This window comes from Chlamydotis macqueenii, chromosome 17, assembly GCF_036417535.1.
Source record: "Chlamydotis macqueenii isolate bChlMac1 chromosome 17, bChlMac1.mat, whole genome shotgun sequence".
Classification (NCBI taxonomy): Eukaryota; Metazoa; Chordata; class Aves; order Otidiformes; family Otididae; genus Chlamydotis; species Chlamydotis macqueenii.
The window spans coordinates 6,636,016-6,739,665 of NC_141572.1; the positions used below are offsets into that span (position 1 = coordinate 6,636,016).

At 49.5% G+C, this 103,650-nt stretch overlaps 1 protein-coding gene across 2 annotated transcripts; it reads left to right on the forward strand.

Annotated features, from left to right (window-relative positions):
• Positions 1 to 38,781: 38,781 nt before the first annotated feature.
• Positions 38,782 to 102,517, forward strand: MMP17 (matrix metallopeptidase 17). Of its 2 annotated transcripts, none has more exons than XM_086761417.1 (10): positions 38,782 to 39,253; positions 79,124 to 79,256; positions 81,065 to 81,191; positions 87,368 to 87,651; positions 90,596 to 90,772; positions 90,906 to 91,005; positions 93,263 to 93,345; positions 97,456 to 97,608; positions 100,006 to 100,263; positions 101,521 to 102,517. In XM_086761417.1, exons 1-10 carry the CDS (start codon positions 39,125 to 39,127, stop codon positions 101,847 to 101,849), a joined length of 1,773 nt encoding a protein of 590 aa, XP_086617543.1. In that variant the 5' UTR covers positions 38,782 to 39,124; the 3' UTR covers positions 101,850 to 102,517. The 2 variants fall into 2 exon arrangements, with proteins under 2 accessions (XP_086617543.1, XP_086617545.1); XM_086761419.1 differs by having other exon boundaries at positions 90,909 to 91,005.
• The last annotated feature ends 1,133 nt before the right edge of the window (positions 102,518 to 103,650 follow it).

Sequence of the window (103,650 nt, forward strand, 5' to 3'; positions counted from 1 at the left end):
ATCTAAAAAGTAGTAGTTTTTTTTTTAATTGTGTTAATTTTTTCTTTTTCCAACGAGAATGGACATTTTCAACATATTAAAGGGACTTGAACTGCTTTACCTGATTAACTCCTTTGTATGTATTCACACTTAGAAATCTATGCTGCTTTTTTGGTCTGTCTTCTTCACAGGCACTAGACAGCTGTGTTGTGACTGTTCATAAATACAGCATGGAGCTTGTGATATAATCGGTAAAATTTCTGGTGCCTGGTATATCAGGAGAATGTGTAACCAGTATTGGGAAAGTGTCTTGAGAACTTCGGACTGGAAAATTTTCACATTTCTCTTTTTCCAGGTACAGATTATTTCTGTTTTCCAGGTACAGATTTTCAGTGCAACCCCTGAAAGACACCTCTCTGGACCCCGTTACAGGACCCTGCCTAGGCATCTGGAACCACAAGCAGCAGGTCTGGGATTTGCAGAAAAGGGGAACTGGACTGCGTCTCACACTCCACCTCCCATCCTCAAAAACTGTACGTACTCAATTCCTTGTGATACGGCCACGCACCAAGGGATGTAAAGAGGTCCTGTATTACCTGGCTGTATTGCCAGAACCTTGTTGGGATTATGGGAGGTCCTGAGGAAGGCACTGTGGTAGCTCTGAGTTGTCAGCAAGTAGTTTTAATTTTTCAAATTTCTCAGTTTTGTGTAAGCACTATAATGTGAGATTACTTTGCTTTAAATTCAGTCAAATACAGTCATTTAAGTAGCTCTTTAGCTGTAGGTACTTTGAATTATTTGCTTTGCATGTGTGTAACAAACCAGAAGGACTTGGAATATTGACACTAGCTTTCCAAAGTGCTTTGGAAGGGCCTTTTGTCCATAATGTGCTAGCCAATCTTTTGGCATTGTCTTAGGAGTTCCAGATCATAGTTTTGAAGATTAATTTTTTTTTAATTATCAGTTTATTCAACAAAACTTTATTCTCTCCGTATTGATGCAGAGTATCCTTCTCTCTCCAAAAAAAAAAAGATTTCTCCTGAGAGAAAGGCAGTAGGAGCTGCTCAAGAGGTACCAGTTTTTCCTCTGTGGAGATTCAGGTTCAACTGAGGTATCGAGAAAGTACTTACAATAAATTTTGAACCTCTAATCATTTGCAGACTTGAATATTTGCAGATGTTACAGACATACTTTCTCAGTGATGGATCACTTCATGACAAAGGCATTGCTACAGCAAAGGTAACATGTAGCCTTAAGTTCTCCGCCTTTGTCAAATGGAAGGTGGCTGTGGAAATCTGTCCTCTAATCCTTGTTGCCAGTTCCCTTCAGAGCGTGTTTCTCAGTACAGGCTTCTACTTCATCAGCTTTTGACACCAATTATTTTGAAATGTACGCTTTCTCAGTTGTCAACTTCATGCATTAGAGGCAATCAAAACTATACTCTGTTTTTCAGTGGGGCAAGAAACAGTAACATTTAGAATTTGTGTTTTCTTGGATTTCAGGCAATGTCTCTTAGAAATTTTATTGGGAAATCTTATTTAATTAAATTTGTGCTTAATTAAATTGTATTTATCATATATTATTCTTCTCCCATCCCTACTCAGCAACTAATTTTATGAAGCAAAGAAGTAAAAGACCCGTGGATTGAGGTTAGTAAAATGCTAAAGCATCTTCTTTACTAATTTTTCTTTTGCCTCATGATCTGAAAGCATGAAATACAGCATTGCATTGATCTAACATCCTTATTTTCATCTGATAAATTAACTTGGCTATAAATTTATGAAAAATTGTTTGAAATTCTCCTGAATGCAACTCTTAGAAGTTTAAAGCGCAGTATTTGAAATTTTTTTCTGTTGTGATTTAAATATGAACATGTTGTGAATATTGTGTTTTGCTTTTAGACAGATCCTTTCAGCACCAGAAGTGTACTTTGGTTAAGTATTATGTGTAAAAGGAAAGGCTTTATTGGAGCAGTTGGTTGGAAACTAATACCTGCCTGCACACTAATTAGGTTTCAGTCTTTCTAGTGGCCAGCTGGTGTAGTATTGCTGTTGTTATTCTGTTTGAACCCTCGAAGGATTCTTGATAATTCCTGATGCAAAGCATGTCTTTGATTTTTTTGCCTTAATTTTCCCCACTCTAGATTACACAGGAGGTGAATATAGGTATGGAAATACCCTGCTGGATTTTGTGTAATCTTAAAGCAAGTCCTGACTGTTTATAACAAATCCACTTTCACCTTCCAGTGAACTTGAAACTTCCATGGTATTAATTTAATATCTTTAATTTGAATGAAGATGATAACCTCTTGGCAACAATTAATCCTGAACACGTAGCATGGCAAACATTATAAAAAGCTCTGCCAGACCATTTTAAAAGCGATAGTAATGATCTGTCATTTCTGGATCACTTGCCATACCCTCCTCGGGAGATGTGCGATGACTTGTTTTTTCTGATGAGGATAGAATGCCTACACATCTAGATGCACGCTGACAAACTCATTTTTCTCTTTAGACTGAGTATGAAACTGTTGATCTCTAAATAGAAAGTTTGACTTCTTGATGATATTTGACAGTGTTATAAATACAGCTGCCTGGTAGGGTAAGAGAAGTCCAGTACGCAAGACTGGAGAAGGGCAGATGCTGACTTCCCCCAGACAACACAGAGTGGCAGATATGGTGCGTTACCTCAGTGGAACTGGCAGAATTTGGGAATCCAAGCTTTTTCTTGTCCTGTTTTTTGTAAAGTAAATTCTAATTATGTATTCTTCCAGGAAGAAATGCTGCATATGCTCATATTTCCTTTATTAAAAAGTAGGAGTACTTGGGGTTTCTTGTTAAAATGCAATTCAGATATGTTTATCTGCAACTTTATTTATTAGGTCATGGTAGCCTTGGTGATTGTACGACTGTCTATTAAATTATTGCTCTCGCTTGTTGTAACAGCTTTTTTCCCTCAGAAATGCCAAAGCTTGAAAAAGAAACTAATCTTAACTCTGATCAAGAAACAGGTCAGAGGGTTTGGCATCACAAGGAAGGAAATAGAAGTAATCCGTAATCTCTGCTCCTCCTTTCTGAAGCTCTAATAATCTAATTCATTTTCTAAGGAAAAATGGAAAGGAAAAATTCATTTTGTGAGGACTGATGAAAATATGAGTGTTTTTCCACCTTGAGTCGAGTAAGTATGAGAAGGTATTTCAGCCTTAAGCTAGGTATTTCAGCCTTAAGCTATTGAGACAATCAAAAGTACGCTGTCCACAGGTCTTTGAGTGCCCTAGCTTGTGCACAGTGAAGATTATAAATCACCAAGTACAACCGTTAAAACATCTTGCCAAAATCATAAGATGTTGCCTTAAAAAATGGTGCAGTGGTGGAAAGTCTGTGTTACAATGGCATTTTTACAGTCCGTGCTGCAAGAGGAGTTGGAAAGCTGTGTGACCTTGACCTCACCTAGAAACCTTCTCCCAGTGGATACTCAGTGAAGTGGCAACTACTCCAGAGGTGTATCTCTAGCGGGAAACCTCTTATTCCCTTGGATTCTTCTGGTGAAATATGTGGGATTTAGGTGTGATGGTATAATAATGAAAGGTAGAAGAATAAAGGTTCTTTAGATGCCCCAATCTATTGTTTTATATTCCCAGGACAAAACATTTCATATATTTGCATAATAAGAAGCCACCAGTTTACTCAGTTGAATCATGAATTGTGAAAGCCTTTGAGTTTGTAAGTTAATAGTTTTCTCAGAATTGCCATTGCAAAGAGAGAATAGATGATCATTATTCTTTTGTGCGGGTCCCTTATCTGTTTGAGTTCACACTGTCCCTCTGAGTTGTGCTGCAATTTATCAGTGCAAAGATATTTCCAGCTCATTTGTGTTCTGTCAGTGCCCTGAATGCAGTAATAGACCTTAATGGCCCTGACCAGCCTTGCATGGAACCTTCACCCACAGCCTCTGACTGGAGGCTCCCTCTCAGCTCGGCGCCTTCGCTCCCGGCCCAGCTGGCTGTCGGTATGTCTGTCTCCAGGTCCGGCGCAGCCAAGCCTGCGCTTGACTGTGGACCCTGTGGACCTGGACCCTGACCACGGAGTGACTTCCCCGCTGGACCTCAGAGCGGCCTTGCCACCGCACGCCTGTCTGGCAGTCTGCACGCAGCTCATCTTGCTTTGAGCTGAGGGCCTGGATGCGACGATCTCCAGAGGTCTCTGCCGACCTTGGCTATTCTGTGGTTTGTGTTTGCTAACGCTTCAAGACTGCCCATCTTAACCAGGGTGGAAACGACTGGGTTTGCCTCCACCCTGCATATTCTGGGTGAAGCTGTTCCCTGTGTCTCTACAATAGCTTTACAGAGGTATATTAAGTCCAAAGGTGAATGCCTCTGCCTTACCACAACAGGCAGTAGAAATTGTCTCGAAGACTGAAAAAAGCCAGTATACTAAAGAAGCTTTTACTGAACTCCTTCCCCTTCATAACAGATACATTTAAAAATATGATAATACGCTGTGTAATATGGGAAACCTCGTAGCTGAACATCCGCAGCTTCATGATCCAATTAAAACGCTCCCTGAACCCACACAGCCCATTGCCAAAACCTTCCTATGCTTTAAACCTTTGTACATCACGTAACGATTTGCCTTCAGCTGCATCTTCTGTGCCTCTTGAATGGACGCAAGCTTGCCTGATGTTTTTTAATCAGGAAATGGTAGAAGTCGACAACCTCAAGCTGTCATTGCGCACAAAAACGTTATGAGGCATCTATCTATTAATCCTGCAGAAGGAGCATGTTACGTTCCCGCTGTTCGTAATCTCCCATTGGAACCAATATTGGCTAGTGACTTTAATGGCATCGCATTTGGCAAAAATTAAACACATCTTTCATCCTTTCCTAAAGCTTTTTCTGTTTCAAGGCATTGTAGATAAGGAGACAAAGTGGACAAGGTGATATTATATAGTGATATTATATGCTGAATTTAAGACAATACTAGAAAAATGAGTGAGCTGTGCTGGCAGATCTGATGGCATTTGTCCAGTGTTTCTTAACTGGCAAAGAGACATTCACTCAGTTCTGACAACTTAATGATTTTGATGACACTGTGATAGTTTTTTGAGCATGGGTACAGTAAGTGGTGTTGAGAAGCTGTTGTTGTCATACTGTGACAGTGAAAATTTTCTGGATTTTAAGGCCAGTGCGACTTTGCCAACAAATGCAGTCTTATATCTTTAGAGGCAGAAGCAATCCTGTTCTTCCTTCCCAGGATAATGACTACTTTACCTGGAGCTGAGGATAACAGGCAGTGTGCAATCAGACTGCTTGCTTTACAGAAATGATTGAGCTGCTGGCCTTCAAAATCATTGAACTTGCTTCCTCTTTTTGACAATCCTCCAAGCCCAAGGCAGAAGTTATGATTTAGGGAAGCTAGGAATACGCTTTCTGAAGCATCTAAATTAGGTGGGTCCTTTTTTGTAAAGGGCAAATGGGTTGAATGCTGTTTTGTCATCAGGGGTTTGGTTTAATTGTCTGTGTCTGTTTGAAGCAATAAGCACTTTGCTCTTCCCGTGGATAAGTGGGTGACACCTCACAGAGGGACAGAAATAGAAACAGCTATTGAGGATGTGCATGGGTGAGAGACCTCTGCTCTGTGGACTGGCTGCCCACGATGAGGCAGGGGAGTACTTGGATTCCCCAGCTGCTCAGTTTGGAGAGTCATGATCTTGCTGCATAACAGTGTGTGGAGGTTTGCACCGTCAGAGGCACTCTGAAATATCTCTGGAGGTTAGTTTTTTTATCTTGCTAACTTCTCAGTATTTTCTTGTGGCAGTGCAAAAGAGCGTGAATGTGATGGTCTTACTCAAGCCACAAGCGAACACAAGATATCAGCTGTTCTATAGCGAAATAATATTCTTTGCCTTTATGCTTTAAGAATAGGCAGATACAGTAAATACTACTATTTATCCTTAAATAGCAGTTATGTTGTGGGAAATTCCCTTCCATCAGTGGCCTGCCTGCATGGGAAGAGAGAATAGAATATATTCTACAACATCAAATAAAATAGCATAGAGAGTTAAAAATGGCAATAATAGATTCAAGTGGGTGTTACATACTGCATGTAGAGACTTGTTCATGTTCAGGCAACTACAGCTTGGACACCACAGCTGGCATCATTTGGGAAGTCAGACCGCAGGTAAAACTGAACCAAGTAGGATGATGTCCAGTTTAAACCACAGTTCAAGATTATTCCAATACCGGGTGCTTCTTTTTGCCTTTTTTTTTTTTTTTTTAATATTGTAAAAGCAAGGTCAGTATCTAACAATAGAAGACAGTTTATTGTTTGGCTCAGGCTTGCTGATATTCATTCTTATTTGGGGGTGAGGAAGGGGAGCAGTACTGTGAGTTAATGTGTTCACAGATTCAGGAACTGAGTTGTGAAAAACGGAGTCATAAGGAATTAACAGCTTGGCTGAGCCATCATCTAAACAAAGACAGGTGATTCACAGTGGACTGAAATGTCAAACCAAGTCTTTATTTGTGTACACTGTACATCTAAAACCAGTGGTGGGTGCTGGGGTGAGAGCCCCCCTGGGGAGCTGTGCTTCCACTGCCAGCGGTCTGTAGCTGTGGCTGAAGGTAATGTACTTGGCTGCTGTTTTTCATGCTTCAGCGTTTACCTTTCCCATCTCACCTTGCTGGAGACCTGGAAAACATCTTGTGAAGTCTGAAAATAACAACAAGCCATTGATTGATTTGATCCTCTCAGGGAAATACTTTCTTGGCTCCTTAAAAGGCTGGTGGCCAAGTATCTCCATGCAGTCTCTCAAATTTATTGTTCTGTTTGCGAGTGGATCTCTGCTGGATTAAAGCAGCGAGTCCCCAGATGCTTATAAGCACTTTTTTCCCTGTAGTACGTACTTTCTGCTTGGCTAGTGACTCACTTATGACTGGTCCAGCTTCGTCCTGGGCCTCATGAAAGTCCCTCTCTCATGCCAAAAGTCGTGGCATTTTCTTAGGGAAGAAGGAAGCAGCTGTGACCCTGATGTAGTGGTACCCTGTGCTGAGATTTTGCGTTTCTAATAACGAGTAGCTCAAAGCTCAGTTCTCACTCTGAACTTGACAGCCCATTCAAAACCCATTTTTTCAAGGTCTCTCATCATCTCAACACTGGAGCTTTCAAGACCAAAGTTTTACAGCTGTGAGCCCTTTGCTAGTAATGAGTTTTACACCTTAATGAAAGCTCCGGCAAAGAAGGATCTGGCTGCAATTTCTTTCAACTCACCGAAAAGTCACTCATTTCACTCAGGCATTGTCAGCAGTACAAAAGCAACTTCTCAACAGTCTTCTATAAATGAGCAGTTACCTTAAGAAGCAGCTTCCCATTACTTTTTCTGTCCATATCACATAGTTTGAGTTCAGCTGAAATCTTGTTCACTCGGTTATACAAAGCTTTCCATACTGTTTCTGTTGCCTGGACAGAAATTTGCAGTGGAGAGGTTTTGCAGAACCTCCTCGAAAATGCATGATCTTTGCAGAATGGACTGCTTGTAAAAAGCCTTCCAAATCCTCCTGTTGTTCATATCATTCACAGGCCTGGCCTCTGTGGTCTGCCAATAAATAAAAATGGCGTGTCAATCCCGCTCCCTTTTCTCCACCTTCTTAGAGAGGTATTTCGGCATTTAGCGCGTAGCTGAACTCTCTGAAAAGCATTCCAGATGATCACTCATTGTGTCAAATTATGCTGCATTATGTAGATAGGTAGCTATTTGCTGGTATGCAGCTATAATTCGAGTTACATATGTGGGTTTATTAGGCATGGCTACAGACAAGGGCAGGAAAAGAGGGACATATTCCGTATTTAACAGCCAAAGCAGTATGAAAATAATGGGTAAGAAGTGCCAGCTGGGGACGGGGCCGCTCGCCGCACTGCCGCAGGGCTGGGGAGGAGAGGACACGGTGTGGTGCGGTCCTGCTGGCAAGATGCGTTGCAGGAGATCTCACCTTCTGCTAGCGAAGCTACTCGAGGACGTCTGCTGGTTCACGATGGCCCTAAGCACTTACGTGACTGATGGGACAAATAACTTCACCGCTGTTTGAGAAAGCAGTCCTGACAACCAAAAGATTCAGGAGACTTTAAGTCCTTTAAGAGGGGAGGGAGAGGTAAGAGTTAAATGTTAAAATACTTAAGCCTGGTTCAAATGTGTGACTGTAACCACAGCTATCTGGAAACCTGGTTTTATGAAGAAAATGAAACACTGTCATTGCGATGTAAAAATGTTCCTTTCAAAAAAGTCAGCCGCCTGTAAACGGAGAAGAAGTCAGCCCCGTGAACAACAAATAAAATTGAATTGTTTTTATTCTGCCAACTGTTGATGTCATGAAATAACAAGGAAAAATGCTATAAACAGAGTTCTTTTGAAACACTGAGTCACCAAACCTAGCTTTTCTTTTAATTGGCCTATCTGGAGGATGAGCCTTTGCAGCATCAAAAATTACCCACGAAAACTCAAAAGGGAGAAAAGGAATGTATTGAAGCAGCTAATTTGTAGCACGGTGCCAGTCTGCACTTTCCATTCTCCCTATCAACAGTAATCATAACAGGCTAATTCCTTCCTGTAAAATGTTCTTTGTTATTTGTACATCTGAGGCTAATGGCCTGCTGCACTGAATGGGAAATGGGGAGAGGGGCTGGTGCCATCAGGGAAAATAATCACTGAAAGTCGTCCTGCAAAAATTCTCGCCCTCACCAAAGGGAGAGGAAAAGCTCTCTGCTGCCACGTAAAAAGCAGAAGAATTTGCCTTTTCTATTTAATATTTTAAATTATATTGCGTAGAGTTTTAGTAACAAGATCTGGTGACAAAGAGGAGCTCAAAATTTCAGAATCTCCTGTTACCTTTATCGACCCGTGTTTGTAGCAAACAAGCAGGAGTGTTAGTAGGGGGGAACCCTCGGGCAGCGGAGTTGGTGCGAGCGCTTGCCCCTGCTCCCGGTCGGGCTGGAGGCTGCGTTGTGGACTGCGGTGAGAAGGGTTCTGCTCTCTGTGTCCTTCCACCCACGTCCTGCAGCCCTGCGGCTGGAGGAGGACCAGTAAAGGCGCGTGAAGCCAGCGTGTCCTTGCAGGAGCGCCGAAGGTGTTTGCATCGTGAGGCCGAGGGCAACAACAGAGATGCAATAACTACAGGTAAGGGCACAAAGAAGGGAGGTTTGGAGGTGTTCTGTCACTCCTGTGTTGACTGCTACAAAACTGAGAAGTAATTCGGTTTTGAGTTAAAGCAGGAAAAAAAAAAAAAGGAACGAAGCAATCCTTCCACAACCAAAATATAACCCGGCCCCCAGCAGCACAGCTCTGCTGTCCCCAGTTACTGCTGGTCGGAGAGATCTGCAGGAAGCGCCTTTAAGAGTCCACATTACAGCTTCAGTTTTAATTCATATTCATTACAGTCTTAATCTGTGCACAATTTAGCTTAGCATTGTGAATGTTATTAGCTGCTGGCTTTAATTGTTAGGATTTGTACAAGAAAAGTTGCTGTTTGACTAATTAAAGTCTGGTCAAGAGCACAACAGCAGGCCGTGGGCTCTCCTGCTAATTGCGCTGAGCTTTCTACCTGTTAATTTATTGGGATAAATATTATCAAAAGGCTGTGATAATTAACAACTATTCATGAATTGTGCCTATCACCTGTCGCCATCCCCTCAGATTGCGTGTTTCCAGACCAGGAGGCTGAAGCATCGTCCCTGATAACAGCCTATTAACATGCCAAGCAGGGCGTCTGGAAGAGGAGAAAATGAAGCTGAAAATTTTGGCTCTCTGGAAGTAAGGCAGTACTGTGATGTGGTCAGAGCACCAGGCTGGCGCTTGGTGGGAGCGTGTTCAGATCTCGGCTCTCCAACCATCTACTTACACGATCTTTTATAGACCACTTCATTTCTACATGAGAAAAATTGAGGTAATTTCATTTCTTTGCTCTATTCAGTGGTGCGTAACCCAGGGCTTAAGGGCAGAGTGGTGTTTCTGAGACCTTTGAACATAGCTCAGAGGTGACAAGAAGGAAAAGCTTAAACAGAGCCCAGGAGGGAGAACAAAGTGTGATGTTGCACTTGTGATGTACAGATGAAGACTGCTGCTCTCGACTATGCGCCCCAGATATTTGCCGTGCTGTGCAATGAGGCTAAAATCTTCTGGAGACTGCACTGTAATTCGGGTAGTGATCCCATACCGGGACGTTGGTACCCCTGTTCTGTAAGCGCGATGTGCTGCGTACGCAGCTGTTTGACAAGAAACGCACTTCCAGTCGTCTGGGGATGAGCTGAGATTTCCTAGTACCAGAGATGTGTAAGACCTCTAACTTTTTAAACTGCTTTTTCCCCCTTTTCTAGATCTTAGAGCTTATTTGATTTTCAGCTGTGTCATGGCGTTAAAAATGGCTTTGGAGTTAATTTTAAATAGATTAGATCCCTGAATATTAGAATCTTAACAGTAAATGCACAGAATCTAGCACAGCGATTTTCTTTGGTTTTGCATCTTAAATACCTTCACACAGAGAAGGCAATGCTTTGTACTTTTGTTTAAGAAAACAAGCTAGGTGGTGATGTATGAAGAAACTTTTCTTGCCTGGTTCCTTCTGATGTGTGTGCTTTTTCTTCTTTCCAGCAGCAAGAGCACTGAAGCCTTCCTTGAGTGATGGGTTCCTTCAGGACATCTCAGAGGTAGGCAGGGAAGATAACTGTTGACTTAACAGATGATGGTGGTTGATGTGAACCAAAAAGATGAATGCATAGCTAAAAATGACTCAGATCATCTCAGATCTTGAACCATGGAGTTTTCTGGGCTGTAAATAGTCTCTATTTAATTAAAAAAAAAAAAAAGTAAAGCTGAACCTTAGTAATAATTCTTTCTTCAGCAGCAATCAGTCTGTGCTGGGATATTTTTATAATCCGAGCTATTGATCTCCTGAAGAGCTGTTGTGTTTGAAATAATTATTTCAAAGAAAGATTGAAGAAAAAAGCAAGATCATCTTTGCACAAGAGCTTATTTCATGACTTAAATATATTCATTGTAGGAATATCTCCCTCAAAAGAGGTCAAGATCATTCCCAGCATCCAGGGCTGGTTTTTTTTTCTGCTCCACCTGCCAGAAGTTTTGCAGCTGGCACAATTCATTAATTCTGTTCAATCTGTGTTCTCTTAAACCAGCAATGAATTTGATAATCAGCATGCTGGGCGTTGAACATACGGTTTTCTTCTTACTCTGAGCTACTCATTTAGTATTACCATGCAACACAGCAGCTTTTTCCAGTGCTTTCTCCAGAGAGGCAGAGTGGAAGCAGCAGCATATGGATGGTGTGATGGGATCTCCATCTCCTTGGTAGGAAAGTGGTTAGTGCTAGTGGAGCTCATTGGAATCTGGCACGGTGTTTTTCTGTTATTCCTGACATCGCCACAGAATGCGAGCCCACCAGGTAGGTCAGCATGAACAACAATGGTCTCTTTTTGCAGACTCTTGAGTCATGAGAAGCCCGTTAGAATCCAGAAAGCCGATTCTGGGAGGTACTGGCCCTAAGTGGCCGTAGAAGGAAATAGTGCTATGCTTGGGACACTTGTTGAGCAATGAAATTGAGTGACCCAGCTCTGTTCCTGGCTGATGGGTTTGGCTTTTGTTGATCAAATAGCGCTAGCAAGAGACCAGTCCTGTCACCTTCCTGAAAGGAAAATCCTACATTTGCCAAGGTGGCCCAGGGCATCAGAGCAAACTGGGAAGGAGATTGAGAGAAGGGAGGAATATGTAACAGGACAGCTGGGGAGCCCAGGGAACACAGACGAGGGTGCAGGGATGAGGAAGGGATAGAGGAGCCATGGTAATGGGCAGGAATAGGGAAAACTGAGAATTCCAAGGAGAGAAAAGTGCATGCCAGGGAGAAGCCTGTATAAACTTGCGTAGATGCAAGTGTGGAGAGATATATCAGGGAAATACAGGCATTTATGGCCATGTCCATAACGCACTGTACCATTGTTAGAACCTTCAAAAACATGCTGCCTGCCTCTCCTTATTCTTCTGAAAATTATTGTTTCATGGCAAAGCCCCAGTCCTACAAAAGCTCCTGATACATAATTCATGTACACACAGGATTCTGGGCTTTTCTGTTTTCTCTTGCAGATCTTCCTGGTGTACTCCAGGGACATCCATTTATCAGGTCCAAAGCAAAGCTTTGTTTTTCCCTCTCCTCCTCGACAAAAAGCTCTCTAGGTGCCAGTGTTCAGAGCAGCATCACAGTCTGAAGGTGCAGAAGTCCCCATTGTGCTGCCATATTCCTGTCAGCTTTCTGGGAGTGATGAACTGCTGCCACCTTCATCTCTACACGTGTGCAATACTAACAGCTGATTTGTTGACCCCCACATTTTCTTTTAATGTGTGTAGGTAGAATTGAAGCAATGCACACCATTTTTTTTTTTTTTTTTTTTTTTTTTAGCAGAAATAACAGACAGGTGACTTAATGGAGAAATCCACCTGCTCCTTTGGCTTCCCTGTACAAGTATTTCTGTAGCTGCTGGTGAATGCATGTACACTAATGAACTGAGAGCGGCTTGCCAGGACGAGAGCCCGATCCCAAAGTCTTTGGCGAACCAGGGCTTCCTGCGAGGCGGCGCGCCTGGGTGTGCGATGGGGACCGCAGAGACAGAGCTGTCGGTGCACGGCCGTGCTTGCCGGCTCCATGTTGTCCTTCCACCCTTCTCTGCCCCGTCCTCGCTGACCCACAACACTGTGCGCATCCAGGGGAAGCAGTTCTGCGTGTGGTCAAAGTGAAGTGAGACCCTTGCCTCAGAGCATTACAGACATCCCGGTGATCCTCGCCTTGCGTGGGAAGCCAACGGGATGTCTTATCCACACTGCCCCATGCAACTCTGGTCCATTCTCCATGCTGTGTCCTCCACCACTGCAGAAGGAGCCTTACATGCACAGGAATTTTTATTGCATTTCTTTTCCCTGTGTCCTTTTCACATACCCATATTATTTTGTACACAGCACAGAAGAACAAAGAGGTTCCTTTAAATAATTATATTATTTCTTCTGCTAAACGTAGATTAGATTTTTCTGATGGTTATTATTAAAAATTGTATGAATTTACAGTGCTAATGACAAGTTTACTGGCATTCATGCAGCTCTTCCTGTCAGTGTCGTTAGAAAATGACTGTACATGTGTTATTTCAGAGCCAGCCCTGCCGAATTCAATTTGCAGCTGGTGGGTGCCATTCTGTTGCCTTCATCAGTATTTCAGCTCCTCTTCCGCAGACGGTTAAACCGACGTGCTCTTGGTGGTGATCTTCTTGCTACAGATCCATGGGAGGATTCAGGAAATCTGAATTCAATTCTGAGGTTTCACCTCGATAAATTTCCTAAGTAACTTGGGGCAAATCAATCTCTTTGCCTGGTCCCTGTTTCCAACAGAAACGGGCAAGCAGGGACTCCCGTCCCATGGCCTCAGCTCAAAGGATTGTGGTGGGCTGACCCTGGCCAGCAGCTAAGCCCTCACCAGCCCCTTTTTATATTTTTTTCCTGAGTTTTGGGGTGTTTTTTTTTGTTTGGGGTTTTTTTTTTTTTTGCATGCACAAAGGTACACTGATCAATTCTTCATTATTTAAATCCTTTTGATCAAGAGGCATTTCCAACGGGGCAGGGCGCAGAGTGCATCCTTTTTGTTGCTGGCTGTTGAACAGTGTGTCATGTTTCCGCTTTAAAATCCCAGATAATTAGCTGGATGTACCCAAGGAAACCCTAATTTACACAAGGTTGCTGAATAATTGTTACATTCACTTAAAATGACCTGGATTGGAGCATTTTCTGTTCTGCCTTTGCTGGTACCCTCTGGAAATGGTGGGGATCTGGCTGCTTGCTGAGGACAAGGACCCCTGGGACAGGTAAAACACGACATTTATGCTGCTGGGGCATGTCCTCTTGCCTCAGCACACCGGCAGTGTCTGCGCAGGAGGGAAGGGAGCTGGGGATGGAATATGGAAAGTTTTTGATCATATAATTGTCATCTTTCTCCTCCCCTCCCCCTGTGTGCTGAAACACCTGTACAAATGTCTTACCTTTTGCTGAAAATAAATATGAGAAGCTGTCTAACACCCAATTATCTCAGAGTGGTAGAAACAGTTGTGATGAAGGTTTTAAGGTGGCCTTCAAACAGGCGTCTGAAAGTATGTCCAATGCAAGCGTCAGCAGGTGTAGGGTGGAAGGGATGCGGATGGCAGGCATTCACTTGAGAGGGGCATGGGATACTGAAAGAGGTGGTAGCAGGTGGAAGATAAAACGTGGAGGTGTGGGAAGAGCAAAGCCTATGAAGTAACTGTTGATGGAAGAGGGAAAGTGGAAACCTGTACTTGAGTGGAGATGTTTGGAGGTGTGGTCTAAGGCCACCAGCTTTTGAGCAGGAAAACTGACGTGGCTGGCTGTGAGAGTGGCTTTGCTCAAAAGCTGTTTTATGGAGAAAATTCAGAGTTTTCCAAATATATTTTGGTTTTCAAAACCAAAACCTTTCTTGCAGCCTCTGTGCTTTACTGTCGTAGAGGCAGCCCCACACCACACCGGGCTGGGCTCTGTCCTGGGACAGAGCGCTATGCCCTGCCTGCCAGAGCCAGGTCCCGTGGGGCTTGACCTGCTCCGTGTAATTAAATACAGCATCTCAGTGGTAAAGGTGTTCATCTGATGAGCAGTAAACCTAGGCCGAGCAGGGGACCACCGTGGTCCCCGCCAGACTCGGAGGTGTTGCTCCCCACTACCGTCCATCGTGACACACGCGTCGGAGCCCAGAGACAGAAACTGAGCGAGGGCAGGGAGGGAGCAAAGATCCCAGCTCGTTTTCTGCCGGTATTTTGCAGTCATAGAATCACAGAATCTTTAAGGTTGGAAAAGACCTCCAACATTATGAAGTCCAACCATCAACCTGACACCACCATGCCTACTAGACCATGTCTCCAGTCAGCAGAGCCGGCGTTTCTTTTTATATTGCCAGATTTTGGATGTGTAGGAGAGACCGTGGTGATGCTTGCGGAGGACTCCGCTGTGTGTGCCAGCAGTCAGAGCTGGGTTAAGGGGCTCGACGCAGAGAGGGGACGAGGACGCTGAGGCGATGTGCCGTCTAACCCAGTGCGTGGAAGGCAGAGGGGGGCTTTGGTGGTGCCTAATGGACTGTCCTTTGGAAATGCCGTGTTTGCCTCTGGGAACGATGCACTCACCCGCCGAGCAGGGAGTGCTTGAAGTGAATTAGGCTGTATAATTTCAGGTTCTCTTTGAGTCAAAGTTTCTGGAGATTCATTCTTTATTTATTGACGTGTTTTCTTTTGCTTCAGAGAAAGAAAAGGAAATTTCCTACAAGATGAAAAAAAGTAAACCACTTTCCATCCTGCCTGTAAAAAGTGCCTCAGGATTTTTATGAATTCCTTGTTATAAATTGCCGGCAAAGTTAATTGGAAGACCGGACAAAAACCCAGATTATTTTTTTTTTTTTTGCTTTACATGAATTCGTGCCATTGCTTTGCCTAAGTGTACTCAGTGCCTGTGATAGTGAATGTGTCCATGTACAGAATAAAAATGGATTGCTTCTGGAAAGTTTTAAAAAATAAAAAGCAACAAAAAACAACCCTGAATTGCTCAAAATGACTGTTGCATTGTGTCTCGTTGGCTTAAGGCTGGCAGTACCCCAGAGGTACAAGGAAGACGAAGCAGCCATCCTTTCTCTAATAAAGCAAATGGGACCAAAGACCAGCTTTTGTTGTGCCCTTAGCCCTGGCTGCTGGCTGGGACTGAAAGACCCTGACGTTTCGTGCTTCCCTCTTGCTAATTACGGTGGCCACTTCCAGAAGCCAGGGATCTGTCCCGAGCCAGCACCTTTCAGAGCCTCCTGTGCTTGTTTATATGTACATCTTCTCACAGATGTGCGGTAAATTTATTAAACACCTCTGCTGGGAAACCACTGGTTTGGGTTTTGGTTTTGTTTTTTTTTTGGTCTGGCTCTCGCAGCAGTGGAAGAAGCAATGATCCATGCTGAGAACAAACAGGAGGTAGCAGGTTTCAACATGCTTTACTGGATGGGAATTACAACGGCACGGCAGCTATTATCGTTCATTTAGGGCCATGGTGGCTGACTCGGTGGAAGTCAGCCACTTAAGGTGAAATCTGCTCCATTATTTTCAATAAGAGATGTACAGAGCATAAACAGGACGGTATCTTCCACACAATCAGCAAAACAGCGCTGGATTAACTCCTGTGCGATGCCCTGCTTTATTTAGAGCAGCTCAGGATGTGCAGCCCTGTGAGAAACGTCCCCACGTCTGACAAGTGTCCCCACCTGCAGCGGGTTGGTGGCCCCCAGGGATGCAGCATCGGCGTTATTCCCAGGGCTCCTTCCTTGGCTCAGCCCTGGGTTTGTGCAACTCGTGTCATCCTTTGGCAAACGGCTTCCACACCGATAAACCAGGGTGAAAAATAACTCCTCCCTCCCTCCTGCTGCCTGATTGAGGTTTTTAGGGTCGGGATCCTCTGGTAGTAGCTGTGTCCTGTACCTGCTACTGTAGGTCCGGTCTCAGTCAAGCCCTTTCAGGGGGCTGTACCGGTAAGCACAGCGGTGTGCAGGTTGGCTTGGGACTGGATGTGGTACCAGTATATCCCAGTCGCAGTGCTGAATGGCAGCCAAGGTCCCTGCCTGGTAAAGAAAATATATAGCGGCGAGTTTTATGACTTCCTGAGAGTACAGCAAAGGATGCAAGGTGGAAAGGCTGTCTTAGTGCACGTTCATTTTCATGTGAGTGCACTGCATTTTAAAATAAAAGGGTTATTCATTTTCCCTATGTGCTGGAAAGCGCATGGGGCGTGTTTTCTAGCATGAGGGACTCTCCTTCTCATCTGCTGCTGTGAACATCGCTGACAGGGCTGACAACTCGCTCAGATCTGCAGCTCAGCAACCAGACCCTGCTGATATGCCCGGCTCGCCCTGAGGTTCTGCTTGCTTGACCCCACAGCAGGGATGCTGGGGGCAGGTCCCGGGTGGGAACCTGGCACCCCCATGGAAAATGCTCTTGGAGTGAGAGGGGAAGGAGCAGGAGGAAGCATGGAGGTGGGGGGCTGGGTACCACAGTTGCAGCATTAACGCTCAGCTGCTTTTTGTCTTGAGTGAAATACCCAAGAGATGAGGAACCAAGCGGTGGCCATACCAGTGAGCGTGTAGCACTGGCATAGCGAACTTGGTTGTGTCACTGGTTTTTGACTGAGCACGACCGGAGCCGTCAGCCAGGTGCTAGGAGTGGAGAGATGGTGGTCTGGTTCTGCCCCTGGAGATGCTGCCCTGAGCCCTGTGCTAATGTACGTGGGGAGAGCGAGCCAGGCATCGGCACCGCTGCGGGACCCGGTGGGACCAAGCACAGCGCGCTGGCACGGGTGGCTTCGGGGAGCGTGACTGCCCAGTGTCGAAAGCACTCGGCTTCTCAGCTCACACGCAGCATTGCCTGTCCTCTGTTATGGATCTGCTCCTTTACCCGTGGGCTCATGTCTCTGAGACAGCTTGGCCGGAGCCGGCCATACCGCGTTAGCTGAAGTTCCTTCTTTGACGTTAGCACAATCGGGATTTGGTAAAACTTCTGCCAGGCCTTCATCATCTGCCTGCGGCTGCTCACCTCCCTTACACCCAGGCGAGGTGCAGGAGCCCTGTAACCCCTTTCTCTCAGCACATTAATGTAAAGCCTCATGAATCTCTATTAAATTTGAGAGAAAACATGATGATAGTTTGCAGCTGCCTTGTTGATTTTATATTTCCTCTTGTCGTAGTGCCTTGCCGTGAAGCTGAGAATTAAATGGCTAATAAGGCATCTGCTCCTAGCAGGAGTCTCAAGATTGTGACAAGAACAGCTTACATCAGGGTTTGGTTTATTGTTTTTTCTTGCCATCGTATAATTGCAGTGCTAAAATCTTTAGAGATACCCGATCGCGGTCCTCTGGCACACCGCACGCTGGGTGGGGGCAGCCAACAAGGACCCAGAGCTCTGCACATGCCTGCGCCTGCCTGCTCGTGAGGAGGAGGATGGGGCTCAGCAAGCTGAGCGCAGCTGGAGGCAGAGAGACTGGTTGGCAAAAAGGAGATGCTGAGCTGGTTCCGAGCCCCGAGTGCCCCGGCTGCGCGTGGGGGCAGCAGCAGCAGCGGAAGGGTCTGTCTCAGCGGGAATGCTCCACGGGCATCTTGGAGAACAGAAGATGGACCATCTTATTTTGACTTGTTTCTAGATAATTGATACTATTTTTTCCAACAATTTTTTTTTAAATTAAAAATGTAGTGCCAGACCTGTCATTTTCATGTTAACTTGAACTCCAAGTTCATAGTAATTCAATTAATTGAAGCTATAGCTTGATGGAATGGGTCTTATCCATTGTGACTCTGGCCCTCATTGCTGTGATTAGCAGTGCCTTGAAGTTAAATTATTTTTTCAGATGTGCTGGGCATTGCTTCCATTGTTTCCAGTTACAAAGCGTTGCTCATTGAAGGAGTCACAAAGTCACTGTGGCTGCTACTGTGATGTGCCTAGGAAAAAGCAAATATTTTTCTTATTAATGAAATTGCATCCATTTTCATTAAAATAGTGCTCTCCCACTTTGTTAAGACATTTTCCTTTTTTTTTTTTTTTTTCCTTAATGGGATTTTGCTGTAGACTGGTAATTCACTTTTTTAAAGAGGAGGTGTAGGTGCTAACGCACTGAACTGCCATTATGGGCAAAATGAAGAAATGAAGCTCGGCTCATCGCTTCCACAATTGAGGCCCCTTCGGCTTTTTTAGTTGAAAAACCGTTGGCAGTGGAGTAATGATCATCCCACGCGTGAAACAGAGTCTGATTCTGTTCTGCATTGTTGATGGCTTTGTACAAAACCTTGTCTGCTGAGGACTCCTGAACTCCGATGTTCCTTGTGGTGTTGTTATTTCCTCCTGACATCCCAGGTGTGGTACCCGGAGCAGAGACGCCACTGCAGCTCTGCACTGATGCAGAGGGATGCAAACCAGCGTCCTTCATAGTCATTCCAGTGATTAAACCTTCATTGAAGTTCACTTTTACCATCCTCAGCCCCAAAGTTTTTCAGCACAGTTCTAATTAACTTTTAAATGAAGACTAATCTCTAATAAGCAACTGTGTTTGCTGGGTCTTTGGCTGCACCGAAATCAAACTGACGCATATGTGTATTTTTGTTCTTTTCCCTCCCGCCTCCTCAGGCTTAACAAGCAGACTCACCCCAAGCGTAATGTCACCAATTTCAGGGATTAATTAGACCCACATTTTGTAATTCAGTTAAATACTACCCGAAGAACTCTGCAAGAGATTTTCTGCTCTGCCCTAAACCTCTTGCACTGTGTAAATGAGAAAGACACACATTTGTACCAGCAAAGACAGTTTCGACAGTTCCTGACGGATTGGAGTGATTTGGCACTTCTCTTTTTTTTTTTTTTTTTTTTTTTTTTTTTACAGCAGATGAAATTCACTGTTAAAATTGGAATTTACTGTGTTGAAAATCATTCCAGTGCATAAGCATAGCTCCTGCTTTTGAGTTTCTCACACAAACACTGAGAGGAGGAGGGTGGTGGGAACCGATTTTGGGGAGGAAGCTCTCCTGCCTCCAGGGTCCTGCAGAAGGGATCAATCCTTTCTGCTCTGTAGCTTCCTCCCTCTCCCCTCCAGTAGCCACCACAGATGCCTTCAGACCGATTTAAGTGCTGTCAGGCTGTGGGTGGATTGTACAGGTACGTTTTACTCCTATAAAGCCCTCGGGATGCAATGATCGGTGCGCTTGTCCTCTCCCCGCCAAACATTCCCGTCTCTGCTGCGTGCTGAAACTCTTCCTCTAGGGTTGTCTGTCTTTTCCTTCCCCCCTCCTTGGAAAGAAAGACCTGCTAAAGCTTGTAGGGTCATTTCCAGCTCACTCTGGGGAGTGGGCTCCAGGTGAGTTTGTTTTTCCAAGCACTGTGGACATCGGCACCAGGCTGAGATCTGACTGCAGGGCTGGTCCTCCCTTCACCCTCACGTGAGACAGTCCTGCTGTGGACTGATCCCGAATGCTGTTTGTGCAAATTATTTCCATAGCTCATTGCTGATTATGGCTTATTAAAAATGCATTTTCAATGACCTTGAACTCATGCAAAGACCTGACTTAAAAGGATATTAAAAAAAAAAAAAAGTCTCTGAGTATCTGTTGTCTCGGCTCACAGTTTTCAAAACATTTTCCTAGTGACCCAGCAGCAGTGTGCTCTGCAAACACTGTGCCACCTGCTTTTGCTGCTTTCTTCCTCTGGATCTCCCACAGTTTTATACAAGTGAGCATGTATCCATGTTTCTCATGCTGCTGTTAACTCCACAAGACCATTGGTTTTTTCTCTCCTCTCGGTGAAAAGTCTTAGTGCCACGGCCACATCCTCTGAGACAGAGGTAGGTACCACAAGTCCAGGATGGATAGTCACTTCACTTCCATTTTAAACGTCTAATTCTGCCTTCGACAAGATTGGTCTTCACCCCTTCGCCTTTGCTCCCATCACGTTAGTGTTAACCACCTTCCACGTCTTGTCCTTTTTGGTTTTAACATGCTCAGATTAACAATGACTATGTTCAGTGAGTAGGAAAGAATATCTATATTCCACTTGACTTTGCTAGTGCTGTTCAGGTCAGTGGGAATAAATTTTTCCAGTGATAAAGGGAAAGGCCGTTTAAAAATAAAGCTGTGACAGCCCGTGCTGCTTGCTCATGAACTGAAAGGATGAGTTTATTTTGAGAGCGTATTCCCTCCTGGAATACTTTTCTGTCTGTTTCTAGTCACAAAAATAAGTGTTTTAAATGGATTGTAAATATAAAATAATAAATGGATGCGCAAACAGTCTCACTTGCACAGAGCGCAATGCGGACAGTCCCACCTGCCTCAGTGGGAGAGCCACAGGCCGGTTAGCAAGGCACAGACTGTGTGACTACAGCCTTGGCTTGGATGGGATCTTGGAGGAAGATTAGACTTTGCAGTGAGTCACGGAACTAAAAATTCAGCCTCGTTACAATATCAATGAGACCTATAGAGAAGAAACAGCTGTAGGGGTCCTCAGGAGATGCACAAAATCTGGGCAAGAGCTGGTGAGATCCTAGCAGGAAGGAGTGCTGGAGAATAGTAACATGGCTGCGTGAGAGGTCTCAGGGGAGAAAGGCAGTTCTGGAAAGAAATATGAATTTCTAGATGGGTGGGAGGGCAGAGTTAGAAGTCTTCCCCATCTTTCCTTGAAGCCGGTGATGCCAGTGTAGCTTATGGCCAGGCAGGGAGACCGTAGCATTTGGTGTCTGAAAGAGATGTCTCCAGCTTGGGCTGGTGGCTGTTGTTCCTTTTGACCCTGGATTAGACCATCTGGATCACATCACTCCTTTGGTCTTCCACCTTCACCTGGCTTCACATCCATTAACCCTGTCAGCTGAAGACTCCAGCACTGACTCTGAAGCCATTTGTGGAGCAGAAGCAGCTACCTTGTCTCACAGGAGAAGCCATCGGAGCTGCCCAGAAAGCTGAAGCCAGAGGTATGGCAGTGTAACTGAAGGAACCCAGCTCTGGAGTTAATCTGGGAGGCTGCTGACCTTCACTCAGCTCTTGCTGAGGAGATCCATCACCCGTCCCCTGTATCCCCTTCCCTCTCCTGCTTCGCGGGTGGGAAGCCAGAAGGGCAGACCCTCTCACCTCTGTGCTTTGGTGATGGCCTCTGTCTTTGTGGGGGGCTCCCTCAAGCCAAGCTTGTTTTAAAGCTCTGCCTACTCATCGCTCTTGTTCAGTTGTTTAACACCAAACAGGATTTTTTACAGCCTGTGAAGCAACTGATGGGGCAGGAGCGTGCCCAGGGTAAGGTCTATGTCCCCTGCGAGGTGGCTGACCTTCCTTCTTGCCCTTTGTGGTTTGCAGGTAATCCGTGTCAGGCATGGCCAAGAGCCCGCCATGGGGCCAGCTCGACGTGGGACGAATGCTCCGTGGCCGTCCGTGGTGTAACCCGGAGCCCTGCGCTCAGCACCCGCCAGCCCGGCTGCATCGCGGCGGTCAGATGCATTGGGAAAGGGGAAAAAAAGGCACGATTCAGCCCTCCTTCATATTACAGATTATAAAACGCAAACGTTAGTAGCCATCCCTGCGACGCCGGGCTCAGGAGAGCAGGGGAGTGCTGCAGTCTGCTGTCACGCTCGGGTACTGACCCACCCGCTTCCCTCCGCTGAGTCAGCGATTTGTTAGCTGGGGCTCTGCAAGGTGGCGATCTGGGGGCGGTGGCAGCTAGAGAAGGTCAAGGCAAAACCCCTCAGCTCAGGGTCTGGTGTGCTTGTCACCACCTGGCAAAGCGCGGGGGCCACTTTGTCCCTCTGGGGGTGACGTCCTGGCTGTGCTACAAAATGCAGCTCTTAAAAAAACACACACACACCCCAAATCCCTGCAAAGCCCATTAGAAGAATCTCCAACACAACTGGCCTGTGCGATTAAACTTCACCTTGGCCTCGCTACCGGTGCTCGAATAGGTCATAGTCATCTCCCCCGGCCCCACACCCCTTGCTCACACCGGGAGCAGAGACGCCACGGTACCCAGAGGATGCTCAGGGTAACTGAGGACTCGAGAAGATACGGCAGTCTGTGGCCAGCCGCGAGCCCTCGAGTGGTCACACAATTAAATGAGACTTGTCCCTTAAGCACCTGGAAATCTTCTCAAACAGAACTTTCTCACGCAGGATTTGCAATTTATGTTAAAGTCTCTGAATTTAGCCCTTCAACTTCAGGGTATTAGGCTGACGTGCCCGCTCTGAGGGTGGCTCAGTGACACATTATGCACCAGCCTGTCTCTTGCCGCTTTACAATAGCGTTCGACGGGATTTAAATGAGCCTCGGTTCTCTAATCACATTGCTTTTATACCAGCAGCGAGATAACTCCCAGCCGTTGGTTATGTAGCCTCTGAGGGAAAGAGATTTCAGATGCGTTCAGCACAAACGCGCTGCGCGAGCCGTGGTTATAATTTCATTAACAGGATGCTGCTCGGCTCTTACTGGGAGCTGAGCGACGCCGCATCACTCTCCATAGATCAGCACCGTAGCAGAGATCAGGCGCCTTTCCTCATCCCCACACCAGCTCTCCAGCCTGCAGGAGGATGAGCTGTGGGAAGACGAGATTTTTTTTTTCAGACCTCCAGCCCGGTACTTGAGCCACACAGAAGGTTTCTCGGGAAAGGCTGAGTTCTGCACAGCCCCTGTGTGGGGGATGCAGTGCGGCCGTCAGCTGGGGATCAGGACGTCCCCTGGCGTCCTCAGGGAGCCCCCGTGGGAGCAGCAGGACCCGAGCAGGGGACGGGTACACACACAAGCGGCGGCAGACCCAGGGCACAAAGCTTTCTGTACCGGTTTTCCTATTGCTTTTTGAAGTACTCCAAGCTTAAACAAAATTTCTCTGAGATTTCTCCTGGAACTCCACTGTTTCTCCATCACCGCAGCACCATTTCCAGTCCTTTCATGAGCAGGAGGCCCCAAGGCAGTTGGTTTTACCCAGCAGATTTCTCACCTTATCATTTAATCCCATGATTCACGCAAAACCAGGGCTGTGCTGTCCCTGGGGGCACTTCCCATCCTCCAGCAGTGCTGGGCATGGCGTGGTGGATGGTCTTTGCCCTTGGGGTATGTGACTTCTTTTCACAACTGCCTCTGCCGCTGGCTGCTCTGTACCTGATGGATGGGACCGCATCAAGGCTGGACGCCCCAGCTGCTGGCCGCTCCAGCCTTCCCCTGCGTGGGTGTTTCTTTCCTCTCCCGGTATGAAAAATTTTGGAAAGCCAAACTGTTAAAGGAAAGCTATAAAGCTTGACTCAGCCCACTTCAGAAAAAAATAATGTATTGAAATATGAACGTGCCCAACATCTCAGAGCTTGCTTGCTCTTTTCCAACCTGTGCCGGCAGAGCTGCCGCTGCCCGGAGCGTGCTGCAGCTCCAGCGGGACCTTCCCCGCGAGCGTGCTGGGCTCTCCAGCCCTGGTCCCAGGGCACCCAACGTGAAGCTGCGACTGAATTTCTCCACTCATAAAACACAGCGGCCATCCCTGATCCCCCATCTACTGCAGAGTCCGTGCAGGAGGACACGTCCCAGAAAGGATCAGGTTTTAGCCCCACGTGTGCAAGATTAGCTACGAAACACAAGGCCAGCAGAAGCCTTGCTCATATTTTTAAACAATGAAACCTTACATTTTTGGTAAAAACTCCAAATAGTTTAAAACTTTTTTTTTTTTAAGAAGCAGCTCAAAGCACTTTAAGAAACAGAGGAATTGGTGCCCTTTTACATCTGCATAAAGTGTCCAGCCATTTTGTTGAAGTACAGCATCAGCCTCCCCATGCCCTGCAGGTGAGGTGCCCGCCTGTGCCTCGCACCAAGGCTTTTCTTAATCCCCCAGTTTGTGCAGCTGGGGGTGCAGATTCGGCAGGTCTGATTGCTTCATAAGGAGGCACTCAGGGAGAGTGATGGGGCTCAGCTGCTTGGGGGCAGAAGGGAAAGTCTGTCAGAGTCTGGGGTAAATGGGTCCCAGTGGGCTGGGAGCTGCTGCTTGGACCCCGTCACTGCCTTGAGCGGCTGGGTGCTGTGCAGGGGAGGAGCGAGCGTGGCTTGGAGATGTGGGATGGCGTGTCTGAGGGAAACGGCACAGGTAAAATGGAACATGTGTGTTGTGTGGTTTCTGTAGGGGTATTGAGTGTGAGGGCAGGGGTGAGAGTGAGATAGGACAGGGGTGAGAGTGAGATAGGAAAGGGGAAAAGTGCTCTGGGGTGCAGTCAGTAAGGGGCCAGAGAGTGGAGTGGTTCTGCTTTTTCAGAGTGGAAGTGGGTTCTTGAATAAGTGTGGGATCTTCTTTTAAAGAAAATTATGCTTGTTTTAAAATAAATATATATTGTTCTTGTAAAAGAAGTTCCTCAAGCATCTAACTCTTTCAGATAAGAAAAAAAAAATCTTTAATAACTGGTTTCTTAGAACTTCAGGTTTTGGGGGTTTTGGTTTTTTTTTGTGTGTTTTTTGTGGTTTTGGTTTTGGGGAGGCTTTGATTTTTTTTGTCTGTGTGTTTTTTTGTTTGTTTTTTCTTTTTGTAAACTCCAGACTGGGTTTCAGTGATATGTTTCTTGTTGCATCTGTTGCCACTTTGTTGGCAGGGCTGAGCCTCCTAGGGATGGAGGATGCTCCTGTGCTCTGGGCTGGGCAGCTCCAGCCATGGTGGAGGTGAGGAAGCTGATGGGGAACAGTGCCCTGATGCACCCCAAAGCGCCTTTCTGGGTGGGATAGTGGAAGGTGCTGTAAATCTGTGAGCAAGAAGCTGCTGTTTGGCTCCTGACTCTCACAAAGTGCAGGCAGCTGACTTGAAGCATCACTTACTGAGTTTAAACACTGTCAGGCTCACAATAGGCGCTGTGGCGAGCTGGTTGGGAGAGTCTCTCCTTCTTACAGCTTGCACAAGCGCTGAAGGTGTGCCTCCTGCTCTGCCCAGGCACTGCCTGGGACCAGACTCCAGTTTTCTCCTGGTTCCATCTCCCCAACATGAGCAGCCCCTGCCTCGGGCAGCCCCACAGCTGCAAGCAAAACCCTCCGTACGCCCAGCCTCCCCCGCCGCTGCGCCTGCTTCTCTAGCAGCACCTGCCTGTGCCGTCGCTTGTTCCTCTGGGACGCTGCTGCCTCCAAATCCTGCCTCCTTCCTTCACACCCACACAGATTTCTTGGAGTCTGAGTATCCAGTGATGGGGATAACCTGGATTTAAGAGGGTTTAGGGGAGAGACTGGAGTTCCAGAAATTACAGAGTATCCGGCAAAGCCTGCTGCAACCAAAATGTGCTTTTCACATGGGGTAAGCCTGGAGAGAACTTGTGTGGGGGCATCTGCCTGACTCCTAAATTATTTACTGATGCTGTAAATAAGCTCAGCTGGTCTTTTCATTTGGTTTTCTTTTTTGTGGCATAAATCTGTGACCTGAAGTCCCAGGGCTGCTCTCACGACCTTGTGCTTTGGTCACACGACGTGTCTTCCTGCTGGGAAGAGCAGCAGCCCCTCTCCACGGGCACCTCTGGGGTGGTGTTTTCTGCCAAAGCAGCCTGCCCAGCGGGGTCTGCCGGGTGCGCCCCTCTTCCCTTGGTGCAACGGTTTGAGAAGAGAGACAATTTATTGCGCTCACTGGGGATTTGGTGTCAGGAGTTACACCAAGTGACCAAGCTGCCTCTGAGCAGATCAGAGGTGTGCAGGGAGTCGTAGGGTGGTCTCAGGGGCATCAGCCAATGAACTTCAGCCCTGTGGCATTTGGGAAGGCACTACACACAGAATCACAGAATGGTTTGGGTCAGAAGGAACCTTCAAAGGTCATCTAGTCCAACCCCCCTGCAAGGAGCAGGTACATCTCCAATCAGATCAGGTTGCTCAGAGCCTCATCCAACCTGGCCTTGAATGTTTCCAAGGATGGGGCACGTCTGCTCAAAGTGCCTGTGAGTGCCTGGCTGTAACCCAGCCCCAATTCCACAGCTGAAACAGGCTGTCCCTTTCCCTTCCTCTGAACGCTGCCCACCCCGCCCTCCAGTCACCCCTTTGGTACGCGTTGGCTAACGGCACAATACTGGCGTTGGGCTGTGACGATGCCTCTGCTCCTGGTTATTCCGTGTGGGCTCTTCCCGAGTGTTTCGCCTGCTGCCCAGCTGGGAATGAGACTGAGCCAGGTCCCTGGGAGCTTGTCGGCACCAGGAAACCCACAAATGGGTGCATCCTGACACCTTGTGCTTGCTAGTGAGTGATCTAAGAGGGACACAGGGAAAATGACTGTCGGTGGCTAATAGAGGGGCAAACTGCGGGGTTTTCAGCCTTGGAGATTTCCATTCACCAACACAGCGCTACCTAAGGAGGCCAATGCTCAAGCTGGGGCTCGGCTCCTTGGATGGAGTTGACCCCTTTGACTGCAGCGTGTGAGAACTTCACAGCTCCCTGTATAAAGCAGCACTGCGCACGGGATGCTCCTCTAAAGCATCCTCAGGGCTCCAGCAAGCCTCCTGCTTGTTGTTTTGATACATGGTGGAAATATTCTCAGTTTTTAGTTGGCTGCACTCAGTCATTTCAGTTTACAGCCCATTGGGGAAGGTGGATGCCTTCTCCCGGCTCTCCTCAATCTCCCTGCTGATGGCACCTTCAGCAGCTCTCTTTCCAGTGCCCACGGGCAATTGCTGCTGAAAGTATATATCTTTTACTCTGACCTTTGGAAATAAATGGTTCTCTCTTAACTGCTAAACCTTTAGCACCAGAATGAAGGAAACGTGTTTTATTTTGGCAATGTTATTTGAAGGGAGGGAGACATGAAATTATCTTACTGCCCATGATAACCAGAGAAATTAGGTTGCTTTGGAGTTTTTTTTTTTTTGTTAGTTTCTACAAACCAGACACTTTCTCTGTCAAATTCCCAGTTGATACAACGCTGTGCCTTTCTCCTTCTCAGGGACCACTGCCTCTCTTGGCACCAAAGGGGTCTTTTCTACCTTCAAACTCTTTGCAGCAACCCTTGTGATGCTCTGTGCTTGAAGCAAATATCAGAGGAAAACAGACAGGCAGGACATGGTGAAGTTTTAAAATAGTTTTGTGTGTTCTGAAGTCTCTGTACTCAGGCACGTCTCTGGAGCAGGAGGCGCAATGGTGTGATGAATTTCAAATCGGACCTCCTCAGGTCTTATTTTCCAAATAAGGATTTCTTTTTTAAGGCTAAGGAAATACTTTTTTTTTTAATATAAGAAAAGCTTGTTGGAGGTATACAATACCTTTCCCACATCTAGCATCTGCGTGCAGAGCAAAGGATGTGAGGACAGATGTCAGGAGATCTGCTTATTTAGTTAAGAACTCTCATTCTCCCACAGCACCTAAGATGTTCCCGATCCTACAAGGAATATACAAAGATCAGTGAACCTCACTGGTGCCAGTAAATACTGGTTTGCATTAATCATATTCTGATTTCTTCTTGGGTGTTTTCTCTCCTCCCTTCCTGAAGTTAAGCACAGGATTGTCTGGACTTTGCTGGTGGTCTCGGTGAAGCATGTGTCCTTCTGGAGTCACCTGAGACCTACGGGCCAGCAAACCTTGGGGAAGGGGGCGTTTTCTTCCCCCTCCCCCCCACTCCTCTTCTACTTTTCTTCTGTTTCTGTTTCCTGGCCCCCCCCAACCCCCCCCATCTTTACCTGTCCCTGATGCATGAGAGACAGGAGGGCTCCAGGCTGGTGGCCTCTGCTGCCGTGCAGGGTGATGGCAGGGCTGGCTCATCCCGAATGCCCCGCCACGTTACCTGGAGCGGCTCCCCCCTGGGGGTGAGGTTGAGCATGTCCCTGCCCCAGTCCCACCAGCCCTGTGCCCGCTGCTCTCTGAGCATCGCTCAGGAGGGATGAGACAAAGCCCTGTCACAGCCATTGTCTGAGTGACTACCAAGTGCCGCTAATGGAAGGAACCACAAATGCATGCAAAGTCCTGCGCTGAACTGGCATTCTAACACAAATTAAATTACCATTAGGAATAAGCTTAATTGTACCAGACAGCAATTATATGGCTTTACAGTCTAGAGAGAGCTGGCTCCTGCTGGGCAGGGGAACGCTGCTTCTTTTCCTTGGGAGTGAATGTGTGCACACTGAGAGCCCCTGGGGATGGCTCTGGCCGGATGGGGGGTGCGTTTGGGGCAATGTGCATCGCTGGGGGGCAGGAGGTGGGTATTTAAGGTGCTCTGCAGCACACCCATCCCAGAACCCCCACACCTGTGTCCATGCTCCCACGTGCTGGGCGCAGCTGAGCAGAGCGTGGTCGGCCACTGGTGTGGATCAGGACCAGGGTATTTCTTGAAAGTCAGCGCATCTTAGACCCCAGACCCTTGTTACAGCAGCCTAATTTCTTTCCATAGGCACATGAACATCTCGTGCTCTGGCCTGTACTTTCCTCAGGAAGCCTCTGAGAAACCTGATGCTGCTGTTAGATCTGGGTGATCAGGGGCTGCTGGTTTTGCTCGATCCCACACGGCATCTCCAGGCCAAAGCATCCCCTGCTTGCCCACCTTCTCCAGCATGCTCCCAAGCAATGTAACTGCCCATTCTTGGGACAAATAACGAAGGGAGCTGGACAGTTTTGAGCCTCCTGTCCACTGCCAGCTGTCTTCTGACAGTGTGGATGCAACGAGCTTACGTCTGAATCACTGGGCTCCGAGGCTTTAGAAACCCCAAACTCAATTGACTGAGGATTTGCAAGAGCCAGACCCTCGTTCAACCCTCGTTCAGACCCTCGTCTCCTCGTTCAAGCTTTAATAACTTAGGGAATTAGTGGCAAAGTATTGGATGATTTTAAAATAATAAAACATTTCTCTAGTCAAGCTTAGGGAGAAAAAAAGGCATTTGATTGGACTTTGATTAAGCACAGAGACAGGCTGTACATAAAACATCCCTTTGGACATCTTGCTGCTATAACCACCATAATAAAAGTTTGCTTTATGTAACAGCTTGCAATCTATGTAATGCACTTTAGTCTACAGTGTGGACACAGAGCTGAGCTGCGCTGTGATTGCGAGGAGCTTTGGCAATCTGTTATTCTGAGGAGACGAGGGGTAAATAAGAGCTTTTCTGTAAAGCAGGGAGATTTTTCAGTAAGACCTTTAATAGAGCAGTGAGATTTTTTGCCATATATACCTGAGTGTCTTTGCAAACAGGAAGATTTACTGCTAGCTGCAAGCCAGAAGGTTCATGAGCAATTTATTTCCAAAGCACTGTGCTACTGCATATGTTTGTTCCTGGTAAAGGAAAACCATTTAGGGTGGGGATTTCGGGTTGTTTTTTTTTTTCTTCCTGCTGGTCTGATGCTGTTCTGTCTGCAGCTTCAGTTTCTAATGCAACATGATATAACTAGCTGCTTAGGATCCAGGGAGTAGAAAGGAGTCATTAAAGTTGAACCCTGAGAAATAAAGTTCCTAAAGTTGCTCCATAAATTACGCTACTGTTTATTTCACATAATCCTTCCAGTCTAAATGGGGCTTTTGCTCTTCACCCTTCATCACTCCAGAGGAGAGCAGGGTAAGAGAAGGATGTTCCTCCTGGGTCCGTGCCTTGTGTTTCCAGTAGTGAAGCCCTCCTCTTCCAACAGAAGCCATTCACTTTTGACCTTGATGGAAACTTGACCACAGGGAAGAACAGCCACAAAGGCAAAATATGAGTTTTGACACGAAGAACAAGTTTTACGGTAAACATTTACCTTATTTAAATGACACTCTCTCTCTGCAGGCTTCAAGCAGGGAGGATTGATCGAGTGGGTTAAACTTTCCTGTGGTGGTAGTTTTGCTGAGAAGGTCTTGAGGAGGCTACGAAGAAAGAAGTCTTGCAAGCATTGATTTTTTCTGGATTTGATGCACTGGAATAGCTTTGCTTGAGAGATGCAAGGTTTCCCATTGGGGCGCTAGCGGGGGAAGCTGAGCAGCCCTGGCAGCTCTCCTTAGGTTGTGCTTGGCTCTGCTGAGGGCCACATTAGCTTTGTGGGCAACGTGTTTCCAAGAGATGAACAGTTTATAGCAAGAAAAAGCCCTGCATTTGCAACACTGGCTCCAAAATATCCCTGGGCTTTGCTGACATTTCAAAACACGTTCCTCAGTTGCCAGCTGGGCTTTATAACCTACTAGGACAGGGCGAACTCCTGGAGGTGCAAGTTGGTGAGTGTTCGGCTCTGAATCCAAACACGTGGCTCAAATGCATCTTAAAGGTTCTTTGCCTAATGAAGAAAAAGTTGGATTTGAATATTCAGGCTCCTAAATCCCATTATATACCGTAAGCAGCTGGGACTGCATCTGTATGAATGCAACAATGGCCTTAGGCTAATGGCTCTTGGGCCTCACGAAGATCTTAAAGCCAAGAAGATTCAGGTCAGAGGAGGAGGTGAGCAGAAGAAACAAAACATAAAACAAGATAAGACAGACCCTCAGGAGACTGTTCTCCATCCTTCTGTACCAAGGCGGCCAGCCATGCCTGAACTGGTCCAGAGAGCCTCTTGATCTGGTGGGGATACAACAGCTTTCCCAGGCAATGGGATTAAATACTTCACTCTTCTTCCCAATTTTCATAATGCCTGTCTCACGTACTCACTCTTAATATCCTTTCTGCTTCTCCTATCCCTGTGAACAGTTTCTTTCCTGCCTTTTCTGGTAATATTTTCCTGTGAAAAGATGGATATGGTCAGTCTTAAATCCTCTCCCATACGACATCTGAATGGTTTTTGCTGCTCTCTGTTGAACAGCAGGTAATCCCCATCTCTCTAGAAGTGAGGTTCCCAGAACTAGAAGGTGAAGGGATTATCCAGAGTTCAAACTCGGGACTCTCAGCACCTTAAATAACTCTTGCTCTCCAAGAGGAGCAGCCAGGGCCAAGCAGAGAAAACTGAACTCAATGGGGAGCAAGGAATAGCACTGCAGTCAAACCCCACTTGTTAGGGACTGGCAGGATGTACGTAAGAAAAGTTGGGCAGAAGAAGAATTTTGGGGTAAACCAGGAAGAGGAACGGCACAGAGAGCAGAGCAAGGACCTGAGACCAGGGCAAGGAGCCCTGATGCTGCGAGAGCTGTTTGCAGGCGAGGGGCACTGCAGCACGGTGCACGGCTGAGTTCTGCCAGCTTGTCACCCGTGACTCTGATGGAAAAGATTGCATTAGAAGTTTCACTGACCTTGCCAGCAAATTCTCCCAGGTGCCTGAGCCACGTCTCTAGGAAGGTTGCCAATCAACATGTCATATGTTGAAAGAAGATATATGGCTAGATTTAATTGATGGGATGTTCTGCCATTAGTAAAGTGCCAATCTGCCTCTGTAGGGTACAGCGTACCTGTGCATATCACGGATTGGCACCTTTGATGTATGCCACAATTTGCTGTCTTCCTGACTGACAGGAAGCACAAACACTTATTAAAGCATTATTATAAAAGCAGGTCAAAGATGTCAAGATTTTACTAAGCCAAAGGACAGCCTGTTGTGCTTAAATAGTGTTAAAATTAGTACTTTTTTTCCACTGGAAAACTCCATCAAATCCTAGTTTGTAGATTTTCATGGGTTTTTTTTTTTTTTTTTGCTTTGTTGTTATTGGGTTTTTTTGAGTGAAATGACTATGTTCTACTTTTCATCAATTAACCTCTGGACTTCTCTTCATTGCTTAAGCAAGACAGCGCATGAAAGGATGTTGATGTTATCAAAAAGCAATGGGAGCAAGGATGGGAATGCTGGTGGTGAAGAGACAATTACACTTTAGTTTGCTTTAACATGGCAGTTTGGCCTGTCCTTCTGCCTCGCTCGTTATTACAAGATCTTGATTGAGGCTTTGCTGTATTGGGGAAGCTTGCAGCAAAGCTAAACCCAGAAAACATGTGGCTCCTTTGTACCGTTTTATAATTCATGAGTGTTAATGCCTTAAACGCTGTTCTGCGAGAAGTATATGATGCAGCGGGGAGGCAGAAGTGGCCGATGCTGTGCGATATGGTGCACGCTTGGTGGCAACGTGGCTGTGAGCTGAGCAATTAGATGTTGCAGCCATCACAGATGTTACCATAGTGCCAAGGGACTCCAGCAGCGGATGAAGATGACCTCGTGTTAGGTGCCTCACAAACGTGGGGGAAAGAGCTCTCTTGCCCTGGAGAAGACACAAAGCAAGCTGTGACTGCAAGCAAGGGAGATGAAGAAAACTACAAAATAATATTGTTCCACTTCTTGGAGCAAAGTTGCACTGGGGGGAAAAAAAAAAACAAAAAAAAACCAAAAAAAAACCAAACCAGGAGAGTTCCTGATCTTATAGAGTATATTCATAAACAAAGAGAGGATAGCACAGCTCACTTGGGTTTGCTTAGAAAAATTCCCACTCAGAAGGGGCAGCATGGAAGAAAGTGTTTGGGAGCCTAGCAAAGGGAGAGAGAGGCTGGTTTCATGGCTGGCCAGAGGAGGGAGTCGATTTCTTGGTGCTAAATGAGGAACAGAAGCCAAAGCAAGGTTTTCTGTGAAAGCCTTTGAAATAAAGACGAGCTGTTTATGTTTGATCTGATATAGAGAATTCAGCAGACAGCCGCTCAGAGAAGAGTGAGGAGAGATGGTCAAAGCGATAGGCTCGGAAAAAGACCTCTGCAACGGCATTGGATAGAGGTACCTGTAGGAGCGGGGCTGGCAGGGGGAGATAAAGGGCCTGACAGCAGAGAAGCGAGCTGGGGAGAGCTGCAGCTGCGTTGGAGGCTAGGGAAGGCTGCATTTTTTAGGTGTTATGTGGGAGAAATCTGCAAGATTTAGACCTTAGAGTGGGTTGGAGAGGTCTAAGCAGCGTCGTTGGTGGATGCAAGTGGGATGAGCTCTGCGGGGAGACAGTGCTGCCTTAGCATGTTGAGCTGGAGCTGGCAGTCAAACGTCCACGAGATGCTGGAGATCCTTTGTGCCAGTGTGTGACTGCGCAGAGAACGAGACTCCTGTGGCCAAGAGCACTGCAAGCATCTCTGCAGCATTCCTCCACTCCAGAGCTCTGGTTTGCAGGAAAATGTCTGTTTCCCCACTCCTCCTAACTTCAGCTTCCCTTGTTTTGTGTAAGCTGTCGAATACATGTCAGTAGGCTGTTTTTTCAATCATAGAACAAGGAAGAAAAAAAAAGCTGTATACTCTCAAGCTGTGTGTAAATGCCGGGTTCTGCCTCATTTTTACCTATGGAAAAGAAAAATTTCCAAATTTCCCATGAGTAGTACTTAACATACGTGCAACTATATCTACTACTGGTCCTTGGAAAACAATTTATTTTATTCTGTTATCATTGGTCACCCATCAGTCCTAAAAGCAGGCAAGCAAATAAGTAGCTTCTGGGTGATATTAACAACAAGCAAGCAAATTAGATTCCTGTAACCGATTTTTCCCATGCTTCCTACCAAAGCTTCTAGAACAGCAGGATAATGTCACAAATGTCCTCATTCTCACACTTCACAGCATTAACTGATCTATTACTTGGGCTCAGAAAGAAGCCTGCGCTACACGGCTGCCCCTTGGGAACGCCGCGTGTCCTGCCGGCGAGGGGGCACCCACCGCGCCCTGCCGCTATTTCTGTCTCCCTGGTTGACAGGGCAGAAAACTAACAATTCTCAACTTGCCAAAACATGAGCATCTGCAGTGATTTAACAGGGCAGAAGCAGTTGTGGAGTATCTACTGATAAGAATTGCTGCATATTTAATGCAAAGGATATTTTCAGTATAGCTGTCTAATTGGGAAATTAAATCGTCTGAATGTTGTCATACATGCTAATTATACTAAAGACACCGAGAGGAAAAATCTTCATCTTGCACGTAGCATGTATAGTTAGAGGATAATGACATTTTAAATTCATACCAACCATCTTGGCACACAAAAGTGAATATATTTTAAGTATGTGCACTTTGGTTGGAATGCCTGCAGAAAGAAAACAAATACAGTGTACTGGTTTAAGTTGTTTGGGTTTTTCCCCCCAAATGCTGACAATACTAGGCAGATCAGGGAAGTGTGAACTTGCAAATCAGCCTTACTAGCATTTCTTGTTTTGCATAAAAGTTGTGTGCTAAAAGAGGCTATAGGTAGCAGAATAAACAGCTGTCTCTGTGCCTGTCAGTGCTTGTTCTTGCTTACAGATGATTGTGGTTATCTGAATTTTTGTTGTTGTGCAAAGCAAATATTTTGGCTAAAATGTGTTGAATGCTGTTTTAACCGAGTCATTCATTTGTAACAAATGAAGCGTAAAGAATGCATTTTGGAAGCTACACTTAACAGAATTAAAATCATCACGCTGTTCCTTCCTTAAATAAACTCTATTCAGCAACTCACCTGTGTGACGAATGGCGTGAAAACTCCGTCTACCCCATATTGTTCTTACGACACGAGCATGGAGTTAAACGTGCGCCGTCGAGGTGTTTGGGTTTGGTTTTTTTAAATCGACTGAATGGGAAAGAGAGAATAAATATTCACGGTTCAGTTTGTTTTAACTAGGTTCTTCATATTGCCTAAATCTGCTCTCGGTAGCTGTAAGGAGCTGATGGCACCCATGCAATTTGCCTCGTGTTGTGCACAGCTCCCACCTCCCTGGGAAGAGATGTGCTTTTATTACGTTCATTTGGTTAGAGTGACGCCAGCATGATTACTCATACGCTTAAAGTTAAGTATATATCCTACAACAGTCTGAGCGCTTCAATGTCTGAGAATTTTGAGCCTTGACAATCAAGCAGTGTTTTGTTGGAGGAGGAAGCCTCATTAAATAAAATTAAACTATTAAAGAATCTCTCCCTGCTGTTTGTACATGACATGGTTGTAGACTTTTTTTGGTATCATAATTTGTGACATAATTTTTGATTAACTGGTAGAAGTCTGCCATCTTGTCTAAGCGCTTGCTAAAAATATTTATAAATATGTCGGGAATTACTTTGAATAGCTTTAGGGTACAGATAAAGCACCTGCTCACCCAGCATATATAATTAGTCACATAGCCGGTTCTCTGAGGTGCTGTCACAACCCTGATGCCAGCAACCAATAACTATTGCGTTATAGATGCTATAACACAGTAACTAATACCTGGGCAGGCAGTGAAGTGGAGCAGGTAGCAGCAGCCGTGGAAGTCAGAGGCTGGAAAATTCAGCGGGATTTGGTCACCTAAAAGCTCTGAGGTTTTTGTGGGTCCTTCACTGAGCAGGACCAAGGATGCTACCCATGCCCCCCAGCTGCCACTAGCTACAACTTTGCCCCCCGAAGCTGACTGCTCAGGGCCCTGCTTCACCCAGGGAAAGCAATGGGTGCTCCTTTTGCTGCATGTAGAGGGGGCTAAAGCACGGGCATTCAAAGTTGCAGACAAAACTGTCCTGACCAGCCAGGAGTTCAAAATTCCCCTGTGCGGGTGATCTGAGATCTCAGTTGGGGCAGTGTTCTTTGTGAGTCTGGCTCTCACTATAATACCTGCAGCTACCCTTATGTTACAGTCCTCCCCAGCAAGGGTTGTCACCAGGAATAGATACAAAACACTATTTTTTTTTCTTCTTTCTTTTTTTTTTTTTTTTTTTTTTTGACATTACTTGTGGCCATCTGACCATCTGTTCCACCAAAACAGATCCGCTGCAATCAGGGTGCAGCTCATTGCTGGTCTGCTGGAGGCAGGAGGCTGTGCAAAGGAGAGCTGGTGGGAAGCTGGGCTTCTGCACGGTGCTCCTCACTGGGAGGCTGGAGCTGGCAGCTTGGGGTGTGCTGCAGTGAAATGTTCTGCAAACACCCAAACCTCTGCGATTACAGCCCGTGCCTGTACGTAACACATGTAGGTGAGAAACGGCTGCGGGAAACATACTCTCTTGCAATAGGCACCTTTTAGTATATTCTACATTTGGTAAAAGCTGATGCACTCTTACATTTAATGCCACAGGAAAGAATCTAAAAGGATTAAAGTACATTTGACACAGAGCAGCATCTTCCATTTGCCCTGCTGTCAATCTGCTTAAAACACCCAGTCTGATGGAAACCGTGAAGATTTTGTCCCTGATGTGCTGCTGTGAGAGGATGACCTAGGAGGTGAAGACAAAATGGTAGCATGTGCCCTAAAATCTTGACCCCTTGAAGTTAAGAGCAAAACTCTTCCAGCTGGAGCGGGCTCAGCCTTTATCTTTGGTCCAACAGCTCACAAGCTGCCCACCATGACCCTTTCTCCTTCATTGCCCTCAGCTGCAAAATGGGATTAAAGGTCAGGGTGGAGCATGCAGCATCCTCCAGAAACACCAGGAAGGCAGCTGAGGGATCTGTGCTGCTACGGGATGATGTGGCCAGGGCAGAAGAGGTGGGACCACAGATACGGCACAGGATCAAGGCCCAGAGCTGCAGGCTGCCTGGCACGGGGACAAGGTCAGCATGCAGACCATGCCATGTAGAGGGACAGTGTTTGTGCTGAGCAGCTGTAAGAGAGCCCCAAACCCCTAGAAAATACTCCCACATGCTGGAGTACTTGTCAGTCATAACCCCAAACCCAGTTTGTGGCCATTATTGAGATCACTGAACTTGTGCTGGCAGTTTCTGCCCTGAGGAGTCCATCACCACAGAAGCCGCTCACCCCGAGGGCTGCGGGCATGTCCCAAACTCCGGGATTTTGAGTCACTGCTGCGCATTCCTCCTGGTCCCACGCGGCTGTGCTGCCTCTGCCTTCCTCCCGAGGATCGCTTTGATTTGCCCACAGCCATGTCAACTGCCAAGAGAAATGACCCCTAATGAGAGGAGATTCTGGAGCTGCTTAGCAGGAAATTACTATGTGTGATGTTGCTAAGCAATGTCAGGCTGGCCTGGCTGCCCGGGATAACGCTTCTCTGCTGGAAAAACCGGGAAAGGTCGAGGGGTGTTGGGTGGCTGCTGCTTTCTGCTCAGAGCAGCGGATTCTGGAATACAGCAAATAATAATGCTCGTCATCCTTGGGGACGATGCGACAGTTATTGGAAGTGAGAAAGAGATCTTCCCCCGAGAGCAGCAGCAGCTGCGGGACGGACAGGAGGAGATGATGCACAAAGGAGGAGCGAGCCCTGCAGAGGGGAGAGGGATGTACAGGGAGAGGGAACCACTCCGGTATGCATGGCAGGGTGGCCGTGGGCATCTTTCCAAAGCGAAATTACATGGTGAGTGGGAGCTGCCAGACCCATCGCTCAGCGCCCGGGCATGGGGAGCTCCAGCCATTCGGAAACCCCCCGCCTGCACCTGCAGAACCAGAGGATGGGCTTTGCAGGTCTTTCTAAGAAGCTGAACTTCAGTCTCTCGAGATAACAGCTCCTGAGCTACAAAAGGCAGCTCTAGTTGGTGAAGCTCTGAGCCGTGTAATCCAGGGTCTTTCCCTCCGATTTCTCTGGCGTTGCAGCGGTAATGTCAGCCCAGCTCCTGGGGACACACGGAGCATGGACTCACCTGCAGGAAGCGAGGTCTCCCTGTCAATTCTCTTTAACCAGTTTCTCCTGGACAAAGATTTCTCCTTTCCTCCTCCACTGCTTTGCTCTAGTCCTGTCTGATATTAAATATCTCCAGAAGCAGCTACGGTTCATTGCCGAATTAATCTATTTGTGCAGAAGGTGTCATATCAATGTCCATTACAATTTTGCCCCAGCAGCATCTAGAAGCAATTTTTCATCTCTGCCAATTCTTCATTATTTCCATTTCGTATCTTTTTTTTTTTAAAGAGTACATTTACAGTTTCTGCTTTAAAATAACTTTAAAGGTAATTTCCAAAGCTGCTGAGCGTATTAATGTGCTAATGGGAAGTGGGGAACGCAGATGCCGAGCGTGAAGCACATTTTCATCCTGAACTGGCAGGAGCCGGAGATGTCAGGGTGTCCCCTGCCATCTGGCCTGTCAGAGCGCGTGGCAGATTCACAGCTCCCACGGGAGGGCACGCTGCAGAGCCCACGGGCTCCCGGCACGCCGTTTATGGGGACAAGCCAGACATTCGTCTAGCTGCGACGGGAGAGCGGTCGGAGATGCGCCAGCCACCCGGTCTTTTCCACAGCGCCTTGAAAAACTCGGAGGACGGGGCTGGTACTTAAAGAAATGTTGATGCTGGGAAAGAAGGGGAAGACACGAAGCCGACAGAGGCCGGGGGCTGGGCCCCCCCCCACCCCCCAGCCGCGGGAGCTGTGCCGATGCTCGACGCTGCGCGGCCACGCCCCGCCGGGAACGACACCGCCCCCCTCATTACCATCCCTTCCTCCTCCTTCTCCTCCTCCTCCTTCTTCTCCTCCGCTGGCCGGGCGCTGAGGGGTGCATGGCAGGAGCGGCGGAGCAGCGGCGGCCCCCCCCAGCAGCAGCAGCCGCCACCGCAGCCGAACCGCGCTCTGCTCCGCGGCAGCGCCCGAAGCAACTTTCCGGCTCCGCGGGGTGCGGGAGCGGGACGATGTGACCGCGCACCCGCCGCGGCGGCGGAGCCTCCCCAGCGCGGAGCGGAGCAGCGCGGATTCCTGTGTGTGACCCCCCCCCACCCCCGCCCGCCTCTCTGCCTGGCGGCGGCCGCAGCCCGGGGCGGGAGCGCGGATGCGGCGCGGAGCCCGGTGGCCCGGCGGAGCCCAGCGCGGGGGCGGGCGGCGGGGGGCGCGGGGCGCGGGGGGATGCTGAGCCCCGCCGCCCGGCCCCGCGCCCGCCGCCGGGAGATGCTCCTCGTGGTCGCCCTGTGGCTGGCGTGGCAAGAGGCGCCCGCGGCGCCCACCCCCGCGGCGGACGACATCACCCGGGGAGTTGTGAGTTACCCGCGACACCCCCCCCACCCCCGCCCCGGCTCCTCTCAGAGCCCACCCCGCCCGGCACCCGCCTCTCTCTGCCCTCTCCCCCACCCTCCACGGTCACTGCTGGCTCCGCGGCGCTGGAAATGCACCCCCGGAGCCCCCCCTGCCCGCTGTCCCCTTGGCAGCCGGTGCCCTCCAGCCTGCATCCGCTGCTCGCTGCCTCTTTACACCCCGCACCGCTCAGCACCCCCTGCGTGGCGCCTCTCGCTGCGCCTGGTGCCCCCCCCCGACCCCCCCGCACCCACTGAAGGATCCCTTTACCCCCCTGCACCCAGTGGCCCCTGCCCCATACCCACTGCACGGGGCCCTTTTGAAGCCAGTGCCCCCCCCCACCTTGCATGGTACCCACCCCGCACCCCGATGCGGTGCCCCCACTTTCTCCCACAGCAGCATCTGTGGGGTGATGGCCCCACCAGCCTCCACAAGCAGGTGGTGATGTCTCGGGCACTGGGACGGGCTGGCCTCTCTCCAGGGCTCCCCGATGGCAGAGTAAAATGGCACGTTTGGAGTGGGAGCGATCCCTGGGGATGGGGATGGGTCAGGGACCCCGCTGCAGTGATCTGCACAGCCTGGGCATCCCTGTGGTCCTGCTTCTCCGCCCACGGGTGCCTGCTCGGTGTGCAGGGGGGTGACAGGTTTTAGCAGGCAGTGGGGGCTTAGGTCGTGTGCCAGCAGGTCCGTACAGCTCCACGCTGTCTCCTCTGAGAGAGGAGAGATGGAGGATTTTCTTCTGGAGGAGGAAAAGTTTCTTGTAGCTGATGCCAGCCGTAGCTCCACGATTGCATCAAACCTGGATATCGGAAAGCCGGCATGGGCGAGCAGTCCTGGGGCTGGACTCACTGGTTTGGAGAAATTCCCTGAAATTCAACGAATTTCAAAACGCCGCCCGTGTGCTGCTGTGAAGGAGGGAGGGAGGGAGGAAGGAAGGATTTGCAGCAGGGCAGGGTTATCTAATGGAGCTGTGCGCCAGGATGCTGCCGCCGAGGCTCGGCGGCGGGCTCCTGCTCAAACACCTGCCGGGAAGGACAGAGCGTGTCGTCCCCCGTCGGTTCCTAGCAGAATAGAAAACGCGCGGAAAGTAAGGCACATCTGCATCATTAGGGAGCATTTGCTTTCCTCTATAACCGCGTGTTAAAGCTGGAATTAATATTTGATGCAAACAGCATGCAAATTGGTGTATTCTGCCCCGATCAATTTGGCTCAAACTTCATCTTTGACCTGCTTTTACCCTTGCTACCGTACAGGCTGCGCTCAGCTTTTACAGGTTAAGTGTGAATACTCGAGGGGGCTTATTAGGTATCGCTGACAGCTTTTAGGCATCAAGGTGCTTTTTTTTTTTTTTTTTTTTGGCCTGGGTTGGATTTGAGTGGTAGCTCAACACCGTGCTGAAGAGCTGTGACAGTCTCGCCAAGCAAGAGGTGCCGAGGATGGCGAGAGCCGTGCAGAAGTGAACTGCGGGAGAAGGGGATCACAGAGCCCTGCGTGAAGGGGCTGTTTGGGCTGGGGAGGACAGAGTAGGTGATGTCAGGTGGGTGTCTGTGATTTCCTGCTGGGGCAAATACATCCCTCTGGCTGGAGACGGCACTGGTTGGGGTTAGGAAGGGGCTGACGGTAAAGCAGGTTGGTGTCTATGCCCTCTAATGAGCAGCAGGGAGCAGAAAATGCCAGGTATTTTCAGAGGTGTTTGTCAGGAAAATACCACTGTGTGGGAAGCGAGAGCCTTAAGAAGAATTATTTGACATCCACTTTATGAAGCAACTAAGAAATTAAAGATCTGTGATGCATTTCAACCAAATATTTGAAAACTAGGAAGCATGAAACCATGGCAATAGAAAGCCCCTCTAACCTTTGAAAATTATATCCAGCAATTCTCTGCAGTAAATAGAGCACAATGTCAACAGAGCTTTTACATCCCAAATACCCCCCTCCCTCGCAGCCGAGAGGCTTTCAGTGAGGAGCAGGACTGCGCCTCCGAGCTGCATCCTCCGCTCCACTCCTGCCATAGGTTTGTTTTAAATGAAACAGTGATGTTGGGCCAAATTAAAGTTCAGCAAAATGAAAGAGGGCTATAATTCAAAGGCAGGTCTTGTTAGAGTGCTGCCCAAAGCAATATAAAATTGAATGATTCTCCAGATTGCATTACTAGTGGAATATCCTGCCCAGTTTATAAATCTAGCTTGATTATTAATGTTTTTATTGTTCTCCATTAGCTGCTCTAACAAAGAGAGCATTAAATAGCAGATGGAATGGAGCTCGGCTTGAGTGTTTCCCTTGAATTTTAGTATGTTGCTTTTGAGATTTACTACTTTGTGTTTTGCACCGCTGCGTTTACAGTAAACCCCCCAGCCCTGCCTCACCGCCATGCCTGGTGTTTGCCCATCGCATCTGTTTGTGGCTGCTTGGGCTTGAGCGCCTCAGGGGTGCGAGCAGCAAAAACTTCATATATGTTAGTAGCACCCCAGTAATAAGAGCTCTCACTTCACTGGGCTTTGAACCAGGTCTGAAGGGAGGTCTGCCTTCAAGTTTTATTCTTCAGAAGAGCCAGCACGGTGGAGTTTGTGTGTGGAAGGTGTTGACCTGGAGACCTGCTGGTTTGTAAAGAAGCTGGGTGTTGGACATGCGACTCCTGCCCGCTGCGTCCTGGCCACTGTGCTGTGGGACACCGGGCAAAAGCTGTGGCTTGGGGATGGACCCATGCCCAAAGCTGAGCAAGCTTGGCCCCGAGGGAGATGCTGTGGGCTGCAGGATGGGAGGTGGTGGTGGTGGCGGCGTCACCGAGATCATCCCTTGTGCACATGGGCTCTGGCCTCAGCGGCCAAGGGACGCAGGAGTGCCTGGAAAGTTTTAGTTTGGCTGCAAGAGCGCGGGTGCAAAAACAGACCAGTGTGAGCTGCTTTTTCTTGACTGTGTGGTCAGGGGTGACGGGGAAGGTCTGTGCGTGCCCCCCGGGCGTTTCCCCAGCTGGGGCTTGCTGGGCATTCCTGGGGGCTTGCGTATGAGCGATGCCTTGCTCAGCTTCCCGCTCACAAAGCCCGTCTGTGTTGTTCCCAGAGAAGTTGCTCCCAGGGGATGGAGGCATTTGCATTCATCAGTGGAGACCACAGACCCGCGTCCCCCTCCGCCGCCATCCCAAGCGGCTCTTTGTTCAGGGCAGGGCCCTCGCCTTTGTGGCAGCTTCTCATCTGAATGACAAGGATGCGCTTGTGGGGAGAGCTGGGGTGGCACGGGGCCCTGTGCCGCTGTGCCCCCCTGGCTGGCTGCCGTGGGGTGACAGACAGAGGTTCCTCTGTGTCCCCACACCAGGGAGTGGAGGGGCAGGAGGAGCAGCAGTTTCCTACCAGTCTTTGCCCTGCGTCTCACAGGTGCTGAATTTCAAAGCAGAAGCTGGCCCGTGCGTGGGGAATGGGCTCCTTCTTGCTGTTTCTGGGGCACTTTTCCTGCCTGCGGGAAGGTAGGAGCATCCCGCTGCTGGATGCCCAGGTATGGCCACGCATGCTGGTCCAGTGGGATCAGCCAGGAACTCTCCTAAATTGCTGTCTTTAAGCACCTGGGGTTGGACATGGTGTCTCCATCCTTACTGCTTGGTTCAAGGCTTGGGATAATTATCCCTCTTAAAGTAAAATTCGTGTATGGAAGTAGGCTGTTTCTTTTATCAGGAGAAACCACTAGACTCGTAACCTTCTGTTTCTGCTAATGGGGAAATTAAAAATTGATAATCCCAGTTGGAGCTTCATTCAGCCTTCTAAAATGGCACGTCTTTCAGGACAAAGTGCTCAACAGATTCCCTAAACAATAATGCATTGTGGCATTGGAGAGAGGAGCTTTGCCTGGCCCCTCTGCCACGAAAGCACTTCATTCCCTTCTCGTACGGAGCAGTGGCCATCCCAGGTCCATGAATTTCCTCCAAGAAAGTTAAGCTACTATGTTAAAAAAAAAAAAAAAGAGCACTGCTGGTTGCATTTTAAGGTACCTCTTGAAGACGAAGTACAATGCAAACTAAATTGGCTTGACAAAAGGCTGGCTGGAAGCTTTCAAACAGACAGGCTCCTGTGAAAGCGTTTAATCTGGTGTTAAAGCCCTGGCTGGTGTGAACCGTTACTCCGCTTTCAGATTTGAGCGCCCCAGACCTCCAGATACTGTAACGCAATTTCCTCCTGCGCTTGGCTGCTGTCGTGGGACCAGCCGTGAGAATCACCCAGGGTAGTGAAGCTGAGTTACTGCCCTTGATGAGAGAGTGCCTTCGCGAGGGGTTCGATGCGGGTGGGTGAAACCCTGCTGTCGCTGGGGGCTTCCCCATGGTTGGTGCTGGGGATGGAGTGGGTGAGCTCCCACCTGGGCTTCATTCTTCATCCTTGGGTGCTGCAGTGAAGCGCTGGGGGGTAGAAGGAGCTCCTGGCTGACAGACCCGACTCAGCCCGTGCTATTTCATTATTATTCTCCCTCGTTAAATTAAACGTGCAAAGAGGCGCCGTGTAACATACCACATTCCCATCCGCTGGCGTCGGAGAGGGCTGTCCTGGTTTGGTATCTGGGCGTGACTCACTGACAGGACCATGCGCGGTGGCCCCGCCGAGGACACAGGGGTGACATGAGGGTGACATGGGTGATGTCGTCATGAAACCGGGGGGCTTGGATGTCTCCAACACCCTGCTCTGTCCCTGCAGGTTCATTAGTGCCGGTGGTGGCTCGCTCTGACTCATCGCCGAGGCCGCGCGTTAATTTCTCATTATTTACTCATTGGCACAAGTGCTGCAGGAATGGGCTGTGCGGCTCCGGGAAAGGTCACGCTGCGGCTGAGGGAACCTTTATTTCTGGATGCTGTGGGAGCAGGCTTGTACCCCGCGTGGGTCTTGGGTCCTCCATGGCCTTGCGGAGGTGACAGCGTGGGAGGGAGAAGCCCTCGCATCTCAGGTGCAAATCGCCAGCTGATGGTTAACCTGGGCCACCGCGTCGTCACTCTTTAAAGTGTCCTGTTCAGAGCAGAGCTGCACTTGAAAGCTGAGGATTTGCTTTCAAAATAACCCGAGATCTGACAGCAACAGTTCTCAAAATGCTTTCTTTAATCAAAATCACTTTAAATGGGTAGATTTGTGAGTTTCAGAAGCTCTTGCTGCTGTGCGCGTGCAGCTGTGTCTTCTTTGTCCCAGATTTTTATGAGGATTGTCTCTGATTTCTGGGTCAGAGAATTAAGAGATTTGATGTTATATTAAAAAAAAAAACAAAACACACCAAACCACATATGCAAAGTTAAATCCAGTGCAAAACAAAGCAGGCGTGCGGGGGCGAAGGGAAGAAGCTGCTGAAGGACCGGGGAGTTTTAGATGAGCGTAATGAGAAACTGTCTTTGACAACAGGTCTGTTCAGAGGAAAGTCCTGCCGTGACTGACGTGGAGTAAAGGCCACCGTTCACCGAGGAGTGTGGTCTTCAGATGGGACTCTGGCAGTTTGATTAGCCATGATGGTTTAATAGAAAAAAACTCGATTAAATCTGAGGAATCTCTTGCATCAGAATAAACCCTGTGCACAGAAAATTATTCTTCCAAGAAATCTGGAGATGATCTACAGCTCCTGGTGAGAGCGGTCTGAATACAGTGGTTTGGAAAGTGGCAGTATATTCAGGATTTTTCTTATATTGTTTTTTCAAGAGGGAGTTTCTGCCAGTTGACTGTCAGCGGTCAGGCAGAGTTCTTCACACCGGCTGACATATTATTTCATCCTGACAATATTGATCTTTTGGGTGGAAAAAAAGCAATTTTACCTGTGTCACAAGGTCCTTGCTTGAAGGTGATGGACATGTTTGGATTATATCATGTTGTCATTTAACAAACCCCACCTGGCATCTCCTGAGGTTCAGCTCCCGGCTGCTGAAGATCACCCGAGAGCCCAGGCGCTGCCGTTACGTCCTGGGTTTGCTCTGCAGTTGGAGTGTGTCCTGCATGGCCTGCTGCACGTGTCCTCCTTTAAGGATGCAGGATGAAAGGCTCTCATCCACAATACAAGTAGGACCTAAGAGGTCTGGACTGCTTCAACCACAGGTCTGTCTCAATTTGCGGAGGTTGCCCGTCCTGCGCCATGGCAGAGGTGTTTCACCCCCGTACAGCTTCCCCAGGGCCTCCACCCCAAACCACCTGCTGCTGGATTTTTCCACTTCCCACCAAATGCCCCTTGCTGCAGATGGCAGATGACCAAGAGATCACAAGGGAGCTTCACTGGCTGTTGCCAGACTTCGGGGATCTCACTGCCCGAGGCTTTTTTGAGGTTGAGGAAGCAGATTTGAGAGTGGTGTTGGGACCAAGTCAGCAGCTGAACTCTGGGGAGGGGTCCTGAATGGGATAAAAAGATACAAAAGACTGGTGTGCGAGGAAGGGTTTCCCATGGGATCCCTTTTGAGAGGAAAGCCTGCTCATCTAAGGAAGCGCGCAGTTGATTGGCAGCTGTAGACTTTCCAAAACACTGAGTTGTAGGCTATACTGCTTGTTCTCTGGCTTTGACTGTCTACATATCAGTCAACCCTTCAGGAAGATTTGCTTTTCTTGGTGAGATGTTGTCACATGCAGAAGTATTGCTGCTGATACTGTGGCTGAAGTATGTCTCAGGAGATGGATGTTCATGTTTCCCTTGAAGTTGAAGCCGTGACTTCTGGTGCCCCGAGCTGCTGGGTGGCTTTGCTGGGCTCCTCCACAGCACCTCTGGGCATGGTGCCTCTGCAAAGGCCTATAATTATCAAAAATGTGGAAATCTGCTTGGGTAAAGGGTGTAACACAAGCACATGCTCCTGTTGTCCTACTGTAGCTGCTGGGAAGTTTAGCTGTAGGGTCCCAAGGAAAGCATGGGCACCAAAAAGATACCATAACTGCTAGAGCCAGTCCCACCACAACTGCAGGTCTAATTACCTGTAAGCTCTGGAGCTGATGAATTCAACCTTTGGGAAAGGGTGTCAGGTCTCATTTATCACTAAGCAACAGAGAAACAAAGCAGTCTCCCCTGTTTTTCTTGAGCCGATCATGTGGGATTTTCTCCAGAGAAATTGCATCCGCTCACCATTAGTCCTAGCTGGTGCTTGGCTGAGGCTGTGCCTTTGGCAGGGCACATGGTGGGGAGCATGGGGAGGTCCCACCAGCCCATAGGCTTGTTCCCACCTTGTTACTTGTGTTTACTTTGTTGTTGCTGTTCCTTCTTCATGCTCATAGTCTCCCTCTGGCACGTCTGCCAACAGGGCAGTCAGCGATGCTGCTCGAGAAGCATCTTTGCTCCTTTGATAAATTCTTGGCATTAAATTGCCTTTTATTTTTCTTGTTTGTTCTCCATTTTGTTGCTCTTCAGCAAATTCCCTGTTGCTCTGTACCAAGCCATGCTGTCTCTGCCTTTGCATCCTTCATGTCAGAGATGCATTTTTGTTCAAAAGTGAGAGGAAATTGGGTTCACAAAAGGGGAAATCCCTCATAGATGTGCATGTGAAATGGTAACGTGCTTTATATAGAGGTGCAGCTGAAGAGAGGTAGGTGGTTTGTGACTTTTACCACACTTTGTTTATGCTACAGAAATGTATCCTCCAGCTCTGATCAATGGGACTCCGAAATGAGGAATAATCTTGCATGGCCTCAGCTGGCACTAAAGTGTACAGCAATCCAGTTCTTCCTCCTGGGCTGGATGTCATATTTCATGACAGAATGACAGCCCCATCAGACAATCTGTTGCTATTTTGGCATTTCTAATACACCTCATGCTTTGGTACGCACTCACTCAGTGTCCAGCAAGATCAAGATAATCTAGAGGAAATCAGCTGTCATGCTCCAGGGTCCAACAGGGGCAGTGAACGGGGCAACAGTGATTTGAGTCGTCTTTGAGAAGCTCACCTGGGTTAAAGAAACTTACTAAAATTCTCTTTCTCTGCCTGAAACCTGGAGCACCAAGTGCCTGATCTGCCACGCTCTGAGGCATAAGATGTTGACTGAGCAACTGCTCAGCGAGCATCACTTGCTGAAAAGCAACCTGAGTTCCCAGCACCAGGTCTCTAATGGCCGAAGGCTTCCCTTCATGAAGGGTGTCCAGTTTTGCATGTGGTTAGGCTGCACCTTGGCAGGGTCCTGGCAGCACTGAGTCCTGTCACAGCTCGTCACGCTGCTGGGAGCCAGAGATGTTGGGCATCTATGGCATCTGGCTGCAGCTGCGGGATGCAGCTCTCCTAGGTGATGCCCTGGAGTGGCTTCTGGACACTGACAGCTCTGCCAGCCAAACCCCCGGGTTGGGGTGGGCATGCACCCCGTGGGTCTGCTCTGCACCTGAGTGGGGCCAGCTCTTTTCACTCATGGTTCTGTTGCTGGGGGGTTTGCTTTTACTCCTCTGTCTCTTCCCAGGTAGGGCTTTCCCTGCATCGGGGTTTTCCAGGACGCTGGCACACTGGACGAAGCCATTTCCCCAGAGGAGCAGCTTCTGAGGGTTCACGCTCCCTGCCTGGGCTGCACGTGGGGATGCAGAGGCTGGAGGAGATGGGTGCTGATGGGTCCCCCTCTGCACCCACCGGGGAAAGTCTCTTCTCCCCCCTGCAGCCCCTTGGTGTGAGCACAGTTCTCAGGAAATCCCCTTTCTGAGCAGAGGGGATTTTCTTTCTGCAACAGCAAATGTCTTGGTGAGCCAGGGCTCCGGAGCAGAGGTCTCCCTGCTCCCGGCCTTTGCAGGGACCTCTCCTGGGAGATGAACATCCGCCGCTTTTCTTCTGCAGACCAAGCCCCAGAGCGGGACCCCGTCCCCGGGCTCCTGCGGGTGGGACGGGGCCGGGGGCGCAGCTCGGGCCCCCCGTGGTCCCCGTGGGTGTGCTGCCGGTGCCCTCTTGTGGAAACCAGGGAAATATCCGAGAAAACACCTTGGTGCGGGGCTGGGTGCGGGGCTTGGAAACCCACCCGTGGGAACGAGGTGGGTGGGCTCTCCCGCCGGCTCCGTGCCGTGCCCAACCTTCCAGGCTGCTGCCCGAGTGCCTTTTTATTGCTGTAATTAACGGAGGGGGAGGGAAATGGCATTAGCCAGGGGATCTGTCACAAGGGGCTCTCAGATCCTGCCCCTTGGCACAGACCTTCAGTCGCTGAATCCCTGCGCGGCAGCCGCATTCCCCGCGTTAAGCAGATAAAGTTTGCGAAGTGCCTTCCGCGCCGCCTCGTTCTTACTCCACGGTAATTGCCCTCTACCTCTCAGCAAATACCTTTATCGACAGCTGCACAAACTCTGACTTTCTTCTTGAAACAGCATCCGCGGCGCTGAGCCCGCTGGGCGTTTCCCGTAGCCCCAGCGCAGGCACAGCCTCTCCGTTGCCCATCTGCAGCAGCCCTGCCGCTCTTCTTGGGACGGCTTCGCGCCGCTCATCTCCCACCTCCACGACGGGAACAGCCAGTGTGGTGGATCCAGCCCTGCTGCTTGGGAAGCCCCAGGCCCACAGCTCCCCTGAGTTACGGTTCTCCTTATCTTCTCCATGCGTCCCTCCTATCTCATTTATTTTCTTCTTGAAAAAACAGCTTATATTTTAAATTTCTAACCAATTTTAACTATTAAAACTAATCTGTTGTCTCCTGTGTTTCCCAGGCACTTGGCAGCCTCTCTCCCTTCGGTACTTTCCTGGAAAGCAGTGTCCGTAAAAGCCCCGCTGTGTTGGTGGGGGCCATCGGTGCCAGCCCCAGGCCGGGGATGGGCACTGTCAGAGGTGAAAGGGAGCCAGAGTTATGGGAGCTTTGTGTCGAATTCATCCAGAGTCCTTGGGATGACTTGTCCCTCATGCATCGTGCCTGTCTGGGCAATCACAGATACTCATTTTTGCTTGTCTGTTTAGAGGAACCCATTCTCCAGGCAAGGACGTCTGCTTTTTCATAGCGCTGGGATCATCTCTCAGCCTCTAGGTTATCTAGACCCGTACTGTATCTGAACCCTGACAGTCTTGAATTCATTTCCTTTTTGGTGATGGACAATATTGCATTTTTTGATGCTGCATACAGGGAATTCAGTCTTGGGAGCCAGACTTGTTCGAGCCAGGTTTGAGTGGGGATGAAGAGCTGAGCCCTTCCTCACGTCTGCGGAGAGGCTCGGATCTTATTCCGAGCCAAGAGATACAACTGCAGAAATTTAATTAACGTTGCAAAACCCTTTAAAGCAGAGTTTCTGGCAAAATTGCCAGCTCTGCTGTGCAAGTGGGTAGGATGCCTGAGCGGCCTCCACGGGGATCTGTCACAAAATAACAAATGTTTCTTTGCCCAGACGGAGGAAATCGATATGGCACGCTCTCCTCCACTGAGGTAGCCTTGAACCCTAAAGAGAAAACTAATTGGCAGCCAGCTCCCAGCACATCACCTCGGGATGCTCCAAAGAGCTGGAATTGCTGGGTAGCAGCTGGGAGCAGGGCCATGTGCTGGCTCAGACCTGGGGAAAGGTGCAGGGTCTGGCCGTTGTCCATGGGTCATGAACCAGAGCTGGTGTGGAGCCCTGAGCAGGGCCTGGTGCAGAGGAGGTCACCTCCGTTTACAAAAAAAAAAAAATGTGGCCACCTGCGGCCGTGACTGAGTCTGTAGAAATAATAATAAAGACAGTGACAGGCTCAGTAAAATCCATACCCACCTGGTTCCTCCACAAGGATGAGAGGAGGAGACAGAATGATGGAATCACAGAATCAGAATAGTTTGGGTTGCAAGGGACCTTCAAAGGTCATCTAGTCCAACCCCCCCCCCCGCCCCCCCCCTCCCCGCCCAAGATGTCCCTGGAGCAGGGACATCTCCAACCCGAGCAGGTTGCTCAGAGCCCTGTCCAGCCTGGTCTGGAATGTTTCCAGGGGTGGGGCATCCACCACCTCTCTGGGCAACCTGTGCCAGTGCTCTACCACCCTCATTGTAAAAAAGTTCTTCCTTAGATCTAGTCTAAATCTACCTCCTTCTAATTTAAAAACACTACCCCTTGTCCTATCACAACAGGCTCTGCCTAAAGAGTTTGTCCTTATCTTTCTTTAAGTATTGAAAGGCCACAATAAGGTCTCCCCAGAGCCTTCTCTTCTCTAGGCTGACTTGCTCTGTTGAGATAATCCCAATCCCTCCATTGTTCAAGGTCTTAGAGGTCTCCATCCACATCGTCCTGGAGGAGGACTCATTCCTGGTGGGGCCCACATGCTGTGGGAGCAACATTGCTTTCTGCTGTGATTGTATCATCAAAGTCCAGATGGGACAGGCTCAAGCCATCCAAAACAGAGGTGACCAGAATCGGCTCTTTTTTGAGGACTGTGCAGAAATAGAGGTGTTCGACTTGAGGGATCACTGCCAGTTCCCGACTTGCCTGACCTTCAAGGGGCATAAGGGCCTATTAGCCAGAAAAAAAAGGGAGATTCTGCTCCTCATTAAGAAGCATAAAGGAGATTATTTGTTTCCACGGCATCAAAACAGCTGAAGGAATCTGGTGGACTCCAGTCTCCCCGGGTCTGAGTCGCTGGCACGCAGCGAGGTGGGAGGTAACCTCGGCAAGAGCAATGACCAGAGCAGCTGCAAACAAATCCTTTAAGGACTCTCCTGACATAAATAAACATGGAAAATAAATGCTGTCCCCGGCACTCTGCCCTCAACTGATGGGAAACAAGCTGCATTAACACAGTGGTTCAATAACCTGGAAGAGCTTCAGAAGAGACCTGCTCACCAGCCCCAGGAGAAGGGGAGCGCTGCCCGTGGGCGTGCAAAATGAGATTATGAAATGTGGGGGAGCATGAAACGATGGGGCAAGAAAGTACTCGAAAACTGAATTGTGAGCGATGATGGTTTTCCTCCGAGGAAGAGCAGAAAGGAGAGGAGGTGTCTGTAGCCGGGGGTGGATGTGCAAGGTGCGGGCAAGGCTGCCAGGTTTGTACCCTCAGCTTTGGAGCTGTGACCTGGGGAAGTCGCCTGGGTTTTCTGTCCATCACATGAGTAGCAATCGTGCTTTCTGCAGGGGAACATGCTGAGAGTTAAGATGAGGGCACATAAAGTCTCCCAGGGGATTTAGCGATGTAAATCCCGACCCCACAGTGCGGAAGTAGGGGCCCAGGCAGAGCGGGCTGCCGGGGTGGCTGTTCCCGCCGTCGTGGGCGGCTGCCCCGGCTCTTTGTGGCACAGAAAACCTTAAACTTCACCCCCAGCCCACCCTGCTCTTGATTTGGGCTCCTTCCCGCTTCCCACCGCTTCAGCCTGTCTCCCGCTTCATCCTTTAATTAGACAGGATGGGGCGTTACCCCGTATTCAGGGCTCTCTGAAAGCTCTTCTCTTACGGCAGCGTCTGGATGGATCGAAGCGGTTGCCGCTTCTTTTATTCAGACTGTTGCATTTCTCCAGCTTCTCTAGAAAATTCCCTTTGTTCATTAAACGACCTGTCTGTTAGGGCCCAGATGGCTGCTTTTCTCTCAGCTTTAGAAATTGTCTGCTTAATTTCCCTGGTGCCCTGCCAGCCCTGCGCCGGGGAGGGGGAAGGAGGGCGCGCAGCGGTCGGAGGCTCTTGCAGGGCTTCCCCAGCATCGTCCCTGCCCCAGGGGACAGCTCTGGGCAGGACAGGGAGGACAGAACGCTGCCAGGGTCTGGTGGGGCGATGGCTGGAGGGACCTTCCCGCTTGCTCAGGGCCTCCTGGTGATCCTGTTTCTCCCTCCTGCCCTATGGAAACAGCACCCAGGGGACTCAGTCCCAGCGCTCACATCTCCGACAACCTTTTTGTGTTTCCAGCACTGTGCTAGTGTTGTTTCCTTGTGTTTTGAACTCTTGATTTAACTCTTTAATGTTTGCTCTTGGTTTTGGAGTGCTGTGCTTGTGATGCCAGCAGCCCGTGCCTGTGGCAGGCACCGAGTGCCCGCAGCATCCCTGGGAACCACCAAAAAACCCATGCCATCAGAGTTCAGGACAAGAAAAATGGGCACGGCTGAAGGTGGTGCAAGCATTTTAGGCAGATGGGGGGAGTGCTGCGACCCTGGCTGTGTTTGGGGGGGACAGAGGAAGGTTTTGCAGGAACCTGCCTTGCGCTGCTGTGGATTCAAAAGCAAGAAAACCAGGCTGAGAGTTTCCTCTCAGCGCTCAAGGGAAGGCGTGTTATGATCAGGCAAGGTCTAAATATTTTTTATGTAGCGACTTTTAACTTGCAGCTCCATTCCAGAGAAAATGTTGTTTGAGAGGCGGCCGCTGTGCGAAAGCAGCACTCCATCAAGGCGGCTGGCAGCAGTGCCCTGCCGCGGAGGCAGTGCCGTGCGGCTCTGCTCACTTGTACGTTTTGCAGGGCTGAGGCTCCCAGGACTGTGCTTTCAGGTGCAGGTTGCTGTTCTATGTAGGAGGACGAGTTTGGACCCGAGATGGGCGAGGGATGAGCGTACTGCAAACGCATCCGAGGGTCTGATGTGCTGCCGAGGTGCTGGGCACCATCTCCCGCCGGAGGAGAAGGTTCAGCAAGGGCCTGATGCTGCTGAACCCCTCCAGTCCCCCTGTCACAGCTGCCCTTCTCAGGGGTACCACCTCCCCTGCGCATTTCAGATGTAATGCAGAAAATGCATCGTATCTTGAAGGCATCTTAATGCAGTGATGCTAAATTTAAAGCTCACCTTGGCAGGGTGGCCTCATGCATGAGTTCGCGCGTTCATTTTCTGTCTCAGCATCCCTTGATCCACCTGGGTTTGGATTAACCTCCGTCATCTCTCACTGTACCCTTTCTGGCTGGTCCAGATATCCATGCCATTTTTCCTCAGAGAGGAGAGGAGGCCTCACTGACTTCCCCAAAAGGACCCTTGACAGTAACAGTTCACTGCCAGGTGATGAGTGCACTTAATTTAATTCCTCTCCCCGTATTCCAAGGCAATTGCAGAGCAAAAGCCTCTCGTGAGAGCGCTTGGCCGCAGCGTGGGCCAGGCTCCAGATGCCACCAGGCCATCTCCCTGCTGCCAGAGCTGATAATTCAGGAGCTTGGGAGGGTCTTGGTCTCATGGCAGCACTGGAAAATAATTGCTGCTGTGGTTGAGTTACAGTGGGATGTTATTTGCAATCTATTAAATTACATTAAGTACTTGGGTATATGCTCTCATTTAAGTATTTGTACAAATCCATCTGTGTGCCCTGGTGTTAGCTCATGTATCCCCATCCCATCCCTCTGTGCTCACAAAGAGAGAAGCGTGGCTTTCACCTGATGGCTTCTCCGTTTTTGTTTTTGCTGAGCACACCTTCACCCTCAAAACCAAACGCTGAGGGCTGGCCCGGGGGCACCCAAAGCAGCGGGGCAGTTCCACGCTGCTGAACCTCAGCAGCCGGGCGGGTTTGCTGATAGGCAAAATTCAACCACTGCACAAAAAGAAATCTGCTTTCCTTCCTTCAGACATAAGGCTGGTGACCGGTGGCTCGCTCCTGCTCTGCTGCGTGTAGGAGGCAAGCAGCTTTCCCAGGAGGATGCTTGTGCTCGACACAGTTCAGCACAACGCTCCCTAAAGCCGTCCAAAAGGCTGGGTCGTAGCGTTTGATGGGGTTTGCGTTGCCCTTTCATGGATTTTAGGTCAGTCCTTTACCTGCTCAGGTCTTTGGCTTCCCACCCGTAGCGATCGGCTTGCAGTAGTCTTCCACCTTTAGTAAAAGGCTTTGAAATCTTCTGATTTTATAGAAAAATGAGCACTGGAGGTTACTTCAAAAGGGATGCCAGAAACCAGGCAGGTTTTCCTGGCATGGTTTGGTTTGCTGTGCCCATCAGCAAGGCAGGGGCAGAGCCGGGGGGGCCGGACCAGTGGCCAAGCCTGCGCTGGGCCAGCCTGGCTCTTGTCACCCGAAGCGGGGAGTCAACCTCCGCTCTGGCAGCAAAACCCCTGTCAGGTCTGCATTAACCAGCTGTCACCAGCGATGTGATGTTCCCCATAGGTGAGTGGCGAAACAGCTAATGACTTCTGCCATTTGACAAATGTTTCCTGACACTGCCGGGGAGGTCATCGTATTTCCCCCGGAGCCGTTTGTCTTCTGGTCCCCGGCACGTTTGCATTCAGACCGCATCCTGCCTTCCCTGGCTTTGCACAGCAGCCAGCGCCCAGGAGATGCTGCCTGTCCCGGGGTGGCAGGGGGCGAGGGAAGGTTGAATTCAGCTCTCTTCATGCCGTGTTTGGCGCTGTTGAAAATCCCCTGAGTGCAGGCGGCTGAGAGAAGGTGTCTGTGGGAACGATGCTGCTATACGCCCTCAAAAATGACCTGCTGTGTTGGAGAAGAGCCCAGGGGGATGGCGGGGCGTGAGAGGAAACCACCTTGCCGCATGCCCAGCTCCCCTTGCTGCCGTCCTGCCATCACTGGAAACCTCCACCCTATTTTCCGCTGCACAGTGGCACATAGAAGGAGAATTATCTTTCCAAGCGCTCCTGGTGACCATCACCGACATGGCACTGCCCATCTGTCCATGTCCATGTCCCACACACAGCCTGAGGGAGAGTGCAGCCAAAGAAATTTGCACTGAGGCAAAAATCCAGACCCAGCGAGGAGGAACTCCCTCACTAGCACCAGCACAACATGGCTTTGCTCTGCTGATGTCCCCTGGACCAAGCCAGCGCCTCGCGCTGAAGGAGCGTTTGGCGTGCGATGCCGTGTCCTCTGGTTCCTGCACAGGGCACCGTGCCTCACATCAGACAAGTCTTTAGCAAAAGATGGAAACCATGGCAAGCTCCAGACAGTTTTCCCTGGGAATCGATATTTTTGGCCTCATTCTCAGTTAAAACACTAACTTCAACCATTTAAAACAAAAGAAAAACAAGGCAATGAACAAAAGTCTCCAAGCAACTGAGTAGCAAGACCTTGCAAACGAGATCAAGTAAGACAGAGGAGTCTGGAATGTTAATGTTGGAGGAGGAAAATGCCTTTTCCTGGGTTTATTTCTCTGTGGAAGGGTGAAGCTGCTTCCAGACAGCGTGGGAGCTCCTTTCCTGGGGAGGGGACGCTGCGGTGCCGGTACCCGGGCAGAGGGAAAGGCAGGAGGCAGCCAGAGCATCGGGGAGGAAGGGCTGGACCCGGCCCTGCTGCAGGAGAGGCAGCGCTGGGTGGGGGCAGAGCCCCAAAAGGGTGCTACCCATTACCCTGGGCTTCGCTGCCGACGGACTGGAGCGTGGTGATGCTGAAAAGGCAAGCTGAGGTGGAAGTCTTGTGAGACAGAGACATTTTGCCTAGAGAGAGCATCACTGCTCAGGAAACCTGTGTGCATTGGAAGCCAAATTATTATTGGAAACCTTTATTATTATTTTTTTCTCTCCTCGCTGTGCCGTGAGATGGTTGGGCTTTTTCCAAATCACTCCCATGCGAGTGGGGACCTGGGAGGGTGGGGGGGAGAGGGGGGGCTGCATCTCACTATTCATAATCTGTGCGACTTGATTAATTCAGCTGTATGTTAAAACCTCATGAAATTGGCCAATTTTGCTGAGGTTTAAAATAGATTATATCCATCTCCTAACGTCAGTTTTGCAAATAACCACTTGGCGGCTTCTTAAAGTGTTCGAGATAGGAGATAGGCTGCACGCTGCCAAGGAGAAGGCGTATTTAAAAGAGATAATATATCTTCTGTGTGAGCTCAAATGAGGAAATAGATGTTTGTGAAGCTCTTTAAAGCATGGTTATGTCAACAGCGAGAAGATCACATTTGTTTTTCATTCGTATGCAAGGTGAGGAAAGGACAAGCAATTTTTTTTCTTCTCCTCTGAACTCTTACAATCTTCCATTGGAGAAATTGGTGATAATTGCTGCAAAATGACCCAGCTGGGTCAAGGTGTAATTTTGTACCTTGAGTATCTTTCACTTGGCAAGAAATTCAAATGATTTGACTTTGACACCTTGGCAACCCATCACTGGAACAAATAGTAATAGGGGGAGCAGATGCCAGCCGCAAAGCAGCATCGATCCAGGCTGTGCACCACCTTGGGAAAGGCCGGCCACTGCCTTTCCCGACACCCAGGAGCTTTTCCATCGATTCACCTCTGTTTGGGATAATTGGCTTTTGCACATCAGACTGGGAAGTGCTTTAGAAGATGCTTTTTTTTTTTTTTCTTCTTTCTGGAAGATTTTCTTGGTTCTGAACAAAGAAAGGAAAAGTTTAGAGGGTGAGGGTCCTCAGAAGGCACTTGTCTGTGGGAGCAGGATGCGGCTCAGCAGCCTGGTGACCCTGCCGCTGGATCCAGCTGCCGCCACGGGGTTGGTGCGATGTGCCACGGAGCGGGATGAGTTTTTGCCTGCTGCATGTGCAGTCCCTCATGTAGGACATAACCCCATGTCCCTGCTCACAAATAACGCTCTGCCGACCGCCTCCCTGGGCAGAGGAAACACCTGTTTAATTACCACGGCTTTGATTTTGACAGCACAAATTTCCCTTGCTGCCTTCTGAACCTTCAAGGTTTCCTGCAAGGAAAGATAAAGCCCCTTTGCAAAGGCTGTTTGCTCCCAGGAGGGTCCTGGTGCTCCCACGCTGGATGAAAGTGTGGGGAGGAGCGGAGGGTGGCACATGACATGGCGGTGGGACCTTCGTCTGGCAGTCTCTACGGGCTTCAAAAATGGGAGTTAACCCGGCAGCAGCGCCTCGTAGTCGTGCGTAATGGGGCTGGGGGGACAGGGGCTGTGGTCTGGGGTGTGCTTGGCGAGCAGCTGAGCCTTCGGTTTTTGGGGATGAGGGCTAGAAGGAGCAAGCAAGGAAGGAGGAAACTCATCCCTCAGGTGATCATTCAGATGAAGCACTGCCTGTGCTTCATTTGGCACCATCAGCTGCAAATGTTCTGCTGCTTTGTGCTTGCACCAATTTAGACTATTGTCACTACCCAGCATCACTATCAGTTTAACTCCGGCTGTGGTTTCTTTAGCACTACTGGCAAAATCCAATGTCTTACTGTCCCATCTCGCTGTAGAGCGGAAGCCTTGCGCGGTGCCCACGCCACCTTCCACGTCGCGCACACGGAATCGGAAAACCCGGAGTTATCCCACGCCAGGCAGATGCGCTCGCCTCCCCTTTGCAATGCAGGAGTTGTCTCCTTAGCAGCTGCTCTTACATCTCCCACTCACTGGAGCTGGAGACGTGACACAGGTGCCCCCGTGGGATGGGTTGGTGGATGTAGGGGCTCGGGGGAGCTCCCTGCGTCTTGCCCCTTCCACCGAGTAATGCAAAAATAATCCGTTTAAAGTCTTGCCTCTGTGGTGGGGAAGCAAAAGGGTACTCTGTGATGGCAATCAGGCTGATCCAATTTGGTAGCTTAAAAGCACTGATTCAGCAATCAGTAAAATATGCACATGTGTACTCACTTCAATAGCAATTAATTTATTCACATGCCTAAAACTTAAAACCTGCTCATTTCCTATTGACCTTGTTGGGTCTTGAACACAAACGCTCACTGTAGCAGGATGAAACGAGAGTGGCAGAAAACGTGCTTCTCTCTCCAGGTATGTCTTGTTTTGACCTATACATTTTTAATACAGCTTCACTGGGGGAATGAATGCAATGAAGAACTGTAAGGTAAAAGCCTGGCCGTGCAGAAGCCTGTGGTGAAAGTCTTCCTGGTTCCACGGGGATAGAGATTACATGGGTGGATTCATCTTTAATTTAATTTTATTGGAAGGAAAAAGGGAGGCGGGTACAGGAATGATTAAGGTGTTGTGCTGCATATTTTTGTGTAATTGGAAAAGCTGACAAACATCATTAGAAAAATCTATTTATTAAGCAGATGCTGGTTGTGGACTAGGAGAACTGACAGCGTTTCCTCCTGGTACAGCTGGGAGGGGAGGGTCTCGCTCCAGCTCTCCCAGAGTTATTTTGTAGGGATGCTGGTGCTCAGCAGCTGCTCTCGGGGCTCGAGACCTTCTTCTTTACTCTGTGTGGCTTTATGTGCTGTCGTAACTCTTCTCCATCCTAAACATGGTGTTGTGGTGCCAAAAGGCATTGGTAGGGGAATGTTCTTGCCCAGCCCAATCTGTGCAGCTGGCTATGGGTCTCCAGAGCAGAGAGGACCATGCAGCTGAAGGTTTCTGTTCTTTCTCCCTGTGCGGCTCTCACGCTGGTGTTGCAAACTGACTGGCAGGCTCTCCTGCCTCAGTAAATGCCAAAGACCTCTCTTGTATATTGATGATCACCAGGAGATGCTCTCCTCGCGCAAGTTCCTCAGCTACGGCTTCTAAATGAGCTTGTGGAGCTTGGAGCAGCTGTATATTGCTACCTTCTGGGTGCTCCAGCACAACGTTAAAGTGTCAGGTGCTGAGAGATTTTCCAGTACTCTCATTGCAGGATTGCTGCTTTTGGAGTAATTGGTGCCTCGTTGTGTATTAAATTATTTATAAGTAGTTTTGTTGGTGGCTGGATCTGAGAATTTAAATGTATATGTGAAATAAAGGTTTTCAATAATGAAATAAGGTAGCAAAAAGATAAAGCCATTATGTACATAATTAAAAAGATGCATAACTACATATTCTTCATGTAGCTGCTTCAGTGTCTCACCTAGCTTATTAGGCTGAGTAATCAGCCCCTGAAGCCTCTCCCAGGCCAGGTTTGCCTCCTGCTCTTGCCAAAGATGCCACAGAGCCACCTTGAGTGGGGCCCTGGCCGGTCCCTCAGGGACAGTAGCCCTGCCTCCCTGCTTTTCCCCTAATTTCTGTGCTTGGAGAGTGAGCCATTATACGACAAGGCAGAAAGGCAAAGTTTTAAAAATGCTCAATTATGTTTTTTTTTTATTGCATCCCTTCGTTAGCGTATTCCTGGTTCCAGGTTTCGAGGTGCTCACAGTTTCTGAGGGTGTGCTGGGGGAGTTCATACACCCCCTTATGAGAAGTGGTAGGTATTTCTTCCTTCTTTATTAACTAATCTATTTATTGGCATGCTGTGGAGAACAGACATGGAATTCTCCCCTCAGGATAAGAAGCTCTCCCTGCCGGCACATAGCGTAGGGTGCGCTGATGGGCAGGGATGGAGGTGGCTGTTGAGAGGAGCTGGACCAAAACCTCCTTAAACTCTATCCCAAAGCATCCTACGTCTATGATGGAAAAGGCAACGTGGGGCAGGTCTCCTGTGAGGGGTGCTGGATGAGGGGTCGTGGCCCCAGAGGTGCCTTGTTTGGGGAGAGAGCCCCAGGGAGTGTCTGGCCACGCTGGAGCTGCTTGGCTCCTCTAACCGAGGGGACAGGGAAGGGCAGTGTCTGAGGATGCTGCTTTGGTTTTCCCAGGGGTCTCCTGGAGACTCCCAGTCAAAGAAGCCACAAAATGAGCTTGAATAAGAGCATACTTAGCCAGCTCTTTAATTAAAAAAGTGGTTTTCACCACTTTTCTTGTTAGTCCCAGCTGGAGCCTGCACTGTGGTAAGTGCATGAATGAAGAAGAATATAATCTGCCAAGTTTTTGTTTTCCCTTGGAGCCCGAAGGCCCCGCAGCAGCCAGACCCCGCACGGGGCTGCGCTTCCAGTACCTTAAGCAACATGAAAGATGTAACTTCTGAGCCTCCAAGTTCAGAGAGAATAATTTAAGCTTCTTTAACCTTTCCTTACAAGATCCGTTTCAAAAAGAGCCTTGCTGTAAAGTCCACCCTTATGTAACATTAAAATGCACTTACGTGTCCGGGCTCTGGGGGAGGCTCCCGTCCCCGGCTGCTCCTCACTCACCCACCGCCTCCTATTCCTCCTGGCTCCGTCTGCCCAAGTGGCAGGGGATTTTGGCTTTGCCTCTGCTGTCCTCCTGTCCCCAGTGTTGGGCTGGCAAGGAGCTGCCAGGACTGCGTGCAGGGACCCCCCAGCAGCAAAGGGAGGTGGGAGCAGCACGCCGAGATGATGATTTTTCTTGTTGTTCAGGTCAAGTACATCTTGAATTTACTCTGCTTTTAGTTGTTTGGCTAAAGTTTTCTTGCCCAAAGAACTTGCTTGCTTTCTCCTAATAGTTTTGGTTTGCTGTGTGTTGGTGGATTTGTTGTTGGAAAGGCTTTTGTGCCAGGTCGCTCAAGATGGCGGGGTCCATCCCCAGCGCTTTGGGCGCAGGCAGGGGGCTGGCTCTGCTGGGTGCCAGAGCAGCGGGGCAGGGAGCCATGAGGTTACTACCTCACCCCCAAGGTGGGAATTGTGGTGGTTTTGTGGACGGTGTCACTCTGGACTGGTTGGCAAGGGAGGTGGGAATGCCGGTGCTGCACATGGGGCATTGCTTCGGGGGGTCTGCGGGTGGCAGGAGCTGGTGGGCCATGCGTACAAAGCCTTGGCAGTATCCGTGGGCGGCCAGGCTTCTTCCAGCACCAGTTCCCTCTCAAACCTGCCTTCGCTTTAGAAATCCCTGTAATGCACCTCTCTGCTGCAACTTTTCTGTTTAGCCAAATCTTCATCTCTTGGCCGACACTTGCCCGCTCTCGCGGTCTGTGATGTTCTTTACCAGCGTGTGCAATGCTTTCTTGCCCTCTCCTCGCATTTCCTAACCTGCCATGCGTGCTGCTTTTTCATATACCAGGCTTTGGGGGTGACCTGGCGGAGCCTGCCCACCCCCGCGCCCTGCTGAGCCAGTCCCCAAGCCGTCTCATCTGTCACTGGGAAGCTGCTTTAACACTGTTTGTAGTACAGCACGACAGCGTGCCATATACTCACTTAAACACGGAGCGAACAAAAAGTCCGGTAGAATGGCCCTGCTGAGCGGGGCTGGGGTTGCGATGGGCGTCTGCCTATTGCTGCCTTTGAGGTCACAGCTTTTAGTCAGATTAAATTGTGTCAGAGTGATCTGAATAGATTTTCCTCTGCTCCTCCCTCTCCATCCATCCATCGGAAGACACTTTGCGCTGACAGGTTGATACTCCCAGCCGGCCACAACTGTGGCCGTGGTTGAGGCTGAGTCTGGCTGGGGTGATGGGTATCAGAGGAGGAAAGTGACTTCTCAGACCACCTCACCTGGGTGATCGGACGTCAGGGAGAAATCCTGGCTCCTTTTGAGCCATGGGGGTCTTGCCTCAGTTTCAGAGGAGCTGAGTTTTCACCCCTCCTTCACCTGCTGCTATCCTCCCAAAACCTGCCAGCCCATGAAGTGGCAAACTGGGAGTAAAATGAGATAAGATACTGCAGTAATGGAAGTGCTGGATTGCACTTGGTGCTGAAAGGTGGTTTATGGCCATGGAATTAAGAGAAAAATACAGTATTTTAACTTTCACTGTCCTCACTGCACCAAGGACCTGTTTTTTTCCTGCCGCTCCGCAGGGACGGGTGCGGAGGAGCGCCCGGCTGCTGCCCACCAGCTCCATCCCTGCCGGCTGCAGTGCTCCTTCCCACCCATCCAGCAAGCTCCATTAATCTGAAATATTTTGACTTCTGTTTGATTCTGTAGCCTCTCCACTATTAATCTTCCAAATTGGCCACAGAGAAACTGTCCCCTGCATGTTTTCACCCTGCTTTCCTCTGGAGCTCTGGCATACTCTCTGTTTTGATGGCTTTTCCTTTTTATTTGGGCAGTTTGGGGAGAGATGTGTCTTTCCATCCAGCATATAGGGAGCTTGTGTATCCACTGTACCAGCCTGGCAGTCAAGGGAGAGGTGGCTCGATGGGGACGGATGCCGGGTCAGGCCAGGCAGGGTCCCAGGGCGCTGACATCAAGCACCGGCAGGAGCACAGGTCTCCATCTCCGAGCAAATATGCTCTCAGCTCTCGCCAGCCCTGTCTCTAACAGCATATGAAATGCTGCTTCTGAAAGGAAAAAGTCCTTCCTGGCTGTTGTCAGTCAGTAATTAAGGCCTGACATATATGAACTGATTTGATTTCTTTCTTTTTTTCCTCCCCCCATGCCATTATCTAGCTTTGTGTAGCTCAAAATATTCCTGATGGTCATAAAATTATCTTGGCTTTTTTAAAAGTCAATACTTACTACTTAGTAAAACCATGAGCCTACGGGCTGGAAAACATTCAAGTCTCGCTAGCTTAGCTAAAAGGCATTAATTCACAGAATATATACATAACAATGCTGTCCTGACTTGCAGCAAGTCCTGTCTGCAAGATTTCTTCCCTTGTCTACAAGATGGACTTTGGACATCTTCTTTTATTGCTTTGAAAGCTCGGTCTGATGGATAGATTGGCCAAAGCCAAGCGAGGTCTTTATATTAAAGCAAGAAAAGAGACAGATCAGAAATTAAGCGACGCGATGACTGAGGTCAGTCTGGGCTGGGTGAAGCCCCTCTCCAGGCTGTCCAAGAGCAGCAGAGGACGGGGCTCTGATGTCTGGGTTCGGCTGTCGTGCAGTCACTTCACTCTTGCAGCAGGTCTATTGTTGCTTCTCCTGTGTTTGTTGTGCTCCCGGTGCACTTTGTTGGCAGAGGAGCTTTGTGCCACCAGATCTGGGGGAGGAAGGAGAAGTCGAAGATAGGGCAGATGCCATTTTTATTTTTAGTTGTACGTGCAGGGGAAGAGGAGCCACACACTGCCTGAATTTCTTTGCGACAGCAAGTAATGCTCGTCCTGCCAAGCACCTACCCCTCTGTGTTAGGTGCAACACAGCTGCTGATGATAAATTCATTTGTGCGCCATGGCACAGTTGCGTGGCCCTTCCCTCATATTCCCTTGGTGGTCGAGCACTCACTCCCCTGTTAGACCAGGAACAGTTTTGAGGAATTCCTGGCTCCGGCTTGGGGCTCGCCCAGGCTGATCGCAGCCCAGCAGCCAGGCTTTCCCCCTCGCTGGAGGGTGACCGAGCCTGGAGCATTGAGGAAACGAGAGACAGCGGCTGGGAGTAAGCAGGCCAAGCGTTGCATCATGCTGGGGCATCTCCAGGAGATGTGTGGCAAAGGTTCCCGCTGGCTTTGTTCCCCTCCTCATCGGGCCGGGCTGGCATTTGTCTCCCTGCGCTGGCTGTGACGTCCCCATGTCTGCGGGCAATCGGGCAATGCAGCCCTCAACAGCAAAATGTGATCGACTCTCCCCACCCTGGAGTCTCACTTCTTTGGGAGCACAAAGGCTTTTATTTGGGAATCCATGGGGAACGCCACATGCCTCAGTTTCTCTGCGCACAGCCATCCATCGGGCCAGGCTATGGTCACTGAGCCACGCTGACGGCTTGTTTGCAAAGCAGAAAGGAGAGGGGAAAGATGACAAAAGGCATTCATTTAAGGGAAAAAACAGGACAGAAAGAAAAAGGAAAGGCTCTTGCAAATTCCTTGCTCTTCCCACCCAGCCAGCTCTGACATAACCTCATTAAATGCAGGCGCTCGGCTGCATCCCCGTTCACAGAATCCTGGTTTCTTGATGAAAATTCACAGGATACTCACATGCAAACGCATTGCTTTTCCCAAGGGCCTTATAAATGGTGGCATTAAGTACAGAAAAGGGAGCAAAACAAAGGCTACGAGGGGTTCGTTAACCATTATGGCCTGATGCGTGCTGGCAGGGAGCCAGTGACAGCATCACCGCCACGCCGCCTCCCCAGCAGTGCTCCGTCAGTTGCAAGTACTTCCCAAAAGATAAAAAATAAAGTAAAAACTTTTTTAAAAGCCAGATTTTCAACAAAAAACATTTGTTTTATGTTTAACCTGAGGCTTTAACCAGGAAAAAAGGCTAGACAATAGTGCATAACATAAAGCACTGCTGTGAAGAATTACTGAGAGGCATTGAGGTTCGGTGACTGGAGCATCTGCCTGGGATGTGGGGGATGTGATGTGCTCCCCACGGTGTGACCTCCAGCCCATGCATCCTCCTCCTCGTTTCTCTTCTGCCATTTCTCTTGCTGACATGGAGAGATCTCTTTGGGGGAAGGAGAGGCTTTGCCTATCTGCGTGTAGCCTCTCTGCATCCTTGCAGGACAGCAGCCTCAGAGCCAGAGATGCTTTCGCTCACTGAAAGACACTGAGCATTATTATTTGTACTACTGCTAGAAAAATGTTAATTTTGGTGCTGCGAGATTAAGCAATGACATAAATATGTGATGGGCAATCAGCGCAAAAGCTTGAATTTGCATTAACTTAGGAGTTTACATTTTCATTCCTTTGGTTATTTTACCAAGAACAATGTTAACACAGTTTAATAGTTTGATTGCTGAAATTGGCCTAATGATGCTTTGAAAGCCTCATCCTTTTGAGGAGGGGGACTGTGTCCTACCTCCGTGGCTGCTGCTGGGGTTTTGGTCCGGGACAGCTGCTGAAGTGGGTTACTCATGCAGCAGCAGCAGGTCTGCTTGCACAGAGATGCCTGCATCCTTGCTGTGAAAGAAAATAAAGGATAATGTCTGCAGTAGTGGCTGTGGCATGTAGGGGAAAAAAAAAAACCAACCAAAAAACAACAAACCTGAGCAAAAGACAGCTAGTTTATTATCGCAGCCAGACAGGTCTCACATCTAACCTGCTTAAAGCCGTTGGAAAGCTCTCTGAGCTACCTTTGCATTCTGTGGGCTGGATGTACCCCGAAACATCTGCGAAAAGGCAGGGCTGGAGCTGTAGAAAGCTGCAGGTGTCTGGAAAGGTCAAATTGTCTCATTCCCTGTGTTAAAAGAGGGAATAACACTTATTTACTGATATTTTTATGGCTCGCCTGTGCTCTCCGCGTAGCAGCAGCCTTCCCTTCCCAAGCGAAGCAGGAAGGATTGACATGTTGATAAGGAGGAACAAGGATTCACCCTGCTCTTTATGAAAAAAGAAACTCATCAGCTGCGTTCCTGAACAAGCCCGTTGCGTGGTCAAGGCAAAGCCCTAAGCAACTCAATCAGCAGAACCTGGTGCTTTGCCTTACTCCCTCCAAGGACATGCATGTGCTACCTTCAGCCTTTCTGTCAGGTTTTGTTCACCTTTCTCCGTAATGGTGTCTGTCGCAGCATCACCACTCTGAGTCCCTGAGCCCAGGGTGCTCCAGCCGTGGCCGCACGTGGCTCCTCGTCCCTGTGGGAAGGGATTTGGCTCCTTTTGGGGTAATTCCCAGCTTTGTGAGCTCTGGAAATAGACGTGTCGGCAAATTGTGGGCAATTAGTCTAGTCCAGCCAGCAGCACCTATAGACCCTGTGGTGGCAGGATGATGCCGATTACCTTTCTGCACAAGGTTCACCAGGAGGCGAGATCGTTCATGTGGTGTTTAGAGCCTGGATGGTTGGCTTCCATATCGTTAACAAATGGTACTTGATATATACAGCCAAAGAGAACGGCAGCCTGCTCAGCATGCCGGGGCATGTCTCTGCTCCTGATGAAGAGCTGTCCCAGTGTCGCAAGGAGAGCGACTCCGCTCGTGACGTGATACAGATGGTCACTTTGACATTTTCAATCAAATGTGTTGACAGAGCTTGTGTCATGAAGCTGAAGGAGTCAAAATATATGGGCCTATTAAAAAAAAAAAGAAAAAAAAAAAGGCAAAACAAACCTGGTGCGATTAAATGTATCCAATTTACCAGATGGATTTTCTGCTCTGCTGTGCAGGATGGTCTGTTCCAGGAGTTTCTCTGCATTTCATATTCTGCTTATGTAGGAATGTGAGACCTCTCCATTTAATGAGTTTGATTGGTATCAAAAGTTAGTCTGCGTTGTTCCTGCCGGAATAGGTCTTGGGAAGAGGCCAGGGGATGAATGTCTGCATAAATCTCTGACGTACAGAGCAGTGGCTGCCTGTAAGGGGAGCCTCCTGCTGTCGCCACCAACACCCACCGCCCTTAGCGAGGGGAAACATGCCTTTAGTGATGATGTGGCGAGATTAAAACATCCATCTTCCTTTGTTGCCTATGCTATTGGTGTTACTGGTGCGAGAGGCAAACCAAGCCCCCGAGCATCCTGAGGGTCAAGGAGCCCAGTGCTAGCTGGGGCGGTTGGACCGGATCCTTTTACCTGGGTCTCAGCACAGGGTACATCTCTGCAAAGATGAAACCCCTTAATCTCAATATCTGTCTGCGCTGCAAATAGATCTCATAGGTACATAAAGTCTGGCTGTTTATGCACAGAAGGGTGAGGGATGCCTCCAGCTGTGTCAGGCTGTATCAGCACCAGAGAGGCCAGAGAAAATTGGGGATATTTTCCCATTAAAGCTTTTTCAAATACCTAAGTTTTTATAATCTTTTTATTTCATCATTTGCCGCCCAGTGGGGGAGAGATGATCTTTGTGCATAAATATGCCTCTTGCCAGCCATGCTGGGAAGGGGACGTGCCGAGATGCAGGCTGGAGGGCGGTGGGGACATCCGGCTCCTTTATCGCGGGCATGGAGTGGCTTTTGATGCGTAAAATCACAGGCGCTGGCTTTAATTTGCACATCCCACGCTGGTGGGATCAGGACCTCAGCGAGCAAAGAGACACTGTTGTAATTAATTTGAGGGTTGGATCTGAGGTGCTGCGTGCGGCTGCGGTCGCGCAGACGGCCATCGCCTCGGGAAACGGCTTGTTCCTGCCTAACAGCTTTGGGGTGCCGCTGCGCCTCGCACATCCAAGCCTATGTGAAAGATAGTACAAGATTTTGAGGTCTGCAGGCTGGTGAGGAGAAGACAGCAGCAGTGGGGTGATCCTATGGCCATGGGCATGTGGCACAGAGCCATGGGCAGAAACCCAGGGTTGGGGTGCCTGGAGGTGCCGCAGGGATGCTGGTGCCCAGGAGGACCTGCCTCCTGAAGGGGTTATTTGAAGCTGCATGGGGGTACATGAGGACAGTCTGTCCTTCAACACAGGGCTACCCAGTCCTCAGTCCCTTCAAATAGACATGAGTCACAACAACAATGCTTTGTACCCGTGTTCTTCAAGGGAACATTAAAAGCCACCCAAATATTATTTATTATCTGCAGCCTGTGCATAAAGCATCGCCTCTGACCGAATGAGTGCCGCATCGCCGCTGCCGTCAGTCGCTGAAAGCACCTCCGAGGTTTCTTTCTGCTCCTAGTCAGAGCCAGGAAGGAGGACTCCTAATTAGGGACACCGTTGTTCACAGGTGGTACTGAGCCAAGCCTGACTCCACCTGCCAAGGCTTGGTTTTGGGCACCCCCATGCAGAATGAGGAGCCCCTTTCCCTGGCACCTCCCTGAAGCCCTGGCTTCAGCCCCACGGGTGGGAGCCTGGAGATGATCCTGAGTGCCCCGAGATGCCTGTGCTTGATGAACCGCCCTCGCTGCAGTCCACTGGGTCGCTGCGCAGCCCACCTGGTGAACAGCTTCCCTCTCCCTCCGGTACATGGCCCTGAGCTGCCCTAAGCACAGCAGGGTCTGGAAAACAGGAAGATTTGGGCAAAATAGGAGATTTGCCAAATGGGCAAATTGTTGGTGAGGTTTCAGCCAGAGACGCTTCCAGGCTTGGCTTGGTTTGGATCCAGTTGGCCAACCCCTTGTGAGATATTCCCAAGCTGGCGGGACCTTCTGGGGATGTTCCCAGAGCCACCCCGTGACGAGGGCTGGGGAGACAGAAGTTCGTGTTACTGCAAGGGGGACGTGGGGCTGGGATCTTGTTTTCCTCAGAACTGCCCGGGTAGGACCTGGATGGCAGTCCTCCCATCCTTCCCTCTGCGGGATGCCCATGTCCCGGGGATGGGTGGTGTGGGTAAAGCAGCCAAAAACCTCTCGTGCTGCTGTCTGCGAAGCCGCCAGTGACCCAGCACTCTCCTCCCTTTGCTGCCCCTGCCTCAGTTTCCCCATGGGTAAAAACAGGGCCCATGTGAGGTCCTGTGCTATGGAAGTGCTCCTGATAGCAGCCATGGGGTAAAAGGGACATGCCTTCTGGTTTCGGGAGTTTTCCCCTGGGTCACGCCACGTGGGCGAGAGCAGTTGTGTGCTGACCGCCGGCTCCTGATGTCTTTCACAGCCCCGCAGCGTGTGGGTTTGGGAGGGGATGTCATGTCAACTCCCCAGAGCTGCGGTCCTGGCGGGGCAGGAAAGGCAAGGGACCCGGCGTCCCGGGAGGTGGCTGGGGTGGTTTGCAGGAGGGGGATGGCAGCTGTGGGTGGCTGGAGAGGTGCACGGGGCCTGGCTGGGAGCGAGGATGGCTTGTGCGGGTGCTACTTGTGTCGCCGTTTGCCCAGCGGCGCTGGTCTGGTACACGCACAAGGGCTGCTGCGTAACGTGGTACGGCTTGTAACGCCTGAGGAGATAACGGTGTGTGTCGACGTGCAGAATTATTATTATTTAAATTAGCATTTGGGGAGGGAGGGGGCAAGTTCTGCATTGCGTGGTTCAGCTCATTTGCCAGAGTCAGGTACTGTATAATTTGAATCTCTCTGGGGAGGAATATAATCTGTGGTTTCGTTCGGTTTCTGCTTTGTTCTGGGTGTTTTCTGCAGAACTGCTTTGGTCCCAGGTCGTGATTAACCAGTTCTCACTGAAAGCAGTCATCCTGGTAGCCACAGGAAAATGCCCTGGACCAGTCAGAGCAGGTGGAATTATTCATTTCAGTTAGGTTTTTTAATAATTAAAAAAATTGTCATGTTTTGCAACCTGTCCAATGCTTTGTGGTCATGCAGAGCTTTTTTTTTCTTTAACCTGCTGCTGTTCAGTGGGTGATTTCTTCCAGCCTGTGCAGCCCGTGGGATGCTCCCAAAGCACTTCTGCAGAGTTCCCAGTGTTTGCACCTGAGGACTGGTCACCTGAGAACTGCAATATTATTGTTTTATTTGATTCAGCAGCCTTGCTCGTGAACAGAAGGCACTCTTTTTTTTTTTTCTTTTTTTTTTTTTTTTTTTTTTTTTCCTGTTCACCAGTTGCCCACAGCATCGGTAATTGTTCCAGACACTTGTACAGCTAATAGAAAGAGCCTGTCAACAAGAAAAGCTCGTAGCGCTGCTGTTTTCAAGAGACCGGGGGAAGCAGCAAAGCCAAGCAGGTAGCAAATCTGTTGTTCCCGTAGTCACATAGATCCAGGGACAGCAGACATAAGCGGGGCTTAATTCTCTCCCAGATGGATGCTCTATTTCACACCCCAGCACAGCTGCTGATTTATGGATTTCTTAACATCACAGTATTTTTACTGCTAAAAACTAAATGGGAAGATGCAGCTAAGACCTGGTCTAAAAGCTGCTGAGGTGAATCCAGCGGCTGTGGCTGTTAGCAGCCCTGGGACCAGTCCGAGCACAGAGCAGGGTGATAACAGCGTTTGAATTCCCAGTTTGCGGAGGACTGGAGAATTTCTGCAGTCTCTTGAAAGGGATGTTGAGCCATGCTGTGAGCGTATTTAAACAGGCAGCGTGTGTCCTGAGGTTGTCTGGAAAACCAAGGCTACCTAGCTGGAGGGAAGCATGATGCTACGAGGGGGAGGAAGGAAGGCACTGATCTCTGAGCTAATGAGTGGAGGAGAGATGTGCCGCTGAGCTGATTTATCAAGGTAAAACGTTGTTGGCCACTGTAAGTGGGGAAATGATTAAGCTGTGCTGGAGGTTCAGCTGCGAAGCCTGGGCTGGAGGCTGAGAGCCGTCAGTGAGGATGTGGGTGGGCTAAGGCAAACTCTGGTGTTACCAGTCATGCTGCAGAGAGAAAGCCAGGTCTGGAGTCCGTCCTGGAGGAGACACTGTCCTAATAAAAGATCCAATAAAAGGAGTTAGCGAGAGATTTGTTTTGATGTATAGCAGTCTGTTCAGTTAGCTACCAGACGTGGTTTGTTTAATGACTGAAACCAAAAGAGTCGGAACTCACCTCGGTGAGACCAGGAGAGAATATAGATTAACGCCATTGTGTTCTCAATGCGTCATTGACTTTCCCTGCGTACCAGGAGCAAACGTGCCGTTCGGGTCCAATGAGATGGACGGGCTCGTTAAGCAAAACCAGGACCTCTAAAGTCACTCCCTAGGAGAGCCTTGCTCTATGTTCTCACTGTGGTAAAGAGCAATTTGTACTTCTTTTAAAAGAATCCATCATTTTCTTGCTCATCTTTGTCCCAGCCAGCTGGAGGACAGGAGTCTTTGGAAGTTCTTCACACAGTCTGCTTTGGTGATGTCAACAGCCCCACGTTGGATACCCGGGAGGCTTGGAGATTTTAAGCAAATGTCCGAACATCTGTGCTCTGACATGAACCCAGCCTCTGGAGACCTCATCTTGCAGAGTCCTGAGTGTCCCAGTTCCCATGGTGGCAGGGCTCAGGGAGCCTCCTGGTGCAGGAGTCCCCTCGGGCAAGGGACAGCGGCTGCCCTCCCTGCTCACTCACAGCGGCTGCTGTGTGGATGAGATAAGGTGGAGACGTGTAGGGAGCGGAGGGTCGAGGCACTCTCTGCTCCCTCCATCCATCTCCAGCAGATGTTTCCTGAGGAGCACTGTCCAGCTGGATCCACTCACAGCAGCACCCCGGCTGCTTCGGACGCTGCTGAGTATTGTGCAAAATCATCCAGGAAACCACGGACATTCCCGTACGTGTCCTGTGCCCAGAAAACCCTGAATTTGTTAAGTCTTGGCTTTGATTTTTCTTCGTACAGAGAGGATGTGATTTCAGGGATGAGGCAACCTCTCACCGTGATTTATTGTGCTGTGTTGAGCAGGGAAACCTCTTCCCTGGCTACGTGTGGACGGCGGCCAGGTACATGGGGAGGAGAGTCCTCCTGGGCTTACAAATGCTGTAAGAGCCATATCTGGTGACAGTTAATTTAACCCTGTCACCCCAGATCTGGGGTTAGATTTGATCCAGTCTTACCTGCAGATATGTTTGGATCACGGCAGTGGGTGATGCTGGTGGGGAGGAGGTGTGCCAGGGACGCACTCCCTGGCTCTGGGTGCACACCGGCTGCTGGGCTCCAGCACGGAGGGGAGCCGGTATCCAGGAGAAATGCCTGCCTAGGATTTTATATGAGCTTTGAACGCTGCGGATCATCAAGCACAGCTGCTCCGAGAGCAATGGGTGGCACATCTCATGGTTTTCTGGTTGCTCCATCTCTCACTGCTGGAGCTGGGCTTTTTACTCCACTCTGCTTGGCCACTGCCTGTCCTACCTGGACTCATTGGTGGAGGCCTTACTCTGGTTCATCCTGTGTAAACAGAGCTCGAGCAGGCCTGTGATTCAACCCAGCAGCCATCACGCTCCATGCAGACGAAGCAGGGCACAGCTTGGGTACCAGCAGCACAGATGCTCTGAAGTGGATTTTAAAGCACATCCAGGCTCTGCTGCTGATATTTATGTGCCAAGTGTTGCAATGGTTATTATTTACTGTGCTTCTCAAGGGAATCGAGTGTTGGAGTTGTTCAGATCCCCTGGTGATGTTATGGGCCTCTGGGCCCACCAGAGGACCAGAGCTCGGTGCGTTTTTATTTTTAGTGCAAGTGCTGGCGCCTTCCTTTGTAGTGAGCAGGGCTGGGGGTGTTCAGGGAGAGCCAAAGTCCCAAGTTTGTTCAGCACAGGATTTGGCCGGTGGCATCCCTCACCGGGACATGGTGCTGCCAGGGGAGAGCCTCCTGTGCCTGCCACAAACAGCCCCCGACTGTGCCCCTGTGAACGGAGCAGGGTTATTTTCATAAACCATGCTAGGCAATGAGTTATGTGGTTTAGAGCTATTTTTGCAGCAAGATAAAAGAATGCTAATTTGGTTGTTTACCTAACTCCCCATCGCAATTCAACAGACTGTTATACACCAGGATTCTTCTTTTCCTTCCTGAGTAACTCACTGATGACAAGGGATGCTTCACCATGACAGGCAGCGTTATGCAAAACTAGGGATGATTTTAAAACAAAAAACTATTCCCGTTGAAACCCCTTTTTGATGGTCATGTGGAGTTTCAATTACACACAAATTTTTTGCATCATTCCTTGCCTTCGAGTGGAAATTTTCAGGATGTGCTGAAAAACCTCCAGTGATTGAAGGCCTCCCTCAAGCCCTGGTGTATTAAACCTCCACCAAGAAAAATACACATTTATGTTGAAAACAGAATAAACTGTGCCTTGTTTATATGTTTTGTTATCTTTTCTTACTCTGAGAAGAAACCTAAACCAGCTGTAGTAAACATTGTGCTGCGCTGCCTGCTTTCTATGGGCGGGAATTGGTTCTTTGATCTTCAGTTCAAAGAGGTTGAAAAGACTGTTTCTGCGGTCTGCAGAGAATTTCCTTCTGCTTCTACAACATCTCTTGATTAACTCTGTGTTTCTGGGAAGGTTCTCAGTATCCATCCAACCAAAGTGATGCTTACATCTTGTGTAACATCTACTGCAGAGTGGATGAAGTTTGCTTCCAAATCACAACATCTTCCAATTACGCGTCTTCCGTGCCCACCTTGCCCGGTGGAGGATGTCATCCCCCAAAGCCCTGGAGAGCAGCAATGCCAGCAGAGCCCTGCAAACGAGCATTGGAGGCTACAAGCAAGACTTGGTCACATCTGACGAGACCTGCAGGCAGCCAAGTCAGCATCCAGTGGCTGGTGGGAAAGTGAGCCATGCCGGAGTGGAGGTGCTCTCTCCGCTGGATCTTTAATGACCTGCACGTCCCAGGTCCAATGTCATTGAGCAGTGTAGTCTGTCCCTTGCCAGAGGACGTGCTGTCTTCAGGACTTGTAGGTTGTGGCCTTTCACAACGCCGCTGTCGTTAACCTGATCGAATATTTAGAGCAAGGGGGAGGGAGAGGAAATAATTAGCGGCTGCATTAACTTCTACCCTGGGTTCCGTGCGCAGCACTTGCTCAAATTAAATAGGTGTTGGGATTCGAGCGACTCCTCCAGCGTGAGCTAATGAAACCGGTCCCGCGGTTCAGCAGCGGCGGCAACCAAAATCCTGGTTCTAATCCGAACTGCAGTTTTTTTCTCCTAATGACTTAATCAGCTGATTACGTGTGTGCGATAGCTCATTAGAGAGGTGTGTGGCAACCTTTGGAAGCAAATGATTGCCTTTGTGTGGCCCGGAGGCCGTTACATTGCAGGAGCCGCTCCTCGGAGTATTGCGGCACCATATGTGTCGCTCTAATTAATGGGTGTTGTTCCTGGGGTCGTTTGATCTTGGGAAAATGACTGTAAAAAATTTTAATACTGTAAACCTTTGAAAACTTGGAAGAAAAACTCAAACAGCCAAAAGCCATTTCCTTTTAATCTAGCTTTGTGGTGGTTTTGTTTTGGTTTTTTTTTTTTTCTTTCTTTTTTTTAAAAGCTTCTACCCTGTTTAGCGGTAGCTGCAGAGATAAAGTGAAGTGTAATTTGGAAATTAGTTCCGGATGTTTGAGTTGTAGCTTTATTTAGTAATCTGGGTCATTAATTCTGTTGAATAGGGTGTTTGGATTTTCTTCCCCCGCGTGTGCAAAGCACAACTGCGCCCAGGGTGTAAAGGGATTTCCAGCAGGAAAGGGAGCTTTCAAAGCCCTCTCTCCTCTGGGTGACCCTACAAAAACAAAGCCCGTTTCTCTGTGGTTGTCCGGTGCGGACGCGGGAGCCGAGCGGTGGGGATGAGCGCCGGGGTGGTTTGTGCTCCTGCGGCGGCCGGGGCCGTTGGGACAGCGGGAGGGACCTCAGCGGGGCAAAGGCAAGGGCCAGGCTCAGGTCAGGGCCAGGGTTTAGGCTCCCGGCTGTGGCAGGAGCCTTTTTAATTTAATAAAAGCAACTTGTAGCTTGATTAATGAGCAAAGGTGCAGTTCAGTAAAGCTTTTCAAGGAATATTAATGAAAGGAGTCTTTTAGGTGAAAAAAACATGCTTCTGCTTCAGCCTTGGACTGCCCTGAAAATTTGGAAATTGAGATATAACCAGCACCCTCCTCGTGCATGCTGCACATCTGAAGAGTCTCTGGAGGCTCACCGCGAGCTACGGAGAGCGGCTCCTCGCTGTAGAGCGGTGACTGGAGCAACGCAGCGCGGGCCAGGGACGGGTGGCCACGGGCGTCCCAAGCCACAGCCCTTAGGGGCATGAATTTAAACCCAGTTTCCTCCTCTGGCACTGATGGGATGGGGGTGGAGCCGGTCTAGGAGTCTGGGATGCTGATGCCAAGCTCAGGGTGTGGGAATCCGCAGAGGAGGCAGGGGCTGGGGGTAAAGCTCTGCTCCTCTCTCCGCGTGGCGACGTGTCGGGTAAACCGAGAATAACGATCCGCATCCCTGAGCAAAGGCAGCGTTACAAGCTCGGCAGGATTAAGGCTGTTTGTTCCCCTGTATGTTTATGCAACATCAAGGGAAAAAAAAAAAAAGACAACCCTGATTTTTTGGGGCTAAGCTTTAGAAACATGGTCATTATAATAACACAGGCAGAAACACAGAACTGGCTTGGGCAGAGTTTTTCTGTTTATCCTGATTTGCTGTTTATCCTGTTTATCCTCTCCTCGTTATCCTGAACTAGTTTGTCTTCTTATAAACGCCAACCTGCGACCCTTAAAAAGAAATCATCAGGAAGAAAACTTGCTGACTGAGTCTCTTTTTTGCCGGTGGCAGTTGAACAAGCCCATCAGCTTATATAATATTAATATTTGTAAAAGCAAAACTAGAGAGCTCATAAATCTTCCATAAAAGAGGGACAATATCTACATCTATTTTAAAATGAAGCAGGTAAGTAGGTTCTAGGACAAAAGGGTACTGATACAAAGGAAGTGGGTAGATGAAAGGAATGAAATTGCCATTTTAATCTGAAAATTGGCTCTGCATAAGTGATACCAGAGGGTTCGCTGCTGCTGGAGCCAGCGTTTTGCTCTGGGTCATCGCTTGGCCCTGGAGAGCCCTGGTCCCTGGCTGCTGCCACAGCAGCATCTTTCCCTGCTATTCCCTTCAAGTGGGTTAAGGGGTAAAAAAAGTCAAAAAATTGAAGCAGGGCTTGCTTGCAGAGGAGAGGACTTCATTACCACCTTTCCTAACTTTGTGCCTTCTCCAAAAGGAAAAAAAATGCAAAAAAAATTCTACAATTTTGTATTCTGTTAACCTTTTTTTTTTTTTTTTTTTTTTTTTTTTCCCACCATTACGCTGTGCCACAGCGGTCTGGGAACTCAGACGAGAAAAAAAAAATAATAATACAGCTTATTTTTAGCCAAGCAAGTGAACAATCTGTCCCCAGGCACGCACACGGAGCAGCTCCGTGGGGGGATGACACTGCTGTGTCACCATTAACTCAGTCCCCTTCCAAAGGAAAACTCTGCTTTAGGACATCTTTTGTTGGCTGCCACCTGTGGTGGGATGCGGGAGATAAAATCAAACCATTTAAAGATTATAGAGATACGTGGGAGGGAAACACGGCGGGTTTTTGAGCGGGGTGTCCAATTTTTCTTCATTTCTTGAGTTGTGATGTTTGTGGGTGGCTGCTCCCGTGAGACCCGAAAGGATGGGGCATGGGGAGCTTCTGTTCCTGGTGCCTCGGTCCCCGGAGCTCAATGTGTTGCGATGGCTTTTCCCCGCTGCCTAGGACACGGTGCAGGTCCCACCGTCCGGAGTGGGGCAGGGTGAGATCTCCAGCCCCACGCAGGGACAGTGTTCTGTCAGTGAACATCCAGGCTGTGGTTTTTAAGGGGTGCGTACGTGCTTCTGCCCAGTGCTGAGCGGCGTGAAGGCTCTTGCTGGCAACTGTGTTTGTCCAGCGCAGTGGAGGGGAGGTGCAGTTGGATGGATGTCTTTGGACATCTTTTTTTGAGGCATGCAGTTCTTCCTTTTTTCTTTTTTTCTTTTTTTTTTTTTTTTCTTGGCCCTGAGCACAGTGGGAAGCCTTTCATTCTATATTGCTCGGTGGTGGAGCTGAAGATTCATCGTGGACTTGGCTCAGTCCCTCCAGTTTTCCCCAGCCCCATCTTTGCTAACTCCCAGTACTGAAGGAGAAATCCATTGTGTGGTTCTGCACTTTGTGGTGGCAGTGAAATGCGTTGGTCCAGCCAACGGTTGGGGTAAAGCAGAGCAGGGGATGGATGTGGACTCCCCCAAAGTGTTCTCAGTGTAAGCAGAAAGGAGCAGTAGATAGGAGATCAGGAAATACCATTAGAAGTAGTTTATAGATGAGGAATTGGTGGCAATCACCTCATTGTCTCTCTGGCCCCAAAAAGTGAGCTGGGATCCCACGAGCCCTAGACTGAGGTACGTTCCCTGGGCCATGGCGTGAGCCATGTACTGCAGCCACGCTCGTTCCCAGCTCATCTCGGAGCTGGATGATGGTCAGACATTGCCTCAATCTGAATTTTTTTGGTGAAGTAATGTTTTTCCTTTTAAGATAGGGAGTTGCTGAAGCTGAATCTCCTCATGGGATTAGGTCAATTCATTTAGCACAGCACATTTTTAAGGAAAAGTTTTTATCTTGCCAACTCAGGCAAGAAATATGTTCGAAGAATTTTAGCATTCAACTCAAATCACTATTTCATTTAAACTTCATAAGCTAATGAGAGTTGGCAAAAAAGCACTTTTTTATTTAAAAAAAAAAAGTGGAAATAAGAAGGGAACGTGTTGAAGTTGTCTCAATGGAAAATGTTTTCATATTTTTCATTTATGGAAGTTTATAAGTTCATCTTTTGTCCTAATTAAAAACAAGAAAATGTCTGAAAAGCTTTCACAGGGGACACAGAAATTATCCAGACAATTCCTGCTGGTCTTTCTCATCTTGAAGTCCAGCTGCATTTTCTCTGATGAAATTTTCTGCCACAGCAAAGGTGGAATGTGAAAGTTCAATATTAAGGATCAGCTTTGCTCACAAGGAGAGAGGAAAGTGGCCAGAACCCGTACAGTGGAAAAGAGATGAATGAGAGGAATATTACAGAGGTCCATGAAATTATGGAGAACCTAAGTAAGGCATGATAAACATGGTAGTCTAAGGTAGATCAGGTGAAGGACTTGTGGTAGCTGCCCGTTCCTTCCATCTTTTCTTTAGTGAGCCCCCCATTTGCTCTGAAGTGTCCACTTGTGTTTGTCCTTTTTCTGTCCCTTTGGGTTAAGAAAGAGAGAAGATCTTGCCTTGGCTGCAGCCAGAGCAGTAGGACCTTTGCTGGACTTCCCTGTCCCATTGCTTTCCCCAGCCTTTTGCTGCCACCTCCGTCTCCAGGAGGACCTGACCAAAGCTGAGTTATGTACATCTCTGGCGTAGCAGTGGCTCCACTGTCATTAGGGAATAAATGATACTGTCTCCATGGTCGGGGAAGAAACCAAATTAAACCCTACCATCCTCTGCAATTGATGGGCCGGCTGCTGAGCTCCATGTCACAGCTCATTTTTCATGGACAATCAAGGGCGAATTGTACCTCTAGTTTCCGTCACAAATGTTTTTGCTATGCAAAGGGACAAACAGGAGCAGGGAGAAGAGGAGCGAGCACTTGGTCTGGCCTTCAGCCTGATGGCAAGGGAAGGCCGTGACGATGCGAAGGCGCTCCTAGCAAGACGGTGGCTAACAGAGTTGCATTAAATGACAAGAAATGGCCAGACAAGCAGCTTTCTCTGGCTGTAATAACAGACCATCCTGCTAAAATCAGGCAGTTGTGAAGGAGGGTGAGGAGGGAAGTGAATTGCTGGAGAGAAACCCGGCACAGGAGACCACGTTCCCCAACGGAGAGCCACACCAAGCATGGGGAGATCTGTCGTAAAGCTCTGTAAGTGTGAAATTCTTTAATGGGGCTTGCCAGAGAGGGGCTGAAGATGCTGTTGCATTCGGGGTGGCCGCTGCAGGCGACGCCAAGCTGAGACTTTCCGATTGTAGCAATAAGCAGGGACTGACTTTTGGCACTAATCTGACTCCGATAAATTTGTGGTGTGTTGACTGCCGTGGAGGTCCCGATCAATATCAGTCTTCAGGAGGCTCAATAGATCAATGTTTCTTTTGATACAGATAAAGAAAATAGAGGGTAGGTGTTTATGGCATTCCCTGCATGCGGTGTCGTTATTCTTTGCTGATCCTTCTGCCGAGGGAGGGGAAGGGAGCGAGAAGGAACGTAAGAAAGGATTTCAAAAGATAATTCACCAGATACTTTAAAAGTAGTTGTAAGAAGGACACTTGTGGAATTTTGTCATCTGTTTTAGGTGTAAAGAGGAAAACAAAGATCTTCACAAAGATGCATTGTCCTTTGAAAGACAAATTGCTATCAAATAGTGGTCTTGGTTCTTGGTTTTAATGAGGTCCAAGTGGCAGGGGAGTCATTGACACATAATAATCTTATAATTTTTTTTTTAAATCCATTTTTTAATATTTTTTTTTCTAAATGATGAGGGCCATCAGTCACCAGGAATAACTTTTTGGCATTGGCCAGATTTTAGGGGGAAGTCTGTCTGTCTGTGACGAGGCTTTACAACCACAGCCCTTGTGTTGCTGGGGAACCGTTGGGAAGGGGCCAAGTCGAGGTCCCACAGTGGCCTCTGAGGAAACAGCTTGGCACTTGGTTACATCACCATGGCTTTTTTCTCCAGAGGACTCTGTTTTGTGTCAGTGCTGAGATGATCTACCTTAGGTCTCAGATGACTGCATGGCTCAGATGGGGGTTGGAGACTTCATGGTTGGGTTTGTTTCCAGTCAAAGTCCTAGTGTTGTGAAGGTCAAGGTAAAACAAGTCACCCTCATAGAATCACTTAGGTTCTAAAAGATCCAAGGATCCTTAAGATCATAAAGTCCAGCCGTTAACCTGGTGTCCTCAAACTGTCAGGGTGCATTAAGAGGACTTGGACGAGAGGGATGTCCTAATCTCTGTGTCCCAGCTTGTCTCCACCAGGTCAAGGGAGCCTCTGCCAAGCTATTTGCACCCTTGGTGCACTACTATCCCAAAGCTCGGCAACCCCAGCCCTGCAATCTGAGGGGAGAATCAGAGGCGCCTGCGTGACCGTTAGGTTGGGGCTGCACTGCCGCTGCCATCACAGATGGTCTGTAGCCAAGTGGGAAAATTAGATGTCACCCTTGGAATGTGTGAAGGTCACCAGATCCCATTACTGAAGTGATGTGTTCAGATCCGTCCTAATGCGTCCCTTTGTTAGCAGAGACCACACAGTTTGGTGGGGGAACCGGGCATAAACATGTAAATGGGAAAAGTATTCCCAAGTGGAATGGACAGGGCCTTTGGAGCATCTTTCCCTGCATCTATATTTCCTTCCTTTCCTTTTCTCACCCTGCCTTCTCCTTGTTTCACAGGACTGGCTGACAAAATTCGGGTATCTGCCTCCTCCAGACCCCGTCACGGGACAACTGCAGACGCAGGAGGAGCTCACCAAGGCCATCACTGCCATGCAGCGGTTCGGGGGGCTCGAGGCGACGGGGGTCCTAGGTCAGTGCCTCATGAGCCCTCCTCTCTCCGGTGCAGGGGGATGCAGGGACAGCTCCTTGCGGGTCCGGGGAGGAGAGGGGACTTGGCGCCGAGTTGTGGAGTAGCATCACCTGCAGGAAAAGCTCACACGGGTGTAACGTACAGCCCGGTCTGCAGCTATGAGTAATTACATGGCTCAGGTGCTTTGTTGCCTTGTGCTTTCAAGAACCTGAGGCAAGCAATTATTTCACCAGACCCACACACCCTTGGGGTTCCCATCGTGCTTAAAATAGCTCTTGGTGCACTCAAAAAGAAGAGAAGGAAAAAAAAAAAAAGAGAAATTAAGGCTGATAGGTTGTCCTGTTCAAAGCCTTAATTGCAGCACCGCATAAAGTTGAACAAAAATCCCGATGAAGCCTCCCAGTTTGTAGCTGTAGATATTCTGGTTTCTTCACCGCTGGGGCACAGCGCAGGGGAGGGAGGAAGATGGTGTCGTGTCCCCCCAGCACCGCTCGCTCCTGCCCATGCCGCGTAGAGCCGCCAGGTGCCTGCAGAGCTGGCGGGGGTCTCCTTGGCTCTCTCCAAGCTTGCAGCGGTTCCAGGCACCCCCTGGTCACACCCCCGGTAAGCCAAGAGCCCGTCACCCGCCCCAGCAGCTCCACTGGCCAGCAGGGACAGGGTGATGGGTGGCTTCTGCCTGACGTGGCAGCCACATCTGGCTGGGAAGGAGCAGTCCAGGGCCAGGCTGAAGCGACACAAGTTCCCCGGCGTGGCTGGGGTCATTGCTCTCAATGTCCTCATTGAGGGAAGGAGAAAGCCAGCATTATCCCAGCCCTTGGAAGTGCGCCTGTCTGCTCTCCTCCCCTCCTTGCCCAATGCATGGCCGCGACCTCCCGCCGCGTGGCCAGCGTGCTTCCGCTGCTCAGGACAGAATTAGCAAGAAGCTGCTAATTAGCAAACCAGTCTGTGTCCAGGCCGGTGCCCCGGCCGCCCTCCACCACTTCTCCCGGAGCAGCTGCTGCCTCAGCAGCCACTGGCCACATCCCATCACTGGGACTTTCCCTCTCTGCTCTTAATTGAGCACATGCAATTATTTCTCATCTACTTTATCCCAAGCTGCAGGAAGCCCACGAACGGGGATGGCCTTTCAAAAGCATTTGCATTTTCATTTTTGGAGGGGGTGTTAGAAACGGGCCTGGGGGGCTGCCCTGGGCAGGTCACGGATGTGGGTTTGGGTCTGAAAACAAAGTGTTTCAATAAAGAGGTAACAGCCAGCACAGAGAACGGGTGAACAAACAACTTGTCTGCCTTTCAGCAGATGAGAATGGGGGCTTTAAGCTTTCATTCAGTTTGAAAAATAAATCAGAAGGAATATGAACCTCTTCCAAACGAGCTCCTAGCTGAATGGAGATAGAGTTTATTTACATGCACACGTCTCTCTGCTTTGCCAGGGGAATGATGGGAAATTCAGCAGAAGAGAATATATTTTAAAGCATAAATTTTTAATTATTCTGTTTTAATCGAAGCTGGCCACAGGTGGTTTTCCACGCAAGTTTTCAAGATCTGTAAAGTGTCACGCAAGAGGTAGCCTGCTGCATTTTCTCCTGAAACCTATAGAACTGTCCCTTGATGCCAACAGCAGAGCTAGCGCCTGACCCCCCCGGCTGCCCCCATGAGTGATGCTGGGGCCAGTGCCATGCCCAGTCAGCTCCTGGGCATCGCCTTTTGCTCCACTGCTGCATCCTCTGCCCTTTGCTTCCCATCTCCCTGCCCTCCCTGGGGTTTCTTAACCCACCACTCCCATAATTTCTTTCCCCCCCCCACCCTAGACGAAGCCACACTGGAGCTGATGAAGACCCCTCGCTGTTCTCTGCCCGATTTCGCCGCTGCGGAGACCAGGAGGAAGCGATTCACGCAGGCTGTCACCAAGTGGAGCAAAAGGAACTTGTCTTGGAGGTAGGAACTCTTCTTCCCCTGCTGAAATCTTGCACTGAAGGGCTGATCCGGCACAGACCTGGGCTAAATATGGCTTTGTGATGAGCTTTGAGGTGATGTGTTTAAAATGTGTCTCTCCGTGCTCCCAGGACCCCACAGACTGTTTATTTAAACTCTCCTGCTGATCCCAGGCTTGACTTCTTGGACTGCCAGCTGGGAATGGTGCAGATTTAGCCAGTGGATTAGCTGGGAGCTTTATGCTGCGTAGCAATGGTTAGAGCATCATTTCTCTCGAGTTCACTGGGACTTTGTGCTCTTTGAAGCAGCTGCCACAGACTTGGCTCAGCACAGATCGGGCTTCTTCTCTTGCCCCAACTGAGCCCAAAGGTTGAGAACATTTTATGGGTGATAGAATCAGGTTTTTTTTCCTCCTAGCCCTTGCTACTGGGGAGTGATGTGTGTGGGTCACTCTGAACCTGCGACATGCAGAAGTTCAGGTCCAACTTCCAGACCCCACTCCAGTCACACTGTAGCTGAGGGTTGGAGACAGGCTGAGAAAGCGCCAAGACTTGTGCTTTCTGGGACTCAGTTTTCCTCCCTTGAGGACCATGTGTTGCAGCAATTATTCCCCCAAGAGCTGCTGAAAAAAGATGAGCACCATGAGATGCTCATACTGTCCTGCAAATGCACGTGGATGCTGTAGAGAGATCTCCTTCTTAACAGTGAGCTTCTCTTTGATCCTGGCATAGTCCCTAGAGCGAGTCCACCTCCCACTGCAGTAACAAATCCTGACCTGGCTGTTGCTGTTGACACGTGTTGAAACTGTGGCCTTACCAGGGATTTGGTCCATGTTCCAGCACAGGTCCCCTGAGACCTTACCTGCAGAAAAGATAAACATAATTCAGCTTCAGTAAGAAACAATTTTGGCTAATGGATTGCTTCTTGTAGTGTAGTGACCCACATTGTAAAAGCTCAGCTTGTCCTCTTGTTGACCAGCCCCATCTTCATGGGTAAGAGGAATAAACTTCATATTTCAGAGAGCGAAGCGTGGAGGAGAAGCGGAGTCGGGCGGTTCTGATGGCCGCAGCCCCAGAATACCCCCTGCCTCCCACCCCGTGAGAAGCTGGGATGCTGCAGCAAAGACTGCCATAAAAAGGGGCTCAGGTCTGAGACTGTTTTATATGTATGATATACAAATTCCATCTCCTGACAAACACGTTTCTGCTTTTTATTCTTCGATCCTTTCCAAGATCTTGGCTTTTGTTCAAGAAAGGGCTGTATTTTATAGCTGGAGGTTGCATAAGCCAACAGAAGGCTACAGCATTGTAGAAACTCCAACGTAGTATTTACATCCAACACTTGAGATTAAAATAGCTTTTTTGAAACTGCCATGAAAATCTGCCAATGGAAGCATAAAGTTTTACATGCCTACCTTTTGAGCATTGATTGAAGATTTTTAAAAAAAAAGAAAAGAAACCCAAATTTTATTATAGCTTGCATTTAAAAACTGAAGAAAAAACTGAATAATTGCGAGGCTGGAATAAATGGGTAAGAAACCTGTACAAAAGGATGATCTCAGGATAGGCATCTGCACTGATGGAGAAGGCAGCGTCTGGCAAACAAGATTTTGTAGGTATGTGGGTTGCTCAGGTTTCTTTTTTTTTTTTTTTTTTTCCACCCTTGAGTACAGGCAGCCGGTGGGACTGGAGGGCTCAGGGGGCAAAACAGTACAGGCTGCATCCTGCACCGCCTGCGGTACCGCGTCAGAGCATCCCGGTACCGCGTCAGAGCATCCCAGTACCGCGTCAGACACACACAGGCTTCTGTGCCAGCTCTCCGGGGGAAGTTTCCAGGATATTACAGCATAGAAATCTTTCTATGGGATTTTTTTTCTGCATTGTCTGTGGGTATCAGGGCACTCAGTAAGCTGATGAAGCGGCAGTGGGACAGATTTGGGATATGGCTGGCGCGGGGAGCAGCGTGCTGCGGATGCCCTCTGCCGGCATCGCCGCTGCCCGCAGCGAGTTCCCCCCTGCATTTGCAGCCTGGTTTTCCTTTTGCTAATTGTGCTTTATTGCTTCTGATTGTGCACCGCAGAAGGGGAGCTCACAGCCGGTGTCTCCGTCTCTTCCCGGGCGCTTGCTTGCAGTCACGGGAAGTGCGGCGCGAGGGCCATGCCCCCTCTGCGTGTGCTTTAAACTCCCTGGGGCAGGGGGAAGCTGCCGAAGCCCAGCTATCTAAATTTCCCATGTTTTCTTCATGCTGAAGTCTCAGCCCGGTGCTGAACCGAGCTGACTTTCATCCATCTTCAGTTAAGGACGAGTCCCTAGTGCCGCTTCATCAAAGCCGCAGTCTTTGAAGCGGCGATGCTCAGGACGCAGGGTGCCGGAGCAGGCGGCAGGGGAGCGGCGGTGTCTGTCAGTCGCTGCCCACCATCGCCGCGAGCATCCTCGGCCCAGCCGCAGGGGACGTGTGCCGCTGCCTGAGCGAGGTGTGGATTTACCCAGGCGCAGAGGGCTGGCAGCTGGGCACGTACCGCTGGGTTAAGGCGTGCAACCGGGATGACCCGCTCGGGGCCATCGCGCTGCGGTTCGGGCAGCTGGGAAAGAGCCTGTGCCATGGCAGCAAGCATCTGTCCCTTCAACTGTCCCCTCCTCCCGCCCCTCCAGAAAAATCAATTCGGGTTTATCAGGCAACCCTTAGCCTGCTGTGTTTGGTAGTTATCAGCATTTATTTTATTTCTCTGTGGTTTCAGGGCTGCAGAAGGTGAAGGAGTGCTTTCACTAACGAGCAATTGATTTCTCATACATCACTAATACTCTTTCATTTTTGTCTTTGGGAGGAGAAAAACCAAAGGAACCCAGAATACCGTTGGTGTGGGTGTCCCTCAGTAGCGAACAGAGGCAGATCAGCCCTCTCTGGCCTCTGCTTATTAACCAGCTTGGACCCAAAATCTCTTTGGGATGGGACAAGTGGAGGAGGGGACCTGGGGGACACGTGAGGGACTGGCAGCTGCCGGGTGAAAGTCCTCTTGTATTTGTCTGCGTGGTGTGGTGCGGTGCCTGCGTGAGCCCTTAAAGCAGAGCAGAGATGTTCTCCTCGGCATTGTCGTGCGTGTGGCTTTGCAGAGGGCTTGGCGCCGTGTTGGCAGGGTGGCCAGAGGGGGACTGAGCAGCCCTGTCCTCGTCACCTTTCCGTGGGCTTGGCAGGGACCATCTGGAGGAGAGAGGCTTCTCTCCAATTACTCACATCACTCAGGAGGGATTCACATCCAAGAAGAAGGAGTGCTGCTCTCCACTGGGTACCTAAGTGCCATTTCCTACAGATAAAAATAATAATCAAGGTAGGAGGAAGCTTATTTAGTCCCGTCTGCATCTGCCTGGTGTTAGAAATGTGCCTCCTTTCCAGTGGAAGTGGGGAACGCAAGGGCGACAAATATCCTGTCGGCATAATAGGCTTCTCCTAATCTCATTGAAAACAATTAGCAGGGTTCTGGCAATCAAATCAGATGCTGAATTGAAAAACCCTGATGGGATTCTCCTGAAAAGTAACAGTGATAATGAATAAAGGATGGAGAATTTTTCACTTACACCTGCAGCATACTAATAAAATGTGGGTCAGCTCGGAGGTGCAGGACCTTTTATAAGAAGCAAAATAAGTATTGATACCATTTCTGCCTTAATGTAATGTTTCTGGAGTCTGGGGTTGGGATGAGTGTTAATAATGTTTGTCTCTTTAGACAGGGCTTTTCATCCACTGTCCTTTTACAAGGGAGATCAGATTTATTATCCCCATTCTAAGCTGGAAAGGGAGGGAAAGGAAAGGAAAGCAGCTCACGCAGTAGAGTGGGGCTTGAGGAGGGAAGAGCAGATAATGTCCCCACATCTTGAGTCCCTGCCCTAGGCACCAAGATGTTGGAGATGGGTCACAATCCCTGGACTTAAACATGGTGTGTTTTACACCTATAACGACTGGTTCAGTAGAGATTAAAGCAGCAAAGGGTTTTCCTGAGTTCAGAGGGGTGTTGTGGAAGATGAAGACACCTAGTTAAAGAATATCTGGAAACCAGGTGGCCTTTTTTTTTTGTACTATAAAGGTTTACATCCAGCCACCATCTCTTCTATAAATTAAAAATTGCCCGAAAATTGTCTTTTCTAATCCTATGCTCACACCGTTTGTACCTCCATGCTGTCTTCTTTACAAATGTGTTTTGTTTGAAGTCCTGCAATTATCTGATGCTATGTGTATGCTAGCTCATTAGTTTAGTAGATCAGATTTTTCTTCTTCCAGAATAGTTTAGGGATAGCAAAGGTGTAGATATGAGTGACTTGCTCATCGAGCTGTGATGTGTTTTGCCCGATTCACCCATCTCATTCCTACCATCTCTAGGATGGGGTTCCCAAGCTCTTCAGATAAACTGTGAGATTTCTGCTTCTTCTCCCGAATCCCTTTTTGTTCTGTCCTGGATTTAACCCTCGCTAGTTTTGCCCAGGTCAGGAGGTGGTACCCACTCTGAGCTGCGTGTCTCTGAGGGCATGGGATATATGCAAATATTTGTGACAGCAAGAGCATCCAACCTCAGTCAGCATAGTCATTCCTACTCACACTGATCCCTGGTGTTTCCCAGTACCCAAATTACTACTTGTAGGAAGAGCTTGAGTGATGTGACATCCCTTTCTGACCCCTGTAATTACCTCTAGAGGTTTAGTCGGGTCATTACTTCACACTGGTGATGGGGAGTGGTGTAGTACTGAGCGATGCTCTCCCAGCTATATTATGCAGGAGGGCAAGGGAGGTGATCATAATTGTTGCTTCAGCCTTTAAAAAATCTGTCAAGCCATGAATATTTCATGAACACTTTGGTTGGTGTGCTGGTACTCAAGAAATAAAGTATCCATTATTACCAGGGTAGAGCTGGCCAGAAATTTTCTAGCAGAATTGGTTTTTGTCAATAATTACTCAGTCAACAGTACATTTTCCTGGAGTGTGTTTACTTTTGTCAAAATTGCCAGTGAAAGATTATCTAAACATACTGTTTTAGAATCCAAGGTGCCTTGTTGCATCTTTGTCTTTTCACCTCCTCTATTAAATCAACAATATTAGGAATTCTTTTCCAAGGTCTGATTGTATAGGAAGCATTGACTTTTTTTTCATTCCAGCTCAGACCAAAAGCGAAGTTTGCATCATGCAGGGCGAACGCCGGCACATGGCCGGTCTCACCTGGTGTCTCTTCCAGGGCAAGGTGGAGCTGAGGACCAAGGGATGCCGTCCTGATAGAGAGCCATGTGATGGGTGCAGGAGTGCTGTAAGCCCCTGCTCATCAATGCTTTTTCTACCAAGCAAGGGAAGAGCTTCTCAACTGCGGTGCTCCATAGATAGCCCATCTCCTGCCGGCAACAGGCTGGAGGCATTTTGAATCCAATTTCCATAAAATGCATCCTTTCCTCTTCCTCCTTGTTATGGATTGCAGTCTCAGGGATTGCTGGCAGGGTACTGGTTTCAGAGTGTATTTTATACCTCCAGCAGACATGCTGGGAAATATATGGAGGCAGCAAATCCGTCCTGGATTTCTGTGTGAGTGTAATAAGAATGAGCAACGACCTGCTGTTTGTTGCAGGAAAACTGATGGGCCTGTGTGGGGTGCAAAGGCTTCAGAAGTCAATAATCTGCATATTTGGGTTGCACTTGGAATGAATATGTGATGAGAAAATAGTTGATAGATATGAAAGAGTGCTTGCAAAAAGAAATGGGCAAGCTTTGGAAAGGGACTGCTGGCGTTGGGATTTCCAGGGCTGGGCAAGGGTAGTGGTCCTGGGCGTCAACAAGCAGTTTGTGTGTGAAGTGTGCCTCTGAGGCTGTCACCAGCTACAGCAGGATCAGGAGGTATCAGGATTCAAATCCTGGCTGTGTTTCACACCTGTGGAATGTTTCACACCCTGGTGAGCAAGACTGGCTAGATATTTGCAGAGGACCTAAACTCAGCCTCTGAAATCCTCGTAGCTCTGGGACCGATGTGATTCGGAGACTTAAACCCGCATCTAAAAAGCATGCAGGTGCTCTTTGGAGCTGCACTAAGAGCTCTGGAGGCCTCAGCAAGGCTCTGCAACGCACCAGGCACCTGCGGAGTCCTTCCTGGTGGTCCTCGGAGAAGATCTTTCATGCTACTGACTTATCCTGTTTGCCTCTCTTTATTTCAGAGTTCGCACCTTCCCAAAAGAGTCCCACCTGGGCCACGACACAGTCCGAGCCCTGATGTACTACGCCCTGAAGGTCTGGAGTGACATTACCCCGCTGAATTTCCATGAAGTGGCAGGTAACAACGCCGACATCCAGATAGACTTCTCCAAGGCAGACCACAACGACGGCTATCCCTTTGATGGGCCTGGTGGGACGGTGGCACATGCTTTCTTCCCTGGAGATCATCACACAGCAGGAGACACACATTTTGACGATGACGAGTATTGGACCTTCCGCTCATCAGGTATGTCAGGGTGGGAGAGGTGCAGCCAAATGCATGTGCTCCCAGCTTCCCTCTTCTGTGCTGGTGGCTAGAGACTTCACCCTGGGCTTGGGGGTCCCAGCACCTTCTTCTGATTCCTCCATCAGCCTTGCTAGCAAAACAACAGCAGCCAGCATCAAGGACCCTCCATGTTCCTGGAAGCCTCAATTATATCTCCATGTTTCTCCCCATCGTATTAGCGGTTGCAGAGCTCCCTGTTGCCCCAAGTCCTCATCTCTTCTGGGATCTGGAAGGTCACAGGTTGGGTGTGCAGCTGTTGGAGAACTTGGATAGGAACTGTATTCTCTGACTTTGGTATCTTTTGGGTGGCTTCCTTGCCACATATCCAGGTTTCCTATTTTTAAAGCATGTTTATAAGCTGACCTGCCTGGAAAGGGCTCTGCGGTCTGCAGGGAAAAAGCCCCCTGTGAACGCTAGGTCTTTCCTGCCATCATGTCCATTACTTGACATCAGGATGGTTGCAAGTTAGTTTTATTCTGTTTTTTTTCTTTTATTTCATCTTATATAGCTAGAGCAGAGTTTTAATAAGCAGAAGGAATTCCAGAAGTGAGTGTTCTTCAGCTGTGTGAGCCATCTGTGGGCATCAGGTCCCCAACCTTTGTGTCAGGCACGTTTTGACAGTGTCTCCTCTGCAGTCGCCAGCTGCTAATTTACTTGTCACGCCATCTCCTCCACCAGCCTCCCAGTGGGCTCCTGCTGCCTCAGCTTAATGAGTTCGTTTAGACCTAATTGTCTTCTTGGAAACCAGCTAATACTTTTTTTTTCTCCCCAGCCCTCTCCACCCTGCCCATCAGTTGACCTCCATCCATCCCCACTGAGTGTTCGTGGGCAGGAGTGTTCAGCAGACGTGCTGGAGGAGGTGTGGGGTTGGGGTAAAGGTCTGGACAGGCTGATTCTTCAGGATTCATCCCGCTCCTTGGTTCATGCCGCTGTGCGACCCCAACCGATGTCTTTTATGGGGAAGGAAAAAAAAAAAAAAAGCAGCAGCTCTTGCTCTGCAGACATACAGGGCGGAGGCAAGCGCTGAGGTCTGGTGGCTTGCCGCAGCAGCTGAGTTACGTGATGAAGTAAGGAGCGGTGCTCCCTTTGTAGCTGGCGATTGGGAATGCTCGTTGTGAAACGGGCTGCGTGGAGCAGCGAGCTCAGGGCCGGCAGCCCCGCAGGGAGCATCCCTCTAAGCATCACCGAGGGACGAGGGGATGAGCCTGACGGCGAGAAAGCTGCCCTCTATTCTGAAGGTCTTAGAGCTATCTGAACTTCATCTTTTATTTATTTTGTTCTCCCTAGTGACTCAAAAATAACAACTTGGTAGGTGATATAAAAATATCCCCAAGGTTGTCAGTTTGGCATTAAAATGTCAGAAAGCATATGTCTTGTTCTCTCCTAGTGCCGGGGAAAACAGCACAGGTTATAAAAATCCTGGCTGTTTACAGACACTGTAAATAATAGTCATCAAGGAAAAAGCAGAATTCAGCAAAAACCTCCCCCCCAACACCCCAAACCAGGTGGGGAACACCAAGGACTGCGCAGGATCAGCCACGGCTGCTTCTGCGTGACATCTCCTTTGGCCCCAGCCGCGGCGCAGGGGACGTGGGGCTCCACGGTAGACCTTTCCAACCTCACTGCCTTTTTATTACAATACTTGCAGTCACGATCTTTGTAAGAACCATACTTAAAATCATTGCTGCCCTCTGGTATTGCTCTGCAGGGCAGTGCCATGCAGCGAGGGGCAGCAATTGCATGGACGCCTGGCCCAGCTGTCGGGGGTGGGCGGTGGGAATGCACTGAGCAGGATCAGTCCTGTACGACTCCTGGGAGCGGTTCCTCCTTTGCTTTGGCGGCAGCGGTGTAGGTTTGGAAGCGGACATTAACCCCTGTTGAGATCTGACCTGAGCGTCTGAGGCTCTGGAGAGTATGGGAATGGGTCTGGGTGCGGTGTGAAGCACTAGGGGTTGGGTTGCTAATAAGGAAACTGAGGAATGAGAATAGAGTAGAGGTAGCCCAAACTGAGGAGAAAGTCGTCAGAGGAGATCTCACAGTTTATAAAGCCTCCCTGATGCCCAGAGTGGTGTATGAGGATCAAAGTGTTTCCCTAAGGGAGCAGACCCCAGAGCTGCAGTGCCACCAGCCCAAGGCATGGAAGGGGAGAAGAGGGGCAAGTCCTCTGGGAACAAGCTGGACATGGTCACCTGCCCTTCTGCTGTTCTCTGCCAGGGCAGCCGTTGGATGGGCAGGGTTGGTGGCCGCTGAGCAGGTGAACAGCTCTGTGTTGGTGTGCATGCAGGAAGGCGTTTGTGGTGGGTTTGGGCAGGGCAGCAGCGTGCGATGCCAGCGTTGTGCAGGCAAGGAAAGCCCACGGGCAGGCAGGCACTGCTGGGCGCTCACCGGTTCCTTGGCACGTGGCTCTGCTCATTATTGCAGGCATTGGCGAGCTTCTGGCTGGCAGCAGAAGTTTGGTATTCTGGGCATCGCAAAGCATCTCTGCAGCTGCTGCGGGGCAGACCTGAGGTACGGGAGACGACTGCTCGTGCCAGCTCCCAGTGCCGGTTAGCGGGGATGACAGATGGTTGTGCCGAGGTTGCTGTCTCAGCCGTTTGTCCATCTCTTTCTCAGGTGTCATTGGTGATCTGGGAATAAGAGAGGTGATCCCCAGCCTTGTGTGGGGCCGAGGACTCGCACTGTGGGCTGACATGTGACTGCTTTCCATTTTCATGTGATACACTTCAGTCTCCTTTTTCCAACTAGAGAAAAATTTCTTTTTCAAACTTTGCCTATTCCAAGCTTTTCTCTCCAGTGTATCCAATATGTACCTATACGTTCTCTTAGAGCCCTTACAGCCTGCCCAAACCCCCAAAATATAATCAGCATGTAGTGACTTTTATTTCAATTCTGTCTTTATTTCCAGATGCTCATGGGATGGACCTGTTTGCTGTAGCTGTCCATGAGTTTGGCCATGCCATTGGCTTGACCCACATCTCTGCCATAGAGTCTATCATGAGACCCTACTACCAAGGTCCAGTGGGGGATCCTCTAAAGTACGACCTACCTTACGAGGACAAAGTCCGAATCTGGCAACTCTATGGTGAGTTTGTGTCCCTCACCTGGCTACAGCCCGTTTCTGCCATGGGGCATGCTGGAAAAGTTGTTTTCTGGGTGAGTGGGGCTGGTGGGGAGGATGCTGTACGCCTCTATTGCTTCTTTGTCTTTATGCATAGGAGTCAGGGAATCTGTGTCCCCCACAGCCAAGCCTGAAGTAAGCAAAACCGATGACCATCCTATCCTGCCAGAGCTGCCAGAGAACCGCTCCACTGTCCCGTAAGTCAAGTTTATTTCCTTTCAGTTGTCAGTGACGTTCCTGCAAAGGACATCTAGTAGTGAAGCTGCACTCAAGCATCAGTATCTTGCCTGCTACTCTGGCTTTGGTATTTTCCTCTGGACCCCTTGTCTTCTGGAAAACACACACACACAGAAAGTGCCCCTTCTTCCTTGCGTCTCCTGATCACAGAATCATAGAGTGGTTTGGGTTGGAAGGAACCTTTAAAGGTCATCTAGTCCAAGCCCCCTGCAAGAAGCAGGGACATCTCCAACTGCACACGCTGTTGGTTTTTTCAAGCAGTATGTGTGGGGACTGGGCAGCCCGCCCACAACTGAAGTGGTTAGGAGCAGGAATAGGTGATAGGTGCTGTCTATCCCTTAGCTAATTTTTATCATTCAAGGCACATGCAGAAATTCTGTATTATCTTGGAATGCTTTGCATTTCGCTAAGACTCAAAATTTTACTCATGTTAATGGAAATTTGTCCCCATCACCCTTAGGTGAACTCATCCTTGCTGAAAATTTAATCAAACTTCCTCTGCAGTATCCTGATTTGTGCAAGCATAACTTACCTAAATCTTTCCACGGTGAGCAACTCCCTAATGTACCTGTGGGGTGAATATTGGAGCAAGTGGACCGATAGCCTGACTCCAGCGCAGGTTTGAATTGGCAAAGGACTGCTTACACTGAGTGTCATCAAGCAACCAGCGTGCCCTCATTAAGGGAAGTTCTGGATCTAGCTCATTAATAAAGGTTGGAGTTACCCAATTGTTTTACTATCAGGGCAGCAAGGACAGTTAAAAGAGGAATGGACCCTGAACAAAAAGGCAGGAGTTCATGGTCTCACAGATTTTTGCCGGATACCAGGAGCGCCCCCCGTGAGAGCAGCAGAGATGGAGCAGGTCACCTCCTCCTGGTCTGACCTCATCTGGGTCATCTTGAGGTTCATCTCACTGTGCCTCCGTGCCCCATCTGCAAACAGGGGATAACAGCACTGAAGCGTGAACAACCGGATTATTCCTACAGCAGTGAGACCAAGAAGAATATAATCTTGAAAAAATATCCCTGTGCTGCAGTTACTTTTTCCACCTCAGCACCTTCTTCCCCCCACTTTGCCCTGCTCGGTGTGATGCCCAGAGCATGGTGGTGCTGAGCACCTGCTCTTGGTGGAGATGTCCCAGCTGCCAGGCGTTGCAGAAAGGCTATGAGGGCCCTGAGGGACCCTTTTCCTTGGACATGCAGAATGCCATTAGTTGTCTTTCTTCCCATGCAGCTTCTAACGGAGCTTGTCCGCAAGGCTCTGCATGTTTTGACCTAGAGACAAGAGCATTGCTCCCTGCTGCTGTAGGAGACCATGGTCTCGCACCAGCGGCAGGAGGAGCAGGACATTTGTTCGTGCCAACTCCTTCTTCCTGCCCTGTGTGTGGCTGGGAGGGCGGATGGGCTTCACCTCCACATCCGTCGCTTTGTGCCCAAAGGGGTCCGTAAAGCCAGTGCTGCCAGCCCAGCACAACTCTCCCGTCAGCAAATTAGATTTATGCTTCCCTGTCACCCGCAGCCGCTTTCCTGTGCGTGTTCCCAGCATCCTCTCCTTGTCCTCTATCAATCATCATTTCTCACATGGGCTTTGTAGCGCTTTTGGTCCTTCATGCGCTGTGCCTTTCCCGCCCACCTTGTTAAAAGCAGCTCCGTATCTCAGCCGCGGCTTGCCAGGTGGCTCCCACCACACACCACGTGGCACGGCCTCCACGTGGCATTGTCTCCCTGTGTTTGGTCTTGTCTGCTTTCTGGCTGGCAGCTCCGTCACCTCTCCCTGGCATTTCGGAGCTCAGCCTCGGAGCAGCAGTGTCCCCAGCCACTGGAGCGAGATGCTGCTTGGCTCTTATCCACCACGTGTCCTGCTGCCCGGGGCAGCCGCCCGAGCCGCGCTGGGCCGCTGGGGAGCGGGGAGCCAGCTCTGCCCTCACTGGTTACGCTAGCTGGTAGATGTAGAGCGTGTCCCTGCTTGACTCCCAGCAGTGGTCTCCGGCGGCCCAGGGAGCGTGTCTGCCACAAAGCTGTCATCAGGCTGAGGGTTGCCCAAGCTGGCCTTGGAAATCATCCCCCTGCGTGTGGCTGGGTTTGAGCGTGAGGAACGACGGATGGACACAGCCTGGGGGCTCTGGGGGCAGGGAATATGCAGTCTGTGAGGGGTGGGGGACACCGGGGAGGACGCGGCTCCTTGCTGCCCTGTGCTCACCTGAGCATCTCTCCGCAGGCTCAGGCGGGACGTACCCAACAGATGCAACACCCACTTCGACGCGGTGGCCCAGATCAGGGGAGAGGCTTTCTTCTTCAAAGGTCAGTGCCTGCTGCCGGCCGTCTTCGCATGCATCGCCCTGCGGTGAGGCTGGTGTGACAGCGCTGCAGCAGCTGTGTCGGGCAGGCTGGGGCGGGCGACGGGGATAAGCTGGCTGGGGGTTTGCAGGCTGCGGAGTCTTGCTGACTCCTTTTGGCTCAAATCAAAGGGCTCAGACCTTTAATCAGCCCGCTAAGGCTCAGGACAGGTGATAAGGAAATTTTAATGCCAATGCGAATCCTGCCTCTGGATCAGAAGGAGATGCCCGGCTCATGCTCGGTCGGTCACAGCGGCTGGTATCTGGGGACACGCGGTGGCACTGCTGGGGGACGGGCAGAGATCACAGCTGAACAGGGGCTGTGAGGGAGGAGGAGGAGGAGAAGGGATGTGCTAGAGGTATCCAAAAGACTGCGCAGTAAATTGACCATTTCTTTTCTCAATAAAGGAGAGTCAGTGAAACTGAAACAGAATTTATATTAAAATTATGAAAATGGCTGTTTTTAACCTAGCACATAATAAACCTGTGGGACCTGCAGCCAAGAGCGGTTGGGCAGCGCGAGCCAGGCTGGGTCTCTGTCGGGTGGTTAGGAAGGAAAGGCCAGAGGAGCACCCCAAGCTGTGCCGGTGGCGGCAAACCCTCCTGCCCAGCGCGGTGCACAGCCGCTGCGGCACCGCAAGGGACGCGTGTCCTAACGGCAGGGCAGGCGCGTGTCCATGCAGCACGTCCCGGGGTTTAACGCTTCCCTCTGAAGCAGCCAGGCTGGTGACAATCTTTGTATCGCACTCCGGCCCATCACACCACACTGCCCAAGTGACAAACTGAAATCTGATATGCGCGCTATCAAAGTCAAAATCTGTGTCCAACCAAGGATGAGCAGACCAATAACAGTGCTGCACTGCTTTTTTCCTGGATGCCTCCAACTTTCCTCTCCTCCTGTGCTTCACCTTCCCTAACGCTGCTTGCTGTGCGTTGCTCAGAGACGGCGCGCGTGCGACTGCAGGGCCGGCTGGTTCCACGTTGGCAAACGCTTGCCGGCAGTGTGTCCGTGGGGAGCTGGCTGTTGACAAGGATCCCATTAGTGCCTTCTCAGCTGTACAGAGCCCATGCAGGCTGGACTCTGTAGGCTTTGTTTCCCATCTTTCCAAGATGGAAAAATGCCCCCTGGGCATTTCTTTCCATCCCTGGCCACTGTTTGGCCACCACAAAGCCATCCAGCTGGAAAGCGGAAGGGTGTCCCCAGGGATCAGGAGCAGTGTCCAGGCGTATATAACCCATCTGGGTATCACAGCACAAGTCTCAAGTCGCAGGCAAAAGAGGCAAAAAGGGCTCCAGAGATTTCGATGTTGTCTGTACCCTCGGGGGAGCACAATACAGAGGCTGTTCCCCTCTGGTATTTGTTCAGATGCTGTCCCCAAAAGGCTACAGTGAAAATAGAAAATAAGAGACAAGAACTGGTGTCCGAGACAAATGGCTGTCTGTCTTTCAGAGCGGGGGGGGGGGGGGGAAAGTAAAGAGAAATCCATCTCAGTGTCTATTTCTGGATATATTTATTGTGGGCCAAAATGCAAATGTAAAGAGCATAGTGTCCATGGGTGCCAGCTGCATTGCTGCTGCTGGAGCCCGGCACCTCCCTCAGAGCCCCCATTGCTGCCACCAAACCGTCCTGGCGCCAAGGAGCAGCGATGTTGCCTCTCGGGCAGGATTGTAATGGCCTCCGGTGTTGAGCTCCCTCCATCGATGGACATCTTGGTTTCCTAGCTGGAGAGCAGCTTCTCCCGCCATGAAGACACCAGAACTGGAGCTCCCCACAGCTCCCAGGCTTGTCATAGTGAAGGCAACAGTGGGTTCTCCACACCTTGGAAATGACACTTGCTTTGATTTACGTGCCTTGCCACAGACTCTTGAAGTTTTAAAACAACTTTGCCTCTGTGTGTGTCTGCACGGCACGTGCAGCCGTCTTGCCAGAGGCAGCTGAAGTACAGAGAGCATGGTGCACAGCTGGGATCAAAATCACTTGGTATTAAAGAAAGCAATTTCCTTAACCTATCATCCATACAAAACGAGATGCCCGGGACAGCGGGACTTTACACTTGGCTTGCATCCTGCTCAGTTTGCCAGCTCAGCAGGTGCTTTTAAATCAAGCTTTTTAAACAAACACAGGGTTGAAATTTTTTTTTTAATGTATTTTTTTTCTATTTCTGCATGCTAATGGCAGCAATTCTCCCACGGATCTGGCTTTGGCTGATGATTGTCCAAGCAACCGCAGCATTTGGCAAGCAGGCTTGGCCCTGACAAAACATGAGCAAGTGGGGCCATCGTGTTCAGAATTCCTTGCTCCTTCATTGCTATGGTTTTTTGCTTTTTCCTGATAGCTTATAAAAAAACCAACCAAACTCACCAACAGCCCAGGCTGTGCCTGACTTTAAGGACAGACGTGACGCTTCTTTGCTGCAGTTGCACACCCGCTGAGCCTGTTGCTGGCGAAGGGTTGAAACGTCGGAAGCACTGGGGCTTCCCTCCTTGTCTCAGATGAAGCCCAGGGCACTCTGAAGTTCAGATACTTATCTACTAAAGAAGGAATTGTGTTGAGCTATATTTCTTGTTAAAAAAGTAAAAATCTGGCTTTATCTAGTGCCTCACTAATTAAAGATGTAGAGATCATCTTTATTTAATTATACAGGTTTCCATCGATGTACAATGGCCACCAAATGTGAATCCATTTTTTTTTTAACATTCTTAAAAAGAATCTGTAATTATGGCAGTTCCTACCACATTTGAATGTATTATTCATTTGTGGGTTTCAGTCAGAGCAAATGTGCAAACTGGAGCAGAAGAACAAGAATATGGTATAAATCCTAATAATTAGAATAAAACCCTCTGCAGATGTTTGAGTTTCGCCTCCTGCATTATTAGGCTGAGATCCAATTTCCATAAAATTTTAAAGGATGGTGTCACAATCTGCTGGCTCTGGAGGAAGGGCTGAGTGTCGTGAATACAAATCTGGAGATGCATCTTTGGTTTCTGTTTTTTATCCCCTCTTGGGAATCCATGCAAGAGCAGACGTAAATAACACACTATCATTTTGAACAGGCGATAACAAATATGAGACAAAGTTGAGAGTTGGCTGTTAGACGTCTTGCTCTGGCTCAGATCTCACTGTGTGGAACTCTCTGGGGAAAACACAGCACGAAGCGTGCTGCAGAAACTCGGGCTGAGAATCCCTGAGACAGTGCAGAGAGTCAGGTTTTGAGCTGCCCCAAAAATCATCGAGACTCCTCAGGAAATCCCATGTAAGGCTCCTTTGTGCGGAGAAAGTTTGGCATCCTTCCCACAGAGGACAAACCTATTTCCTTTTGTATTACCCCAAATATTCCAGAAATACCCCAAGCCAAACTCTTTTCTAGCTGGGGCAGGGTTGCTGCAGGTGCTGGAAGCGTTTGCTGGCGCCACCGGTACCCTCAGCCCCTGGGAGCACTGCAGACTGAGCTCCCCTGCCCATCCTACACCTCTAGATGGTACCAAACTCTTTCATTGTGCCTCCTTCCCCGCCTCAACCCTTCCTGTTTTATTAATTTAATTTCCTCCTTTATTTTCCTGCTCTGATATTTCTGTGTTTCATCATAACATGACACGCATTTCTACATATGAAAGCAGCTGGGCACCCTGCGTGCAGGAAGCTGCGGGTGCTCCAGGAGAGGAGAAACAGGGACGTTTCTTCTGGGCTCTCACTAAAGGCTGCTGGTGCCTGCTGTGGCCTCAGCCGCTGCTTGGTCCTGCCAGCTCCCAGGAGATGCCATGCGGAGCAGCAAGGGAGGAGATTAAAGGTTTCTCTCACCTGCTCCGGCTCCGCAGCGCAGCTTCACACCACGACCAGGAGTATAACGACTGCAGTGCGATGTCCAGAGGATTATTTTGATCCCAAAAAGGGGATTTTTTTTGTAATGGCTGCCAGAAATAGAAAGCACTAGCAGCTGCTGCTGGAAAGCAGGATGCCTCTATCATGGCTCCCATCTCACGCGCTTTGCTTTCTGCTGCTGCGCACCCAGTGCTCATCTCCCACGGCGAAGGTGGGTTGCAGTGTGGTCCAGTAATGTCCAGTCTGTTCCTCCAGGCAAGTACTTCTGGAGACTGACTCGCAATAAGCACTTGGTCTCCCTCCAGCCGGCTCAGATCCACCGTTTCTGGCGGGGCTTGCCGCTCAACCTGGACAGCCTGGACGCGGTCTACGAGAGAACCAGCGACCACAAGATCGTCTTCTTCAAAGGTGAGAACAAGCGTGGTGCTGTAGGCAGCACGTGTGTCTTTCCGCTGTAGATCCCAGTGCCAAGGCACATTGGCAGCATTTTGACCTCTTCTGAGGCAGGAGACACCAGTGTCAGCCATTGAGCATCTCCCGGGGCAAGTCCCAGATCTGTTGTCCGTGCATCAGGCCAGGAGAAACCAGGTCGTAGGGAGGGCAGGCCAAAAGTAGCAGTTATGTTCCCCAGACAGCGAGGGAAATGCCATTGAAGAAAAACTTCAGGCAAACCTAACTGAAATCTTTGCTTTTCAAGAACGAAATAAAAGCAGGAAGCACTCATGTACACACTTTATGGGTGTTGTGTTCCTTCTTCGGCTTTTCCTCTTTTTGGTGTTTGTTGCTGAGAAGTGACTAGGATACAATAGAATAGAATAGAATCATTAAGATTGGAAAAGACCTCTAAGATCATCAAGTCCAACCGTCGCCCCAACACCACCATGCCTACTAAACCATGTCCCGAAGAACCTGCAGAGGGGACAAAAATGAAAACCTGAAAAGCTTGGCTTTGCTCTTTCTATTTGTTACTTTTTTTCTCTTTTTTCTCAAAATAAGTTTTATAATCCTCTCCTTTTTTTAAAACCTCTCACAAGTTTCTTTCAGAAGAGCTGGAGGAAAGAGATTATCTCATGGTTCCTACACAAATGTCCAAGTCCCCCACAAACTGTCATCCATCCTGGTTAGACATCACCCATGCACTGAAAGTCAGCCAACCCCTGGCAGGCACCGGCTCTTGTTTCAGAAGGGTTTTGCACTTGAAGAGCTAAATACATCCCAGCCCTCCATGCTCCCCGGCTGGAAATTGCTTTTTGTCTCCCAACCGTTCTGCTCCGAGCATGGTGCAATTACTGGTTTTAGAAGTGCTGAACCAAGCACTTCTGAAAGCAATAATTTGGTTTTGATTCCTCCAGTGAGGCTGGGGGAGCCCGAGCCTCTGCGCTCACAGAAGCGTTTCCAAGCGCGGCCGAAGCCCTTGCGGGCTGAGTGCCGCAGAGCCGTGCCGAGCCCTGCATCTCCCCGAGGAACGGCCCGTGAAAAGCTGCTCCAGGCAGCCCACCCTGCTCTGCCTGCCTGCTAATCCAGAGGGAACAGGGCCAGCTGGAGCGCGGCAGCCTGGCACCAGACCCTCCCTGCAGACCACGGCCGCATGCGCTCGCTGCCTTCCTTTCGTCCCTCCTCTCCTTGCTGGGCACGGACAGAGCTCCCGTGGCTGGGGTCCAGTGGCTCCTGCTGGCCGCGTTTGGCTTGTGAGGCCAGAATTACAGCTGTGCCACAGCTGGGCTCTTGTCCCTGCAAGGCACAGCGCTCCGTGGCCGTGGATGATGTGTGAGTTAGTCCTGCCCAGCTCCTAAGATTAAACTCGAGATTTTCTTCCCAGCTATAAAATACAGTCTCGTTCTCTCCCTCCAGCGCTGTTTCATTGATCCCTGGACAGACACCAGAGCACACAAATTACCCCGGCCTCCAAGGTCCCGCTGCTGATGCATGGGCATGTGTTTAAGTGCCTCGTCGGATTTTCTAGAAAACCGAGGGAGGACAAAGCCTGATCTTTAAAACAGGTTGTGTGATAGCCAGAAGGACACTGCAGATTCCCAGAGAGACATTGTACAAACACAAAGACTGCCTCAGTGGTTAGAGGATTACGTAGGAATTGAGACATCTCGGTTCGTTTTCTTGTTCTGCCACAGACCATGAGCCAGTTGTGGTTCATTTTTATCTGAAAAAGCCCCATATTGACAGTTCTCTCCTGCCCAGGGTAGGGCCAGAGTTGGGGGGGGGGGGGGGGTGGCTGTGTAGGACACTTGAAGAGCAGTGAATTTCTCAGGATTTTTCCAGCCCCTGTGCATCTCTCAAAATCCATAGGTCCTTCAGCCTGGCTGGCTCTAAAAAAAGCGGCGGTGATTTCTCTTCCAAAGTGGGACGGCGCTTTGGTTCTCAGGAGCCTGCAGCAGGCAGTGCTCAACTTGCCCACTAAAGCTGCATGTAACTTTCTGTTCCCTGCAGCTGGATGTCGGGCAGAAATCAAAGGGGCAGAAAACCAACTGCCACCACTGCGTGCATAAAAGCGATGAGTGTACTAACGCTGTCGGCGTGTTCGTGTCCTGGGACCGTCGCGCCTGCAGCTGTTCAGGAGGGAAGCGGGGCTACGCTCCATGGAGAGCCTGACACAAAAACCAGCAACCATTCAAAGATCAAGGTTCCCCATCGGGCTGCTGCCTTCCCATCCCCATCCTTCACTGCCAACCTCAGTCCTCAGGATTGTCACGGCAACAGATAATGAAACATCAGCTCGTGTGTGGGGAAACGCTGGTTTCGGCTATGAAACAAATGTGATCTTGCTCTGTGCTTCTCTCCTTTCCGCAGGGGACAGATACTGGGTCTTCAAAGACAATAATGTGGAGGAAGGATACCCACGGCCGATCTCAGACTTCGGGCTGCCACCGGGAGGAATCGACGCCGCTTTCTCCTGGGCCCACAATGACAAGACTTATTTCTTTAAGGACAATCTCTACTGGCGCTATGATGACCACGAGCGGAGGATGGATCCCGGGTACCCTTCAGAGACCATCCTGTGGAAGGGAATACCAAGCCCTTTAGATGATGCCATGAGGTGGTCAGATGGTGAGTCCATATGCCAGCTCAAAAAATACAAGAAAAAAATTCAGTGCTTCACTTGCACTTGAGTTGTAGCCCCATCTACCGTGCCTGCTGACATAAACTGCTCGGCCCCAGATGGGGTGACACTTTCTGGTGTCTGAAAGCTGAAGAGGGAGGTGTGCTTCCAGCCAGAGCTCCTTGCGCTGTGCGCCGCTCGCTAAAAGACATAATTTCAAGCAGGCAACAAAAATATCCCGGGGGCCTAATAATTTGATTTTATTAAAAGAACACAGTTGATGTTGTTTTGCAGTGATTTTTACCCTAAGACGTGCTGGTTTGCTCTTCACTGAATTTGTTGTCATTGGATTTTTAGCTCAATATATGAGGATGTGGACAGAAAATATTTTCAAAGGAGATGTTTCCCCAGAGTTACGACTTATTTTCCAGGGATGAGATCTCTCAGCTGTTTCTTCTCCCTGAAAAGACCACAAAAAATTTGTCACAGGAGACGTTTAAAACCAGCAATTCGCTCACAGCAAAGTGGCACTTCCAGGTTTTATTTACCGGTGACCTAACAGTGTAATAGCAACCAATAAACCAGGCAGAGGGGAAGGACATTTCCAGAAGCTTTTCAGACTGAGTTCCTGAAGCTGTTGAGAGCGATCGGCCATACATGTGGGTAGGAGTCCTCTGTGAGCATGGGACCTGCTTAGAGAATTGAGAGTGGAAAAAATGTCCACAAAGAGCAGAAGGTGGCCAGGGCTGTGCCAGGCTCAGGTTATTTATCTGAGCGCAGGGATAGCAGCACACACCCCAGGTCATTAATAGGTAGGTGAGGTCTTCTTCAGCCTTACCGTGCCCTGTTAGAAGATTGTCCATTGACTGCCACTGACAGATGTGCAGGGTGTGTCCAGCTGTGCGTTTACTGAGGGCTTTTACCCTGCAGACCCTTGGTACCAGGGGATGCTTTGGCTCTAGGAGCCACCATAGAAGAGGTGACATCCCACCACCTGCCTCCCATCTGTCTGGTGGCTCCTGCCTGGTGCGACGGATGCCGGCTGCGTGTAGCATCACCTTTTAGAGCATCCCACCAGCAGCTGCTGTGCTCCTGCAGTGAGAGAGGGTGTTGGCAACAAGCAGTGGTATTGCATCTGCCTCCGCTCCCCAGGGCTCAGCTGGGGTGGGAGTGCTCCTCTGCTGCTCCAAGTGCTCCTATGCCCTCTCCACCGGGAGAGTGCCCATCACCACTCATCTTACCTTTGGGTTTTGGTCTCTTCGCAGGTGCAAGTTACTTCTTCAGGGGCAAGGAATACTGGAAAGTGCTGGACAGTGACCTGGAGGCCCAGCCTGGTTACCCCCAGTCCATCGCTAGAGACTGGCTGGTGTGCAGCGACATGCAGTCCGACTCCCCAGAAGCAGCCGGGAGCAGCAGGACTGGGGCACGCTCCAAACCGGGGCAGCACGACGAGAGCCGCTCAGAAAACGGCTACGAGGTCTGCTCCTGCACCTCAGCCTCCCCGTCCCTCCGGGCTTGCCCTGTGCTCAGACTGTCGGCCAGCCTCATGCTGACGAGCGTGTGGACAGCAGCGCTGATGTGTGCAGCCCTATGACATCGCATCCCACCGACGAGACAACGCCGTGGTGCTCCAGGGAGGGGAGGTGGATACGATCCCGTGATGCTAACTGCTGCAAGCAGAAAAACATTCCTAGGAACATGCCAGTGAAGAGTTTGAATTCTCCATGAGAAATGAACAGTGGTTTTTTTTTTGTTTTTTTTTCTTTTAAATTTTAGTTTAAAGGTCTAATAACAGATTTTGAGTTCTGCACCTTCTTATTCCCCTATCCGGTTAAAGATGAGAGCAGCCTAATGTTGAATTTAGAAATGTTCCATAGAGAGGTGTTGCTTTGGATGTTTAAACACAGCAAACGAGGGAGGGGAGAGCTGCTGTGATGAAATGGGAACGGAAGAGACGTTGCTGAGACAGACGGCAACATCCCGGAGGAGAGGCAGCGAGGCTATAGGCGAGAGGTAGTTATACGCTGACACAACGTACACATCCCATTGGATGTACTAGGTAGGAAGAAACTTTGACTCCACTAAGATTAACTGCAAGGTGATTATTTTCTGTCAGACCTGCTGGTCAACTGATGTCTTGGTAACCTGTATCAGTTTCTATGGGTCAGAAACACCTTTGCCTTTCGGAAGGCAGCGCAGCTTATCTTTGTATCCGAGTCACTGGAATTTAATAATTTCTCTAATAAACCTTGGCTGCCTACACAGAGATCTCTCCATCCTCTGCCAGACCATGGCTGCCACCTGCAGTGAGGCACTGACTGCTGAGCTCGGGAGCAGCCTCGCCTCTCTGCAAGGAGCAGCCTTGCTGAGTGCAGCCAGACGGGATGCGAATACCCCCACGCCCCAGCCTAATCCCTGCACGTGAACTCCTCCTCTTGGAGTTCCTGTTTCAGGTCGGTTTACGTTTGGGGAGGGATGAGGACGTATCGCATGCGTTTGTGACTGTCATACCTGGCTGCGCTGCGGAGGATGCGCTGGAGGGAGGAGGGATGCTGCGCAGCAGTGAGCCTCAAACTCTTCTCGATGCCTCTGCCAGGAGCTTGGAGCAACAGAAACAAGGTCAAGCACTGCGCTAGGATGTTGCTGGGGTTTGTTTTGTTTTGTTTTGTTTTCTCACTGCTGATCCATTTTCTGCAGTATAATTTGGGCGTCTGAGAGTCCTTGAAAGTGGTGAGTGAGAACCTGTGCTAGGAACTGCAATCAGAAAGGCCAGGGTCCTCCAGTCTGATGTTGTCAAGGGGTGATAAAGGAGGGAAATGGGCAGCAGCTGTAGGGGCACGCTGTTCCTCTCTGCCCTGCTTCTGCAAAGCTCCTGCAGAAATGGCTCCTGCTGCCTCTGCCAGAGCCGGCTCCCGGGGAGACCCAGCAGTGGGCAGGCGGCCGCAGGCAGTGTCACTGTGGGACCTGGGAAGACACCCTTTTTTTTCCTGTGGTTTTACTTTTTGGTCCTCCTTCACAAAATAAATATCCAGAAGCTGCACCTGAAGGATGAGAGGAGGCAGGGACGTAACTAGCATGGCTTCTATGGCTTCTCCAGCCCATCCAAGGAGCCTGTTGTGGTGTCAAGGATTGGTGGCCCTGCAGCCATGCTGATGTGCTCACAGTGGTGCTGGGACCCACACTAATGAGATGTCAAGTTAAATTAAGTTTATTTAACTTGGGGGGACTGTGATTTATAAATAAAGTCTGTGGAAAGGCTTTCAATACAGCCTTCTTTACTTCATATTTGATGAACAGAAGTGGAGCAGGAATCGGGGCTCCGCTGCTGCTGGAGAGCCCTCAGGGAGGATGGAGAAATGCTGCTGTTTCCTGATGGTATGTGGCTTCCCTGGGAT

Bases quoted from the DNA above. Each gene is read 5' to 3' on its own strand.
- MMP17 (XM_086761417.1), top strand. From the start codon at position 39,125: ATGCTGAGCCCCGCCGCCCGGCCCCGCGCCCGCCGCCGGGAGATGCTC. The intron at 79,257-81,064 runs GTCAGTGCCTCA...CCCCCACCCTAG, and splicing joins CGAGGCGACGGGGGTCCTAG to ACGAAGCCACACTGGAGCTG. The intron at 90,773-90,905 runs GTGAGTTTGTGT...CTTTATGCATAG, and splicing joins CCGAATCTGGCAACTCTATG to GAGTCAGGGAATCTGTGTCC.